Consider the following 102,718-nt stretch of genomic DNA (forward strand, 5'->3'; position numbering starts at 1 on the left):
AACACAGTAAATGAAAATAAAACAAAACATATAAAGATTTAATGTTTCAACTAGGTCACAGATACTTCATTCACGCCTTAGTGAAATGGATGGGAGGAAAGGTGAATCATCTCTGCCTATCGCCTATCCTATCTTAGTATTATTCACTGACATCTTCCTATGGAAATCACCAACATCAAGAATCTGAGAGTTGGGAAGAGATCTTGTGGGTTATCACTATAAGCATATTCTCAGGATGATAATTGGGCCTGTAAAGGTTGAGGATAGTCACAAGGAACCAATTTTTCACATGAAAAAGGAAAAACACAATTTTGAGTGGCACAGAGACTAAAAATGTAGAAGCCATTCCCATCAAAATTTGCACAGATACACAGACAGGAAAAGGAGAGGAAAGAGATCAAGCCCTTCCTGATAATATTTAGAATTCCAAACTAATTTACAATTTACTATGTGAAAGCTACTTCTGTTCCTGATCATTCTTATTTTCCATGATCTTTATTTTTTATAATTTTTATTAAAGAAATTTTTAACAGTAAAAACCATAAGAGAAAATAAAGATAATAAAGAAGTAAATAGTGAAAATAGGAAAAGAAAAAGAAAAGAGAAGGGAAAGGGAAAGGGAAAGGAAGATTATAAAGGAGTTTCTTCCAATCTTCTTGACACCCGTTATAAATGCATTTATATTTTACCCTCTCTCTCTAAGGTTACATCATAATTGTCTTCTTTCCATATTCCATAAGCTACCCTTTCTAATCTTCAAACCCATAAGTCACAAGTTTCTCTTTTTTCAGCAAAAAGGTCATAAGGGTTTCCCAGTCACAGATGTAGTACTTGATCTTTTTCTAATCAAACAAGTTCATTTTGCCCTCTGCTAGTTCTGTCATCACCCCCAACCATTCCTCCTTTGTGAGTGTTTCAGAGTCTTTCCATTTTTGGCAATGTAATACTCTCGCGGCAGTAATCGTAAATAAAAATAATCTTCCATGGCTCTTTTCTAATTGACTGTCCGTTAATCCCAGCAAGAAAAGTTCTGGTTTCACTTGAATGTTGATCTTTACAATTCTTTCTATATAGCTGAACCCAGAAATTTCTGGCTTTTTTACAAATCCACCAGGCATGATAAAATGACCCTTCATGTTGTCCACGCTTCCAACAGAAATTTGAAGTACCTTTTACATTCTAGACAATTTTTCTGGGGTCATATATTAACAGTACATCATTTTATAAAAATTCCCTTTTAAGTTATAACACAATATAAATTTCAATCCTTTTAACCACATATTTTCCCACTATTCCATCAGTATGTTGTGTCCAAAGTTCTTGGCCCATTTTATCCTACAGTCTTTCTCTTGTTCTTCTTCCGTTTCAAATTTCAATAAAAGCGTATACATTTCGCGAATTACATGTTCATCATCTGTATACAGTTCAACATCAGAGTCTGTCTTCTGCTGCTCAATTTCAAATGTCCTGTTATCTATCTTAAATCTTTCTCTTAAAGATTTTCAAGAACTTATTCTCCATGATCAGAGACTTTCTTGCTCTTGGCCATTTAATGTTTCCAGTATCTCTTACTCTTTCCAGTAATTTTTGAAGGCCTCTTAATGTTCCTGCCTATATTTTGCCCCTTATCCCTATCAGTGTCACTTATGCTATTCAATCAGTGCTTGTTTGATTATGTGCCATCAAGTTAGTGTCAACTCTTAGCAAACATATATAGATTTTCTCCAGGAGAATCTTTTCCCAACCTGGTCTTTTAGGTCTTCCAACAGCACACTTATTGCCTCTGTAATTGAGTCCATCCACCTTGCTGCTGGTAATCCTCTTCTTATTTCCTTCCACCTTCTTCAGCATTATAAAATAATAATAATAATAATAATAATAATAATAATAATAATAAGCTGCCCGACTCCCAGCAAGTCTGGCTGATTTATAATTGTTAAAACGTTTAAAGAACAATATAAAAACACAATATAAAGAACACAAAAACAACAAAAGATAAAAGGACAAAGATGGCAAAGAAAACAAACCTGGAGGGGAACAAAGAAAAGGAAGAAAGGGGCATCAGTTGTCTTCGCCAAAGGCCTAGGAGAAGAGCCACGTCTTCAGGGCCCTTCAAAATGCTAGTAGGCTGGTGGCCATTTGAATCTCAGGGGGAACCTCATTCCAGAGGAACCTCTTTTCCAGAGAGTTAGGTCTTTGCATTATGTGTTCATAGTAGGATCATTTGAGCCTGGTCATTTGTGCCTCCAGTGAGAACTCTGGGTTGTTTGTTCTAGGATCCATTTATTTGTTTTCTTGGTTAGCCATAGTTAGTGTTTGTGATACATTAAATTATATCCCATATAACATTCAGCAACAATAATGCATGCATTAAATGACAGGAAGACTGCATTTTTGAAGCAACTAAATGCTAACTAACATGTATTATCTTCATTCAATCACCCCCCCACCCCCCTGCCCCAGCACCAATTTGTAAGACCTAACCCCAATAATGCCACATCATTCCTCAGGTCCTTTCTTCTCTGCTGAATTGAAGGTTATTCACCCATCCTTGAGTCAGCAGAAAACTATACTGGTCTGAAACTTGCTTTCTGTCAGATTGCTGAATCACCTGATGGTGTTTGTCTGCCATGATTGAGTCAATGCGTGTCAAGCAGGAAGATGGGAGGGGGGAATTGAAAGGAGTGTGAATTACTACTGTTTGGGCTAGAAGGGGAAAAGTCAAGGTCATACTAGCAGAGGCATCTGCGGCTGGTATGGCTGACCGTTAGAAGGAGGATGAGAAAGACACACGAGGGGGGGTGCTGGGTACTGGAATGTTTTAATGAGCTACTTTTGGCGTGCTTTTTCCAACTGCAGCTTTCTTCTGTTCTGTACACTCGTTCTCAATAAATCTGAATTCTGCATATTCCAATTGTGCATGAGTCAGGTTATTATTGGGACTAATGGTGTCAGTTCTTACACTTTCCTTGTTGCCCATCCCTATCCTGCCTATGTTTCAAGTCATTGCCAATCACTTCCCTTTAAGGTAATGGGTGACATAAGCCATTTTAAACAGATTTTACATACTTGGAGGCTGTCCCTGGACAGTTTCAGAACAAGATGGTTAACAGCTACTTTAACCCTGGTACAGCTAAGAGTGACTTAAGGCTGTATCATCCATGGGCTGAAGGCAAGGTAATATCATGGGGACACAGCAAAAAACGATGTTGCCAGGACATGTTTGTGCATGTGGGGAAAGCCCTAAAACATGTATATCTGGAATCTTCAGAAGCATAAATTGTTTTTTAAAATATACATTTGTTTTTATGTATATTTTTATGTAATTTTTATGTGGCTATGTTTTTAATGCTATTTATTGTAAACCACCCAGAGTCCCTCATTGGGGGAGATGGGCGGTGATATAAATTTAATAAATAAATACATACATACTTTGGGGTAGTAGAGCTTCCAAACCAAAATAATTGCTTTTCCCTGGCCAAAGCCCAGATAGCTTCACCAGCATTCCTAATTATAAGTCGGAAGAATTACATGTGTCAGTTGAAAAGTCCATCCATGTATTCTTTCTCTCCCTCTCTCTCTCCCTCCCCCCCACTCTCTTTCACTGTTTTGCAGAGTATGGAGTCACCATGCTATGCCTTAACTGTAAGAATTATTCGAATGCGGAATCTCCGTCGAGAAGATTGGTGTGAGTATCTTCATTCTTGATCATGGTTTCATGATATACTGAGAGTACAGAATATGTCTGAAAAATAATATTACCCCCCAAAAAGTCTATCTTTAAAGTGTGTATCAAACATACACAAAACAGGTTAAGAGCTCCAAGGTTCATTCAAATGTTACAATTGTGTAATTGCAGCCGCTTTTCAGATCACCTGTAATTCATGTGGAGTCAGCCCAGCACCTACTGGCTATTTTAGGCTGTTGCACACTCCCTCTCCTCCAGTCCCTGAACACTGTCTTCTGGGACCATTCTGCTTTGTGCAGGAGAAAATCTTAGTTCTTTCAAACAGGACTCCTCTCCTACCCACCAGGTCTCCAAATGACCTGGATCAGTAAGATCATGTTGACCAGTGGGGGTGTCTGCATGGTGGAACAAGAGAGACAGAACCATTTAGCTGCATCATGCCTGCATAGGGATTGCCATGAGAACAGCAATGTTTATGCCAGTATAGTTTTCTGCTGGCTCAGGGACCGGCCATCGTTCTTACCAGGTAGTGACTTACCCAACCTGGCAGTTCAGGGCCAGTCAGCATTTTGCATCCCTCTCCCTCCACCCCCATGTTTAGATGAATTGTGTGGGAATTGGATCAGGATCAGATCCATCACACATAGGATATGGGAAAACTTCATGTTCCTACCTTTTCACTGCCCTATTTCATCCCCCACAAGACTATTGAGATTAAATTACAGAGATGAAAGCACTAGAGATACTGGGCTCATTTTGAGGTCACTCCTACCTCCTCTTCTATGGAAGCCAGAAGGATAAACAACCTAAAAGAAAAATAAACACACCAATGGGTACAAGCCTATAGTCTGAGTATGAATGTAATACTAAGCTTGTCCACACTATGAATTTAGGATCTTTCCAGATATTTGGGACAATCTGCATTGTCCCAAAGGGTTTCAGTCACTTATCACAGCAATAGCGATGGAGGAGTTTCTTTCACTCACCTAGTATTTCCCAACAGATATTTCAAGCTTGGTTTATTTTATTTATTTATCTAATTTATCCCCGCCCATCTCCTCCCATCGGAGGCCTCAGACATTGGCCAAGTTAATTGCTTTACATTTGGATTTCCTTGAGTTAAGCTCCTGTCACGCTCCAAATAATGGCAGCAAGAATATGAAGGAGTTCCCAGTCTTGTAAAACTTACCTACTATTTGCATTTCCTTATCATGCCAAGTTATGGCATGCTTAACCATTGTGGTCAAATATACCATAATTATTAGTGAAATGACTTCACCAGTGCCATGTGAGGCAATGAATGTATGCCTTGAAAACCTGATTGTTCTCCCACATCTTGGGGGAGGGTGGTTGTTGAGTGCCTATAGTTGTCCTTTTGTTGTTATGTATGAATTTTCTCTTCTGGACATGCATGATCTCTTTCTTAATTTTTTATTGTTTCTTGTTTAAAAAAGCAAGCTAATCAGAATACTTTGGAATTGGTTGGCCTCTAAGCTGTATAAATAAATACATTCATAAGGGCATGGGGGGCATAAAGTGATAAAATATGCATTATGATATTGCAGTGCAAGTCCTGTCACTTACATACTTGCATCGGATAGCAGTACACAAGGTCAAAAGGATAGAGTTTACTTTGTGACATCACGTGGACAATTTGTTGCTTGCCCCCCTTGCAGATGGCTATGTATGTGCTGACGTTTTTGCCTTGTCTCCCAGAACATTACCCAGAAGTCATTTCACTGATAAATAGTAGTTGTAAAAAACTATGCTCTATATAAAAGCAACCATTAATTGGGTTTACTCTAAGCAAAAAATCCTTACTGAATATTGATATTGCAAACCTGTTAGTTTTCTAATTTTTATTTTATTTATTTTCTATCCTGCCTTTATTATTTTTATAAATAATTCAAGGCAGCAAACATACCAAATACCCCTTCCTCCTCCTATTTTCCCCACAACAACAACCCTGTGAGGTGAGTTGGGCTGAGAGAGAGTGAATGGCCCAAGGTCACCCAGCCGGCTTTCACGCCTAAGATGGGACTAGAACACTTGGTCTCCTGGTTTCTAGCCCATTGCCTTAACCACCTTGCTGTAATCTCAAGGTCATCCAGATTTTGTCAAACCAAATTTGGTAGCCCTATTCTGACATCTCATGGTCTATCAGTAAGAATACAAACAGAAATCCAGTTTCATAAATATGTTTATGAAATTCAGCTATCTATCTTTGTTTCACATTATTAGGGGATCTATTGAAAGTTTGAATCTTCAAAATGAGTGATGGGTTGGATAAAGATTAAAAAAACTGAAAATAAATCTGTAAGGTCAGAAGCATGATTGGTCAGAAAACGTATAATCCAGGCACAGGCTATCAGTCTGATCTGAGCAGATCTGAATCCTCCTAGATCCAGCTAGACCCAGCTTTTCTGCTAGACAATTGGATAGTTCAGTTAGTATTTTGCTCCAGTTGTGTCCATTTCTAGTTCTACATAACTACTTTGATACTTCAGCTGCTACAGGAAATTGCCTCTAAAATTAGCAAAATTTTAGAGTGAATTGATTGGAACATTTTATGTATCAATGGTGTTTAATAACCATTAATTTCTGTAAACAATTCAAGGTAGCGGTTATTACTTTTAAAACTTTAAATAGCTTGGACTCAGGTAAGCTGGGGAACATTTGTTCTCAAGTGACTCCCATAAGATCTGTTAAGTTAGCTTTCTGAGACATGTTTGCTGGCACTGTGTGAGAGGACCTTTTTTGTGTACATACGTGTACTTTGTTCCCAATACAACCATTATCTTTGCCCTTGCTGGCCTTCTAGTACACTAAAACTTCTCTTTCATTCTCTTGCTCTTTTGAATTAAGTCTTATCAATTGATTAGCTTTCTCGTTTTTTTCTTTTACTGGCTATAGTCAATGTTGTGGCTCATATTATAGGACTGAAATGATGTGGATGGATCTGTTATTTTAATTCCGATTATTTTGGTGGTTCAGTTAGCCGCCTGAAGTTATCTTGTAAGATCAGTAAGTTTTTACTGAGATATTTGATTACTTATTTCATGACTTAATAATGTGGTTTGATATTTGACACTGTTGGCTGAATTTTGTTTATTGTTATGAGTGCTTCAGTTGAAAGGAAAGTCAAGATAGAATCTTAGCATAAATACATAAGCAAATAATTTAATTTCCTTTCAGGACTCCTTTCATGAGTTGGTTTTACCGCTGAATCATTTTCCCTAGTTAAGATGGGTGTATTATTTCGGAAATTACTCATTGAGATATAATTGCCTCTACTTGTTTCGTTTTGTCTTTTTCTTCTTGCATTTTTCTGTTGTGGTGACCTTTGTAAGTCACTTTGTATAGTTACTTCAGCTGGTACAGAAAATTATCCTTTTTTGTTTGTTTCTTATTAAGCCTAAATTGATATGTCCTGCAAGTATTACTATATGTCTGCTTATGTATTTAATGTAAAAGTAGGAGAAATATAATTCTTGGCTAATTGGCGTATCACTAGAAAGAAAAAAATGAAAATGAGAGGATAGTCAGATGATAGTAAAAGTAGCAGAGTATTAATGGTAGGGAATTCTTCTGGGAACAGATTTGGTGGTTTTGCCCCCAAAGAAATCCATGGTGAGATGAATGATAGCCACAAGGGAAGCCCAGCTGGCCTGGGAAGAGGAAATTTCTGTGGGTAGGCTGGAGAATTGTGCCTACTTTTTTTTAACTGCAAGAGATGGCCGAAGGAGCTCCTCCAACTGACTTCTCTCTTTAAAAAGTACAGTCTACCTACAGCAACTTTTCAGGGAGACTTTTCCCTTCTGGACTAACCATGTGACTATGCAAGCATGTTGGGCTGTTTTAAAAGTTAAAGAAAATGGGAACAAACCACTTGCCCATTTCATACACATCACATTGTAACAACCTGCTATAATATTGCATTGGGATGTGGGCCTAATGGGCCCTCAAATCAGGAACCACTCTGCATAGCAGGTAAACTACTACTAATGGGGCAGCAAACCAACAACTGCATCCTGGCTACTTACTTCTGAGCCACAGCTACAGACCAGAAACCTCAGGTACAGGAAGTGGCTGCATCCCATTTCTTAAAGGGGGAGGAGGTTCAAAAATTAACCTCCTTAATGGCAGCCTTTGGCTCAGGAACAGCTTGTGCCCCCCCACCAGTTTAGGATTGGCCCCTTCCATGCTAACTTTTTGGAAGGCAGAGAAAACTGTTCTCTTTCACCAAGACCTTGGGATGGAAGGTGTTCCTGAACTGGAGATCGTGTAGTGGGAGAGAGTTGTGTGATGTTTAATCTCTGTTTTTGATATGTTTATGGTTTTATGGATGTACTGTAAACTACTTATCTATAAAGTAGGCAGAATACAAGTACATGCATTAAATAAATACATGGATAAAACCTTAGAACTGATGAGCAACATCAGTCAGTTGCAGTAACATAGGAGGTTTGTGTTGGAACTCAGGTGAAGAGTAGGAAGATGCGTCCAGCTCTGGTATTTCCTGAGAGTTGGCGCTGCTGACCGTGGACTCTCAGATGCATGTTCAATCTCTCTGTCTGGTCTCTTCTCAGATATCTTCTGTTTCTTACAAGGATAAGAAGTAAAAGCTTCATGTGACTATGGTTTGTCCCTTCCTTGTGCTGTGACAACCATCCCAGGGAAGGTTCTGTGAATCCCCTCTCCCTTTCCACAAAAGGAGAAAGCGCTGCTGGCTGGTTGCCATAATGCAAGGAACCTTTGCAACTGCACATGTATGGCATGTGGCTCTGAATACTGCTTGGGTATTTTTCCGTATCCTACCATGAGCATCGGGGCCAGTGACTATTTCTAACCAGTGATGGCTGTCTTCTGCAAAGACAGAAGTGCTCAACAGGGGTTCACAAGTAAACTGATAATGGCATCATTTAATTGACCAAAGCAGCAAGCAAACAGTAACCTGGCTGTTTGAGTCACAATGGTAGCCCAGAAAGCCTTAAATATAGGAAGTGATTGCAGCCTTAAAGGTGCACTAGCAGATATCCTAATATATTTTTAAAAGTATTTTTAAAGCATTTTTTCTTTCTTGAGTGACAGTATGGATCAGAAAATTATCCTGCCATAGCAAGCAGTAGAATGAAGTAATTTCTAAAGATTCCTATGTGGGATTGTTTAAACCAAAGGGCTGTTACTAGACTATGAAGAAGAAGAAAAAAAAAGCCAGAAAATCAGGATTTTGAGGAGGAGGGAATATAAAGAAATAGCAAGTATTGCGACTTACGAGGGGTGCTCCTGGATGAGAAATAGAATAAACCAACCTGTGGTATGCTGGCACAGCCAGTACGGTACATATGCATGAATGCTCTTGGCGCTTGTTTTAGTGCTGAACACCGTGTCCTACCTGGACACTGCAATTGGATAAAGACTCTTCTGTAGTTCAGTCTTGCTACAGCAGACAATAGCTGCAGGAGCACTGCCATCCCTTCATGCGGTAGATGGTTTCAAACATTGTGCTAAGCCACAGCATGGTTTACTGGGGTGGAGGAAGGATAGCTCTATTTACGAAACTTGCCACTATGGCTTATACAGGAAACCAGCCTAGCTGTTCCATAAAACTCACCCCTCAATGATGACATTGGCATAATATGAGTAGAAAGTTGAAAGTATAATTTTAAAGGTTTGCCCAGAAGCTTGAAGATGATGGTAGGGCAGTAAGCCACTAAAAGGGGAGGGTGGAGAGGATAATAATACACAGTGGAATCTAACCTGACTTCTGAACAGTGCAAATGCACATTCAGATTTGTTTCAGTAGCCCCTGGTGCTTTAAAACAGCTAAAGACAGGGCAGACACAGCAGGGTTAGGGTTTTCTGTTTCTCTGTGTGTTTTCCTGGTTGATTTGTTGCCAGATTGAATGTGTTGATCCATGCTGACAAGAACACACTACATTACTTGTTTTTAAAAACACATGTAGGGCATAAGCAAGCTCCTAATTACTATGCTAAGGTTTGCCAGGATAACATTTGCTTCCTTCCCCTAGGCATCCTGCATGCCTAATTATCTTCTTGCATGCTGTCACCTTGTGCCAAGTTAGTGCATCATTTCTTAGGTGAGAGTGAGTTCATTACTGTTGTCCTTCCTGGGTTCAACTTTTGGTTTGGTTTCAGCAGAAATAACAGGGAACACCTTTTCCATTACTCTTTTTTCTCTCCCTTTAAATCAAGCATAGCAAATACGACTCTGTAACCAACATCCCAGTTTATCTTTATACAATTTGTTTTCCCCTGTTCATAACTCTGATTTTTTTTATGGGTCTCTTGGGAACCATAAGACTTGGTAGATCTCCTCGTCCACCCACAAGTGGGGATTTGCAGGCCAAAATAGAGCTCTGCATTACCACATCTCCTTGTTCTTGGTATAGAGCCCCCTTCTGCCTTTATAACAGAAGGAGGGCATTCTGTGGCAGATTCCCCCAGCTTGTGGCCAGAATAAAGAGGAAAATCCCCAGCTCTAGAAGTAGAATTAGCATTTTCCTTCCAACTGCACTCCCTTCAAGCTTCCATTCTGCTGTTGGGAACTCAACCAGGGTTTGGATTTAGTAGTTCCTGTTCCATGAACCTCCTTCCTTGGCACCCTGTTCCCACACCCCACCACCCAGTTAACTTGCCTTGCCCCAGTACAATTCAGCACATGCATACGTTAGCTCAGAAATAAGTCCTATTGAATTCCCCAATGCTTATTCTTAGATTAGTGTTTATAGGAATGCAACCATAATATACATTGCTACTAGGAAATGAGCATTCCAAATTTCTACATGTTGGCACAGTGTTGTGATCTCTAGGAAATGCTGAGAAATGGTTTCTTTTGTAGCTGAAAACATATCTGCACTTCACAGAATGATTAAGGTTTCAGACTAAGACCAGGAACACCCAGGCCCAAGTCCACCTTCAGCTATGGTAACCCACTGGGTGACTTCGTCCAGTCACAGTCTTTCAGGTTTGCTGCGGTGAGAATAAAAATAGAGGTTAATGCCCAGAGCTGACCTATGTTGACTTGAGCTCCTGTGTGAAAGGTGGAATAGAAATCTAATTTTTTTTTTTAAAAAGCCCCCATATAAAAAGCTTTGAACTCTTGAACTGCTTGATTGATTATGTTGTAAAAGACTCTAAATAGATAAGTGAGACTGCTGGAGTTTATCTAAAATTTGATGTAAGTTATTCCTTGACTTTGATGTATAGTACTTTGAAGTTTCTGAGTCTTTTTGGATTAGAGAAACCTTTGTGACTTCCTTGGTGAAAATTAAGACATTTTTATTATGAAGTCCTTGCAGAAAAATACAATTTACACTGTAATAGACATTTCCATAGTATGTGACAAGCTCAGAAATGCTTATAAATCAGCACCAGACAGGTGATTCTTTCTATAGTTTCCTTTCCTAACAAGGTAGGCAAGCCATCCTAAAACATTTGCCAGATCTTGGTGGGATGCAGAGGGAGCACAAACCAGAGCCCATGTGTGGGCGTGAAGCAGGCGCTTTGGGTGAGACTTACAGAGGTGCTGGGCGGGAATACACACTTACTGCGGAAAGAGTGGGGCGTTTAGGAGCAATGCAGGTTGCCGTGAGGCTTTTCAAAAGCCAGGAAGGCTTGTCTAGCTTCAGAGGAGTTGGGGAAGCAGGAGAAAATGCACATGTGCGCACCAGTTTACTAGAGGCTGGAGGAGAAGGCATAATCCGAGTCAGGCAGTCCATAGTCAAATATCACACAATAGCTTGAAAAGTACTGAGGGATGAGCCAGAAACTTGGTCAGGAACAAACCCAGGTCAAAACAAGGCAGGAGTCAAGAGCAGGAATTCAGGAAACACAAAAGCCAGATGCCAAAGCTGCTTCCAGCAGTGGAAGGCACTCCCTGCACAGTTTAAATCCTCTCCCTGCCAAGCATGCATAGCTGAGGCTTTCCTGCCAAGAGGCTGCCAATAAGGAGGCACCGGGCTTGCTTGCAGAGTCAGCGCCTTGCTGCTTACTCATAAGGTGCTTACTTTGAGCATCAGTAGGCACAACGCCTGGTGGGACCTGACCCACCCACATCTTGGAGCCTGGCTCTGAGGCCATGATATCAGCACTATCAATTTTACTTGTATACATCTCTATATTGCCAAGGGAACATGTACATTATGTCTGTAAGTGTGGAAAATTACTTTGGAGAGCATTATGAAATTAACTAACAGGAGGTCAACTCAACAGAAAGAGGCATAGGAAGTGGAGATGCCCAACTCTGTTTCTCCCTTTTATTTATTTATTTTTAAATATTTAGAGATTGCTTATTAAAATGTGCATAGTACAAAAGAGCACATAAGAATAGACCTGATGAATCCTGAGCGAGGCTTTGTCACTCATGATTTACAATGTTCACCAGAATAGCCTGAACTTTTGCCCCAGTTCAGATGACGCTGGTCTTGTCTAATCCCCAGGCCATGATTCATTCAACGTTATCCTACTGTTTTCTGTACTGCAAAACACTTGCAGTTGTCAAACACAGAGGAAAGGGAAGGAGATCAGGACAGCAGTGGTTTCTAGATTCCATTAAGGACTACTCTTATTGATTGATTGATATTTCGAATTTTGTCACCGCCCATCTCACTCAAAGAGCAACTCTGGGCAGTTTACAATAAAACTGGAATAAATAAAGATTAAAGTACAATAAAAACAATATTCTTAAATAAAAATATAAAATCTAAGATAGAGATGTTAAAAAGTTCTTAATTTAGATTCATTTAATTCATAGGAGCCTCTTCAGGGCACTAACCACCCCCAGGATTGATTACCCCTACTCACGCCCCTTTCCTGAAGGCCAGGAAAGCGGGGGCCTGCCTCACCTCTGGGGGAAGAGTGTTCCACAGGGCAGGGGCCATGGCAGAGAAGGCTGTCTTCCTGGGCCCACCAATCGACAGTCTTTCATGGACGGGGTCCATAACATGCCCTCTCTGCCTGACTGGGTGGGATGGATCAATGTAATGGGGTGAGACAATCCCTCACGTAACCTGTTATGTTATGTTACTCTTAGTAAAGTGATGTGCATTCATTGGTTCATGCTGGGTCACCCTCCTTTTACTTTAAAAAAAAATGGGCACAGAAAGCAAAAAAAAAAGGGGAGTAACATAACTTACCTCTGATTCAGAAATGGATGTGGATTATGGTTCCTTCCCACATTGTTAATCATGGTATATTTATATTATATTTATAATATATTTATAAATATTTATATTATATATATAATTATAAATATATTTATATTATATTTATATTTATAAATATATATTTATAATATATTTATATTATATTTGTATCCGATATCTATTTATGTTTATGGTATTTTAATGCTTTTATCTTTATTGTAAACTGCCCAAAGTTCCCCCTTTAGGGGGAGATGGGTGGTGGCAAAGTTTAATAAATAAATAAATAAATAATGCAAATGATTTAACACTCTGCACCTATTAATAAAAATAATGAAAGAGTGTACTCTAGTGCACACTTTGCTATCCTGGTACTTAACCTTCTAATTGTGTGGATTGCAACTCTCTGAATTCCCAGTCATAATTCTGGGAGTCATAGTCCTATATATCTAGCTGGAACCAGGTTGGGAAATCTTCTCAAGGAACTTTTTCAACTATTTTAAGCAAGGAATAAAAGTGAGTGAGCACTATCAGGCATCTCTTTCCATGACATTGCTAAAATCACAGCATCTATTGATCTGACTTTTCATCTTTTGAAGAAATTGATATTTATTTATTTTATTTATTAATCAGATATATATATATATATATATATATATATATATATATATAGCCACCCATCTCATGAGAAGTGCCTCTAGACGGCATACAATAATCAATACAAAACAATACATATACAATAACAGCCATTTAAAATATAAGAATCAACATTAAAAATAGAGATTCATTAAAACTAAAATATATATTGTTGACTAGCTTCCACAAGCATGACACTATGGTTCTGTGGAAAGGAGAAACCCAACAAAGCATAGGACAATGATTTACCAAAGCTTCCTACATTGGACTTTATACACAATGCAATGAGTTTCCACTTTACAAGATTTATGTATAATGACATCATTACACAAACTACATATGTACCATTTTTACATCATTTGCATAAGGATATTACCCAGTGATGTGGCTTTTTCATAATGATGTAATCATGCAAATGACATAAATCATCATAATAACCTTATTTAATGGATATTTGTGAATAATGGATACCTAGTGGTTAAGGCAACAGACCAGAAACCAGGAGACCAAGAGTTCTAGTCCCGCCTTAGGCATGAAAGCCGGCTGGGTGACCTTGGGCCGGTCACTCTCTCTCAGCCCAACGCACCTTACAGGGCTGTTGTGAGGAAAATAGGAGGAGGAAGAAGTATTAGGTATGTTTGCCACCTTGAGTTATTTATTTAAAAATAATAATAATAAAGGCAGGGTAGAAAACAAATAAATAAATAATCCCTCTTTTGACTCTCACAAAACCTGAAGAGGAATTTCTGTCTTCCCTCTTTCCTCAGAATCATTCCTGAAAACTAAAAAAAAATCTGACTCTTCCCTGTACTACTTCATGGTAATTTGCACCTGGAATATATTCATGCCTAGTCTGATTAATATTAATCCAGTTTTCAGGTTGGATTATTTTCCTATTGAAATTCTTTATTTTCACAAGAAAACTCACCACTTAAGAGTAACGTTGAAGTTTTATATGACATAGTAATATTTTTCAATGAGCAAACATATAAACACCCACCCATCGTCATCAAGAAGAGAAATAGGATTAGAAATAGTCCAGTTGATGACAAGGGAAGTGAGCCTTTTATGCTGGTTTTCACATTCACATATTCAACTTTATTTTCAATATTTCCAAGAAGCTTCTCTAAAATTCTTCTTAGTTTCATCTTTATGAATCATTTCCCCAAGCATATGTGACAATACTAGCATTTTTCTACTGAAAACAGAAGCAGCTTCCGATGACTCAGCCATTTTTGTTTTGTTTTTTTCTATTTCCCATAGGTCAGTGCCAGAGTGCTAAGAGAAAGCAGCAGAACTGCTGGCTACTACCTAGGAGTGTCTCCAAAATGGGAAAAAATGGTTTTGTTTCAAACCCAGAATAAATCACTGTGATCTGGAAGTTTTCTCAAACCATTTTGATAAGTCACAATTTAGTAGAAATGAAACCAATTACTTTTGGTTGTTCTGGGCTTGGATGGAACCAAATCTAGACAGGCAGGAAGTGTGATGTCACTGCACATTGACCCTCTCTCTCTTCCACCCCTCAGTATCTGCCTGTGTGGTATATTCCACCAGCTCAAATGTACCCAATCTTCCCAGTTTGTCCCCTCTCCTCTCTTCCCTCTCAGCCACTTCCAGACGTCTCCTATCAGCCATAGCCAGCATGGCATATAGCTTTGACGGGAACTGAAATGCACAATAGCTGGAAGGAATCAGGTGTTATCTCAGGATATATAAAAGAGTTTACAAGGTTACATCTCTGAAAAGGTTAATACAGCATCAATGCTTCAAATTAAAAAAAAAAAATTCAGCCAGCACTGAAGATGTTTCCTAGTCAGGTAATGAAATGCCTGCAAGAAAACAACCAAGCTCAGAGCACACCACCAAAAAATAATCATTTCTTGATCTAATGGCAGACTGAGCTAGCTACCTTGAAATAATCTGCTGTCTTAGGGGAAACTATTCCTTTTGGAAGAGGACAGGTAGTTTATTTCTTGCCACAAATGACTTAGGCCTGTTGTGGGCAACTTAGCAGCCCTCACCACAGATCCAAATATTCTCTTGATTGTTACCCCCGTAGTTTTGAGATCTGAACAAGTCCATCAAGTTTGTTCACAATTTATATCCTTGCTATTACAGATGTTATTATACCTCCTTTGTAATAATTTCAGCAGCATCTGGAATCAGCTAAGCTAAGACATTCATGCATTGGATTTGTGTGTGTGTTCTTGCTGTGGAAAGGCCAGGTTGCGTTCATGTCCTTGCTTTTTCTGTGTACTGGAGAGGACAAATCAATAGAACATTTACACAGACTTTCTTCATTCGCTTGCAGAGAACTTTTCAGTTCCCTTCAAGAACCATTTCTTTGCAAGGAATAAACCCAGTATACAGTATACAGGACACTGAGGTCATCAAGACCATCTCCCTGCTTAGTGCAGGAATCAAATTAGAGTATCCCCAACAGGTGTCCAGCCTCCATTTGTCCACTTCTGGTAAAGGGGATCCCACTGTTTCTCTGGGTAATTAGTTCATGTGCCAAACAACTCTTACCATTAAGTGTGGCACCTGTATAGCTGCAGGTGTTTATCACTGCTGGTTGTTTGGGGATGTTCAAACCGTCTTTTGGACAGAAGCCTACTTTTATTCAAAACTCAACCTAGAGAAGCACAGTCAGCCATCACTGGCTGGTTGGATTTATGTTATAATCAGATTTTGGAGTGTTGCTTTGTGTTGGGTATAGCTGGAAACTTCATGTGGAGAAAATGAGAGTATCACAAAGAAAAAAAGCTTTTTCTTCACACAAGAGTCTTATGCATACAGTCACAGTCTGAAGGAGTTCGTATTTTTTCCCCTTTTTGAGGCAAATAAATTGAAGTATTGATTGTCTGAACTTTAGGCAGTGCCTTCCATTATTGGCTTGATTTATTGGGAACTCCTGTGCATTTGCAGAAGATTCCAAGGAGCTCCACTACAGCGATATCCCCCAACCTAGAACCTCCTAGGTGTGTTTAAATAGAATTCCCAAAGTATGGCTGGGAGCGATGGGAGTTGTAGAAGGCACCAAGGTATGGGTGGCTGAAAGAATATTCTTTCAGTTTATGTAGGATGCAGGCCAAGCCTGTTGAGTTTTCTTGTTGCCTGAAGTGTATGGATAGAACATCTCTGATCCACTTCTGTGTCTATCCAGGAAGGAAGGAAGACCTAGGAAGATTGGGAGAGGTCATGCTGTGGCACCAGAAGTGGATGAGGGGAGGGAAAGGGAGGAAGAGAGGGAAGGGGAGGGAAGGGAAGGGAAAGATTGGAGTTCAGGCTGGCTGATAGTAAATGTCATCTGGGGCTGTTGACAGTAGCTGAGAGAAATCAGGAGAGGGAGGAAGAATAGTGCGATATGTTGACTGGGAATTGCTGAGGAGAGAGAATGGGTAGCATGCATCAGCCTTGCACTTGCCCCCTCCCTTCTGCCACCAGTGTGGCTGGCTTTTTCCCCACTCTTCCTCCTACCTGAGCCACATCTGCCTGGAATAGCTCTATTTCAGTCAGCACATGAACAAAAACAACCATATTTTGTTCCATGTACAGACCAAAACATGCAAGCTTGGGTTCAGGCATTTTCCACTTGAAGACAATTGATTTGTACAAAGGATGGTTTATGTGTAGAACATTTGGCACATCCCTCATGATATACCTAGACCCAGTTCAGAGTATCACTTACATACATGAACTGAATGTATAAAATAAATCAGTCATTCGGTTAGGCCAGCTAGTTAATGTAGCTCAGAAAATGCAATCACACAATGGCTCAGGATGAGAAAATGGTGACAGTGAGCAGAGCCACTTAGCGCAAATGATAAAGGATTTCTCCACCCTAAAGAACCTTCACATGCACACATGCACTCCAAGATGAGATGTTAGAGCAACCAAAGTTGGGTTGATCTCTAGAATGACAGCAAACATGTTAATTGATATTAAATATATTCCTCCTCACCATGGCATTTTACATAAAAATGAAATAAAATGCAGCATCCTGAAGCTCCTGAAAATCTAATTTCAACCATAACTTGACTGAATCAGAATACAGTAGAGTTGGAACCATCTGCTCCACACTGGGAATTGAAAATACAATGTAAACTACTTAAGGATCCAAGTTCTGGTGGAACGTAAAATACAGTCCTAGTAGAATCCCTGAAGATTTTGAATCTGCTATTTGAGATTTATCTCAATTCAAGATTAAGATACAGTAGATGTTCTGTCTACGCTGGAATGATGATCATTTCTGACCATAGCTTATTCTTTATTCTTACCTACAGTAAATGAATCTGATTGTTATGTGACCTTGTGGCTTCCTACTGCCTCTCTGAAAAAGTTTCGAACCAAAACAGTTGCAAACTGCAAAGATCCAGTATGGAATGAAATATTCTATTTCAGGATCCAGAGTCAAGTCAAGGTAAGATGAAAGATATCGAGTCTATATTTCTGCCTTTTTAAGTGAGTCAGGATAATAAACTGTGTGTGTTTATTGTTGTTCTGCATTGTCATTATTTCTCATCCATTCCTTTTCTTCTCAGTCTCATTCAGCTTAAATTACACACCAAGCAATCAGTTTCTAGATAAGCCTTCCAATGCAATGACCTTTTACGAAGAAAGTTGCTTCCGCTGTACAGCAAGCCTGTTCTTTGTTTGTTTGTTTAGATACAGTGTGTGTGTGTGTGTGTGTGTGTGTGTGTGTATGGAAATTGCTAGAGGGCGGCATTTTCTTACCATTTTCCCCCTTGTCTCTTCATTTTTGCCATTTTTAATACTGGATTTCCACACCCATTTCCAGCAGTCAGCCTTTGCTACACTGATTAAAGAATTGTGGGACAGGCCAACAAACCTTGGAGAAAGTTGGTTGGGGAAGGCTGGTTTTGCTAATATACAGATTGGGTCTAGGAACAAACAAAGTTCCCGTATCTTATTTCAGATTTCTAGGGGAACAACCAATACGTAAAGATGCTTCCAGGGTCTAAAACCTGATGTTCACTTTTCCCAAAGTGCAATTTTTGAAAAAACAAACAAATCACGAAGGCTTAGACTAGGATAGCGGGACCTGGAGAAGAGAGGAAAGAGAGGCATGCCTCCTACCCCGATCTTAAAAAAAAAAAAAAAACCAGAACAAAACAAAACAGGACATCCCAGTTGTAGCTGTAGCAGTAGCGGTGGTAATTTTTCAGTCATGGGATCTTGAGGCCAAGAAAGTACTCTTATCTCTATGTTCAAGTGATAATTCTTTACATAAGCATACTGTGTCATCTTGTTGCTTTTGTCGCCTGAGGTTGAACAAGATAAAACATTTGCTTTTCCCCCACTCTGTGATGCTGTGCTTCAGTCATAGCAGAATTCATTTCTGTTTCCAGAATGTCTTGGAACTGACAATAAGCGATGAAGATTTCTATCAAGATGATGACAACCGTGTAATTTTCTTTGATATAGCTAAAGTCCCACTTGGAGAATCAGTAATGGTGAAATTTGAATTGGATCGACCGGTGAGTGTGAATAGAGACAAACACTTCCTGTTGGCTAGGAATTATGGGAAATCAAGTCCAACAGATTTGAAAGGCATTGAGATGTGGAAGATTGATTTAGACCAGAGAGAGTAAACACATAGTGTCTCTTTTGCAAGCAGCGACTGAAGTACCAACATGGTTTTGTCACAAGGACCCTGATAGAAGCAAGCAGTCATTATATGGAAAGTCCAAAGAGAGATTCAGTACTGATCTTTAGAATATTTCTGCCTTTTCAAGGCTAAAGTAGGTTCAGTGATAACAATGCAGCCTGCCCATTGCATGATGGCGTTGGTTCTGACCGGTAAATAACAGCCACAAAGGAGAGAAAGATTCAGCTCAAGATGTGTGTGGGGAGGCCAGATTTAACTTTGCTGTGATCCCAGCCTAGATTTTCCCTCTTCTGTCTATAGCTGCTGTTCACACCAGATGCTATTTGGTTTCTTTCTGAGACAACTAATCGCTGTAATCTTCATCTGGATTAGAACCACAGCAGCAGCAGAAGTCCAAGCCACTTCTATTTTCTCCCATTATGATCTTGATCCAGTTCACCTCTCTGCAGTTACAGTATTAAACAGAAAGCAGACACGTCGGCATCTGTTTGGATTCTATGGGAATACGGTAGCTATTACCCCAAGAAAGGAGGATGTAATTAAAGAGTAAAAGAAAAAATAAGGAGCAGTGTGGATTCACCAAATCTTTATAGAGTCCTATACACATACCCACACATAAATACACATTTTCCTCTCATACACCAATCCAGCTTTCTCTGTTTTCTCTTCCTTCTCTTTTTCTCTCATCCACACCCATGGGATTTTGGTTCTGGGTGTTTCAGGTTACAGCAGCATCCTGGTCCTTGTAACCAGTGTCAAAAAGTTGTACTGGCAGCTTCTAAGAGGAAGAAGAAAGCTTATCTGAGAGCTCACCCAAATTCCCTTCCTTCCTGACTAGAGTGCCCTATCTCACCCCATTTAGATTTCTTGCAGGCCAGTCTCACACTTGCATGTCCCAATACTGCCTCCAAGTCTCATATTTGAGCGGAAGACATCTGGACAAGCATTAGAAAGCAACAGAGAGATGCAGACTCTCACTCTCCGCTGCTCTCTAGTGGTTGTCTGGGCCTTTGCAGGCCAGATATGGTAGCTCTGTGGGAGATCAGTAAAGGTAAAGGTAAAGGTTTCCCTTGACATAAAAGTCCAGTTGTGTCCGACTCTAGGGGGCAGTGCTCATCTCCGTTTCTAAGCCTTAGAGCCGGCGTTGTCCAGAGACACTTCCGGGTCATGTGGCCAGCATGATGACACGGAACGCCGTTACCTTCCCACCGAAGCGGTACCTATTGATCTACTCACATTTGCATGTTTTCGAACTGCTAGGTGAGCAGGAGATGGGACTAGCAATGGGAGCTCACCCCGCCGCGCGGTTTCGAACCGCCAACCTTCCGATCGGCAGCTCAGCGGTTTAACCCGCAGCGCCGCCGCGTCCCATGGGAGATCAGTAGAGCAGGCAAAAAAAGTGAGTCTATACGGGAGCGAGGTAGATAGAGGGCAAACTAAAACATCTGGATTGTCTGACCTAATTCCAGATGTCTGGCCAACCTGTGTGGGAAATTGAATGCTGGACTATGTAGGTTTTTGGATGGATCCAGAAGGACTCTTCCACTCTGAATCAATCTGCCAAAAGCATAATGTCTACACTGACTGAGTTTTTTAAAAGTTTTTCTTTTCTATGAAAACCACAACAGCAACCAAACTTTCTGTCACATTTTGACTGAAATTTAACCAGGACCAGATTCTGTTGGTTTAACCTTCAGGCTGCTGGATTACAGCAAGTATTTAGTTTGAATACTGAATTTTGCAAAGCAGTTGATCTAACTCTTGGTAGTCATTAACTATGCAGATGAGGGGAAACAATGGTGGTGCTTAAGGAGAGTACTGAATGCCCTTTCATGTCTCTTTTTTCAGTGAGCATGTTTTTCACTGAAAGTAGATGGGACTTTAGAAATATTCTTATGTGATGGGTGAAGAGAGTTTGCTGGTTACTTGCAAAGGTCTGTCATATGTGTTATATTTTAATTTTCAGAAAAATGAAGAATTGGAAGTTGAATTTACATTGGAGAATATGTGAGTAACTCAAATAACATAGAAATAGATTATTGGAGAGTTCATAACAACACAAATGCAATATAAATAGCAGAGCATCTCTTTTTGTTCAGTTGTCCATAAAAAAATCAAAATCATGTCATTCAAATAGTAACTCTTCTTTGGCACAGTAAGTAAAGAAATGAAAACATTTGTAATGGGGTGAAGTTATTGTTTCTTGCATAACAGATGCATGAGTCTCAGTTCAAATCCAGTTTTCAGAAGTCAACTTTGTCTATTATTGTTTCTGCAAATTGCGGAGGAAATCAGAAAATTTCCATACAGTTGTCTTGCTTGCTTGTTTGCAATTCCCATCCAGGACCTCTGAATTGCTTACAATCTACTCCAATACTAAGGTTGAAACCATACAAACCTTAAGGAGCAGCAACCATGCAATAGCATGCAGCTCTCATTAGATCACAAGGTATCAGGAGTCATTTGGCTTCCAAACCCACATCTTGCTGAGATTAAGCTTTGATTGGTGTTCCCTATCCAGGCCCTAGCCTCCAGATACCAAGACAGTATCTCAGTACCAGGTGTTCACAGGACTGACTTTGAATGATACTTGTTTTTCCCCTTGAGCAGAACTTGCTAGTACATTTTAATTAATAGGAGTCATAATTTCCTCCATCAGAACATAGAGAAACTAATTTATTTAATGGATACCTGTCTCACAGCTGCTTGGCATACTGGCATGTGTATTGGTGTGAGTTTGGAAGGCACTGACATCAGGAAATAAATACCATTTTTCCTGAAATTTATAGGCTAACCCTAACCATAACTTCTAAGCTGTAGCTCATGTTGAATCATTGTGTCTTTTAAAATTGTAATATTATATCTATATTTCTGTTTTGTAGAGGGGGTCCACTTGAAACAATAGCTACAAATGGAGCAGTGGTGGTAATTCTTATTTATGCATTTGTTTATTTAATCCTTTATTTTATAATTAAAGAAATACGAACCTCTTCCATCTAGAGCAGGACTGCACGATCTTTTGGGAACCAAGAGTTCCATTGGTTATTGAAAAACATGCCTTGTCCACTCCCTAAAAGGAGGCCCAGTCTAGAAAGGGAGCGAAGTCAGGATAAAAATGAAACTTGTTTAAATTTAATTACAAGAATACTAATTACAGCAACTGATGTGATTATTTCCCATATATTTTATAATTCATCTTTTCTGTTGCACCAAAATTGCAATTTGTAGAGCTTTTGAAGGCACTTCAGTGACTATGGTTAAACTCAGAATTGGTTTGCCACATGAATTGATTCAATCCTATTTTAAAATGTCCACATCACTTTATATATTAGTGAACAAATTGCTGGAATTGCCTATTCACATGGATATAGACTAAAACAGAAGAGGCTCAATCTGTTAAATATTAGGGCTATGGAGATATTTGAAGCAGTGCTTAGATCTGATGAAGGGTGGAGCAAAGCACTTCCTCAGTGCTACTTCATGAAAAACCTGCCCGCCTCACAGCAACTATGTTGCTTTACTTCATCATCTTCTGGACCCTCTGCCTTCTCTTCTACAGCCACCAGATGTTTGTTAGCATTCACTTCTACACACGTATTTGTCATTTCATCCAGACCTGTGCTCTAATTAGTCTTTCCTGAATAAATATTAAGTGAAAGTAGGACCAACAGCTCAGAAATGCTTTCTGGTAGCCATGTATGGTTTAACCCAGGCTCTGCGGGCATACACCCCTCCAGAGGCTTCTGACCACAACTTCCTAAAGCCCCACCAACATAGATAATGATTGTCCAAGCATGAACAGCCTGTGTGCATTTTTTGGACTAGCCTTTTAAAATCTGCCCTTTGAAAATACCCAACTGGAACTCCTACTTGCCAACCAGTTTGATTCTGATACTAATTTCAGAACCTGTCCATGGGTTTTCATGTGTGTTATCTGTGTTATTTAGTACAATCTATTAATAAATTATTGATTCTAATGAATCAGACCGTCAATCTATGTAAATATGTAACAATCTGCAGCCCTCGTTTCCATGCAGTACAGTTCTGCCTATGGTGGCTACTTTAGAAAACAAAATCTCACTGTAACTAGATAATTGTTAAAAGTGGGGTTTTGAGGAAGTTGCTGATCACTAAATAGATAAAATGAAGACTAGGACTTTACAAAGCAGGCTGTCTGCCAGCAATATCTCATTTTAAAACGTTTCCTCTTCCGTTTACATGTGTCACAATTGCTTGCTAATTCTTTTATGAATTTGATACGACTGTCCAAAATTATCCTCTGGTGAGAGGAGATGGGCAGTGACAAATTTGATAAATAAATAAATAAATGAGGCATCATTCAGTTAGTTAAAAGCATTATATCAGAACAGAATTTGCAGCATCTGGCCTAGGAAATAAAGTTCACTGCTTGCACAACTTTCTCAGCAATGGAAAACTTGAGGGGGATTCCTTTTGTTGCAGTGTCGTGAATTCTGCTGTTTGGAGGTTCAGATAGACAGGAAGAAGCGGAAGAAAAAGAAAAAGCATTCTAAACGTGAGGCAATGTTACATTACAATTTCATAAACGAACGATTAACAGTTCAGGTATCGGGTCCCAAGGGATTTATGTATAATTGCTGGAGTTCCTACTCAGGCATTTGTCGACCCAGATTATACCACTGCTGTTTTCAGAGTACTGTGACATGCTCTGAATATCTGAAATGCCCTGATTGGAAGGGTGGGTCAGGTCACGTTCAGTGTCATCAGGAGTTATATCCAGCCAAGGAAATTTTTTTCCAGTTACATTCACTTTTAGAAACATTGATAATCTTACTTTTACTACCATATCTCAAAATGGAGTAGAGTAAAAATAATAAAATATTCAGGAATAAGAATTTGCATTTATAGAATGCACATTTCTTAAGATTAGCATAAAGTCGGGAATGCTTTGGGAAGAAGCATGGCCAGGAAAGAGTTTCAAGGCATTCTCAGTTTATTTAGTTTGGAAATAAGTTTGATTTCTGTGGACCTCTCTCTGGGAATAAGCCACACTGATCCAAGTCAGTCTGTGCATAAATGTTTATATCATTGTATTGTCATTTATTCATACATATCCAGACCATGTTTTCCAGTTAACATATTTTTTAAAAAAATAATAATGAGACAATATGAATTGTAATCTGTGTCTATACAGGGCCGCAACTGGGGTCTGTGTCACATGGGGCAAACATGGATTCCGCACCCATTTTGGCGCCCCCCCCAGCACTCATTTTGGCGCCCCACCAGTGTGGCGCCTGGGGCATATGCCCCCCCCCCAGTTGCGGCCCTGTGTCTATAGATGGCGTTAATATTTATTTGTACAGTACTACTTTTTTTTTACTTTGCACTCTCTTTTTAGAACAAGATGTTAAATGTACATTAGCAGGATCCTTTGAAGAAACCCAAAACATTTCACTAACCTCTGCCTATGAGCTGCAATGCACTGAACCTTTCCTTTTCCACCATGCCAAGTACAGTCAAGCAGAACTGGACATTCTTCTTCCAGGAAAGAGATCATTTTTCTCTTGTGTATGTTGTAGCTGAGCATGGTAGTAATCTGGATAATTTTGGGTAGTTATTTTATTGAGAGAGATATTTAAAAAAATAATCATCTTTTTTTTAAAAAATATTTCCAGTGCTCTTGTATGTCATGTGGAACTGATGCTGCCAAAACCAGAAGGTTGATCTTGCCTATAAATTCATTTCCCATTAATCAGGAAATAATCAAAGAGGTGAGTACATGTCTAATTTTCAGAAATTTTCTTTATTTAAAGGTCCTTCAATACATTTCCCAGGGGGCAAGTATGCAACTGAATCACTTTCTGGTATATTAAAGTTAGCAAACCTCAAGTTACTTTGAATTAACCTCCAGTAATTTCCATAGTCTGTAGTTTAGTACCACTATATCTAGCTTATGTTTATGCCTGCAGTTATTTTCCCCAGCATCAAAATAGCATGATACAGCTCTTCCTGGATTATACCACAATGAATGTAAATGGGGTTTCATCAAGCATTCAAGTCATTCTTCCGTGGGGAAAAATCAAACATTCCTACTCCTGCCTCCCCCCAAAAAACCCCACACATAGTAATGAGAACACTAGATGATACAAAAAATAAGGTACTAGCCTGGTTGATACAGTGCACTAAGCTGTAACATGGTATGATGGAATGTGGGGGCAACCTTGGAGAACAGAGGGAAGAGATGCTGCCTAGGGAATGATCAGAAAAAAGGAAAGGGAGTCCAAGAGAGGGTAATGGTCTAAAGAAGAAACTCAGGAAAGACCCACCCTGACCACTCGAGTGATAAATAGGGAGGGCAGGAGACTTGTACTTTCAGACTTGCAAGATTCTGTTAATGTAGCTTTACAATAAAGTAGAATTAGTTTCATCTAGTCGTGTTTCCTGTCTGGTTTACCTGGAAGGGCTGACACATGGCATTAATGCAGTAGTCACCAACTTTGGGGGGCATATTTGGAATTTTGAGAGCAGGTTATGGCACTTTCACATTATTTATTTGTTTGTTTGTTTATTCAATTTCTATAGCCACCCATCTCAACAAGTGACTCTGGGTGGCTTACAACAATAAAACTATAAAACAGTTAAAACAATTACAATTAAAACAATTAAAATACAAAATACAAAATAAATGTACATGGCTGCCAAGTAAGCAATGCATGGATGTTAATATAACCAAGAAACGGGACTATTCACATGCTCAGGGCCCAGGCCCAGGCACATAGCCAGGTCTTCACTGCCTTACAAAAGGCCAACAGGGTTGGGAACATCCTAATTTCTGGAGGGAGAATGTTCCAGAGGGCAGGCGCTATGGAAGAGAAGGCACACCTTCTAGTTCCTGCCAACTGACACTCCCTGGCTGACAGGACCCATAGCATACTCAACCTGCCAGATCGAATTGGACAGGTAGAAACAACTGGGAGAAGGCAGTCCCTTAGGTAACCCGGTCCCAAGCCATGAAGGGCTTTAAAGGTAACAACCAGCACCTTGAATTGCACCTGGAAGCACACCGGCAACCAATGCAGCTCACGTAGCAGTGGTGTTATGTGTGTCAAGTATCCGACACAATTTACTATCAATCGAAGCAGTCCCTGGCCAAATTACACAAGGCCAAATTACACAAGAAGAACAGAGGTGGATGAAAAGCAGTGGACTCATCCTCCCACATTTCTATGGACACCCCAAGATACACAAGCCGGGCATACCACTTCGGCCCATTGTATCATTACCAGGGACTCCCACATATAACACAGCTAAAGAGCTTACAAAGAAACTCAGACACCTCACAGAGGAGAGTGAACATTCGATCAACTCCCCACTACAGTGCCTCCAGAAAATCAAAAACATAAACATAGAAGAAGGTGAGATCATGATATCATTTGACGTTATAGCTCTCTTCACATCCATAGACCTGGCACTAGCGAAAGAGACAACTACTACAAACTTGAAGTGAGAAGCCCAGAACTCAGCCAAAAGACAATATCTTATGTCTACTTAAGAGCCACTTTAAAAGAGGATGACAATCTGAAAAGGGGACTAATTTGCCCTTCATCCTCACCCAGATCTGCACCCTTATTTTTTTATAAAAAAAGATTCTTCTTTGAGACCTGTTCATAATTATAGACTTAATTGTGACCATTAGGGATCACTACCCATTGGTCTAACTTCAGTTCTGTTGGCTTGCCTTCACAAGGCATGCCTTTTCACAAAATTGGCCTTGAGAGGTACTTACAATTTAATCAGAATGAAAAAGACACATGAATATTTAACTGCTTTGAAACCAGGGATGTCAAAATTTAAATATACAATTATGCCCTACAGAGTGGTTAATTGTCCTGCCGTTTTCTCCAGATTCATGAATGACATATTTTCTGGTATTTTGGACAAATATGGAGTGGTATACTTGGAAGACTTACTGATTTTTTAAAAAAGACCATGTCTCCATGACACATTAAAACTGTCTTCAAGTGACTCTGCAAACACAAGCTTTTTGCTATGCTGGAAAAATAGGTATTTGACCTTCCTCAATTGGATTGTTTGGGTTACAAGATTTCTACAAAAGGAATGGAAATGGATCTTGCTAAAATATAATCCGTACTAGCATGGCAATCATCTAGAAAGGATGTCCAGTATTTACTAGACTGTTGCCAATGTTTACAGAAAGTTCATTTCTAATTTTGCAAATTGTACAAGACTACTTTTTCAACTCCTAAAGAAAGGATGTAAGTTGAAGCGATCTACTCAAGAATAAGCAGAGTTTGGGGACTTAAAAGTCCTTTTTTTATTTCAGCCACTGGTCCTAAGACCTCTCATCCCTTTGTCATACATACAGATGTGTCGGAAACAGCCATTTCTCATTGGAAGAAATGCATGATGTCATCTTCTATCCACCCCTAGCCTATAAGGAAGGCCTATCTGTCCCTGCAACATGTTGAAGTAGTATTTTCTGACTTGTGCCAGCATAAATGGTGCTGTGTGGTTCACTTGCTGTGCTTCATTTCAAAACACTCTTGGCTATCGTGAGCCGCAGCAGGGATACCCCTCCCATCTGGACACTACTTAGTGCCCTCCACAGCCTTTTCTAAAAAAAAAAAAATTCACTAATGGAACAATGAAACAGTGGACCTGCTTTTAAAAAAACACAATATATTGACAAGAGTTATGCCACTTTCCCTTCTAGCCCAACTGACAGTAAAAATGATCAGATTGTGGTGAGTATGTGGTTTTTTTTTAACCGGTCGACCACTGGACCCACCCCAGATGGAAAGACACTGTAAGAGGAGTCAATGGTGGCAAAAAATCAGAAAGGGTCTGGTAGCATCTTTTTCAACTAACAAATTTTATTAAAATGTATTTCATTCACTCGTTCATTCATTGTAGGGGGCGTGCTGGCTCAGCGGTTAAGACGCCAGGCTTGTCGACTGGAAGGTTGCAAGTTTGGTGGTTTGAGACCCAAGTACCGCACAGCGGAGTGAGCTCCCACACTCACCCCAGCTCTTGCCAACCTAGCAGTTCGAAAGCATGCAAATGCGAGTAGATAAATAGGTACCGCTTTGGTGGGAAAGTAACAGTGTTTCCATGACTGTCATGCTGGTCACATGGCCATGGAAGTGTCCTTAGACAACACTGGCTTTTTTGCCATGGAAACGGAGATGAGCACTGCCCCCTAGTGTATCATTAGACATGAGTAAATGAGAATCTTACCTTTTTTTACCATTCATTCATTCATTCATTCGAATTTGTTATAGCTGCCCAACTCCAATGGACTCCAATGGACCTAAGTTTTTGTGAGCTGCAGCTCATCATCAGTTGCATATAACAGAATGACTAGATTGATGTAGGATTTAAATTGGGGGAAGGGGAAGTGAGGGGATGATAGGTTGGTTATGCAGATGCAGGTTACATGTGAGAAAGATTAGAAGTACCTTACCAATGAAGAATTATAGCACCAAAAGATTTCAGGCAATCTCAAAAGGTCTCAACAAATATAATTGGTTTTTGCAATGGTTTTAACAATTTAAATCCTACATCACTCTAGCCACTCTACACATCTGATGAAGTGAGCTACAACTCACAAAAGCTTATGGCTTTTAATAAAATCTGTTAGTCAGAAAAGGTGCTACCAGATCCCTTCTGATTTTTGTCAGATGGAAACGAGTCAAGTATGAGGAAGATTCAACAGAGTCAAGAAAGGTCAGGCAAAATTATTGAAGTGGTGACTGGTAGAGGACGTTATGGCAGGAGCTGGAGGGCGGACCATCTTTGGGGAAGATGCCCCCGGTGTTTGCTACTGGTGGCGTGTTCCGGCCCTCTGCGCTCAGACACAGGCCCTGGTCAGCAGATCCATAGGGGCCCTGGTTTCCAGCTGCTGCTTTTTAATGCCAGGTCAGTTAATAACAAGCCCCCCCTCATATGTGACTTGATCACTGAGGAGGGGACAGACCTGGCATGTATTACCAAGACCTGGCTGGGCCCTGAAGGGGGGGTGCCCCTTTTGGAAATGTGCCCAGCTGGGTTTACGGTATGGCACCAGCCGAGATCCCAGGGCAGGGAAGGAGGGGTGGCTGTTATCATCCAAGAGTCTCTTGCGGTCTCTTGTGGCCCCTGCTCCACAAGTGGCCGGCTGTGAGACCCTGTTCTTCAAGTTGGGCTACCGAGAACAGCTGGGAGTGTTGCTGCTGTACCAGCCTCCCTGCTGCATGGCAACCTCCCTGCCTGAGCCACTCGAGGCCATCTCGGGGCTGGTGGTGGAGTTCTCCAGGCTCATGGTTCTGGAGGACTTCAACCTGCCATCCCTGGGGCATGCCTTGGAGGCGGCTCAGGAGTTCATGGCTACCATGGCAGCCATGGACCTGTCCCAGATAATTTGAGACCCAACTCAAGACAGTGGCCTCACCCCAGACTTGGTTTTCTTGTCAGAGCAGTGGCAACGTGATCTGAGGGGAGAGTTACAGCTGTCCCCTTTGTCATGGTCAGACCACGCCCTGGTGGCCCTGAGATTCTCTTATGCCACCCCCCACCGCAGGGAGGCAGGACCCATTCGATTGGTCTGCCCCCGGCGACTGATGGACCAGGTAGGGTTTCAGAGGGAGCTGGAGGTTATATCCAGTGATCTGCTGCACGGTCCAGCAGAGGCCCTAGCTGCAGCCTGGAATAGGGAGGCGGCTGGGGCCTTGGACAGGATTGCGCCTGTGTGACCTCTCTTGTCCCATCGAACCCGGCACTCCCTGTGGTTTACGGAGGAATTGAGGGTTCCAAAGAGGGTTAAGAGATGCCTAGAGTGCTGCTGGAGGAAGACAAAGACTGAATTTGACTGAACACAGGTAAGAGCTGCTATTAAGGCCTACCTTGTGGTGATAAAAGGGGCAAAAAGTCAATACTTCTCCGCTCTTATTGCATCCACAGAATGCCGCCCGACAGCCCTGTTTAAGATCACTCGATCCCTTTTGGGGAAGGTGGGCTCAGTGACCCACCTACAGGGCCGTGCAGAGGAATTTGCTGAGCATCTGCAGGACAAAATCGCTCAGATCCACTCCAAGTTGGACTCCAGGTGTGAGGCTTGGTCTGGAGAGATACCAGGGGAACGGGCTTACCCAGTTATCTGGGAGCAGTTTGATCCTGTTGGACCTGAGGAAGTGGACAGGATCCTACGGATAGTAAATGCCACCATGTGCCATCTAGACCCGTGCCCCTCGTGGCTAGTAAAAGCAACCCGGGAGGTGACATGTGGTTGGGTCCACGCGATGGTTAATACATCCTTGGGAGAGGGGGTGTTTCCGGCTATCTTTAAAGAGGCGTTGGTGCACCCCCTCCTCAAGAAGCCATCACTGGACCCTACTGTTCTGGACAATTTTCGTCCAGTCTCCCACCTTCCCTTTTTGGGGAAGGTGGTTGAAAGTGGTGGCTTTGCAGCTCCAGGGGTTCCTGGAGGAAACAGATTATCTAGACCCCTTTCAGTAGGTTTCAGGCCCAGTTATGGGATGGAAACGGCATTGGTCGCACTTATGGATGATCTCTGGCAGGAGTGGGATGGTGGCAGTGCATCCATCCTCACTCTCCTTGATCTCTCAGCGGCTTTCGATACCATCGACCATGGTATCCTTTTGGGGTGGCTCAGGGAGTTGGGGGTGGGTGGCATAGTTTTAAGCTGGTTCACCTCCTTCCTCCAGGGCCGATCCCAGTGGGTGTTGATAGGGGAGGAGAGATCGGCCCCATGGCCCCTTCTTTGTGGGGTGCCACAGGGATCAGTACTCTCCCCTCTCCTTTTTAACATCTATATGAAACTGCTGGGCGAGATCATCCGTCACCATGCTGATGATACTCAATTGTATATCTCCATCCTGGGTGAAGTAAGTGATGCCGTGACTACCCTCTCCAAGTGCCTGGGGGCTGTGGGGGCCTGGATGGGGAACAACAGGCTTCACCTGAACCCTGGTAAGACCAAGTGGCTTTGGTTAATGGTTTTTCTGTATCCGGGACATTAACATCTCTAGTTCTGGATGGGGTTGCGCTGCCCCAGACAGACCCAGTGTGTAACTTGGGGGTCCTGCTGGACTCACGGCTCCTGCTCAAAGAGCAGGTGGCAGCCGTGGCCAGGAGAGCCTTTGTGCAGCTACGTGCTGTGTACCAGTTATGTCCCTTCCTGGATCGGGAGGCCCTTCGAACAGTCATTCATACCCTTGTTATCTTTCATATAGACTATTGCAATGCGCTCTACATGGGGCTACCCTTGAAAAGTATCCGGAAGCTCCAGCTGGTCCAGAATGCAGCCGCGCGAGCTGTTTTTGGTGCCCCTAGAAGGGCACATGTAACACCGCTGCTGCACTAGCTGCATTGGGTACCAGTTTGCTTCCAGGTCCAATTCAAGGTGTTGGTTATTATCTTTAAAGCCCTACATGGCATGGGGCCAGGTTACCTGAGGGACCACCTCTTCCCCATTACATCAACCCGTCCCACCCAATCGTGCAGAGAGGGCATGCTGCGGACCCCGTCTGTAAGAGAATTCCATCTGGTGGGGTCCAGGAAGTGGGCTTTCTCTGCAGTAGCTCCCGCCCTGTGGAACATGCTGCCCCCGGAGGTGAGATTGGCCCCATCGCTCCTGACGTTTCAGAGGAGTCTGAAGACCTGGTTCTTCCGCCTTGCTTGGGGTGGAGAGGGGAATAGATCTACATGGGGATGGTTGCTATAGATCACTCCTCCCACACATGGACTGTTTTAGATTCTTTCGCCACCTGGATTCTTTATTTTTACCTTTATTTATATTATTTATTATTGTATTTTTATACTGTGTATTGTATGGTTGTTGTTTTTAATCGATTGTTGTATACCGCCCAGAGTCCCCTGATGGGAGGAGATGGGTGGGGACAAATTAGATAGATAGATAGAAGCTTTATCAATAGAAACCACATAACCTCAGGGACCAGCCCATAGAAAGGCATGGTGCTGTCTTTCCCAGCACAGGCGGGAGGGGTTCAGAAGCAGGGGAATCCCCCAATCAGAGGCATTGTAGTGCAGTCCAGCCAGAACACCAGGTCATCGCTATGGCCAAAATGGGGGACGGGTGTGAAAGCCACTAAGTGATTTCTTAAACCCATTTCATTCCCAGCTGGTCCAGGCAGCCCTGGATTAACCATTAAGCACACGCTTAGGGCACCAAGGGGAAAGGGGCACCACAGAGGTTTTTCCCCTAGCTATCATGCTGTTAACTCTTTCACTGCCATGCTCGACTTTAGCTTCCAACACTTACTGAGTCTTAACATCTTGTCAGTTAAGCAATGGAAGGGCCAAGGGGCACCATTGTTGGGCTGTGCTCAGGGCATCAGTTGACCTTAATTGGGACCTGGGTCTAGGCACTAAAGTGAAAAAAGCAGACTGACCGCAGAATGCTTCTTAATTGATACCAATAGGAGCTATACCTCCCAAAGCATAATATGTGCCACAAATGGGAGTTATGTAGAATCATTAGTACCAAAGCATATGCAGTCTTCAGAGCTTTAATTTTTCACATTTGAGAAAAGCCATTGTAGAGGTGTGGTTCTGCATTTCAGCTGAAAGTACAATCCCATGAAAATAATGCCATCATCACAAGTGAGTCACCTTTTTAACGCCATGTTGTCATGAGTACTGATGGCGAGCAGGAGGGGGCCTCTATCCAGGGGGGAAAACGCATGCGTAGTACTGAGGAATTAAGCAGCCATTCAAAGAGACACAGATCAGGCCCGCCTTAACGTTTGGGGTTTATCTGTCTGGGTTTTCTCACGCTTCTTCAGTTTGTTAGGATTCTGTTTTATGTAGCAGTAATAAACACTAGAGACCTACTCCTCATCTCAGTGTGATTTCTGACTGTTAGGACACATGTGTTTCTTAAACTGAGTTCAGTTTAATTGTTTCTAATAGCCTTTCAGTAAAACTAGGCAATGCACCTGAGATCCTCTCCTGTGTTGGTAACATTTAGGCATATTTCCCAGGGGTTGAAATGTCTTCTTGTGTTGTTTGCCTGTCCTCCAAGTGGTAGCCACTGGGGGGAAAAGTATATGACACTATCACAAAACAACTGTGGCATGTCAATCCTAAGGGCAAAGTACTATTGTTTATGTATCAAACATTACAGGGATAAGCTTAGTTCACACATAATTTTAAGCCATAAATGTGGTTGGTTAGTTTTTGGCTTTGCCAGACATTATGACCTCATGTTATCTATGAACCAAGCCACCATGACTTATTCAAGAAAACATGAGTGAAAAAAAACACCTGGTTTTGCCAGAATTCTGTGTGAACTCAGCTGCAGTGAATTAACTAGTGAGGAGTATTGAGACTCCTTTCGAATAATGTCCATCTGAAACATGGAGGAAGGGCTGTCCCCATTTCTCTTCACTGACAATCCTCCATGGAATTTCACATACATCTGAAAGGTTACTAAGATCCAAGATGTAGCTAGAATCACATACATGCTGTTGTGGATTCCAATTATTAGGGAGTGTTGACATTTACCAGAACATCTGCATGGTTTTAATGCCCTACCTTTAATTTTAACATTGGTAATAGCATATACAAACCTGATCTACAACACATTCTTTTTTCTCATCTTTCTAAGAAATATAGAGAGATTTCAATAAAGATAATATTAATAGTAATTAGCAATATGCATTCTTGATTTTCAGGATAAAGAATTTAATTTACACTTCACAGCAAATAACTGGTAAGATGCTTTTCCTGTCTTTTATACATTTATCTACTGATGCTCTGGATATTTCCAGCTATTTTAAAATAAAGAGTCTCCCATGAGTCAGCCTGGTAACTACATGAACATACCCTTGTTGATTTCTTGGCAGCAATGCAAAAATAGTTTGCCATCCGATTTTGTGGTATTGTTTGACTTTCCGGTGCCGATCTCTCCTAGGTTGTCTCCCATCGAAGTAATTACCAGGTCTGACCTTGCTTAGCTGTTTCAAGGTCTGCCCAAGTTTGCTAGGTGCTCTCCTATGCTGGACAGTTTAAAATAGTATTTCCAAAGATATGTTTACTATTGACAGTGTGACCCCAAATTAGCAGTTTGCCATAGTTTTTCACTGCAGTTTACTAATAAAAAGTATTTAGTTTTATTGAATTTGTTCCTAAAGTTGAGAATTATAAGTCTCTGCCAAGACTGTGCTCTACTACCTGTGTGTGGGTAGAAGGAAGTCTTCTTGCTAGTGAACCTAAGTTTCTCAATTTAGGATTGAATAGGATTGGAGTTTCCATCTTCTGAGGGTGTGAGTGTCATCTAGCTAGATAAACATGCTGGCTTCATCTGCTGTGACCAAAGTCCAGTATCACTCCATTACATCAGGCAAGGGAGTGTACATTTTTGAGGAGCAATGCTATTGTATTAAATGCCAATCTGCCTACTTCGATATGAAATCCCAGCATGATTCATTGTCATAATTCTGCAGCACAAGGAAGAGTTTGCAAAGCAGAGATCTGGGCAGGGCTGTAGCTTTAGCAAAGCAGTATTGTATATTCAGTATGCCTGTGTAGCTTGAGTCCATTTATAGAGTATGCACCATTTTAATGTAAATTATGAGCCAGGATAATTATTTGTGTTACAGCACATCAGACCTAGATGTACGCTTGGGGTTTGATCTCTGTCCAGAAGAACAAGCTTTCCTGCAAAAACGGAAGAAAGTGACTGCTGCTGCTTTCAAAAAGATTCTCCAGCTTGAGGATGATCTGCAGGAAGATGAGGTTAAGAATTCAGTTTTATACAGATGGAAATTCTTCTTCTGTGAGCAATTTAGTAATTGGGAGACAAACAGGTTATTGTGTTTAATGTTTGTATCTTTCAAGCTTCATGATTTCTTTAAATGCGCTGAAGTTCTCATGCACAGCTTCAGGTCCCTCTGAGGGATTTCTTACCTCCTGTCTGGGCTATTTATAACAGCCCCCTCCATTCTTATTGCCAATGCAGGGGGCTGATGTTAGAATCAGGCCTGCTGAAGTAGCCTCCAAGTTCACACAATTTGTAGCTCCATGTTCAAATTGATATGTAAAATGGAACATCAGCAAGTGGGACTTGCTGGGTTGAAGGTGCAGAGAATACTTTTGGTTTAATATTCTTACTCTCATCCTATACAACTTCACAATCAGCCTAACTTTATTAGTCTCATAACAGTCAGAGACTCATAGCCCCATTCCTTCTCTTCAGGTTCCTGGCTAGATTGCATTCCATTGTACAGGATGCTCTAAAACAGGAACATACAGCCTCCATTAGGCTCAAGGGCAGCACTAAGCTTTGCACAGCATGTCAAGAGTTAGAATCCAAAAGTGGGCAGTGGGAGGATCCATCAGGGACACAGGCAGGAATGGAAGAGTTACAGCAGCCATTTTATTCTGTATCCCCCTACATCCAAAAATGTTCTTTTTAAAAAAAGTAAAATGTTTGAACCCACTCCATCTGGAGAAGCTCTGCAGCCACAGCAGGAATGCTGGCAAGCTGAATGATGCCCATAAGCCACACATTTGGCACCGCTACTGTACGTCTTGACTTCATAGGCTTATTAGCATAGTGGTAAGATGCTATACCAACTTCTCCCATTAACTGGGTTGTTTTCATCTCTGAGTCCCTAGATAGCCTGGTTTTGAATAAGCATGCCAGGTCCCTGAGCATGTTGCACAGGAATCTCTGTTAAAAGTGTTACGATTTAAAAGTTTAGGTATTTCACAGTGATTATATATTAACTATTCTGATGAACATTGTGTTTTCCCTGTGTTCAATTAAAAGGTGCCAGTGGTGGCAATTATGACAACAGGTGGTGGGTTCAGAGCACTTACAGCGATGTATGCCCACCTACTGACAATGCAGAAATTAGGTGTTTTGGACTGTGTGTCCTATCTCACTGGACTATCTGGCACAACATGGTAAGCTTTATGTAATCCAGTGGTTTTTTCCTGAAACAATAAAAGGAAGTAATTATAATATGTTTCTTAGCATGCAAATACAATGTATATAAAACTATCTATAGATCGTTAAAATCAGGAGACACAAACCCCCAGCATATTACTGTAGAATCAGTATAATTTGCAAGGAAGGTTACAAGGAAGTAAGTTCAGGTTACATGCCAGGAGAAATTACTGTTGGCATGAGCTGTCAGGCCACATGTAGAAATAAGCAGCCATGTGAAATGATTATTTCTCCTTTGTTGGAGGTCTTCAAACTGACATAATCAAAGTAGGTTAATTGAGCTAAGTGCCTGCTGTCAAAGATGCTCTAGTGCAGTGGTTCTGAAAGTGTGGTCTGGGGACCCCTGGGAGACCCTTTCAGGGGGTCCACAGAGTCAAATAAATATTTTAAATTTTTCAGTTTTAATTTCTAATATAGTAACTTTCAACAGATATAACCTGTATAAACCAAAGCTCTTTGCGGTCTTGAATCATTTTTAAGAATGCAAAGGGGTCCTAAGAGGACGGCTGCTCTAGTGGATCCTGCAATGAGCAGGAGGATGGATCAGATGACATCTAAGATCCCTTCCAAACTTCTGAATCTGATACATAGGCTTGTTACTTCTTTTTAGGTCCTAAACTTGCCTGTGTTTCTTTCCAGGACGATGTCACACTTGTATGAGGATCCCAACTGGTCCCAAAATGATTTAGAAAGGCCACTCAGGGATGTGCAGAAACATGTGGAAAAAAACAAGTTCTTGGCCAGTTTTGCCCCAGAAAAGCTGAAATACTATGAAAAGGATCTGTGGAAACGCCATCAAGAAGGACACAGTGTATCTTTTACAGATCTATGGGGATTGATCATTGAAGCTATGCTGCATGACGAGGTATTATACTATTTTTTTCATTTTTGCTTTTTTTAAATGAATGCCTAATTCATGTTAAATTTAACTCATCAGCGGTTTGACCAACAGATTTATTATATTTATATTGTTGATTATGTAGAACCTCTTTATGTGGAATATTCATGAACAGGACTTACAAATCTTCTGTGATTACATCTATCAAACAATATGTTTCAAGCTTCTAAAAAAACAAATGTTTTGTTTGAACAGAAAGTATTAATAATATAACCACAACTGTATACATTTTTAAAGGGTAAATATTTCAATACAAGAGAATATATGCAGCTCAGGGTTGAACTGTGGAGTCCTTGGTGCTCTCTGAGCTTGGTTGTTGGCTTGCAGATGTTTCATTACCCAACTAGGTAACATCATCAGTGCTAGTGAGTGTGGGGTTTGCTCCCTTTTATATACAGTAGCTTGCCCTGCCAGTGTTGGTGGAGGTGTGGTTTTCTCCTTGGTAGTTCCTTGATTAGGTATTGTTTTCTGCTTGATAGTTTGTCTGGTGTTAATCCCTGCCTATCTGGGTGTTGGTTGCTGGAGTTGTATTGGCATTCAGACAAATCGGCCATCAATAGACACATAGAGGTAAACCACATTTACACACCATTCAAAAGAGACAATAAAAAAAGCTAAGGAGGAAACAAAAAGACCAGAACACATTCTTTCCAGCAGTCAACACCCAGATAAGCAGGGATTAACTCCAGACAAACAAACAAGCAGAAAACAATACCTAATCAAGGAACTACCAAGGAGAAAACCACACCCCCACCAACACTGGCAGGGCAAGCCAGTGTATGTAAACGGGGCCAACCCCACACTCATGAGGTTACCTAGTTGGGTAATGAAATGTCTGCAAGCCAACAACCAAGCTCAGAGAGCACCAAGGACTTCATTGGTAAATATTTACTAGTAATTTTTTTCCAATTCAGGAACCCTACCAAGTCCTTAAATCATATTCACTTTGAATGAAGTGTGCCTGCATTTTAGTATATTTAATCCAATATTTGCATGAACAAATGAATAGTAAATTGTTTTAAATATTCTAATTTAACATAGTAAGTTTGGTGGGCTTTTATTTAGAAAAGTACCTTGATAGAGTTTCAAATGCTAGGTGAGCTTTTTATGTCTTTTACAGTTATAGTTAACAATAACTATGTTCTTGTTACTTTCACAAGCAGGAAAACCACCATAAACTTTCAGATCAGCAGCAGGCACTAACTCATGGACAGAACCCTCTGCCTATATATCTGTGTCTCAATGTGAAAGAGAAACTAAGTAACCGAGGATTTAGAGGTAATTATTATATCGTAACTTGTTCTTGCAGTTGGATATAACCAAGAGCTGCAAATACTTGATTCAGAAATAATCAGATCTTGGGCCAGTCACTCTCTCTCAGCCCTAGGAAGGAGGCAATGGCAAACCACTTCCAAAAAACATTGCCAAGAAAATTGCAGAGACTTGTCCAGGCAGTCGCCAGGAGTCAAAACTTAGTTGAAGGCCGGCCGGCTGGCCGGCCAGCCGGCCCATCCATCCATCCATCCATCCATCCATCCATCCATCCTCCACATAAGAGTCAATAAATTTAAAAGCAAAGTTACAGATTTTAAAAAGCAGTCCAGACCAGCTAGTTGGACCAGGTTTGGATGGTGCAGAAGTCACCCTCTGCAAGAAAAAAAAATCCACTTGTAAGGGAGGACACCCCATATAGAGGATGTCAAGATGACTTTAAAAAGCTCAGTGGGCATTGGCCACCCACTGGTGGCATTACTTCTCAAAACAAAACATTCCAAGAATGGCTATGACACACTTAGATATGAAGGACTTAGAGTACTTGACTTCCTCAGTTTGTTTCAACAGGAAGGTGTAGAGTTAAACCACAAAGTTCCTTCAGGCTTTTTTTTCAGGACCTCACCTCCCAGCCCATGCACACATCTCCAGCCCTGATCAGCATACTCTACCAAAGTTGAAAATGAGGAATTATCTATTACTTTACTCCTTACCACTATTTAGGGTTGTTTGTCACCTTCCAGATGTTTTCTGATGTATGGCATGTATTAGAGATTTTTTTTTCCCCTGTTCAATCATGTCTGATTTTTGGAGACTGCCTGGACAAGTTCCTGCAGTTTTCTTGGAAAGGTTTTTCAGAAGTGGTTTGCCATTGCTTCCTTCCTAGGGCTGAGAGAGAGTGAGTGGCCCAAGGTCACCCAGCTGGCTTTGTGCCTAAGGTAGGACTAGAACTCCTGGTCTCCCAGTTTCTAGCCTGGGGTCTTAACCACTACTCCAAACTGGCTCTCAGTGTTAGAGATAACTGTTATTAAATTTATATATTGAATACAGTTAGAGAATTATGTCACAATGGGCAGCTATATAAATTTATTGAATAAATAAATATTTTTTTAAAAATCATTAAACCTAATATTAACTTAATATTAGGTTAAATAATTATTGGGATATTATTCTCTTATGTCTCCCATTTTAGAATGGTTGGAATTCACACCATATGAAGTTGGATTCCAAAAATACGGTGCCTACATTCGTGCTGAGCACTTTGGTAGCAAATTCTTCATGGGTCACATGATGAGGAAAATCCCAGAATCACGGCTCTGCTTTTTAGAAGGTAATGGATTGCTAATTAAAATACAGATACCACTAGTCTCATATTGAAATTAACAGTTATAGTAACATTGATCCCAAAGTCCAAAGGTACAAGGATATTAGGAATGCACATAGCCTAACAAATAATAGGGTATACATGATTTTCTGATTTGAAAATAATACATTGTGCACATAAAATCTCAAATTTATATTTCCTTAATTTTGTTGTACTTTAAGATACACAGTGCTCAAAGGCTTTAAATAGAATCCATCCATTGTTAAGCATATTTCAGTTATATTATGCTATATTTATCTATTCCACTGTGTCTTCAGGCTTTTGGGTGTTTGGAATATGCACCATCCTTGGTTGCAGCAAAAATACATTGTAATTGAAAATAGTATTCATTTCTCATGAAAAAGCAATAAAATCTCACAAAAATAAGCTAGGCACTGTTTGTAAATGATTATTATTTTTTATCCATTCAATCATGTCCAATTCTTGGAGACTGCCTGGACAAGTCCCTGTAGTTTTCTTGGCAAGGCTTTTCAGAAATGGCTTGCCATTGCCTCCTTCCTAGGGCTGAGAGAGAGTGACTGGCCCAAGGTCACCCAGCTGGCTTTGTGCCTAAGGCAGGACTAGAACTCACGGTCTCCCTGTTTCTAGCCTGATGCCTTAACCACTACACCAAACTGGCTCTCAAACGATGATTACAAACCACCTTATCTGATATGTTCTGATTTACTAGCATGGAGTAGTATATGTACAAACACATATGTTTATTTTTGGAATTGTAGAGATAAGCAAAAATATTGTCCATCAAATTCAAGGAGTCATTTTTTACTGAATATACACTACTCCAGGGAGTAAAAACCTTCCTAAGGCACAGTTCACAGCTGAAATGTGATTTGAACCAAAACATTCTGGGTTATTAATCCTTAGAATAACAGGGTAGTGTACATAACCATGGCCAAAATTATTCACTAATGTAAAATATAACAACAATTATATTATGCTTTTTAGATATATCTTTGGGAGGCAGGACTAGATGAAGAAGAAAAGTTGAAAAGAAAAAGAATCACTTCACCAAAACTGTTTTTAAGGTCTCACAAAAACAGTCCTGTCTCCCCTCTTGCAGGAATCTGGAGTAGTGTGTTTTCTGTTAACATTATGGATGGTTGGTTTCTGGCTACTAATTCAGATGATTTTTGGCAGATCTGGACACGAGACAGAATAACTGACCTTGGTAAGTTGCTTTTACATCTTCTCCTGCTTTGCTCAGTTATATGGACTGAGGATATTTATACCTTTCCTGTATTTTTATGAGGTAGATATTTTACAGTTTAAGATACTGCTACAAAATACCCAGAATTAATAGTAATAATTGCAAGAAATCCATATTAGTCTGGTATCAGGACTGAAACCGCCTTGACTTTTGGTGGGAAACAGAAAACAAAGGTTTGACCCAGTTCTGCTGGCCTTTTGACTGGCTTTCAAGTCCATCAATCAGGTTATCGGTTTGGAAGGGTCCTGGAAAGTCACTGTTCTATGATGCTGTGCTCCTGTTCTCAAAGTAGTAGCAGTGCCTGTTCTCTATACTTTCTTTTTATAAAACATGTTACATGGAGGTGTAATTGAGTAGGAAGATAAATGTTTTACTTGCAGAGGGTCCCCACTTCAATCCCTGAGGCCTTCAGTACAGCTGAAAAAAACGTAAGAGAGTCAGTGCCATTAGTTGGTCAAAAATATCAGGTTAGGTGGGCCAGCACTTTCAGTATGTGGCTGATGTCATGAGTACTGATGGCGAGCAGGAGGGGCCTCTATCCAGGGGGGAAAATGCATGCGTAGTACTGAGGAATTAAGCAGCCATTCAAAGAGACACAGATCAGGCCCGCCTTAACGTTTGGGGTTTATCTGTCTGGGTTTTTCCCACGCTTCTTCAGTTTGTTAGGACACTGTAGCTCATCAAGATCCCATTGCTGAAATTCAACAGCCAGTCACTAAATTATGGCTGTGCAGTATTCTGCTTTTTAGAAAAGTAAAACGCATGTGTCAAACCTGAAAAAAGTTTAATGCACCTATTCTATTTTTAAAAACACAGAACCAAATAAGAGGGAACATTTCGATCCTGCATCGCAATCTTGCCCTCTTAGGGTCCAGCAGTGTTTTAGTATTTAGAGAGTGGATCTGCACATTGGAAAGATATAGTCTCCTTTTACTTAAAGATCCTTTTGATCAGCTTGTATTCCAGTAATACTTTTAGTAAGTATTGGAGAATTTGCCGTTTTTTTTCAGAGGCTAGATTGTTAGATGAAACCGATTCCTTTACCAAATTACTGAAAAGATTACTGGAGGCAAAGAAGGTTGCCCACACTTGTTCAGCCTGATCCAGAAAAAAATGTATGCACATAAGTCCCCCGTTTGGGGGGAGATAATAGAAATCTGAAAAAGAAAGAAAGAAAGAAAGAAAGAAAGAAAGAAAGAAAGAAAGAAAGAAAGAAAGAAAGAAAGAAAGAAAGAAAGAAAGAAAGAAAGAAAGAAAGCCAGCAAGCCAGCAAGCAAGAAAGCCAGCAAGCAAGAAAGCCAGCAAGCAAGAAAGCCAGCAAGCAAGAAAGGCAGGTAGGCAGGCAGGCATTGGAATAAAGAAGCCATAAAGTAGTACAAAGTCTAGATGAAATGAGAAAAAGAAAGTCATGTACATTTTCAAGTGTCCCATAACAAATGGTTAGTATGGGTATGGCCATGAAAAAACCTGCATGCATTTAACGTGTATTATTTTGTCTGCAGAAGAACCTGTTTGCTGTTTAAACACATATAAACTACCTGTTCGAATCCAGTGTCCTCCAGGAAGCCTTGCCAGTGTTTTGCAAGATGTTATTATGTGGCGACCTGCTGTGTCATTGGTCCCCAATTTTCTGAGAGGCTGCCCAATGCACAACAAGTATTTAGAGAGTGGGTTTGACCATTGGAAAGGTATTTGTTGTTTATTCGTTTAGTCGCTTCCGACTCTTCGTGACTTCATGGACTAGCCCACGCCAGAGCTTCCTTTTGGTCGTCAACACCCCCAGCTCCCCCAGGGACGGGTCCGTCAGCACTAGAATATCATCCATCCACCTTGCCCTTGGTCGGCCCCTCTTCCTTTTGCCCTCCACTCTCCCTAGCATCAGCATCTTCTCCAGGGTGTCCTGTCTTCTCATTATGTGGCCAAAATATTTCAGTTTTGCCTTGAATATCATTCCCTCAAGTGAGCAGTCTGGCTTTATTTCCTGGAGGATGGACTGGTTTGATCTTCTTGCAGTCCAAGGCACTCTCAGAATTTTCCTCCAACACCACAGTTCAAAAGCATCGATCTTCCTTCTCTCAGCCTTCCTTATGGTCCAGCTCTCGCAGCCATATGTTACTACGGGGAACACCATTGCTTTAACTACACGGACGTTTGTTGTCAGTGTGATGTCTCTGCTCTTAACTATTTTATCGAGATTTGTCATTGCTCTTCTTCCAGGATTAAGCATCTTCTGATTTCCTGACTGCAGTCAGCATCGGCAGTAATCTTTGCACCTAGAAATACAAAGTCTTTCACTGCTTCTACATTTTCTCCCTCTATTTGGCGGTTATCAATCAAGCTGGTTGCCATAATCTTGGTTTTTTTGAGGTTTAGCTGCAAGCCAGCTTTTGCACTTTCTTCTTTCACCTTCATCATAAGGCTCCTCAGTTCCTCTTCTCTTTCAGCCATCAAAGTGGTATCATCTGCATATCTGAGATTGTTAATGTTTCTTCCAGCGATTTTAACTCCAGCCTTGGATTCCTCAAGCCCAGCATGTCGCATGATGTGTTCTGCGTACAAGTTGAATAGGTAGGGTGAGAGTATACAGCCCTACCGTACTCCTTTCCCAATCTTAAACCAATCCGTCGTTCCATGGTCTGTTCTTACTGTTGCTACTTGGTCGTTATACAGATTCTTCAGGAGGCAGACAAGATGACTTGGTATCCCCATACCACTAAGAACTTGCCACAATTTGTTATGGTCCACACAGTCAAAGGCTTTAGAATAGTCAATAAAACAGAAATAGATGTTTTTCTGACACTCCCTGGCTTTTTCCATTATCCAGCAGATATTGGCAATTTGGTCCCGAGTTCCTCTGCCTTTTCTAAACCCAGCTTGTACATCTGGCAATTCTCGCTCCATGAATTGCTGAAGTCTACCTTGCAGGATCTTGAGCATTACCTTACTGGCATGTGAAATGAGTGCCACTGTTCGATAGTTTGAACATTCTTTTTGTTTATTCGTTTAGTCGCTTCCGACTCTTCGTGACTTCATGGACCAGCCCACGCCAGAGCTTCCTGTCGGTCGTCAACACCCCCAGCTCCCCCAGGGACGAGTCCGTCACCTCTAGAATATCATCCATCCATCTTGCCCTTGGTCGGCCCCTCTTCCTTTTGCCTTCCACTCTCCCTAGCATCAGCATCTTCTCCAGGGTGTCCTGTCTTCTCATTATGTGGCCAAAGTATTTCAGTTTTGCCTTGAATATCATTCCCTCAAGTGAGCAGTCTGGCTTTATTTCCTGGAGGATGGACTGGTTGGATCTTCTTGCAGTCCAAGGCACTCTCAGAATTTTCCTCCAACACCACAGTTCAAAAGCATCGATCTTCCTTCGCTCAGCCTTCCTTATTGTCAGGGCCAGCCTCGCTTCGCAATAAGACACAGACTCACTTAATGGGTATTAAGGATTTCTGGTTTATTGGAATGTTAGCTGACAGAACGAAAAACGGGTAGTGTGGGGGTGCCCCTTTTATACCCTCCTGTATTGCCCCGGGCTTCCCCACCCCTCAATGCCCCGATCCCTCTTGATGGGACCCTTGATGGCTGCTTGGGCGTTTTCCCCGGTGTCCTCTTTGTCTCCCTGCGACGGTTGTGTCCTCCGGGGCACCATGTGCTCCTTATCTTCACTCCTCTGACGTCTCTCCTTTCAGTTGTTTATGGGTCCATGGGTGTGGGTGCCTTTGGGTGCTTGTGTTAATCCCTGGTTTGATTATCTTCTTCCCCTTTTCCTTAATGATCATGATCCACGTTGTGAGGCTCTTTGTGCCTTGCAACGAGGTCATGACACTTATGGTCCAGCTCTCGCAGCCGTATGTTACTACAGGGAACACCATTGCTTTAACTACACGGACGTTTGTTGTCAGTGTGATGTCTCTGCTCTTAACTATTTTATCGAGATTTGTCATTGCTCTTCTTCCAAGGATTAAGCGTCTTCTGATTTCCTGACTGCAGTCAGCATCTGCAGTAATCTTTGCACCTAGGAATACAAAGTCTTTCACTGCTTCTACATTTTCTCCCTCTATTTGCCAGTTATCAATCAAGCTGGTTGCCATAATCTTGGTTTTTTTGAGGTTTAGCTGCAAACCACTTTTGCACTTTCTTCTTTCACCTTCATCATAAGGCTCCTCAGTTCCTCTTCACTTTCAGCCATCAAAGTGGTATCATCTGCATATCTGAGATTGTTAATGTTTCTTCCAGAGATTTTAACTCAAGCCTTGGATTCCTCAAGGCCAGCTTGTCGCATGATGTGTTCTGCATACAAGTTGAATAGGTAGGGTGAAAGTATACAGCCCTGCCGTACTCCTTTCCCAATCTTAAACCAGTCTGTTGTCCCGTGGTCTGTTCTTACTGTTGCTACTTGGTCGTTATACAGATTCTTCAGGAGGCATACAAGATGACTTGGTATCCCCATACCACTAAGAACTTGCCACAATTTGTTATGGTCCACACAGTCAAAGGCTTTAGAATAGTCAATAAAACAGAAATAGATGTTTTTCTGACACTCCCTGGCTTTTTCCATTATCCAGCGGATATTGGCAATTTGGTCTCTAGTTCCTCTGCCTTTTCTAAACCCAGCTTGTACATCTGGCAATTCTCGCTCCATGAACTGCTGAAGTCTACCTTGCAGGATCTTGAGCATTACCTTACTGGCATGTGAAATGAGTGCCACTGTTCGATAGTTTGAACATTCTTTAGTGTTTCCCTTTTTTGGTATGGGGATATAAGTTGATTTTTTCCAGTCTGATGGCCATTCTTGTTTTTTCCAAATTTGCTGGCATATAGCATGCATTACCTTGACAGCATCATCTTGCAAGATTTTGAACAGTTCAGCTGGGATGCCGTCGTCTCCTGTTGCCTTGTTATTAGCAATGCTTCTTAAGGCCCACTCAACCTCTCTTTTCAGGATGTCTGGCTCTAGCTCACCGACCACACCGTCAAAGCTATCCCCGATATTGTTATCCTTCCTATACAGGTTTTCTGTATATTCTTGCCACCTTTTCTTGATCTCTTCTTCTTCTGTTAGGTCCTTGCCATCTTTGTTTTTGATCATACCCATTTTGGCCTGGAATTTACCTCTGATGTTTCTAATTTTCTGGAAGAGGTCTCTTGTTCTTTCTATTCTGTTGTCTTCTTCCACTTCCGCGCATTGCTTGTTTAAAAATAATTCCTTATCTTTTCTGGCTAACCTCTGGAATTTTGCATTTAATTGGGCATATCTCCCCCTATCACTGTTGCCTTTTGCTTTCCTTCTTTCTTGGGCTACTTCTAGTATCTCAGCAGACAGCCATTTTGCCTTCTTGGTTTTCTCTTTCTTTGGGATATATTTTGTTGCCGCCTCCTGAACAATGTTGCAAACTTCTGTCCATAGTTCTTCCGGGACCCTATCTACTAAGTCCAGTCCCTTAAATCGATTCTTCACCTCCACTGCATATTCCTTAGGAATATTAGTGAGCTCATATCTAGCTGATCTGTGGGTCTTCCCTAATCTTTTTAGTCTGATTCTAAATTGTGCAAGAAGAAGTTCGTGATCTGAACTACAGTCAGCTCTAGGTCTTGTTTTTACCGACTGTACAGATGTCCGCCACCTTTGGCTGCAAAGGATGTAGTCAATCTGATTTCGGTGTTGTCCATCTGGTGAAGTCCATGTATAAAGCCATGTCTTAGGTTGTTGGAAGAGAGTGTTTGTTATGCAGAGTGAGTTGTCTTGGCAAAATTCTATCAGCCTATGTCCTGCTTCATTTTGTTCTCCCAGGCCATGCTTACCTGTAATTCCAGGTGTCATCTGACTGCCCACCTTAGCATTCCAGTGTCCCGTGATGAAAATAACATCTCTTTTAGGCGTGTTGTCCAGTAGGTGCTGCAGATCCTCATAGAACTGCTCTACTTCAGCTTCTTCAGCATCTGTGGTTGGGGCGTATATTTGGATCACTGTGATGTTAGATGGCTTGCCCTGAATTCGAATTGAGATCATTCTATCGTTTTTTGGATTGTATCCAAGCACTGCTTTAGCCACTTTACTATTAACTATGAAGGCTACTCCATTTCTTCTGTGGTCCTCTTGTCCACAGTAGTAGATCTGGTGGTCATTTGATGTGAAGTGGCCCATTCCAGTCCATTTCAGTTCACTGATGCCCAGAATGTCTATCTTTAATCCTGACATCTCACTAATAACCACATCCAATTTGCCCTGGCTCATAGATCTTACATTCCAGGTTCCAATGGTGTGTTGATCCTTAGAACATCGGATTCGCCGTTCACCACCAGCACCGTTGGCCGCTAGCCGTCCTTTCGGCTTTGAGCTAGCTGCGTCATCACGTCTGGGGCTAGTTGAACTCATCCTCTGTTCCTCCCCAGTAGCATTTTGACCATCTTCCGACCTGGGGGTCTCATCTTCCGATGGTATACCGACATATCTCTGGTTGTACTGATCCATTTAGTTTTCACGGCAAGAATACTGGGATGGGTTGCCATTACCTTCCCCAGGGATCGCATTTAGTCTGACCTGTCACAACCTTCCCGTCTTGGGTGGCCCTTCAGAGTTTAGCTCATGGCATCATTGAGGTGCTCAAGCTCCAGCACCACAACAAGGTAACGATCCTTTGGTGAAGATTGGAAAGGTATAGTTTCCTTTTAATTAAAAATCTTTTTGATCAGCTTGTATTCCAGTAATACTCTCAGTAAGTACTGGAGAATGTGTTGTTTGTTTTCAGAGGCTAGATTGATAGATAAAACTGATTCCTTGACCAAATTACTGAAAGTCAGATATTTGAAGCATGGAAGGAAAGTTGTGTTATTGTCTCTCTTGAGCTGCAATTATATAGCTGTGTTTGTTTTTTAAACTTTATTTAGACTGTGATCTTGACACTTTTCCTAATGAGCTAACTGGAGCTGAAGACTATCTGTATCTGGTGGATAATGCATTTGTCCTTGATACCAGCTATCCCCCACTTATGAGGGCTGAGAGAAAAGTGGACATCATCATTCATTTAAACTATAGCTCAGGATCACAGTTACGGGTGAGAAACATGACACTCCATTCCCAGCAATGTTTGTCCTTATTCGTATCGGTTTTCTGATGCAAAGAGGAAGTTGCCTGTCAGAACTCAGTTTTCTCTTCTGTAGGAATCTTATTCTTGCAGCTGCTTCCCCTTCTGCCAAATGACATTTTGAGAGCAATGAAAGGGAGAAACTGATAAAAAAAAACCTCTCAGCCCTGTTGACAAGAAAATCACTTAGGCCAATTAACCTACAGAAACCTTTATTTCCCATCTTTTCTCTAGCAAATAAGAAGCTTTACCTCTGTTACTGAAGTTATGGAATCACAGATTAAGCTCTCTTACGTTTCTTGACTTCTAGTGCCCTCTTTTGTCCTCTGGTTTACACAACACATAAATAAGATTCTGGGATTCAAGAAAGGCTGAGCCAAGTTGATATCCAAAGAATGCTAACTAGCCCAGTAAGTTGATTGACTGTTAAATCAGGACATCTTTCTCCCCAATTATTCCACCTGTTCTCTAGGAGTGCTTATGCAGGGATTTCTCTTCATCCCTGCAACAACCCTATGAGACAGGCTTTTTTCTGTTCCCATAGGGTTGTTCCAGGTCTAGTTCTTGTTCTAGTTTTGGTTACAGTCTGAAGAGAGGGACAGGCCCAAAGTTATCTTGTGGGTTCCCATGGCCGAAGGTGGATTTGAACCAGCCCTAGTCCAATATCTAAACCACTTAGCACATCACAAGACCCTTCAGACAGTCACTCATTCATACCTGGTCACCTCACAGCTTGATATTGCAATATGCTTTATATGGGGCTGTCCTTGAGGACTGTCCAGAAGCTTCAACTGGTTCAGAATGCAACAGTATGCCGCAGTATGCCCAGCTTCGTGAGTTGCACTGGTTGCCAGTTTGCATCAAGGTGCTGATCATTACCTATACAGTCCTACATGGCATAGGGCCTGGTTACTTGAAGGACCACCTATCTCCCATAGTATTTGCCCAGCTCATTTGATTCGACAGGGTGGCATGCGCTGAATTCTTTCGATTAAAAAGTGCCATCTATTGGGACCCTGGGAGTGTGCCTTCTCTGTTGCAGTGCCTGCTCTGTAGAATGAGGTTCTCCCTGAGATCTGGGTAGCTCCCACCCTTTTGGCATTTCAGAGGGCCTTGAATATAGTCTGAGTAATGGGTGTAGAATTCAATCACATTTCAATCTATCTAGTAAAGCAGACATACACAATTCACCTCTAAGGCCACATCACATTGTACACAGTATGTTGACAGCTGTACTCTAAATGGGCAGCATCAGGACCCCAAATCAGTGGGGTCTTGTCTTTTCTTCTTTTTAATGGAAGAACCCTATTTTAGAGAGACATTATCAGAATGCAAAATATTTGAACTGTTGGGTCTTTTTCACATTTGGGGGACAAGATTAAAGAGCAAAATGGGTGCCTCGGCCTTGTGGAAGTTTAGGCACCCATTCTGCTTCTTTAAAAAGAAACAATCAGCATCTTTTGTGGTATTTCAGATCTTGTTTGTTTGTCTGTCTGTCTTTAGAGATTGCAAAAGGGAGCTACTGGGCTGTATATTGCTCATAAGCAACCCTTGTAAGAGACCTATGATAAGTTTTTAACACTTTTTAAAAATAAAGTACTTATAAAATTTTGTTTGCCTGTCCCCACCCCTCACCCCCATCTATACAGCCTCTGCAAGTGGCCTCAGATTATTTCTCAGAGCAAGGAATCCCTTTTCCCAGAATTATCCCACAGGAAAAAGAAGAAAAAGATGTAAAGGAGTGCTATTTGATAGGAGAACAAGAAGGCCCAGATATTCCATTAATTCTCCTTTTCCCCCTGGTTTGTAACACCTTCCAAAAGTATAAAGAACCTGGTAAGTCTGTATGAATGCATTTTGCTTTTTTCCTTTAATTATGATTGGTTTTGTGCTTTAACCAAATGTGAGATCCAAAGAGACTCATGGAAAACAAAAGAGAAAAAGAACTTGGACTCGGGATTAAAGGGATGAGTCGATTTGCAAATAGGGATACACTGTGAAGAGTGGGGATGCAGAAGCTGTGCCTCCCCCTTCCCCCCAATAAAAAAAAGCCCTGGGTACAGCTGGCGGAGTCCCTCCAAAGTTTTCACTATTTTTTTATTTTTTTAAAAAATAACTCTTAATGTGACAGAAGAAAAACAGTGCAAATGGTTATATCCACTGTTTTAAATAATTAAATTATATGCAATATATTATAATTTTTCTGCTAGCTCTGTACATTTTTTTGTCTTAGCCTCTTCCATGTTTCTGGTGCAGTGCCTGGTAAAGTATATGCTCAAAACAGTTACAGAACCAGTAGGCCTGGTTAGAGAACAGGAAGTAGAGAATTCCAAGGAAGGAAGATGATGATAATAGTATTTGTGGCTGGGAGAAGCCAGATCAAGACCACCTCAGAAAACAAGTAAATTATCTGTGTTGTTTTCCCAGTTCTCAAGAACCAATTTGAGGTGTCCTGAGTCTCTTGCTTATCTGCAATGTAATTTTCTCCTTCCATGGTTGGAATCTAGAAGAAGCAGTTTTAAATCCATCTCAGCAACGATATTCTCATAAACTAGCCTTGAGCAAATTTATTTGATATGAGTTTCAATAGTCTCTCAAAATAGAATGAGTCCATAAATCCTCTTTTTTCCCCAGCTAAGAAAATCTTCTTTTTCCTGCCAGATTAGTCTGCCATGTTCATATATACCTACAGTCAGAGAGTAACAATTCATGCATCTGATGCAATTTAAACTAGGGAAACATATGCTAAAATGCATCAGCTAATCTCCATGTTTTTGCTGCATCTGACCAATCTGTTTTTTTTTCCTTTTATTTTTAAAAACTATAGGTGTAAAGCGTAGCCCTGAAGAGATGAATGATGGTGAGATTGACTTAACCAGTACCTTTGGTCCTTATAACATCAATGCTTTGCGATATTCAGAGGAGGATTTTGAGAAACTGATAAAACTGAGCCAGTACAATATACTAAATAACAAAAAGACTCTGATTGATGCTTTACAGTTAGCTGTGGAACGGAAAAAGCGGCATAAGAAGAACCTTAATGTACTAATATCTGAATCTTTGGGGGGAGAGAGCACTTCAGTTTTTCCTGCACTACAAAACAATAAAAGCATTTCATTCCAGAAGAAAGTAAGATAAAATAATTAAAAGAATATCTAAGACCCTGGCCATGGAGGGAAAGTGCTACCTTTATGAAAATGAATCAGTTATAAAGCCTGAAATGCTCTTTTAATGAATTCTATTTGTCTTTTGCCAACAGTGACTGAGTAAAAACATGGTTATAGAACTTTCTACACTGACACTTTTTTGAAGTTCCTCTGAACAAGTTATACAAAAAATGTGCTGTGAAAAACTTTGTTTGTGCCTTGTAATGTTGAGGTTTATGTTTCATGCAAAAAGGTGGTTTTCTCTCTGAAATACCTCTACTTCTAATGCTTTATGTATTTTTTCTTTGTTTCTGTATTAAGTATATAGGAGAATGCTTTTCATGAAAGTTGTTTTGGTCTCGTGGAATATGAGTGGTGAGAAACAATTTTTAAGAAATTGTTCCTGATAAATGAACAATGATGTCAGTTTTAAAAAGCATGTATATGCAGGAGGAAACTGCAGATATGCTACTAGAATCCAGTTGGCCCTATTGGTAGGAATTACTTTCTAGGAATATGAGAATTGCTAGAATTTGGGTTCTGTCCTTTCCTGCCAGCATGCAGGTGATCAAAACAAGCAAACAAAGAGGGAGAGAACTTTGCATACCAACAATACCAACAGTGAATAGGTTCGTACATTACATTACAGCAGGAATTGTTTAACCATGATCAGTTGAATAAATAATTCATAAACCTTGCTTTACAAATCACAAAAACTATGTTCACATACCTCATTAAGCCAAAACTGACAAACCACATTATACTGCATGAACTAGGCCTATCTTTGAGTATGTGAGTTGGGGAAAATATCCCTAGGCCCTGAATATGTATGTTTCCTCACTAAAGAGAGAGAAACCAAATATAAGACTATTATCCATATAGGAATCACCCTTTCTTATATTAATAAAAAACATTTTTTTTTAAAAATGAAGTTTTCTGTATAGAACAATCCAGCACTGAAATTTATGCAAATTCCATAGCCAGAATTTTAACATTTTCAGAATGTTCTACCAAGAGGTACTAGCACATTCCCTCATTTCAGAATTCATTAATGTAAGCATAACCTTGCAGGCAGGCACACTAATCGTTTTCAAAAAAAACATATCAAAATCAAGAAAAACAAAGTTGAGATGTCTACTTCTAATCTCTGTTGACAAATTAAAGAAGGCTAAGGACAGATAGATTTTCACTTCCACTGGCTTGTATTATCTCTAACTTTCACTGGTTAGTATGATCTTCAATTATTGGAATCATCTACTTTGCAAAGTTCTTTCTTTGACTCTTTTTTCTGTTCTAGTTTCAATAGTGCCCTCTTTTTCTCTATTGCGTAGCTTTTTGTCAGTTTCAGCAACTATCAACTTAATGGAAATTAATCAGGCTGAATTCTATCCAGTGTAAGAGGGAAACAGAGATTTTCTGAAACTAAAAGTAATTTTGGTGCATTTCTGCTGCTAACAGAAGCTTCCCCTTCTCTTCACTGAAACGTCCTTGTTCTGATCAGAGAAGGAACTGAAAAGTGTTTTGCTTCTGGTGATCATGCAGTGAGTTGTCCTTCCTTCACTGGAGGAAAACAGAAGTCATCTCACTTCCTTTTACAACTTGGGAGGGATAGTTGTGTAAATCTTACAAGCAGCCCCCCTCTTTCCAAAAGTTCCACAGTGGAAGATAGTTATGATAGGTTGCTACTATTCAGGCCAAACCCACTAACATCCCCTAATTTGTCCAGCTTAGGAGTTTAGCCCTTCAGCCAAGGATTTCTCTCTTCAGCTGAGCTCTAAGAAAAATGGAAGGTGCTTTGGATCTTCTTGTACTACCCTAGCAATACAACATGTAGCAAATCTTGTACCAATCCTGAAACCAAAACCTGTGCAACTGTAAAGTTTTGCATGTGGGGAAGATTTTAATCAGAATTTTCCTTTTTAAAACAAGCCAAATCTTTAAAGAGAGAGCTTGTTGCAGAAAGGAATTGTGAGTGGGTTGTTTTGAGGATACTAGAAACATACAAATAGGCTGAGCAGGGGCTTCTTCAGAACTTATGTTTCAAGATTTGCCAATATGGCCTTTAACCCCCTTTCCCCTACTGTCCCCCTTGGTGCCATTTATTCTAAATAATATTTATGCTACTCACTTGGCCAGATAGCCAGGTCCATGGGGCTTTGGTTTACTTAGCACTTTCTGGCCCTTTTAAGTTCTCCAGTGCTAATATGGGACCCAACTCTTCCTTTATGACAGGATTATTTACCCACTTTGGAATTTCAGTCTACCTTCAAGCTATAAGGTAGGGTTGCTACCAAGTTTCAAACAGCTCTAAACAGGATGGCTGCTAAATATCAAGTTGAGTTCCTAGCAAGGTTTCAAACAGCAATGTTGCTTAGTGTGTCACTTGTTTAGGTCCTAGTAAGCCTTGTTATCATGTAGCAGTAGTAGCTATTGTTAAAGTTGCTCCATCGTTTAGTTCCTTCATCATTTCAGCTCTTCTTGTTTTAGTTCCTCACACACCAACACCCTCAGCTAGCTCTCGCCTTTTATCTAAGGCCTATCCTAGACACATCCTTGAAAAGGTCAGGGTGTAACTAAACAAGCCAGTTACCAATGCAGATGCATCCCTCCAGAGCCTTGGTATAGCCAAATGGTCAGCTAGAAGCATCAACATGGATGCCAGTGAGAGAGGATTGGGCTGGTGAATCTGCTCCATGACAGCCAACATGATTCCTGGCAGGGCCAGGATGGTCATGCTGTTCAAGCCCCATTTATGGGAAGAGGGGCTAAAGCCAGCTGTGCCTGTTGGTTTGCTCCAATGTGATTTTAGGAAAAATAGGAAGGGGGTGGTGGTACTGTTCTGGCCATTTCTGCTAGGCTATCCAAGCTGGAGTGCAACTTGTGCATAGCTAAAGCCGGTTGGATCTAATATTTATCCTGGGGATGATGGGGAATTAGACAGGACTTATCAGGCCACTGTAACATTGACTTTTTGGAGCAAGGAGGACAGTTTGGGCTTGTAGCAACTGCTGGTCAGGCTCTTTCAGCACAGCCTTTTTGAAGTGCAGAGATGCTGTTTGAACTGACACCAACCATGCTCTTCTTTTCTCTGACAGGAAAAGCAGGGAAAGTAACCATTAGAATCAGTCTAAATAAACCAATTACATATTACCTGCTTACATAAGATACTGGATTTGAGAATGCATTCAGGGTTCATTGCAGAGCATGGATTGAGAGAGATTGCCTACTTTCTGTTTGGACACAGGCAGGCTCTGTTTGCTCCTTCCTTTTCTGTTGAACACTATCCTCACAATTTTATACAGTACAGAAGGTAAGTGAGGCCCCGCCTCTTCCGGGAGTCTTTTGCTCAATCAAGCAACATGTTCCATCTCCAATATCATGGATGTAGCCACCAAATCAAATCTGGCAGCCGAATACATGATCCTATCATTGAATGGTATTAGCACCAGCTGGTTTGCACTAATTTTGTCATTGTATAAAAATGATATATGGGAGAGGTTTTAAGGAAAAAATATATATAAATTCTGCCTCTTTAGGCCTCTCTGCATAGGTCCACTTATTAAATGTTTTAGGAAATACGATTTCACTATGTCAAAAAAATAGGTGGTTATCTATCTTCCCTTTCATCTCAGCAAAGATGATTGTATGTTGATGTGGAGAGGGGAACAATGAGTGTAACTATGCAGACTTTGGGTGGAGCCCCCAAAGACCCAACCTAGCATATTAGGACCAAAAGGTTACACACTCCTAATGAAAAGGAATAGGTAGAAAATACCACTGTTTACTGGTACAGTCCTCAGCCTTTAAATAGAAAAGGTTTCATTTTCTGTAATTTTTAAAAGGTATGTGGCTTTTCAGTAGTAAAATCATGAGCTACCTACTCTAGCATTCGTAACACCATAGCTCACATTCTCTTTATAAAAATGCAGGGGGAATAAAAAAGCATTTCCTAGCAATAGTATTTGCTATTGTATTCCACAGAAGTATTTCCTTGTGAAACAGTGTCTAGATATTATAAACAAATGGCTTCACATTTAAGACAAAGGGGCATAAATAATCCAGATCTATTTTAGTATGCATACCATACAAATTGTCATAATATTCCAAATGTCCTTAATATAAATAATTTATTATTACTCTAAACTCTTCAGATGTGACTGAAGTGTTATAGGACTATATTAAATATATGAATAGCAAATTTATATACATTATATATAATATATATAAACAGCAAACCACTCAGAGTCCCTCTTTGGGGGGAGATGGGCGGTAGTACAAATTTGAGAAATAAAATAAATAAATTACCTAATATTCCAGCCACCTCCAAAGAAAGTTTGGGGCCTAAACTGCCATGCTACACAGATCAAATATAGGCTGTGTTTGCAGCACCTACTTACCCACAAGTATAGATCAGTGTTTCTCAACCTTGACAACTTTAAGATGTCTGGACTTCAACTCCCAGAATTCTCCAGCCAGCGTGGCTGGCTAGGGAATTCTGGGAGTTGAAGTCCAGACATCTTAAAGTTGCCAAAGTTGAGAACCACTGGCATAGATTAACCACATGACACACTCAACCATAAACTAACCACAGGCCCAGGGTCACGTAACACATTATAGTAAAGTGTGGCTCAGCAAGTTACACAAAACATAGCCATACACAAGGAACTGACAGAAGACATGAATAATGCTTTAATAACTATTCAGGCCACAGCAAAATTCAAGATCAGGACCTCTTTATTTCCTAATTGACAGGTAGCTAAGGATTAGCTATTAACCGAAGTGGACTTTCCTGAATTATTTATCCTTACCCCATAATGGAGTTCGGCAGGAAACTGTTTTACCGAGCTGTCATAATAAAGAGCCCTGGATTATTTAGGATTACAGGAAGTACTTTTTATTCCAGGTTAGTTGAGCTCTCATCTCCCTGATTCTTGTTAACTTCGCCATAGTGAGAGAGGTGAGCCGTGACGTTATTCCCTACCTAATTCCCACTCGGGGTGATGGCGACCTTGCTACCCTTGAGGAGGCTAATTTGCTCCGCCCTTTCTCAGGCTGACACTCCCAAGACTGCAGAGCATTATCAGAAAGCTGGGGCTCCAGAAGCTACTTGAGATTCCCCTCCTCCGCTTTGTATTAAATATGACCGGAGGGGCTGGCACCGCTAGAAAACCTCTTGCCGCCCTTTCCTCAGGTCATGAAGCAGAAAGCTGCCCATTGGCATTCCCCCTCCCTTAGCGGTATATCCGGATAGTCCGGGAAAATCTTACTTAGCCTACCCGCGCTCGGGAAGGGGCGCGCAAAGGAGAGAACTCGGAGCGCGAGCCCTTCTTCCGCTTGGATTCCTAATTAACTTACGGTTTAATTAATTAACTTAATTTCTTGAGTCCGAGTCCCACTGAACTATGACCTAAGCGCCCGGGCTGGATCATATCACCTGATACGCTATACAGTTCGTGGCTCACTAGATCGCCGCCGGACCCGCTTGGAGGGAACCTCCCTCGCCTGGCACTCGCTTTCCAGGCTTGCTCTAGTTGGAGATTTCGGAAGAGGAGGAGGGACACCCGGAGCTGAGCTCCATGGCGCCTCCAGCCTCCGCCCCGGGACGTCCCTCCCCTTGAGCGAGGCAACCGCAGAGCAAATCAGGAAGGGCGGGGTTCACCGCTTGCCGGTTCGGCCTTTCAGTCTGTGGCAAGCCAGGCGGGAAAACGAGCGAGCGAGGGGTTGGGGACCGGCCGCCAGCAGCGACTACCGGCATGTTCAGCTGGCTGAAGCAGGGCGGGCGCCAAAGGCCCGGCGAAGGCGAGGATGTGGTGGAGACGGTGACTGGCGGCTTGAAGGAGCTTTACGCGAAGAAGCTGCTGCCTCTGGAGGAGCATTACCGTTTTCATGAGTTCCACTCACCCGCCCTGGAGGACGCTGACTTCGATAACAAGCCCATGGTGCTCCTCGTGGGTCAGTACAGCACCGGGAAGACCACTTTTATCAGGTAAAGGCGTGCTCGCTGCTTCTTCGCGGAGCGATTATGGCGCGTCAGCGCGGGCCTGGAAGTTTCCTTCCTGCTGCTTCAGGCATAAATCGCCGTCTCTAACTCTCGGAGGAGCCCAAGATTAAGCTCTCTACCGCATCTCTCTTCCTTTCTCACCTGGCGGGATTTGTGTCGGGAGAAGGTGGGTCTACCCACACCTTTATCTTCCCTTAGCCAACTAGCTAAAAACCGTGTATCTGTTGGGAAAATGACATATGGTCGAACACATACGAAGTTTCCCGTTTGACTTCTTGCCCGATCCCAACTGCGATATTAAAAATGACGACTAGGCCAAGGAAATTGATTCAAATATCATAACTTACCTGTAACAGCTTATGTGTAGTCAAGTGGGAACATTGTCCAGGGAATAATATGGTCCCCTTGTGACATGATCATGCGTTGCAGTAAGCCATGGTTTGTTTAACTAGTTTTCTGAACTAACCACTCTTGGCGGGTTTACATGACATTCTCAACTGTGATTTACAAATCCTATTATGGTTTTCTGCAACATATGAAACCATCCTTTGTGAATGGAAATGCCCTTTGGAGACATTTAATAGGATTAGATTGTTATACTGTAGTGTTTGTCTAGCTGAACATATCTAGATAATCTAGTATTTTTAACATTTTATAAATTGAACGTACTTCTTTCCTATGGCTGAAAGCAGAAAATAATGTGTGGTATATGAATTTGCACACCGAAAAGTATGTGTTTTTAAAAAAATTGTTACTGTATTACTTTCTGCATAATAAAAGTTAAAAATAATGAAACAAAACTCTGTAACATTGAACATTACATGTTTGGAAGTCAGGTTTTGCAAGCTGCTATGTGTAGATGGTATCAGGTAAATGTTTGGCTGTAGAAGTTGAAGACAAGTTTCAGGTTGAGAGTCTTCGATAGTGTAGGAGACCATCAGGCCTAACTTGGCGCATGCAGAGGTATGTATGTCAAAAGTGATTGTTCTCTTATAGCATTATTGAGAATGTGATGGGGAACATACCTATTTAGATTTAACTTTTTTTTTGGCACTAGGTTGTTCTAAACATCAACATAAATGTATTTCTAGTATACATTTCCACCTGGATCAGTGCCTCGAGGCAGTTGAGTAATATTTTTAATTGCTTTTTAATCTTAATTATCTTTCCAAGTAGCCTTAAGTTAAAATCTTTTAAGGCTCAGCTTCTAAAGACTTAAAGCTAGGCCTTAAGGGAATCTTTTTTTTTTTAATCCATTCAGTCATGTCCAATTCTTGGAGAACGCCTGGACAAATCCCTGCAGTTTTGTTGGGAAGATTTTTCAGAAGTGGTTTGCCATTGCTTCCTTCCTAGGGCTGAGAGAATATGACTGGCTGAAGGTCACCCAGCTGGCTTTGTGCCTAAGGCGGGACTAGAACTTGCTGTCTCCCGGTTTTAGCCTGATACCTTTACTGCTACACCAAACTCTCTCTCATTAAGGGAATCTAGAGTTTCATTATCTCTCATTATTCTGGCAATATTACAAGTGCATATGCATAAACCTGCCAATATATTATCACAGATAGTATTTATTACAGGCCACCTTCAATTTGCCTTTTTCAATATTGTCCTATACAATTTTTCATAATTTGTTGCAACTTGTATAGGGAATGGTTCTATTATGTTATCTATGTAATGAAATATAAATAATCGAAAGGAAGCTACATTTCACAACCCACAGGCTTTTAAAAATTCTTTTATAGTGCAATACAAACAACCACACAAACAATGGTTAAGTATACAGCTGAAAAATATCTTACATACATTACAGTGATAAAAATTTAACTATAAATATGACAGGAGAATAAAGAAAACTGTCATGAGTAAGGATGGCGAGCAGGGGGCTCCCATCCAGGCTGTAAAGCGCATGCATAGTACTGAGGAATTAAGCAACCATTCAAAGAGACACAGATCAGGCCCACCTTAGCCTTTGCGGTTTATATGTCTGGGTTTTTCCCACGCTTATTCAGTTTGTTAGGATTCTGTTTATGTAGCAGTAATAAACATTAGAGTACTACTACTCATCTCAGCGTGTGTCTCACTATTAGGACAAAAACGAATAAAAAAGATCCACATAATACCCATTTGCATCAATATGGGATTAATACAGTCCTTTAGTTTGTCATTAAATTTAGCCTACATAGAAACATATTGCTTCATCTTTTCATTTTTAGAATATAAAATCTTCAAAAACAACTAAGACTCATATTCATTTCTTACTATCAAGAAGATAAATTTCTATTTACATAAAATTATCTCTGCTGAGCCCCAGGCTCAGTAGAACCAAAGCTCTCCTTTAAATTACAAATTAAATTAAAGTTTAGGAATATAATTTAACATCATTTACATATTTAACTATACAATCAATACTAAATATTTCATGAATGGCCTTAACTAGTATCCTCCAGACATCTGGGCTGTAATCCCAGATTTCTAGTAGTAGTAATACCAACGCATCAGGAGAGCACAGTTTTGGGAAAGGTTTACACAATTTTTACCTTTTCTACATCATCTATATTACTTTAGTGCTTCCTTTTCATGTGATAAATACTCAGTATGTTCATTCCTCCTCCTCTCATTGTCTCTCCTCAGCTAATGGACTGATATTAAGTATAGTCTTTTTCAACCTGGTGCTCTCCAGGTCTTTTGGACTTCATGTCCCAGGCAGTATGGATTTTATGGGAATTGAAGTCCAGTTAGAACATTGTTATTGTTTTTAAGTGCTTTTTCTTCCCTGGCAATCATTATTCAGTAATGTGCTGCTGCTTTCTCTTTTTACAGGTTTAGTTTTATACCCAGTAGATAGCCTAGTAAGTTCTATACTTAACTTCAAGATAAGAAGAGTTTGCTAACTCAAAGTTGACACATTCATTTCTTCAGTGGATAGTGAAGTAAATATTTAGTACAGCTAATGTGCTAGAATTAAAATTGCCCAAAGCTCATTGTTTTCTCTTTGGAAATATACACTGCCAGTTGTTAAGGCAACAGGCTAGAAACCAGGAGGCTGTGAGTTCTAGTCCTGCCTTAGGCATGAAAGCTAGCTGGGTGACCTTGGGCTAGTCACTCTCTCAGCCCAACTCACCTCCCAGGGTTTTTTGTTGTGGGGAAAGGAGGAGGAGGAGGAAGTACTAGATATGTTTGCAACCTTGAGTTATTTATAAAAATAATAAAGTCAGAGTAGAAAATAAATAAATATTTGGATTTACTGATGTTGTTGGAAGGTGAACTGGCTTAAGTCCAAAGAGCAGCGAGACTGATGTTGACTGAACCAAAAGCTCTGGTTCATCTTCTGCAGTTTTAAAGAGTCTGTGGTTGAAGTTTCATACTTTAGTTTTTCACAGAATTTTGTGCTTTAAAAAAAACTCAATAGGCTGAATCTGGACTAATTTCAAATGTATTCAAACTGTGATACAGGAAAGGTAAAAATGAGGTAAGGAATGTGAGGTGCAGATAGAGGTGCTTCCTTGTATTTTTTATACAACTTTATGAACTATTATGTATTCTTTAATAGTTAAGCCAAACGTGTATTTCATTTAGGCCTTGTTCGAGTTGGTTAGCTAAGACTTTGTCTTCTCCTAATAGTTATATTGTAATGGTTGCCTATTCTAAAACACTATCAGATTCATGAGCAGGAATTCAAAGATATCTGATTTATTAAAGAATAGTATGCAGGATCACAGAGAAAGCGGGGAATGATAAAAGCGCCCCAAATGCAAACTAAAAACCTTCGGTGTAAATGAGATCCCTCCCCCCGTAGAATCTTCCCAAGTTCACAATCCCAGGTGCTCCTAACGGTTTCTGATGGTCTGCGGGAAAAGTCCTTGAACAGAGAACATAACCCAAACGCATTCCATTGTAACGAACACAGATACAGAGCTTGGTACAAGGTGTCACAGCAGCTCCCTCTCAAACAGAAACGCGCGTCAGCGCCATGGCATGTGAAACGTTACGATGCATACTATACATTGAAACAGTGAACATGACATATATAAATAAATATATATTTTCCTAGATGTATCAACGCAATAGCTTGATCCTGACAGAACTGTATAGACTATATTCTTTAGACAGGTTAATAGTAGTGAATTTCTCCATGCCAGAAATACATTCATGAAACAGAGAAAGATTATTGTGTCAGCCCACCAGTATATAAATCATTTCATGTTTTCACAGTATCAGTCTTTTCATGTGTTCACAGTATCAATCTTTTCTATATTTGTACATGCATATATGTATTAGCCTTCTTGGCTGAGAAGGCAGTTGAGAATATACATGCATTCTAATGGCTTCCATTTATTGTATTTCTGCTATGGTTGCTTATCTTCCTGTTTTTATTAAGATGAGACTTCCTTCTTATAAGCCTCATGTCACAAATTTTATTTCAAACAGGATTCTTAATCTTCAACAAACATCCTCTCTCCTCTTATGCTTCTACAACAAAAATAGTCAGCTTTCTAACTAAGTATAGTTCTCATGAAAGGTGGTGCATGGAAGTGAAAATATATTTTATTTCAAATCCAAAATGAACTATTGCATTCCAGAACTTCTGGCTGACTATTCCAGATCAGCTGCCATTCAGCAGAAACAAAACTCGGGATATTTTTGTTGTTCTGGGTTTGGGCAGAAAAAAAATCCAGAGAGATCCTGGAGTGATTTTAGGGGTTGAGCAGAACAAGGCTGGTGCCACCAATATCCATACATACAATTGACAAAACCCCTCAAGGTTGACTTTCTTCCACTCTTACCTCCTCCATAACTACTTCTGTTTGTTGGAACAGCATTTCAGCCCAGACTCAAAACAGAAGAGCCCAATTTTGTTGCATATACATTCCAAAACATTTGAAACACACACATTTTTGGTTCAGGCAAGGGCTACTCTAAATCATCTGCTCCATACATGGAACATTTTCTGCATGGAAGTTTGTTCATCCCTTGTTTTCTCTCTTTGTTTTGGGTCTGTTGATCTGGACAATTGTTAGAATGGACTGGGAATCCTATAAGACAATCAGTTTAGGCCAATGAAGTATTTCCATATTGAAGCAAGTTGTTATATTACATATATAAATTCCTTTCTCATCCCTATGGGTGGAATGTGTCTTCCTCAATCTTGGGTCCTCTACCAGAGGCCTGGAAGGTTGAGGATTCTGCGCAGTACCTTAGCTGTTCCTAGCACTGCACTGTTCTGGACAGAGAGCTTTAATGTTGCTCCTGGGATCTGTTGGAGCCACTCTCCCAACTTAGGAGTCACAGCCCCGAGTGCTCCTACCACCACTGAGACCACTTTGGCCTTCACTTTCCACATCCTCTCTAGTTCCTCCTTGAGGCCCTGGTACTTCTCCAGCTTCTCATACTCCTTCTTCTTGATGTTGCTATCACTTGGCACTGCTACATCTATCACCACTGCTGTCTTCTGGTCTTTGTCTACTACCACGATGTCTGGTTGATTGGCCAGTACCTGCCTGTCCGTCTGGATCTGGAAGTCCTACAGGATCTTAGCCCTGTCATTCTCCACGACCTTCTGTGGAATCTCCCACCTAGACTTGGAAGGGTCCAGCCCATACACTGTGCAGATGTTCCTGTACAGAATGCCAGCTACTTGGTTGTGCCGTTCAGTGTATGCTGTTCCTGCCTGCATCTTACTGCCACTATGTGCTGGACTGTCCCTGAGACCTCTCTGCACAGTCTGCACCTCAGATCCTGTCTAGTGTGATAGACCCCTGCTTCTATTGATCTGGTGCTTAGTGCCTGTTCTTACGCTGCCATGATCAGTGCCTCAGTGCTGTCTCTTAGCCCAGCCTTTTCCAGCCACTGATAGTATTTCTCTATGTCAGCCACCTCATCTATCTGTCAATCGTACATCCCATGCAGGCTCTTGTCTTGCCATGCCATACATGTAAAATAAAATAAGGAATAAAATAACATACGCTTCAGATTGGTAGTTTCCAGATGTCTTTCATTGTATACACACTCTGAAATTTGCATTATAGAGCTTCTGTGCTACATTGCTGTCTAATATGGGTGTGTTGAAGACAGGTCTGCAGTTTCTCAACAGTCTAATGAAAATATGATTGATGTTGCTTATACTTGAAAAGTGATCAAGTCTTCCAAGTAACTTTTAAAACAACAAACAACAAAATACAAATAAAGCCAGTCTGAAACAGAAATAAAACTGGTACTAAAGGTGTTCTTTGTATAAAAATGCATTCACGCTTTCTTTGCTTACTGATGTCTCTTCTGCTGGCTTTCTCCTCGTCCTTTTTCTTCTAGTCTCTTTTCAGCTTTCCCTTCTCCATATTCATGTCACTAACTTAGTTTTTCTTCATTTACAACAGTATTGCATAGTCAATTGATGGTTGGGATTACAGTAAAATCTTGATTCTCTGGACCTTCATTCAGCAGATTTGAATGTAATGGACAAAATGTTACTCTGGGCTTCATCATGAAACAATGGACAAAGTCTGTTGTTTCCAAAAGGCCCAGACAGTTGAAATACTTCATCATTTATGTCAGCTTACATCATTTATGTAGTTGCATAACTGATATTCTTACTTCATTTGCATCAATTTATGTACTTTGCATAATTGTCTATATTACCGCAGTGACATCAATTTGATTTAACAGACATTTGGATTTAACGGACAGCCCTGCCTCCCCCCACAGTGTTCCCTGCATTTGAGTAATGAAATCAAAGGCATAAGTAGAGGATGTGGTGGACCATGCTAGGGAATAATACATGCAATAAGGATCTGGGTGTCTAAATGGATTACAAGACAAAGCTAACAGTGTAATGAGCTGCAAAAGAAGCAAATGCAGTTCTAAGCTGTATCAACAGAAATTTAGTGTTTAAAATTTTAAAAAGTTACCATTCCTTACTGTACTGCCTTGGTTAGACTGAATCTAGAATATTGCTCTGAGCATTCCATTTTAGGGGGAAAAAATTGACCAACTGGAGCATGAAACCAAGATGATAAGGAGTGCACCTGCTTATCTCAAAATCATATTTTCCTGCTTGGCTAGCATGCAAGACCAACTTCTTTAAGGCTACTTACAGAACAACCCTCACATCCATAGCTGCACTTTATTGATTGATTGTGTTCAAAAGGCTGGGCAGCCAGCTGTTAGGGGAGCTTAAATTTAGATTTCTGCACTAAGCAGAGGGTTGGTTGCCCTAAATGGCCCCTTCTAACTCTATGACTCCATGGCTGCTGTGAAGGCTTGCCTGTTCACAAAATGGCTGCCATAGTGGGGGCAGCTAGTCACAAAATAATACCATATATATTTGAAGGCCAGACTCTTGAGGCTACTCTATATCCTGAGGAGGTTCTGTATTATGGTAGCATACCTTTTTTTCCTGGGCAAGTAGGTACATTTCCAAGCAGAACATTGAATTGTATCTGCTTTGATTTGCCTTGTAAAGGAAGAAGAAAGAGAACAAAATGTATGCTTAAGCCCCTTGATCTGTGTTGGAATGCATTGCAGTCTTTTGATTTAAACCCCTTACTACTGTCTGGGATTGCCATCTTAAACACATTTTAAATGCACATTATAAAAAGATAATTGTTGCTTAAAGACATTTATTTCTTAGTATATGTAAGGTTGTATCCTGAAATGCTAATTTGCAGTATAGAAGTAGATACTTCCTTATAGAAAGAAAGAAGAGGAAAGGAAAAATCAAGAAGACAGTGTTGAGGCCTACAATTATTTATTTATTTATTTCCAATGTTTCTATACTGCCACAAATACACATCTCTAGGCAGTTTACAAATCAAATCCTAAAAAGCAATAAAAGGGAACAAACAGAAAATTGTAACTCTCAAAAAGGTATCAGTAAAACTTAAAATAGCCTGCCTCCAATCAAAGAGGAAGCAAAGTGTAGATACTAGTCTCCAAAGGCCTGTCAGAAAAGCTGTATCTTTACCACTTCCTAAAAGGTGAAAACTAAACAGATTCTGAGGGTTGGAGAACATTATCCAGAGTGTTGGTGCAGCACCAGGGAAACATTGCTTCTAGGGCCCTGTCCCTGCAATTCCTGAACTAAGAAAACTTGCACGTACTTCTTCAGAAGAAAATACAGGACCTTAACTTATAGTTCATAATTTTATGATTTGTCCCAAGAGGAAGTGGCTTTGGGTTTGTGGGCCAAATGATTCAGTGATTTTGTATATTTTCTGTTTATTGTTTTGATGCCAATTTTGTTTATTTTATGGGTAGATTTATTTATTTTTCAGGGAGTTGCTCTTTATTCTATGTTGATCTTGATTATTAACTATCTAGGGCTCTTAGGAATGGCCTGCATACAAATAAGATAAGTAAATAAAACTTAGATGTCAATTGAAAACCAGTACGACATGCAAAATAGGTGTTAGATTGCCAAATCAGCTTGCACCCATAAGCTTGCAGTCTACACTTCATTTGCAGTAGTCTTCAAGAGCAGCCCCAGCTAAAGCACATAGATGAGGATATGAGTCACATCCTTCTGCTTAAAAAAAGGCTGCAACTAGTAAACCAGTCAAAAGTGGGGGCAAAGGCACCCCAACCATGGTTTCCATGTGATGATCTAGTTGAAGATGTGAATCCAGGAACCCATTCAAGGTGGGGGCATGGAATGGGTTGGCATGAAATACTTTAAAGAACTGTAAATTATCTGTATAAAGTACTATAGCATAGGTATAAGACCTGTAACTATTCCTTTTCTTGGAAATATATAATAGAACAGGTTTTCCCAGTCTGGGCTTCTTCAAATGCTGGTTGAGAATTAAAAGAATTTATGGCCCCAGTACTGAAATAGACTGCAATGTAGGACTATCTCTTCAATGTCTCCTATTCTGGTTTTATTTTCTCTGTGACTACAGCAGGAAACAGATAATAGCTTACTTCTAGGTAATCATCTCTGGGATGTGGATAGGAAGGAAATTGCTGTCATGTGAATTACACAAGATTGAGAAAAAAATGGAAGTAATGCCGCTTGACTTATCATAATTGGATTACTTTAGTTTTTATTACAGCTGTTAAAGACTGGTATTCATGTAATCCTTTAAACAAAATAATAAACATTTGGGGAAAGATCTGCCAAGCAGTCATTTTATATACTTTTTTTGGAGGGGCAGTACTGACACATTTGCCAAACATTTTCACTTGGCCTTATTTTATGAAGCCAAGAAAGCAACTATATGGGTAGCAGCCTGATTCATAAACATTTCAGTATGGATTTCATGTATTAGCAAGGGTAAAAGTTATTTGTCCCCTAGCGCTGCAGCATTCAGAGGCAAATGTAATGGTATAGTTGAAAAGATTTCTTCTCCTGTCTATGTATTTCAAACAAAAAGTGGGAAAGGACGTTAAGACATCAAGAGTTGGCTTATTATTTAAGTGAACAAGAAGGGGTAGACACTGATGATAAATTTGGTGATGCAGATAAAAATGAAAAAAATCAGATACAAGCTGATTAATTTGACTAGTAATTCAGCGGAACAGCCTTTAAACTTGACTTTAAAAGTTCTGCTGTATTTATTTTAATTTAAAACAACTAGCATTAATATCATAAATATTAATGATTGGTCTGTTTTTGATTCTAATGTATTTTATTATTTAAAAATGTATGTCCAGTATTTGCTTAATATTAAGCCAGTTGGCCAAATCTCTTTTGAATGGTAGCAGAATCCATGTTTATTTCTGTGCCCCACTGAATGCAAACTTATTTTATTCATAGATTTTGCAGTCATTGATAAATTTGCAAACTTAGAAATGGAAATATAGAAGATGTCTTAATAATGCTATAATTATGGAAATCTGTATTCCGAGTGGCTTCACTTGTTTATATCCTGTTTTTTCCTTTGAAGAATAGACTTTAGGGCTTTGCTTCTTACTTTGCTTTTAATATTGTTTTACTGTATTTTGCATCACAATCAGGTACCTCTTAGAGCAAGACTTTCCAGGAATGCGAATTGGCCCTGAACCAACTACAGATTCTTTTATTGCTGTCATGTATGGAGACATTGAAGGGAGTACTCCGGGAAACGCTCTCGTTGTGGATCCCAAGAAGCCATTCCGCAAACTCAGCCGTTTTGGAAATGCTTTCTTGAATAGGTAAGGAAAGGCTGTGTGCTAGTTTTTAAACTCTGTGAGTGTGTATTTAACAACATTTTTGTACTGTTGAATAACCACATTTCTGTGGGCTATTTCTACCCTCTGCCTTCCAACCAGCATGACATATATAGATACATAATTTCCAAAAAAGTCATAAATTCTTTTGCTTTATAGGCTCATATAAATATGCCCATAGAATTGTAACAAATGTAGACTAGTAACATTTTAAGCAAAAGCTAATAGAATAAATGGTAACTTAGAATAATGGGAATTTGTGTCTAATGCCATTTTCTATCATCTTCAAGATTCATATAAGAAGAATTGAAATATAAAAAGGTTGGAAATTAATAAGATTTACATGGAGTAGTATTTTTGGGGTTGTAGGATATAATCTGCACATTTTGAAAGAAATTTCTAGTCTTTTTAGTGGGACAAAAAGGTATTGGACTAGGATTTGGGGAAATCCAGGTTCAAGTCCACACCCTCACTCACAGACATACATTGATGACTTCAACCACTCTTAGCTCAGTCTCTCTCTCAGATTTTTGTTATGGGAAAAAATGGTAGAGGGAGTTCTATGTACACCACATTAAATTCCCAGATGAAGAGGTATTAAGAGTCTTGATTATCAATCAAAGGGCAAAGTGGTTCTGATGCTTATTCTGGTCACCCAGAAATGCCCTTTAGCTTTACTTTTTTAAAAACAGAGCTACTTAAGGGATAAAATAAACTGTGTGAGCTACAGATTTGTAAGATTGTTTTTCATACGTCCCTCACTCCTAAAATTAGAGCCACTCTTTACCTCACTCTTTCCAGAGTCAGAGCCACAAGCTCCAGTTTGGCTCTCATGACAAGAATGAAAGGAAACTGCAAAACTCTTCCTTGCCTCACTTCATCAGTGTTCTGGTGCTCACAATCAGTTCTCCCAGTTTTCTCTTGCCTTGAACATGTGCCTAAACCCTGGTTCTGCTTCTGTGGCTTGAGTAAAATAAAAAGGAAGAAGGGACAAAAATGTATTTGGTTCTGTAAAAAGTCCTTTTCAGCTTTCATGCATTCATTCAATCAATTTATATAGCTGCCCATCTCACATTCATGACTCTGGGCAGCTTACAATTAAAACATGTTGTTGTTGTTTATTCATTCAGTCTCTTCCGACTCTTCGTGACTTCATGGACCAGCCCACGCCAGAGCTTCCTGTTGGTCATCAACACCCCCAGCTCCCCATCCGTCACCTCTAGAATATCATCCATCCACCTTGCCCTTGGTCGGCCCCTCTTCCTTTTGCCCTCCACTCTTCCTAGCATCAGCATCTTCTCCAGGGTGTCCTGTCTTCTCATTGTGTGGCCAAAGTATTTCAGTTTTGCCTTGAATATCATTCCCTCAAGTGAGCAGTCTGGCTTTATTTCCTGGAGGATGGACTGGTTTGATCTTCTTGCAGTCCAAGGCACTCTCAGAATTTTCCTCCAACACAACAGTTCAAAAGCATCGATCTTCCTTCTCTCAGCCTTCCTTATGGTCCAGCTCTCGCAGCCATATGTTACTACGGGGAACACCATTGCTTTAACTATGTGGACCTTTGTTGTCAGTGTGATGTCTCTGCTCTTAACTATTTTATCGAGATTTGTCATTGCTCTTCTCCCAAGGATTAAGCATCTTCTGATTTCCTGACTGCAGTCAGCATCTGCAGTAAACTTCGCACCTAGAAATACGAAGCCTTTCACTGCTTCTACATTTTCTCCCTCTATTTGCCAGTTATCGATCAAGCTGGTTGCCATAATCTTGGTTTTTTTGAGGTTTAGTTGCAAGCCAGCTTTTGCACTTTCTTCTTTCACCTTCATCATAAGGCTCCTCAGTTCCTCTTTGCTTTCAGCCATCAAAGTGGTATCATCTGCATATCTGAGATTGTTAATGTTTCTTCCAGCGATTTTAACTCCAGCCTTGGATTCCTCAAGCCCAGCATGTCGCATGATGAGTTCTGCGTACAAGTTGAATAGGTAGGGTGAGAGTATACAGCCCTGCCGTACTCCTTTCCCAATCTTAAACCAGTCCGTTGTTCCGTGGTCTGTTCTTACTGTTGCTACTTGGTCGTTATACAGATTCTTCAGGAGGCAGACAAGATGACTTGATATCCCCATACCACTAAGAACTTGCCACAATTTGTTATGGTCCACACAGTCAAAGGCTTTAGAATAGTCAATAAAACAGAAATAGATGTTTTTCTGACACTCCCTGGCTTTTTCCATTATCCAGCGGATATTGGCAATTTGGTCCCGAGTTCCTCTGCCTTTTCTAAACCCAGCTTGTACATCTGGCAATTCTTGCTCCATGAATTGCTGAAGTCTACCTTGCAGGACCTTGAGCATTACCTTACTGGCATGTGAAATGAGTGCCACTGTTCAAGAGTTTGAACATTCTTTAGTGTTTCCCTTTTTTGGTATGGGGATGTAAGTTGATTTTTTCCAATCTGATGGCCATTCCTGTGTTTTCCAAATTTGCTGGCATATAGCTTGCATTACCTTGACAGCATCATTTCGCAAGATTTTGAACAGTTCAGCTGGGATGCCGTCGTCTCCTGCTGCCTTGTTATTAGCAATGCTTCTTAAGACCCATTCAACCTCACTCTTCAGGATGTCTGGCTCTAGCTCACTGACCACACCGTCAAAGCTATCCCCGATATTGTTATCCTTCCTATACAGATCTTCCGTATATTCTTGCCACCTTTTCTTGATCTCTTCTTCTTCTGTTAGGTCCTTGCCATCTTTGTTTTTGATCATACCCATTTTTGCCTGGAATTTACCTCCAATGTTTCTAATTTTCTGAAAGAGGTCTCTTGTCCTTCCTATTCTATTGTCTTCTTCCACTTCCACGCATTGTTGTTTAAAAATAATTCCTTATCTCTTCTGGCTAACCTCTGGAATTTTGCATTTAATTGGGCATATCTCTCCCTATCACTGTTGCCTTTTGCTTTTCTTCTTTCTTGGGCTACTTCTAGTGTCTCAGCAGACAGCCACTTTGCCTTCTTGGTTTTCTCTTTCTTTGGGATGTATTTTGTTGCCGCCTCCTGAACAATGTTGCGAACTTCTGTCCAGAGTTCTTCCGGGACCCTATCTACTAAGTCCAGTCCCTTAAATCGATTCTTTACCTCCACTGCATATTCCTGAGGGATATTAGTGAGCTCATATCTAGCTGATCTGTGGGTCTTCCCTAATCTCTTTAATCTGATCCTAAATTGTGCAAGAAGAAGTTCGTGATCAGAACTAGTCAGCTCCAGGTCTTGTTTTTACCGACTCTATAGGTGACCGCCACCTTTGGCTGCAAAGGATGTAGTCAATCTGATTTCGGTGTTGTCCATCTGGTGAAGTCCATGTATAAAGCCGTCTCTTAGGTTGTTGGAAGAGAGTGTTCGTTATGCAGAGTGAGTTGTCTTGGCAAAATTCTATCAGCCTATGTCCTGCTTCGTTTTGTTCTCCCAGGCCATGCTTACCTGTAATTCCAGGTGTCATTTGACTGCCCACCTTAGCATTCCAGTCTCCCGTGATGAAAATAACATCTCTTTTAGGCGTGTTGTCCAGTAGGTGCTGCAGATCCTCATAGAACTGCTCTACTTCAGCTTCTTCAGCATCTGTGGTTGGGGCGTATATTTGGATCACTGTGATGTTAGATGGCTTGCCCTGAATTCAAATTGAGATCATTCTGTCGTTTTTTGGGTTGTATCCAAGCACTGCTTTAGCCACTTTACTATTAATTATGAAGGCTACTCCATTTCTTCTGTGGTCCTCTTGTCCACAGTAGTAGATCTGGTGGTCATTTGATGTGAAGTGGCCCATTCCAGTCCATTTCAGTTCGCTGATGCCCAAAATGTCTATCTTTAATCTTGACATCTCACCAATAACCACATCCAGTTTGCCCTGGCTTATAGATCTTACATTCCAGGTTCCAGTGGTGTGTTGATCCTTAGAACATCGGATTCGCCGTTCACCACCAGCACCGTCGGCCGCTAACCGTCCTTTCGGCTTTGAGCTAGCTGCGTCATCACGTCTGGGGCTAGTTGAACTCATCCTCTGTTCTTCCCCAGTAGCATTTTGACCATCTTCCGACTTGGGGATCTCATCTTCCGATGGTATACCGACATATCTCTGGTTGTACTGATCCATTTAGTTTTCATGGCAAGAATACTGGGGTGGGTTGCCATTACCTTCCCCAGGGATCGCATTTAGTCTGACCTCTCTGTCATGACCTTCCCGTCTTGGGTGGCCCTTCACGGTTTAGCTCATGGCATCATTGAGGTGCTCAAGCTCCAGCACCACGACAAGGTAACGATCCTTTGCTGAAGACAATTAAAACATAAATAGTACCAAAAAATAGAAAAATGAAACAGCCATACAGACAATACAAATGTTATTTGTAAACCACCCAGAGTCCCCCTTGGGGGGATGGGCGGTGATAGAAGTTTGAAAAATAGAGAAATAAACAATTAAAAGCCACAAGAACAGTACAGCCATTTTATGGGCTCCCCACCACTCTCTGATCTCCAGGCCAGATGGCAAAGCCTAGTCGGTTTTATGGGGTTTTTCCTCTTAAAACTTTTCAATTTCTCTTTTTTAGGAAAGAACTTTAATTGACTTTTGTCCTAATCTAATACAATTTAATATACCACCAGGGAACAATATTTTATCAGCCCAGAAAAGGTTTTGTTTTTTTTAAATGCTGATTCTTTTATTTGATTTGTAGCACAGCAAGAATTCTGGGATAATATAATGAACTATGTCTCTGCTGCTTTCTTAAAAAAACAAACTGCTACAAATAATTCTAGTTTAGAATCCAAACAGCTTATTTATATCCTACTGAAAAAATTCTTACCTCTTTTCTTATTGTCCATAATCATTCACAATAGCTTGAGGGTATTACAGTGCTGTCTCCATTACATAACTGCAGTTCTTGTTTTTCATGTAAAACCTGCCACTACTACATCACTTGGCATCCAGAAAATTTAAAACACAGTGGGATTGTTTAGTTGGTATAAAAGACACAGTCTTCTCATAACACTTGATTTTTTTAGCCAGCCAATAAATTCATGAGGAGGAAATTATCAATGATTTTTAAAATATATTTCAACTGTATTGTTCCTTACCTGCTTTTGCATAGCTCTTTTTTATAGCCTAGTAAAAAGACTGCAGAAAATTTTAGGAATCATTCCAAAAGGAAAAAGTTGTCATACCCATCATACAGTATTTAGCTGATCATTTTATTACCTTGTTTTGCTTTTTATTGTATTTTAACGTATTGTACATCACCCAGAGTCTATATGGATTGGCATAGCTTATAATATTGTTAAATAAAATAATTAGTACAAAAAGGAAGACATAATATGGCCATCACTGTTCATTTTAATGTTTTTATTTATTAATTAGGTCACCTTAACTTTGCACCAACAGGTAGCTAAATATTGCATAGAATTTGGCTTAAAATTTGTCCATAGCCAAATACAAGATACAAATAACTGCACCAATTATAAACACAATAAAGATGGTCTGGAGTTTTTTTTAGGAAAAAAGACTCACCCATCTTTATTTATTTTGGATGTTTCTAAAGAGAAAACATCAGTAAAATAATACAAGGCTTCTTGTTTTCTTTTTTATTTACTACTAAATTTTATCAAGTTTCAAGAGAAGAATAAAAACTACAGAAAAACAAAAAACTACAAAGAAAGTAAAAAAACTAAAAAGGTGCAGAAACACACAAAAAAAATCCAAATTTACAAAAAAAATGTGTCTTCTGACTTTTAAGAGCAAAGATATAGAAAAATTTTCCACAATCAATCTCTTACTCTATATTAAACCAAAACACCACATTATTTCTATAAATCATTCCACTTTAACACATAATAAAAATCAATAAGTAAGTTACTCCTCCCCCTTACATTAAAATAAAGAGAAAAAAAAGTTCATATAAACCTCCCAAACATCTTTCTCTCCTCCAAAAGATAACACCTATTTAATTATTCCCTTCCTACCACTATGCTATACATTTCTGTCTACTATAGTAAGAATCAAATTAAAAAGCACATATGTTGTCTGCTATTATATTTAATAATACAACAATGTTAATAATCCCAATCTTAATAAACCCAAAAAACAAAGACAATTCAAAACAGTAAATCCAAATCCTTAAAAGCAAATAGCATCAATCAAATCCTTAAAGCAAACCAGATGAACATTCTTCAACCCTTATCCCACTTCAAAATAAATCAAAGCAGCTACATATCCCCACAATGTGCACAGAGCTTTTCTCTTGAAAGAATCAAACAGCCCAACTGCCCCCCTCAAAGATTCCTGGTTCTTTTCATGGCATTCTACCAGGGGATTGATATTACTTATGGCTTGCAGATCACTCTCTCCCTTAGATTTCTCCAACTCCACTGTCCAATCTTCATACAGCATCTCGATAAGAATCCCAATCTCACTCTTAAAAAAGACCTTTCTATTGCTCTTAAATTCCTCAATTTCATCCACCACATCCCCAACCTGATGGCATATTTTAGATCTCATATTTTCCACAATGTCCTGGATATCTTGCATAAAAGCTTGATAGAAGTCAGAAGAGATCTGTTTAAAATCTTGCTAGAAGTCAGAAAGAATCTGTTTGAAATCCTCCATGTCTCACGCAGTAGATTTTGGTGCCCCCTAGGAGCTTAGCCAGCGAAAGTCGAAGATATGGAAGAGTTCCTAAGTGTGTTTACATAAAGTGAGAGCGAAATAGCAGACGTTTCTCAAGGGAAAGTGAAAACAGAAAGCTGAAGGTTCAAATCAGCCGATTCAACATGTAGGAAAATGCTAATATCTTCAAATTTAATTCAAAAATAATAACAGGAAGACGATTGTTTACTCTCAGTCTGTTAGGATGGAGACTGAGTCGGAGAATGAAGAGGACAGCCTGGAAAAACCATTAAGCAAAGCCCTGGATAAACCGCTAAGCCAAGCTGAAGAAAAAATGGAGGCAGGCTTACAAGTGAAGAAAAGCCTTGAGTGGGAAGAAGCTGAACAGCTGATGAGGCCAGACAGTGAACCAGGTTCACCACCTCCAATCAGCACGAGACAGAGACGCGCAGCAAGGAGGGCCGAGCAACGTGAAGCCCGATTGGCTCCCAATCAGCAACAGGGTGATCTTGCAGCCTATAAAAGGTGCAGGGAGAGACTGAAGGGCGCCGGAGACAACCGCTCCTGTATTCAGTTTCAAGAATTCACGTCAGCACTTCCTGAGCCGTCACTGGATTCAGATAAAGCCCTTAAAATTGACAGGCCTGATCTTCCTGCAGCAACAATCAATCTCACGCCCGCTTCTTACAGCAAATCAACTACTATCTCCGCAATTACTTAAAATAACTCCCTCAGTCTCGCCGCCACTTCTCTACCCTCAGAACCCTTATCTGAGGCGGAACTTCAGCACTGTCAGTCTCTGCCATAACAGGTCAACTGTCAACTCCTGAAATCCTATACCATTATAATCAGAACAATCCATTTACCTCAGTTTCTGTTACTTTGTTTCGTTTCCTCAGAATATCCATTGCTACCATCTTTCAATTATCTGCCTCAACTTTTCTGTCACCATCGCTCCCTAACGTTCTTTGTTGGTTTAAACGGATTCCTCCACCTCAGATTCCTACAGTGTTTCAACTCATTTAGATCTGCCTGTTTGCCTCAGAATTAATGACTTCTACCAACTTCAGTTAATTGGTAATTCAGTATTGCACAATCAGATTGATTTGTTTCTTAAATTGTATTTTACCCTACAACTATCTCTGTTTTTATTTAATTATTTTAAATTAATTTACCTCAGAATTAATTACCTGACTCATATTAATCCATTCTTGTTCTATTTTTAATTCATAATGATCTTCAGCTTACTGAAATTAAATAATAATTTTCAGATTAATCATTATAGACCTTCCAGATATTGTAAATTCTGTTTAATAAAGAACTATTCTGTTTATATTCTGAGTCAGTCGCTTAAACAGGACACAGTCCTCCTTTATATTTGGAAGGAAAATGAAATCCAAAACTTAAAAAAAAAATTTTTTTTAAGTAATCCCAAAAATAATGTTAATCACCAAGAGAACCAGCTTCTCCTCACTGTAGAAAGCCTCTCTTGCAGTACATATACTTAAAAAAAAATACAAATTGGTGATTTAGAAGTGGGGTGGCTGGTCTTAGTGTCCCTTTAAGGCTACAGTGCAGCTTGGAAAGTGATGAAAGCTCCGCCTCCCAGCTGGCTCTTACCAGTCAAATGTGAAGTGCTGTTTGTGATCTTCTGGCTGAAAGCAGCCGCCCGGAGGACAGATGGGGTGATTTCAGGTATTCTCCTTTATCTGGAGAATGTTTCTGGGCTTCAGGAAAACCTGCCTGAGCCCGAAAAAAGTTACCGCGTTGTCAGCTCCGCCTGTTGAACCCACGGGCAGTGCCATTCAGTCCGCCATTCCAACCAGAAGCCCAGTGCTGCTTGTTTTCTGACAGGAAGGTGGATCACTGAATATGGACCACACATGTTGGAGTGTGAGTTACGATTATGTCCAGTGACCATGGGTGGATATATGAATGTGATAAGGGCCCTACATGTGAATCACCATACAGTTTCTCCATGCAAATCAGGATCCTGGTCTAAGCAGAATTCCCCTTTTATAGAGAGTCCTCCTCATGCTCTCCAAATATGTAGGAGTCTGAAAGTTGCAATCACTTTTATGTACAGAGATTGGACAAAATGAAACACCCCCTTTCATGCTTTGGGTGAGGGAGTCTGTCACTGGAAGTTTAAATATAGGGAAAGGCTTTTCCCAGTTCTGAAAAAAATTGTGCATAGGTAACCAAGGTTTTTTCTTTTCCATGTAGGTTCATGTGTGCTCAGTTGCCCAATCAGGTTCTGAAGAGCATCAGCATCATAGATAGCCCTGGAATTCTTTCAGGAGAGAAACAGCGCATCAGTAGAGGTGAGCTTCCCTTTTTTGATATGAAAATATACACCCCCTTTCTTTGGCAGCAGGCACTTATCGCAGGCAGAATAAAGGATAGATTTAGAAGTTTTTTTTAAAAAGAAAATAATTCAAATAATAGAACAGACAGAACCTATTGAACAACTTATGTTTAACTAGAAAAAGGAAGTACTCAAATAATTAAAGGCACTTTTTTCCTTATGAAAATGAACTGCACGACCTTATGCATTTCTATTCAGTAGGAAGCCTCACTGATTTACACCAAGCCCAGTTTGTCTGGCTATGTTCCTGGATGCTTCTACAGTGTTCTGAGCCACAGCCTGCTAGACAGATTATTAAATCCATGTTTCATACTCTCTTGTATTGTTGTCTCTGAATTGAAAAATTGCAACAACTTGCCTTATATATAATGTTCATTATATTAAAAATGTAATTGAACAGAGCCTGGAAACATATAAGGGAAAAATTATCAAATGACTGCACAGGGTTACTGTAAGAGTTAGAACCAAAGAATATATGTGAAGCACTTCTAATGCTTACAACTACTGTGTAAATGCAATATATATAGTTTTATTATATTGGGTCTCTGTTATTACATTTATTAATCCAAGCCATTAAAAATAACTTGGCAGAATTGTTTTATTAATAATGTATTAAGTTGCTATCATATCTGACTCCAAACAGGAGCCTTCCACATATGTTGGGGCTACAACTCTCAGCATCCTGACCAAAGATTGGGAAATTATAGTTCCAACACATGGAAGGCACAAATTAGAGAAGACTGATTATTGTTTTATTAATAAGAGTATAAATAGGGCAGAACTGAAAGAACTGGTAGTTCTTGTGTATAACTTTGATGATATCAAAAGGCATATCAATAACAACTTGTAGGTTTTGTACTTTAGTTTTGATAGGGCTTCATAGTATTTACCTACTTAGGAAACATTGCACTGATTCTGAAGAGACACTATGGTCAATACCTAATCAAATTTGTTTGACTCCAGCATTTGATTTTTATTTATGAAATTAATATTCTTGCATTTAAAATAGTGCTCAGAGTGTCTAATAATAATAAAGTACATAATTATATTTGAAATATTAAACCAAATTAATAAAATGACAGTCCATTGAACTAAGAAAAAAACAGCCTTAACAACAACAAAACAAGACAAAGAAGACAGAATCTTTCTTTAAAAATTACCCAATGTATATCTTCGTCTTGTTGCTATTTCTTTCTACTGCAACTTTCTTACCTAATTTGCTGATATTGTAATATAACCTTTCCATCTCCTAGCCCAAAATACTCTCTGCTCTCTTTGGTTTTTTATTATTAATATAATAATTAATTAACTTAAAGCACTTTAGCACAGTGCAAAAATGGACACTATTCAGCCAAAATTATGTATGTATTTTTATTTCAATAGTAAAGTATTCATATGATTACAGTTTTTATTGTAGTTAAGTGAGAACTGATGAGAACAGTTTTACATGTTCACATTTTTGCATGATGGTTGCAGTTATCACTAAAAGCATAACAATACCAACTGTTCATGTGTGAGTTAATGATAAGATTATGTTATCAGACAACAGTACAACTAGAGGCCAATTGAGTAAGAAGAATTTTCTTTAAATAATAGACATGCACAAGTTGATGCTAAGAACTTAAGTATCTGTGGCAATAGGTGTTAAGACATTTTGCATTATTACATTAATTTTATTAAGGGTTTAACTGATTTCGGTACTATTCTACAGTGATTTCAGGTTTTGGAAAAGCTTTCATATGTTTGGTTCTGAAGTGTATCTTCCTGAAAAATTAATAGTTAATTAATAGTTAACTGACATCTCCATGAGCACATGGTTCTATCATATGCTGCTTTTGGGAGGGTTTTTTTTTTTTTGTATAATGCTTCAAGTTGAAAATAACATAAAGATAAATACACGCTTTGTGTGCTGAAGATCTAAGTTCAATACCTAAGAACTTCAGAAATTAACATAATTGGGTATCTGCCAAGAATACCATGTCTCAAAAGGGTCCATCTTTTTCCTCATCCAAGGCATTTTAGCTTGTTCTCTCCCTCAGTCTATCTCTTTCCCTTTCTTTCTCATCCCTTCCTCAGTTTTATAGTCTGCTTCTTTTTTGTTTCCTTTTTCCCCTTTCAAGGGCAGCGCCAACTTCAGCAAATTTAGTAATGTTTAACCCCAAAAGTACTGGATGAATCATGGGGCAGTGTATAAATAACAGGAACCCCCAGTTGTAATAGATTGTGGCTGTGCTGGGCTGTAATGTGTTGGCAAGTTTGTTAATGTTTGGAACTAGCTCTGATTCCTGTCATTTATAGAGGAAAAAACATCTAACATAGCTAGGAAAATCCTGTCATTAACTATGGAGTTCTTTGTTTAGTGTAAGATACATGCTTGTGGTACCTATTGTATATGCAGAGTATTCTCTGCATTTTTGACAATCTGTGTAATTATTTTTTCTTATTACTAATATTCACTTTAGGTTCATGTTCAGCTACATAAAGCAATGAACAGTCTTTCTGAGTAGCTCTTCATGAAAGTTATTTGCAGGGCAGAGTGAGGCTGAACTGGTTGTGACTGCGGTGTCTGACACCTGCTACTCATTCAAGCACTGTAAATTTTGTCCTACTTCATCCCAAAAGACTTGTGTTGAAGAATTGTGAGCAAAATCATATTTCATCACCTTTTCCTATTTATTGTCCTTTTTCAGGTTACGACTTCTGTCATGTCCTGCAGTGGTTTGCTGAGCGGGTTGATCGTATCATCCTTTTATTTGATGCCCATAAACTTGATATTTCTGATGAATTCTCGGAAGCAATCAAAGCATTCCGGGGTCAGGATGACAAGATACGGGTGGTGTTGAATAAGGCTGACCAAGTGGACACCCAGCAATTAATGAGAGTATATGGTGCACTCATGTGGTCTTTGGGCAAAGTGATCAATACCCCAGAGGTACTGAGAGTTTATATTGGTTCTTTTTGGGCCCAGCCCCTGCAAAACACAGAGAACCGAAAATTGTTTGAAGCAGAGGCACAAGATCTGTTCCAAGACATTCAGAATCTTCCACAAAAGGCAACCGTGAGAAAACTGAATGATCTGATCAAGAGGTCACGGCTTGCAAAGGTAAAATGGGGTGTAATACTGACTGATGTGGCTGATTTATTGACTGCAATGTAATAATAGGTGATCTATGTAAAGTCACAGAAATGTCATTATAATGATTATTGTTTAACTTTCAGTGCAGGAGAAATGGATACCTAGTAGACTAGTGTGTTGATGGTCAGTGGAGAAGGGAATCCAGTTTTCAACGGTAGAATTTTTGGGAGATGTTATTTTCTTTCTTCCTTTAAAATATTTTTCTCCTGATATTTCACAGCTTCAGTTCACAGCTTTCCTTTCTTTTTTTCTCTTAACATTAACAAAATTATGGCTTTAATGGTACCTAGGAGTCTCCATGCATTTTTGAAAGAACTTTTAAAAAATTCCTTGTTACAATAAATTATAAAAATATGTATACTCTCTTGAATTTGTTTTTCGGTCTCCATATATCAACAAGCCCTAAAGTCTCCATCAAATTAAAAAAAAAACTTTTGGTAATTTGCCCTGAGTAATTTTAATATTTTTTTTCAGAAGTTCTATCCAATTGTGGGGAGATCACTCAATTCCAATCCCCCATCAAACATCAGTTTTCATAAGAAAAACTCATTAGTCTCTCCATAAGTCCTTTATGGAACAGTACTTTATCCTCATTTGGGCCATAAATTCCTAATATGGGAGTCTTAGTCCCATACAAATTAACTTCCACCCCAACAAATCTACCATGGTCATCAGTCAATACAAGTTCTGGTTTTAGTTGTTATTTCTTATTTTAGTTCCTGCTGAAGTAAATTCTTTTCCCAGATTTTTATAAATCAAATATTTTACGTCCTTTTTTCTAATATGTGTCTCTTGTAAGCAAATTATGTCTTGTTTTAATTTTTTCAAATAATGAAATATTTTTTTGTTTTGAGGAGCATTTGCTCCATTTATATTCCATGTTAAGCATTTGTAATCCATAATCAAGCCAAAAATTTAGAAGAGTCAATACCTGTAGTGCCTAATTCAGTGTCATCCCTTTAAGTTTCCTTTTGCACCTCTCAAGGTTTTTGTGTAGTCTCATCTGACATCTTCATTTGAGTCTCCTCCAGTTCTTTAAATTTTTCTAGAAATTCTCTCGCCTCCTGGACAGAATTCAGTCAAAACCTCTGCTGCTTAAAAATAAGAATCACACCTTCCGATTTATCCCATCAAAATGGAATCTTTTTCTGTTTTAGTCTGTCAGTAAAAAAAGTACTCTTTTCTCTTATGCAAGATTCTGATAGGAATTTCTTTAAGAACAATTACATCTCTATTATCAATTTTCGGTCTTGTATTAAAATGCTGCTGCAAAACTTGATCTCTTGTCTCCTTCCTGGCAAAGTATACCAAGACATCCTTTGGAACATTTCTTACCGCAAATCTTGCATTTATTCTATATACTTTATCAGTTTCTGCCTCTGTATCCTCCTCTGTATCCTCCTCCTCATCCCATTCCAAACAATTTGCTAAACCTTTTCTCTAATATCTTCACCAGAATCCTCTGGAATTGCTCTAAATCACAAACAAAATTCCTTCTCTCTCAGTTCCAGTAGTGCCGTATTATCTAAGTCTCTTTCCACCTCTCTGTTTATAACTTCTGTCTTACTCCCCAGAATTTCTACTTCATCATTAATTTCTTTTACATCTCTAGCCACTTGTTTTACAGAGCGCTCCATCTTCTTCTTTCATCTCTTCTTTCATCTTATACAAGTCTTTCATCCATTCTTTTTTCAAAAGCTGTCAATTTACTATCAAGTGATTTAGTCAATTTAGTATCAAGTGATTCAGATAACTTATTTCCCAATTCCTCAAACATTTTCTGAAGCAAATCTGATGTAATCCCTCTCTCTTCAGGTTGCTCTAGTGATCCTTTCATCCCGTCTGCTGTTTTTGCCACTTTTCTTGTGGTTGCCATTATAATATTGTAATCCAAAAGTGAAAGTATCTCAATTGCAAGGGAAAGAGTAAAAGGCAAACTTCACTTTTTTTCTGTTTTTTTTCTTCCTGTGCCCTTAATACTTTAGTCTCAAATAGCACTCTGTATTTATGAGCCTGGCTCATAGTACCTTTATCTTTTGTTTTGTAAAATCCACCAATTATCTGCGCTCTTTAATAATAAACAAAAAACATTCTCATGAAGGTCTAGTCGGTTTGTCTGTTTAATTCCAATTTATTCAAAAGCATTTTCACCAAAAAATAATCTTCCCCCCAAAAAAACCCCTATCTCCTTTATTCATTTTAGACTTTCTTATACCCACTCCTTGTTAAGCTTTTTGCCAAAAGTTTTAAATCTTTGAAACCCTTTTTTTCCCTTTTTAGTCCAGAAAGAATGTTGACTCACCAAGTGGAATTCTCTTATCCTGCCACTCAGAAAATCTGTCTTTAGATATAAATTGATTACAGCCAAAAGTGTTTAAGAAAGTGAGGCTTGTGCAAACCTTGTGTCCATATAGGCTGCATTCCAGCTGTGAGCTTGATTGAAATCCCTCAACTCCTAGCAGCTCAAGTTGACTGCAAAAGCCTCAGTTCCTGTAGACTCGTCATGAGGAGCAGCTGTTCAGAGTGCAAGTGGGTGATCTCACAATCTCTCCTTGTCCGGGAGAGACTTCACTGACCAGAATTCACCCTCTGACTGCCAATCTCCACCTCAATGCCATCCCTGCTCTTTCAGGGAGCCTTAGATCCTCACCAAGAAGCCCCTCCCCCCTTTTTAAATTTTATTAAAGGGGAAAAGTCAAACTTTTTAGGCAGCTATGCAATCTTCCTATTTCAAAATAACAAAACAGCCTAACATTAGAAATGTTTTAATGTTTTTGTTTTGTTTTTTTCTTTTCCTCCCACCCTAAGGTGTAGAGGTTATGCAGGATTCTGTTAAAACTTTGGATTTAGATTCAGGAGGTTCAGGTTCAAGGCTCCACCCATTCATTGACCTTACTGAATGACTTTGGACCAGTTTATCACTCTAAACCTATTGTATAGAGTTGTTGTCATGAGTGTAAAATTGGGAGAGACCTGATGTGCATCATCATCTTAGGCTTCCAATCAGCTGCAGTTTTGTGGAACTTGTGGGAAGTCCATTCCCTGATTGCAGGATATTCTGTCTGATCATGCATCTTGGCTGCTGAGCTTTAGGTCTTTTGTGGGGAAAGATGGCTCCTCAATATCTTTTCAGCGCCCACACATAAAAAATGCTGAAAGTTTTTTGCATTCAGCCAGAGAAATGGCAACAACATGAATAAGGAGTGGGATGCAAACAATTTATTTTATTTGCCTTGTGTGTGAAGAGTTTAGGGCCAGTTATTACTGCAGGACCTGGGACAGTAATAATTTGAAGGAAATAGGCTTATGAAACTTGCTGGAATAATCTGATATATATAAAAATATTATAACTTTATATATACAAACTTGATCTAGGCATCCTAATTTTTAGCTTTTTTCTTTGTCTTGGTCCTTTTTCTTTATTTCTTCCCTTGTGACTGTGGTTGTGCCTTTTCTATCAGTTTATGCCAAACTGCTTGATATTACTGGATGTCATGTGCTACAAGGGAGACAGGCAGGCATAGAGCTTGTAGCTACTGAACTGAAAATTCAATACCTTTAAAAATTTTAAAAATCAAAATCCCAATGGCTTTACAACCCATGGTAAATATAATACATGATTTATCTTTCATAGACAGGAATTTTCTGTTTTTTTCATTACACTTCATAATGGTATTCAAGGAATGTTGTAGTTTCAGTTCAATGCTTCTCCTGGCTTTTTTTCCATTGCAGTTTCTAAACACAGAAGCTGTGACTCTCTTGCTAATTATGACACACTCTTCTGTTTTCATTGCAGTCACTGTTTCACCCTGTTTCTCATAACTGACATATTCTAGATTCACAAAGGGGGAATTATATAGATAATATGTGTAAAGGATTTTGAACAGACCCTGTGCTTGCATGTTTGAAAGTGCAACTTCTATTTACACAATTATTAAGACCCTTTACTTGTGCTGACTGGCACAGGCATTTTTCTGTAATTTTCCTGGCCATGAAGAATAGGTGGAAGTCCTTTCGTCTTGTTTGTTTCAAAATTAGGACATGATTTCATTCGCTTGCTTTGAGTGACAGCATGTCATGTTCTTTCCTTCTTCTCTTAAAGCTTGATGCTTCTCTGCATTTGAATCACATAACAAAAATATAAAAAATGATACATCAAGACTTCCTTTTTTACATTTTGAGTTGGCAAGTCAATCATATTAAAAAGCTCCCACATGTTTTTGGATAACATGTAATGGAAAGTCCATTCCAGCTTGGCAAAGGCACAAGAGGAACTTTATTGAAACTTGGCAGAATACTTTTCAGGCAGAAGGATGGATGTACCTCAGCTTTGATGGGCTTTGTTGCCTTCTTTTAATACTTCCACCCCAGTCTGGTAACATTTGTAAAATTGCAAACATTGTCTAAGGGCAAGAACCATACAAGTAGTTGTCAAGTAATATATAGGGTGTTAGCTAAAAGAGAGAATAGATTATATACATATATGTGCACACACAAACACACACACATTCCCAATCTATAATTCCTCAGCAGGAAGTTTATCACATCCTCCTGTGGTTTCCAGTAAATAATAAATGTTTAGGATAATGATAGATCCTATCAATAATAGAAAAAGATTGTGAAGCTAAAGAATCTCCTTATTCTCCACCTCCCCTCAGCCTAGGAGGGAGAAGGAAAAACACTTCTTTCTGATACCTTAACAATTCTTTTAATTTACATATTAAATTAATTTCCTGCTGAAGAGATTAAAGACCTGTCATTAATTCCAAACATTGGGTAGCATCTTTTCAGATTCACCCATTTTATTAAGGGGCATTGGCTTTCAGGAACTGTAGTTCACTGAATCAGGTGCATGGAATGATGAAATGAACCAAAGAAGTGAACTACAGTTCCTGGAAGTCTATGCCTTTTAATAAAATGGGTGAATCTGAAAAAGTGCAACCAGATTCCTCCAGATTTTTGGCTAGCATAGAATAATACAGCTTTCCTCCTACAGTCGCTAGTTCAGGATTTGAAGGGAACGGATTCCTGCCATCCAGGCGACCCTCATTTTTTTTTCTCGGTTGAGCACCCCTTTTTTGGTGGAAGCTAAGCCAGCTTCCATCATACTGAGGAGCAGACAAGGCCAGAAACTCATATTACTTCTTATTAATCCATAAGCTAATAACTTCTTATCTAAGTTTTTAAAAGTTTTCAGCACAACAAACAGCCTGAACCTTCCTAAAGCATGCATTTTTCCTTTTTGTAGAAGTTGTTCCCAGTTCTGATTTTGCATTACTTCAAGCCTTTCTTTTTTCTATTTCTTCTCAAAAGTTGGACAATCCTTAAATTTACTTTTTTCTATAACTCAGTCTTCCTTGCATAGGCAGACATAAATCTTTGCTAGAAATACTACAGGTCTTATTCTCTGGTGAAATTCTTCCAGAAATACAAATATTATTTTCACTGGACCTTGCTTCACTTTCATGTCCATTGTATTTTATGTATAATTCTAATTTCCTGATCTAGTAACATCCTCAGTTTAATGTAAGATTCTAATTCCAGTGTTGTATATTTTGAACTTCCTAATTCTTTTCAGAGCTCTGTCTGTGGTATTTTGGGATAGCAGATTTTCATTAAGCACCGATGATTCATCTTCACAAGATTCTGTGTGTATGTGTGTACTTAACTTACTTATATGAAATATGCATACATGTATGTAAATAAACATACTTTTTAAAACTAATAACTCTTTTTTAGGTGCATGCTTATATAATCAGCCATCTGAAGAAGGAAATGCCTTCAGTATTCGGAAAAGAAAACAAAAAGAGGGAACTGATCAACCAACTACCTGAGATTTATCATCAGCTGCAACAAGAGTATCAGATTTCACCAGGAGATTTCCCTGAAGTCAAGAAAATGCAGGTATAGTGTCTCAGTAGATCAAACTGTATAATAGTTAAACAGGCTATCAAGCAATAGTTTATCTGTTGTTTAAAGGAGGCTAATCACTTTCAAAGTGTTCTTAGATTTATTTCCTGCTTTTCCTCTGAATTCAAAGTTGCATTCATGATAATTCCACCTCTCCATCTTCTCTCAGTTTTAATTCCCACAATCAGTTTGGAATATATATTATGATAAAAAATGTATCTGCTTTAACTGAAGAGCTTTGCACTACCAATATACTAATCTATAAAATAAAAAAATACAGGCAGTCCTTGACTTATGACCACAATTGGGACTGGAACTTCTGTCACTAAGCGATGCAGTTGTTAAGTGAGTTGTGTCTAATTTTACGACCTTTTGCCATGGTCATTAAGCGAATCATGCAATTGTTAAGCAAATCTTGCTTCCCCGATTGACTATACTTGTCAGAAGCCCCTTGGGAAGGTCGCAGTTGGCGATCACATGACCCTGGGACATTGCAACTGTTGTAAATTCATGCCAGTTGCCAAGCACCCGAATTTTGATCTGTGGGGACACTGCAATGGTTGTAAGTGCGAGGACCAGTTGTAAGTCACTTTTTTCAGCACCATCATAACTTTGGTCATTAAAGGAATGGTCATAAGTTGAGGACTACCTGTATGTTAAAATGTATGAGCGTCTCCATTTAATTACTCTAAAACCAGCAAAATTCAGTTTGAAAATGTAACACAGTGAGATAATTCTGTTGAGAGGTTGCCAGTCAGGTTTTATCCCATGACCTACATGGGATTTGAAGCAGGGTCTCCCCAGCCCCAGTATAACACAAATAATCCCTACATAATACAGTGGAAGAATACAGCACGGTATATTGCTTTCAGATGGCTCATTTTTATAGGATAATGTGAGCTGCACACAGTCACTGAGAGTTGGGCAGCATACAAGTTTATCATCATCATCATCTTTAAAAAAATAAAGTGCTGTCCTCTCACAGAATTACTCTCACCTAGCTTTGCAATTTGCTTTCAAAAATATCTGGTCTGGTTAGGCTGAGTTTCTGGTTGGGATAGCAGTTAGGTAGCTGTCTGGAATATTGCAGACTTCTTCATTCTAAGCCTTCCCCCCTTGCTTCCTTCCTGGTCTTATGAGCCCAAGTAGAGCGTACACAGCTAGCACTGGGCTTCCCTGTGCACTCCTACACAAGCACACAGAGAACAGAAACACACTGAAATGCAACACATCACTTCGTTACAATATTGTTTGCAATCTTCCAGACAGCTACCTAACTGCTATTCCCACAGGGATGCATTGGGGAAAAAAAATCTTGAATCATTTTCTCTTGCTCTTAAAAGCTATTGGTGAGTTTTGCCCATTCCCCAAAGAAAGAAAATAATGCAAATGTTACTCTTTTAAAGTGAACATAGGAAACTGATATTTACAGAATTGGCCTGCTACAAGAAAATACAGATGCTTCTTATGGCATTGCTAATAAAGGGGTTGGAGAGAATTCTAGGTGCCATGCTCTGCAACCTTTCTCAACCTTTTTATTCTAGTACATTGTTTTTGTACATTCTGGCTGGGGAATTCTGGGAACTGAAGTCCACACCTCTTAAAGTTGACACGGTTGAGAAACACTGCACTAGTGGAATATTGAAGAAAAAATGGAAAAAAACACTGCCTGTCCCTTTGTCATCACAATAACTCACTGAAAACTGAACTGAATAGGATCAAATGTTATGTCAAGAAAAATTGAGTTCAAAAAGGGCCAGATCTGACTGGAATCTGCAAAGAAAAGCTTTCCAGAAAAAGTGCTGACAGTGCGTTCCTGCGGGAGAGGCAGTGAGATGGTGGCTGGGAATGCTGCTGACTCTTCACTGTAAGCCCCTTTCCTTCCCCCTGCTGGTCACATGAACCAGTAGAACATTTGCAGCTCTCCCTGTACCTCTCAGCACACACATAACAGATGCAGTAGGTTGCTTCTTTACACAAAGAAGATTCAGATGCTGCCTATTGCCACCACTGGTAAAGGGTTGGGGAAAATTCCAGAAGGTATACTCGGCACGCATTCCATACTTTTTAAGTGCAGGTTTTTACTTGTGAACAGTATTTGGTCTTCAGGGAATGGGGTGAGAAGTTATTAATATTGAAAGTATAATTGGGTTCCAAGTAACTCTATACGCATTATTTGGAACCCAGTTATATCTCAAGAATGTTGGTTGGGGCTGATGGGAATTCAGTATCTCGAGAAACATTGCTTCCCCACTCCTGACTTAGAATATTCTAGGATACAATGAACTTAAATCTTTCCTCCTATATCCCGTTTATCCAGACTGGATAAGTATTGTTTCCTCAAACATTTTTGCTTATTCTTGGTTTTTGCAACATTCTGTATTCCTCCTTTTCAGTCTTGGCAAGCAGCACGAATTTCCTCAAGGAGTTGTTGAAAAGATTCTGTCTTATTGTTGTTACGTGTTTTTGTCATTTCATAGGAACAGTTGGAGAACTATGACTTCACCAAATTCCACTCACTGAAGCTAAAACTAATAGAAGCCGTTGATAACATGCTGGCCAATAAAGTTGCTTATTTAATGACTCTGGTTACCCAGGAAGAACGTAGCATGCCAACACAGAAGGTTCAAGGTGGGGCATTTGATGGCACCACAGCAGGACCATTTGACCACGGCTACGGGGAAGGTGCCAAGGAAGGAGCTGATGAGGAAGAATGGATTGTTGCCAAAGATAAACCTGCATATGATGAAATCTTTTACACTCTCTCACCAGTCAATGGTAGAATCTCTGGGGCCAATGCAAAGAAGGATATGTTGACCTCCAAACTGCCAAATAGCGTCTTGGGGAAAATCTGGAAACTTGCCGACTGTGATAATGATGGCATGTTGGATGAAGAGGAATTTGCATTAGCAAAACATCTCATCAAGATAAAATTGGAGGGATATGAACTCCCTAGTAGCTTGCCCATCCATCTGGTACCCCCATCCCATAGAAAAAATTTGCATGGAATAGAGCGGTAATTGAATTGTGACACTCAAAAGTTAACACTCAAAATGGTGAAACTGTTACATAGAAAAACCTCTAAGAATCTTTTTAATACACTTGAACAGTACAATAATCTGCCAATATTTTCAGGGCCATATCAAACATTAAACTTTTCCTATACAGAAATCACTTTTGTATTTTAAAAAAAGCACACAGACATAATTGGCAATGAGAAACTATAATTAATTTGGCAATGTATCCATGTATGCACAGTTGTATCCTATATAGAATTTCTGATTTTCAAAATACACCTGAATTAGATGTCATACTCTGTGTAAGCTACAGGAACCAGTAACACAGATTAGAGCACAGATTACTTTTATAAATACATAACCCTTTCACACAAAAATATTTTGTTAGAAGTGCCTTTTAAATCTTTTAAATGGGTAAATATTTCCACTGAATTTACTCACATTGATAAAATAGGATTAGTTAGATGTAAAATAAATTCAAATTAATATTTAAATAATAAAATGCAAAACCTTCTTACAGCAATTCTAATATTTTAAAACACCTTTCTTCCTAGAGCCATTGATTTTTTCCCCATTTGAAATGTGTTTGAAATATTTTTATGATATACCAAAGTCTACCTATGTTCCTCAGATTCCATTTATAGCTTAAAAGGATACATTTTAGTGCAGCTTCATTATTTTAGTCAAACATTTAAAAACATGTTTTAGTTTAAAATTTATGAACAAATAGTTTACTGGGGAAAAGAGGAAAAAAAGATGGTATGCAGAAAAGTGTTTTTATGGATATTAAGTTTATTGGAGAAAATTGGTGAATTGTAATTAAGAGTTAATTGTTTAAGTTGATGTTTTAATTGTGATCAGAGTAATTGTTGAAATTATCCATATAGCCTTTTTGTAAGTAAGATATAAAAGATCAGTTTTGCAGGGTTAGATCCAAGGTTTCAACATTTTGTTTCCAGCCAGAGTTGCCCGAAACTCCATAAGCAGTACATAAATGCATTACCTCTCCCTGTTGTTGTCAGCATTTGTTGGTTAGAGATATGCTATCTCAGGACATGGAGTTTCCACTTGACATCATAGCTGAGTAGCTGTGATAGAATTATAGTGTGTCTGTATTTTTTTTAACTTTATAAAGTCATCTAAGAGGAGGCTATCACCAATTACTGTGCTCAAATGCTAATAATTTGTAGGTAATTGATACTTTTTAATTAGCTATAAACAATTTTTTGTACAAATATAGTTTGTAAAATTACACATTCTAAGAATTTAATCCCCAAAAGTTGGACTTGCTGACCACATACCAATATTCTTTGCAGTGCTACCTTGTGTAACTAAAGGGTATGCTTACCAAAAGTAGTGAATAACATACGGGGCAAGTAAAACTGGCTTGAGGCTATTTTAGAGATTCATTGTTAATGTGAATAGCAAACCTTACCATTCTTATAATCTTCAGTGCTTTCTTTGTTGTTCCCAGTTTGTGACAGGTAATGATCCCAGGGATATTCACTCTTGCCTCCTATGTATTGGCTGCTTCCTTTCTGTTGTCAAGTATGAACTTGCCCTACACAGTAATCAAGTTCAATAGATTTGAAGAAGAGCCCCAGATGAAGCTGCTCTATATAGAACTGGGGTGGTGTAGTGGTTAAGGGGTGGGTCTAGGACTGGGGGGATCAGGGTTCAAGTCCATCCTTAGCTGTGGAAGTTCATTGGATGGCTTTGGGCCAGTTATCCTCTATTTCAGCCCAACCTACCTCGCACATTTGTTGTGGGGGAAAAAATGGAGGAGGGAGTGCTCAATATGCTGCCTTGAGCTCCTGAATGAAAGGCAGGATATGAATCTAACAAATATGGAGTCAGATTGATCGAGCCATCTCTGTCTCCTCTGCAGTGATGAGCAGTGGCATTGTATAGTCTTTCCAAACTTGCAGCCTCGGATCCCTTTGAGTGGAGGTGCCAACTTGGGACCTTCTGTTTGCAAAATGTGCTTTGTCAGGAAGCTATGCTGTATTCGGGTATTACATTGAGGCATGGTATGCTTAACCATGGTTTACTGAATAAAACACATTTTGCTGGGTTCACCCATTGTGCTAAAGTAAAGCCATTTTATGGCTAATTGTGATTGGATCAGGGTATCACTTTTGGATCGTCATTATAACAGCTTTGTGGAGCATTGTCATTAAGGTGCTGTAATCATCTCAGCTTGTTTCAGTAGATTGCCTAGTGAGAAGTCTGATAAACTGTCAATCTAGCTTCAATTCTGTTACCAAGATTAATATTCAAGTGTAAACACATCAGTCAGAAGGGATAGTAAAGGCCAGTGCTGCTTTTGCAATGGTGGGGGTTTCAAGGTTTTTGAAGGTGCTGATTTTTTGAGAAAGAAGGATGATAACTCCGAGACAGATAGCCTCCTATGTGTAATGCTTGCATAGCAGGAGCACAGAAGGAGCTGGAAGGCAGGAGGACAACTTTGGACTAAAGAGCCTGGTTACTGGAAGGAATTTGCCCCCTTCCTCTGTTGTACTATTGACATCATTTCAAGGGGAAAAATCCTTAAAGGGAAACAGAAATTCTTCGGATGCTGAAAAGAGAAATCATGAGATAAAATTCTATCTGTAAATCATGTGTAGACAAAATATATAATCTTATTTATTGCCAAAAATAAACATACAGCTTAAGTCATCTTAGTATATCTTTCTTTGGAGAATCGTGTGTGTGTGTGCACACAGATGTTTGTGTGTTTTCCCACTTTAAGCTGTAGTCCAGGGACAGGAAAGTCTTCAAGTCAAGCTCAGCAACCAGCAACTTCAGGGCAATGTCCTTGTAGCTTTCTTTTCAGGCATAGTTTTCCATTGCCTTTTTCCAACTTCCCAGTCATGACTATAGCTCTGGTATTTCCTGGTGATTTCTTATCGAAGCACTAATCAGGTCCAACCTGCTCAGCTTTTTAGATTAGCCAAAGTTGTTTGACTTTGATAGTGCTGTGATTTCTTAGCATCTTGTCACAGAAACAGCAAATGTAGATACTCCCTGAAAATTGTTGCTTATCTCCCTTTTTCTAAAAACCTCATATTTCTGTAAGGTCCTTATTTTCTTTACCATCCTGCTGCTGTTTTCTGAGATTGTGGTAACTGAAATTTGCTCTGGTTTCTTCCTTTTTGCTGAAAGAAAGAAAGAAAAATGGCAGATAAGTTTAAATTGATGACTGTCTTTAAAAACAGCAGGACCATGGCATCAAACAAAGTGACCCAAAGAATGAAGCCAGCCTCATTTTCTGCTATGGCCTTCAGTATTCAACAGGGTTCTCGGCGGGTTTCAGGCATAGCATAAGGGAGGAAAAGGTTTATCAGAAGCAAGGGTTATTCCTTTTCTCTGTACTTCTGACCTCTTATGAAATGCTTCTCTGTGTATCTCCCCAAAAGAGTTTCCTGAATGATGTCCACACCAGAAGTGTTTTCCCAGGATGACACAGCAGTTCCATTACAACAGGGCAGTTTGTAAACAGGACAGTTACCAAACACTTTTTTCCCCTGAATCTTGTTGATGCCTCAAAAGTTTGCTAAATAAAGTACAAATAGTTCATAAATGTGTATACATTGGCTATTTGTGGCCAATTCCTAAAAATTCCATCTTGCTGTAGCTACACTGGAGGTTTTCCAACCCTCAGGACTGCAAAATATGCATGAAAATCCCATTGACTAAACAGAATCCCAATATTTCTGTTTTTATGCAGTTGATATGGGAGAGGGAAGGTATGTGATGGCATTTTGTCCACCCATCTTAAACTTGCCAAAGTTGTGAAATGCTGGTCTAGATGCTTGGCAAAGCTGGTTGTGGTCCTGAATATCATAAAATTAATTTCACTCCAAGCTGGCATGGTCATTTCTTTATGCTTGAAATTTAATCCATGCTGTTTTTGGTTTTGTTTCATTAGTGTGAATTTGATGTTTTCCACATGTGCTGGACTATAGCTCCTATTGTCAGCAGAATTATGGATGAAATTATTTATAGTAAGTTTCCATCTCATGGGCATAAGGTTGGAAAAAGTTGGTTTTAAAAGTTCTAGCTATCTCAAGGGTTTGAGACATAATATCTGTTTCCCTACTGGTATAACTTTAGGACTGAGGGAGGTCACCATATGCCATTCCTCTTTTCAAATATGATTACCTCATTCTTGTGCTACTGCTAAGTATCTTGGGTATAATCTATTCTTCCATGTATGATTTTTTTATTGTTTAGGGGTACATATTGTATTGTTTCAACAGTTGTAATTTTATGTGTTGCACAATTTTCAAATACTGCAGTGCTTTTGCATATATTTTTTAGTTTTTTTTCAACCACTAATGGAGTTATAAGAATTGCTATTTACTAAAAACAATGCAAAATTGTATTGCTGTACAGTTACCTTTTCCCAGAGAGGTCTGCCATCTGGTGGTTAAAAATAGAATTGATGTTGGACTACTATTTACATGTCTTAGAACTGATACATACTCAGTCTTGGATTTGAAAAAGTCACATGATTACTTTGATGTTTTTCAGTGCTTGAAATATTCCAGTCAGATTTTAGATGAATAACTGGGAAAAGTTCAAAATTCAGAAAGTTTACTTCAATTCAGCTTTGAAATGGAAAGCATACTGTTCCTCAAAGTGTGATAAGAATTCCTAAACATTGAACAAGGGAATAGCAAGTTTCATGTTTGTAAATCCATTGTTTCCTGAATAAGCTGCATTTAACCCCATTCATGCAACATACTAGGACATGAATCACCAAACGTCCATCAAGGGGATCAGAAGAGTCAAAATGGTGACTGCAATTGAATTGAATTGAAGCCCTTCCCCTATTCATGACCCATGTAAAAGGAGGTGAGACTTCAATCATGCAGTTGCAGTCACCATTTTGACTTCTTTTGACATACAACAGATGCCCTGAAAATGCCAGTATAGCTTAATTTAGAGTTAATTTAGCCACAGAGTGATTGATACTAAGTTAAAGGCAGAAGTTCAGAATTTGGGGCTTTCTTCAGAGAATTAAGGGTTGTCTGGCTGCACTATTATTGTAACACAGGTGTGATTTTTGATTTATTGTTCACAGATCTTGCAGATTTAATATTATTGCTGAATAACCAAGACAGCATTGGAACAAAACCTGTAAATACTTGTATTTTCGTTTGTATAAACATGGAAGAATACTGGGAAAATGACATCTATCATTCAGTTGTTGTGTTTACTACCTCAGAATTCACTTACTGAAAGTTATCTGTGTATTTAGATATCATTTGTTCTATATATTCTGCAAGCTGTGGTTGCCAGTGACAGAGAAATAGCAGCAGTCTAGCATGATGATGCAGGTGTCAAAATTTGGTAATTTTGCAAGATCTCTGTCAATTAAAAAAAAATTAAAACATTTGTTTTTATTTAATTTGGGTGTTCCACAGATGGCACCGTTGAACAAATGGTACAATAGCTTCTACAGAGAATCATAGACATAGTTTTTAAAGGGTTTTTTTTTAATAATGTATCTTAAATATAAGCAGCACAACCTCAAGGTCATGGAAGAGGATAGCTATGCTTATCTGTGAAAGCATTGCAATGGCCAGCAGAACTGCTAGAGCAGGGTTTCTCCCTGAGAGGTCACTAGGGGTTCCCTGGGAGATCATGATGTATTTAAAAATTATTTCAAATTGGGGCAACTTCACATTAAAGAGGTAAGTTTCATTCTTTATTCTTAGTTTAAGAACACTGTTCAAGCATATATACAGGCCTACCCATGAAAGGAATGTAATGATTTTGTAACTTCTGGCCTATGTTTTGAGCTTGAATGTTCAGGGGTTCCCTGAGGCCTGGAAAATACTTCAAGGGTTCCTTCAGGGTCAAAAGGTTGAGAAAGGCTATGCTAGAGGTAAGTGGTTGCAAGTCCCTGTATGTGTCATGAGTAAGGATGGCGAGCAGGGGGCTCCCATCCAGACTGTCAAGCGCATGCGTAGCACTGAGGAATTGGGCAGCCATTCGAAGAGAAACAGATCGGGACCGCCTTAACCCTTGGGGGTTATATGTCTGGGTTTTCCCACGCTTCTTCAGTTTGTTAGGATTCCTGTTAAGTACTAGCAATAAATATTAGAGACCAGTTCCTTGTCTCAGCGTGTTTCCTGGCTGTTAGGACATCAATCCTAACAAACTCTTACTCCCATCGAAAGAGGGAGGAACAAGAAATTAAGGAGATACGTTTGGAATGTCTTCAGAAAACCAAGAAATGCGGCTCGCCATCCAACAATTGGCAGCAGCCCTGCAACAACAACAAGTAGATCTCCAAATCAACACATTACAAGCTGCCATGCTACAGCAGTTACAACAACCAGTTCCGATTAACCCACAACCGGCGCCAGCAGCAGCAGCTCCGCCAATAGTCTTGAGATCCCAGGGCAGTCTACCAGAGAAGTTTGGAGGAGAAGCAGGACAGCTGAGAACCTTTCTCACACAGTGCACTATGTTCTTCGACAGCAGACCGGCAGAGTTCCCCACAGACAGAACCAGAGTCACCTTCATCCTAGGTCTGCTAAAGGGACCAGCTGCCAAATGGGCTATTCCCATGGTGGAGAACAACGACCCGATTCTCAATGACTACCAGAATTTTTTGGCAGGGTTCCGAGCACACTTTGACGACCCGATCAGAGAGGCCACGGCCAGCCAAGAGATTCGGAAGCTCAAGCAAGGTAACGAGGGTGGGAATCTACATTGCTGATTTTAGGTTGTTAGGAGATCTGGACTGGAATGAGAGTGCATTAAAAGACCAATTCAAACAAGGGCTGGATGAGGAAATTAAGAATGAATTAGTGCGCCAGGGAACACCAGCTACCCTAGAAGCCTTATATCAGTTATCGGTGGTCATAGATGCCAGGCTAGAAGAGCTCAGGCAGATGCAACCGGGGAGAAACAGGACCCATATGCCAGGGCCAGGATGGATGACCTCCAGAGGGCCCTGCAAGACACTGCCTCCCCATTCAATGTGGAGGCAGGAATCCTCTGGCATAGTGGGCGATTGTATATTCCCCCTTCATTGAGGGAAGAAGTACTGAGACTGTGTCATGACCACCAAACGGCAGGCCACAGAGGCGTTTTCAAAACTCTCCATAGAGCTCTGAGAGACTACTGGTGGCCTAAGATGGCTGCAGACATAAAGGGTTACGTTGCTTCTTGTCACACCTGCAGACAAGACAAGCCTCTCCCAGGGAAGCCCACAGGACTCTTGCAACCCCTACCCACCCACAGTAGGCCTTGGGATACAATCTCCATGGATTTCATCACTGATTTACCCCCGGTCCAGGGCCTGACTTCCATACTGGTGGTGGTGGACCTTTTCACAAAGATGGCACATTTTATTCCTTGCAAGGGCCTCCCATCTGCACCAGCCACAGCGCAGTTGTTCATGGACCATGTTTTTAGGTATAGAGGCATGGTGAATCACTTGGTGAGTGACAGAGGCCCACAGTTCACTTCCAGGTTCTGGAGGGCCCTTTTTCAGTCATTAGGGGTCCAGATCCACCTGTCATCAGCGCATCATCCTGCCAGTAATGGGCAAGCTGAGAAAATTAACCAGTGGTTACAGCAGTATCTCAGGTGTTACACCACTTATCGGCAAGACAATTGGCCAGCCCTGCTGCCCATGGCAGAATTTACTTATAACAACTCTGTACAGTCATCTACCAAGATGTCTCCATTCCAAGCGCTCTACGGGGTTAACCCTCAGGTGTTGCCCACCTCCTCCCAGCAGGGAACTGTCCCAGCCGCGGCTGATTTTCCTAAAGAGCAACAAGCTGCACAGGAGTTGTTAAAGGAGCAGCTGAACAGGGCAAAGAGTGCTTACAAGAGGGCGGCAGATGCTCACAGACAGGAGGGGCCAGCTATTGCGGTAGGAGACAAGGTGTGGCTCTCTACCAAATTTTTCATCTCTACCAGACCCTCCAAGAAGTTGGACTCTAAGTTTGTCGGCCCTTTCACTGTGGCGCAGCAGATAAATCCAGTGGCTTATCGTTTACAGCTCCCACCATCCATGAAAGTCCATCCAGTGTTTCACAGAGCCTTGCTAGCCAAAGACCCTCCCCCAAGTGCCTTGCAATCACAACTCCCCCCCCCCTCCAGTAATTGTGGAGGGAGAGGAGGAGTACGAAGTTGAGGAAATTCTGGACTCTAGGAGGAGGGGAAGGGGCATCCAATATTTCATACACTGGAAAGGGTACCCTGAGGAAGAGCGCATGTGGGAGAATGCCAGAGATGTGCATGCACCAGCACTGGTTCATCGTTTTCATCAGCTTTTCCCTCACAAACCCAAGCCTTGCACTCTACCAGAGATTCCTCTTTCGGCTGAGCAGGCCGAAGAAGCCCAAGCAGAAGAGTTCATGAGTGTGTATTCCCCCCCCCCCCCCCGCCTGAAGCCTTCACTCCAGTTACAGAGGAGGCGGGGGAACCACAGCCCTCCACCTCGGGCTTGCATTTCCCAGGGGGGAGGGGGGCTGACCTTTCTAACTCTCTAGATGTTTTCCAGCAGCAGCCACCTGGCCCAGAGGCGTTATCTGACTTGGAGAGCAGCACTGCTTCGTCCTTGGAGGAGTTTTCCTTTGAAGACTTTCCATCGTTGCCCAGTTCCCATGGGACTTTAGAAGCAGACGGCACATCTTATCAAGACTTTGGAGGGGAGGGGGCTGAAATGGAATGTGAATCTGGAGGGGAGGGTGATGTCATGAGTAAGGATGGCGAGCAGGGGGCTCCCATCCAGACTGTCAAGCGCATGCATAGCACTGAGGAATTGGTCAGCCATTCAAAGAGAGACAGATCGGGACCGCCTTAACCTTTGGGGTTTATATGTCTGGGTTTTCCCATGCTTCTTCAGTTTGTTAGGATTCCTGTTAAGTACTAGCAATAAATATTAGAGACCAGTTCCTTGTCTCAGCGTGTTTCCTGGCTGTTAGGACAGTATGTAAGGTTAAGCTACAGGGACAAGCTAGAACTATTGCTGATGTACCTACTGCTTAGCTGTCCAGCGGTGACCCTTCATGAGCTCCTGGATTTCATCCCAGAACTGGTATGGGAGGCCCTGACCCTTATGGTCTCAGGCAGTTTCATTGTCCTTGCCCTAAAAAAGAATTCCATGTCTTCATGGCCCCTATTATGACCCAAATAACTGCAGCTCCAACACATGCAGGTGGGGCAGATGAGGTAGGATCTGGATATGGAAGGCTAACATGTACTTTGCAGTGGTCAGACCACTTTCTAGTCAAACTGCAGCTCAACCTTCCTGAACCTCTGCAAGAGTGGATGATCTAGAATGGATCTGGAGTTTCAGGGAGAGCCCCTGGAGATTTTCTCAACAATTTAGTGGGCAGCTGTTTCCAGCTTGGTGTCCTGTCCCAGGCCAAGCACACAAGCACACAGAGGTGGTTGCAAACTTTACTGATAAGTTTTGCAGAGTAAAGCAGCAAAGGAAAAGTGAGTGCAAATGCACATGCACGCACACAGTAGAGAAGTTCCCAAAAGTTCAGCAAGCTTGCCTTAAGAGTTCCAATCAAAAACGGTACAAGAGTGGTTAAGCGAAGTCCCAGGGTCCAAACGTTGTAGAAGGTTTGTCAGCCAGTCCAAGTCCAGAGTCAAAGGTACGAGGTTTCAAACCGGGAGTCAAGGTACACGGAGTCTAGATAAACAGTTACCAATGGAAAGTCTTGAGCTCACTGCGCTGCTAAAACGGAAACAGCCGCGTGGTGTTCATTTGGAAGGGTGAGGCTCCTGTCCTGCGAGAGCCTCACAGAGTGCCTTTGCTCTGCTCTCCTCTGCACGGCAAGCCCTTGCACTGGGAGGGTGTGGCAGCTCAGCTGCCTCATCTGCAGAGAGTGGTGGCAGCTGTGCCTGCTGGTGACAGCCCTGTCTCCTCTGCCTGCAGCAACTCAGGCAGCAGTTATTCCGGCACTCTGGGACTGGCTGCTCATCGGTCTCATCTGAGTCTCTGCTCACCATGATGCTTTGTTGATTTCTGGAATACGCTGCAAGGGGAGCTGGTGCACAAATTACTACTGTAGTGCAGCAGCGTGTTCTTGTGACCATAGATCCTACCCTAATAACTAGCTGATTGGATTAGTTCAGTGCACTCTGGGTTGAAGTGTCTTTGAAGACAGTGTAAGGCTATAACAGGAACCAGGAAGCTAACCTGCAAAGCCTACTCTTACAGGATTACCTCTATTTCAGGCTGCTCACTGGTTTCCAGGCCCTGTTCAAAGTCCTGGTCATTACCTACAAAGCCTTATATAGCATAGTGTATCAGGGGCCACCTTACCAAACATTTTGCCTGTCCAGACTAGTTATCAATGGAGAGTCTATTGAGAATCCTGCCCCTGCATAAAAATATCTATGGGGCTGAGTCGAGATGAGTCTTTTTCAGTCATTGCTCCCACATTCTGGAAAATATCCTCAGCAGAATGTCCCAACTCTCCTTTAATTTAGAAGGGCCTTGAAGACTCTTTTCTTCTAATGGACTTTGGGCTGATAGTATGATTTTTGAATTACCATTGTTTATCATGTTGAAGATTATTGTGTATAATGGTCACTGTGTATTTTCTATCTCTGTTCTTGCTTATCATGCGCTGCCCAGAACTCTAGTGTTGAGGTACATTATGAAGCAGTGTGAAATTTTGTTTTAAATCAGAGTATCCTAGACAAAGTTTTTAAAAGTTTTTAAATACATATCTGGAGAGCCAGTTTGGTCTAGTGGTTAAGGCACTGGGCTAGAAACTGGGAGACTGTGAGTTCTAGTCCCATTGTAGGCACAAAGGCAGCTGGGTGACCTTGGGCCAGTCACTCACTCTTAGCCCTAGGAAGAAGGAAATGGCAAACCGTTTCCAAAAACATTGCCAAGAACTGCAGGGACTTGTCCAGGCAGTCGCCTGGAGTCAACACTGACTCGAAGGCACTCCTCCCCACCCCAAATATGTATGTATGTGTATCTGGTCAAATCTCAGTTTCCAAGAAAATTGAGAAAACTATACACAATACATTGGTAGGCTTTAGAGTTTTTATTGCTAACTAAAATATTTATTTCCTAATCAAATAAGCACTACAAAATTTCCTCATTGTTTTCCTCAATGTTTGTTTTCATTTTCATTCAGAATCCATACAGAAACTTTCTTTTGCAATTGTGTCTGATGGCCTTATAAATAACTTACTTGAGAAATAGCTTGTGTGCATCAGTCACATACTGGAAATGTGAAGATTAAAATAATTCATCAGTTATACCAGCAGATGGTATTCCTCTCCTAACTTCCACTGTGGCAGCAGAGAAAACGTAGTGTATATTGTAATAGAAGTGAGGAGTCATTAGTCAATTATTTCACATACTAACTCATTGAGACAATAATGACATTCTAGGTACTGTGAAAATTGAACACAGTACAGTGGTATTTCACAGTTGGCAATAAATGTGCTAGGTGTCACCGGTATTTATAGTGATTAGTCACAGTAATAGTTTTATTACAGAATCGTATTTCCTACTGACACTCAGGGTTCAAAAATCCACTAATAGCAACAACATGACTCATTTACTTGAAAAAGAAGGCATTCATTAATTCAGGTATACAATCATCCTGGTTTCCTTGGGTGTCACTCTGAGGTGCCATTTTCTGGAGAGCCTCAGGTGTTTTAATATTTATTGGTAAGAGTCTGTAGAAATAGCAGACTTTGCTTGATTCTTAGCATGGGACACACCTTCCCATATTCCATCACCACTGGCCATAATGGTTGGAGCTACTGAAAGTTTTTAATCCAGCAAAGCACATCTTGAATGTCATGAGTTCCCCATTTCTTAGTCATCTCAGAGCAAAGATCAATAGGTTTCCATGGCAGAAGAAGTGAAGAGGAAAAAAGCTCCAAATCATGGGAGTTCCTTAAAATGGATATATTAAAAGTACAATTGCAAAGAATTCCAGTGGGGAAAAAAAAATCCAATAAAAAAATGGAGGACAGCAGAAGAAGCCAATGCGGCTTTACAAAAAGCTTTGTGAAGATCCGGAAACAAAGATACACTCTACTTAGCCTTGCAAAAAGTTGGAAGGGATACGATAGCTTTCTTGAGCACTTGAAGGGGTGTGACACAGGGTTAAGGCTGGGAGAAAGTCAAGACCTGTTCCCTAGTATTCCAGAGTGCAAGGAACAGTATAATAATTTGTTTTACAGGAAGGCAGGTTCCAGTCAAATGTTGTTTAAAAAAAAAACTCTTGACAGGAGGAGTAATTGGACAGAACCATTTACACAGAGAGGTGATGAGTTCCTCTTTATTGGATGTGTTCAGATGGAGGTCTGGGATGTTTTAATTTGGATTAAGCAGCAGTGAAGAGGGGGTGGGATTCAATGGCCTGAAGAGCCCTTTTGAAATTTAAAATGTTACCAATCCCAATATAGTGTTTTCATTCCTAGGACCCCTCTGTGTATGCAGTAGGAACTAGGCTCAGGATATAAGGAACAAGCCTGAGTTATTGCTATGGGCTGTTACAAGAGCAAACAAGATAAAGATAACCAAGCACTTTGCTTATCAAATTACCGCCATCCATGAGTTTATTTTTTCTTTTAGATCAGTTTATTCATCATGTTCTTTCCTTTTGTTTCTTGTGCTTACAGCTTTATTGCAAAATAATACTCTATGCTAAATACAGAACAAAACTCAGCGTCATGATTGTCGTCATATGCGAATAAAATGCTAGTGAAATTCAAATAAAAGCTTAACACTGGATGGAATGCCCAACTCAGATGTGTCTCCAAATCTCTTCTGAGCTATAGTATTTAATTGGATAGAAGGGATCATTATTAAACACGTGGAGGTAATCATATTAACTAATATAAATTATTTCAGTGTAAATGTCAAGTAAAAAGAAAGTTAATTCAGGGTTTATACAACTCTTGCCCAGTTTTTTATCCTGTCCCTAACCTTAATCCTTTTCCTTGATATCAACCCCAAGACTGTATTCCAACTGATAGAATAAATATCCAGTTACTTAATAGACTTAGCACCTCTCTTGCACTCCTGTTAACATCAGTTAGAAAATTACTGGGTTTTTCATATGGATAGCAATTGCTGTCAACATCAATATGGGAGGATATCTACATCCAAGTACAAAAGATCCGTGGGCATCCACAGTGGGGTGAGGGGGAGCAAATGTTGACACATGCATTATGACATCATCATGAAAATGATGCAACTCATGTACTTGTTTCAGTTATGATGTGATTACATAAACATGTCATTTGCTCAGTGACACCATGACTTGTGTCGTCATTTTGACATCATCATAGCTTTTTATGGACACCACTAGATTGCACAACCTACTAGTGTTACATTTTACTCTTGTTGGCCTAAGGAGGAAGACCATTCAGAATTAGTCTTCTGTCTAAAGCAGTTCCCACAATTCTGTTAGTAAATCAGATATGGAAGGTATCAGGTCAGGGAAGGCTAGAATAGATCTGAGGGTGGGGAGTGTCATTCAAACAGGGCTATTGATGTTGTTTTGCCTTTATTTCATTAAACAAAAAATCAAAAGAGAAAAACATGTTGCTTATAGATGTAGATTGCACATGGATAATTATAATGAAATGTGGTCATCCATTATTGAGTCTTTTGTGTACAAATTTTACATACTTATATGCATGTATAAGATGCCTATACACAGACACACAAACTTCGCTACAGTAAATAGTTTACTAAACTATGCCTTCCTAATTCCAACTCAATGTTTATTTATATAGGTTAAATGACTGTTGCCAACTATAGTCTTGTACAGACACACACACCAATGTGGCATGGTAAGCACTCTTTTTCTTTCCCATGCCAACCTTACAGCTCAAACTTAGGTTCACCTTCACTTGTTTTATATCAGAATCTGAAGTAGTGAATCTGAATGTGCCACTTACCACAACCTTTTTGCCAAGAACCTTTACCCCCAATGTTCTAATCAACTTTTCTTTCTTTGTCAGATGTTCATAGAGATTATAAATACCTTCCTGCTATCATAGCATTCAAAGTTCACTGTGCATGCACAAATAGGCCATCAGTTTTGAATGAAGAGCGTTTTTGGTCCTTTGAATGGCTGTCTTTCTGAATTTGACAAGGACATCTTGACAAGATTAGGTAAGCACAGATTTTACAGGATCCTCTTGTTTTCTGCATATGAAAGAAACAAATTTGTGCTGGAACTATTCCTGGCACTGTTAAAGATGTGCTTATATTTTAAATGAAAGGTCATCCTTGCTTCTTAGAAGAAAGCTCTTATAATACAAAAAGGGGATTTTCTGCAATAGAAGCAAGAATCTTAATGGCAGATGAATGAAGAGCCTGTTTCATTTGGAGTGTTTCAATTTTATTAAAATAAACCAGTCATTTGCTGGAATTGGGGGTAA

The 102,718-nt window shown here is 40.0% G+C and overlaps 2 protein-coding genes across 2 annotated transcripts; both read left to right on the forward strand.

The window, feature by feature from the left end:
* The first annotated feature begins 3,618 nt into the window (after positions 1 to 3,618).
* LOC134487824 (cytosolic phospholipase A2 epsilon-like) lies at positions 3,619 to 51,185 on the forward strand. Its single transcript, XM_063289903.1, has 19 exons — positions 3,619 to 3,688; positions 17,778 to 17,914; positions 18,864 to 18,992; positions 21,090 to 21,130; positions 22,006 to 22,048; positions 23,585 to 23,661; positions 24,499 to 24,670; positions 24,778 to 24,873; positions 33,817 to 33,854; positions 34,744 to 34,879; positions 35,916 to 36,052; positions 36,735 to 36,960; positions 38,157 to 38,271; positions 39,458 to 39,595; positions 40,710 to 40,817; positions 42,362 to 42,544; positions 47,742 to 47,908; positions 49,588 to 49,774; positions 50,766 to 51,185. Exons 1-19 carry the CDS (start codon positions 3,619 to 3,621, stop codon positions 51,074 to 51,076), a joined length of 2,511 nt encoding a protein of 836 aa, XP_063145973.1. The 3' UTR covers positions 51,077 to 51,185.
* A 5,547-nt stretch (positions 51,186 to 56,732) lies between these two features.
* Positions 56,733 to 88,663, forward strand: EHD4 (EH domain containing 4). The gene is made up of 6 exons (XM_063289904.1): positions 56,733 to 57,070; positions 67,034 to 67,210; positions 76,093 to 76,190; positions 78,925 to 79,337; positions 85,110 to 85,274; positions 87,761 to 88,663. The coding sequence occupies exons 1-6, from the start codon at positions 56,838 to 56,840 to the stop codon at positions 88,298 to 88,300; spliced, it is 1,626 nt and encodes a 541-aa protein (XP_063145974.1). The 5' UTR covers positions 56,733 to 56,837; the 3' UTR covers positions 88,301 to 88,663.
* Positions 88,664 to 102,718: the final 14,055 nt, after the last annotated feature.

Source organism: Candoia aspera, chromosome 1 (genome assembly GCF_035149785.1).
Source record: "Candoia aspera isolate rCanAsp1 chromosome 1, rCanAsp1.hap2, whole genome shotgun sequence".
NCBI classification, from domain to species: domain Eukaryota; kingdom Metazoa; phylum Chordata; class Lepidosauria; order Squamata; family Boidae; genus Candoia; species Candoia aspera.

Excerpts from the sequence above, each read along its gene's own strand:
- LOC134487824 (XM_063289903.1), top strand. The coding sequence starts at position 3,619 with ATGGAGTCACCATGCTATGCCTTAACTGTAAGAATTATTCGAATGCGG. Across the intron at positions 36,053-36,734 it reads GGACTATCTGGCACAACATG|GACGATGTCACACTTGTATG; the intron begins GTAAGCTTTATG and ends GTTTCTTTCCAG. Across the intron at positions 49,775-50,765 it reads CCAAAAGTATAAAGAACCTG|GTGTAAAGCGTAGCCCTGAA; the intron begins GTAAGTCTGTAT and ends TAAAAACTATAG.
- EHD4 (XM_063289904.1), top strand. The coding sequence starts at position 56,838 with ATGTTCAGCTGGCTGAAGCAGGGCGGGCGCCAAAGGCCCGGCGAAGGC. Across the intron at positions 57,071-67,033 it reads GGGAAGACCACTTTTATCAG|GTACCTCTTAGAGCAAGACT; the intron begins GTAAAGGCGTGC and ends CATCACAATCAG. Across the intron at positions 76,191-78,924 it reads GAAACAGCGCATCAGTAGAG|GTTACGACTTCTGTCATGTC; the intron begins GTGAGCTTCCCT and ends GTCCTTTTTCAG.